This window comes from Rhea pennata, chromosome 8 (genome assembly GCF_028389875.1).
Source record: "Rhea pennata isolate bPtePen1 chromosome 8, bPtePen1.pri, whole genome shotgun sequence".
Classification (NCBI taxonomy): Eukaryota; Metazoa; Chordata; class Aves; order Rheiformes; family Rheidae; genus Rhea; species Rhea pennata.
The window spans coordinates 14,363,058-14,507,236 of record NC_084670.1 but is presented as its reverse complement, the minus strand read 5'-3'; the positions used below and the strand labels follow the sequence as shown (position 1 = coordinate 14,507,236).

General features: G+C 38.5%; 1 protein-coding gene across 2 annotated transcripts; it reads left to right on the top strand.

Annotated features, from left to right (window-relative positions):
- Positions 1–44,371: 44,371 nt before the first annotated feature.
- On the top strand, positions 44,372–123,006 carry ADGRL4 (adhesion G protein-coupled receptor L4). Of its 2 annotated transcripts, XM_062580905.1 has the most exons (16): positions 44,372–45,170; positions 46,617–46,766; positions 84,468–84,620; positions 90,730–90,885; positions 91,423–91,493; positions 93,223–93,396; positions 93,485–93,668; positions 95,909–96,025; positions 97,781–97,974; positions 99,246–99,416; positions 100,948–101,151; positions 102,579–102,799; positions 102,896–102,962; positions 117,712–117,803; positions 119,419–119,587; positions 120,135–123,006. In XM_062580905.1, exons 1-16 carry the CDS (start codon positions 45,149–45,151, stop codon positions 120,195–120,197), a joined length of 2,208 nt encoding a protein of 735 aa, XP_062436889.1. In that variant the 5' UTR covers positions 44,372–45,148; the 3' UTR covers positions 120,198–123,006. The 2 variants fall into 2 exon arrangements, with proteins under 2 accessions (XP_062436889.1, XP_062436890.1); XM_062580906.1 differs by lacking the exons at positions 44,372–45,170; positions 46,617–46,766; positions 91,423–91,493 and having other exon boundaries at positions 84,531–84,620.
- Positions 123,007–144,179: the final 21,173 nt, after the last annotated feature.

The following is a 144,179-nucleotide window of genomic DNA, read 5'->3' as shown; positions in this document are numbered from 1 at the left end:
CTCAAATAAAGAAGCTTAAAGAAGGTAATTTTTACCACTTGCTGTTTCCAGTGTGCCCTATAGCAAAGGTTCAATCATGTGTTAAGCCATCATTGTGAAAGATTCATTCTGTTTTACCTTTATAAAATATAAAAAAAATATTACTTCATCTGAACAAACTATCAAAAGGCTATATACAACTTCTTCAAACATTTGGGGTCCTCTAGGTTTTCTGATAGCAGCAGTATTGACCACTATTTTGTACAGCACCCATACAGAAAGTTTATGTAGAGATGACAATGATGTAGCCGTACTGCATAAAGTGCATGGTCTAAGATGGGGAAAAAAGGTGGGCTTTGTGCTGATTTTCCCTGTGATCCTTGCTTCAAATGAAGATGATACACGTAGGGGAGGTAAGCAACCTTTTGAATCCGTTGGAGATCCCTCCAAGGCTACTCTGCCATATCAGTGCAGTTCATGCTACACCTACCCATAGCCTTTCTTCTAGGCCCACCCTGCAATGTTTCCACTGGCTGTGGGAAAAGTGGACAGCACAGCACTATCTACATCAAAGGAGTCTCCAGCTGTCCTGTTAAAATATCTCTTCATTCTCTTGGCACTGATGGCACAGTACAAAGGGGACAGCTGGGGTCAAACTTCAATGCTGGGCTGAAGAGTATTCTCACATTAACGCACAGCTCATGCAAATACAGTAGCTTTTATCCTAGGACTTTAGATGATTTTTCAAAAACAGAGCATAACAAACTGTTTTATTTGCGGATCTTGGCTCCATCTGATGCAACTAGAAACTGCCCAAGGTCAAGTTTCCAGAGAAGGGATCTCTTATGTCTTTCCTTGCCAGGAAATCTATTTGGTCTAGCACACAATACAGTCAGTACCTCAACAACCAGTTGTTTTCTGAATACTCTAGACTAGTATAACCACTTTCCCAGCACCATTTCTCTCTTTTGATGCCTTATGTAAATGCCAGCCACCCAAATGATGAATTAGCCTTGGTGCTACTGTCGCAGTGTTTTAAAATAATAGCATGCCCAACTTTCTGCAAGCTGATTTTGTAACACATCCTATAGAAGCTGACACTTTAGGGCATCAGGTTTTAGACTCCTCAGTTATCTCTTGTTCTTGTGATAGCAAAGTTTGTGGGATTTTGACACCTTGTCTTTTAGTCTCTCTACTCTCCTCCTTTCTTGCCTATGGGAATGAAGAAAAAAATTTCCATCCTACATCTCTGTGCAGATCACAGCAGATCTCTGAGTGGCTCCTTCAGGCAAGCTGGTAAGAGCTCTCTGGCAAAGGAAAAGCAAATTAATACGGATTTTTTCTGATTTAATATTAAAAAGACAATACATCTATTCATCAGAAAAATCTGTCTTCTTCACTCAGATTTTGTGTGTATTCTCAATAAACTCACTCAGTAATCCCAAATATTATTTGAAAGTCTGTTCTCTTAGGAGATGCTATTATCTCTTTAAAAATGTTAGTATGTTTTCTTCATCTCTCATGAGTCTGAGGACCTACAACCTGAGGGTAAAGTTCATCAAGTATTAGCAAAATTTGAAGCTGCAACAAATCTCTTTTTTTCATCTAGTAAACTTCTGTGAAGTTTTCAAAAACGTACAGTAGACTTTGGGCTCCTGGTCATATAGTCATACAATCATTGAGACTGGAGACCTCTGGAGATCCTCCTGCTCAAACAGAGTCAACTAGAACCGGTTTCTCCTGACTGGACAAGGTCCTCTTTTGAATATCTCTAAGGATGGAGATGCCACAATCTCTCTGGGCAGTTCGTTCCAGTGTTCAGTTGCCCGTACCTTAAAAGGGTTTTTTCCTTATGTTTAAACAGAATTCTCTATTTCTGTTTGTGCCCGTTGCCTTTTTCCCTTCTGTTGGATACCACTGAGAAGAGTCTGGCCCTGTCTTTTTTACTCCCTCCCATCAGGTATTTATGTACATTGGCTCAGCCCTCTGTGCCCTCTCTTCTCTAGGATAAAAAATCTTAGCTTTCTCTTCTTGTATGAAAGATAGTCCAGTCTTTCTGGCCTTTTGCTGTTATTTATAAATGCTAAGGTTCTCTGTGTTAAAAAATTAGAGGCCAGGTAAGATCATGTCCCAGACAACAAGTTCATTTTTGTTTCCCTTGAGAGAAAGGGACATCCATAGAGCTTTTTAGTTTGCAGAGGACAGAATTTTTACAATAGAATGGGGAAGCTTTTCCCCCTAACAATTTCCATGTAAATGCTGTTCTCAGAAAGCTGTGACTATACGCTGTTAAGTGAATTGACCTCGCCTTCCCCAGAGTAAGGACACATAGATTAGGTAATATTTTTACCAATACCTTATTTGATTATATTTTACATGTAAGAAAGTACTTTTCCCTCCAAACAGTAAAAGAATGAAGAGCCAGATCATAAGTCAGCACGCAGGGGTAAAATATGCTTTGGCTGATGAAAGAGTTTGTTTGCAATGCTCCTATCCAAGTCATGTACTGATGGCAATAATGATCCGTCACAACACATATCTTCTGAGTAATTTCCTCTTATACTCATCCAGATGTCAAGAACCTAATACAGAAAGTGAAGGTAGGAGCAGAACAGTAGATGGCAGAATCACTTACACAACCCAGGCTTCCTGACCCTCGGTTTTCCTGCAGAACACTGTCCTCTTGTAGGCATCCCTTGAATTATTTTTTCCATAAATAATGTTAGTTAGATGCCTACTGAATACTCAATTGTGTTTTCACAGCTACTGGACTGCAGTAAAGAATATTCTTTCTCCCAGGCAAAGCTGATAAAGAATGCAAAAAGGCAGTGCATCTCAATTCTCTGTCCCTGCTGGCTTCTTGAGCATGAGCTGACACACACCACAGACTTTGAAGATACAGTGATTGAATCTGTATAGAGTAGAGGGAAAAAAATGTTGGAATTCTGTAATCTAACATTATCTTTAGCAGTGACTAATACAGGGCATTAAAATTCACCATGAGTAAGAACTCATGGTTAAATGTGTTAACGTTATTACTCTAAAATGTGTTTTACAGGATTTTGTTTGTAAATGATAGCAGAATAGTGCATAAAACAATGTCACAAGCCAATGTCAGTGTACAGTGTGAAGTATAATTGATGCACTGTGACAGAGAAGGCAAAAAGTATGCCCAAGGATAAATTTCTCGCCAAACTGACCAACAGGACAGCAAAAGCCATGGGAAAAAAATGGAAACATAGCTTACAATAGATATTTTATTTATATTCAAATATACTGTCACTTTTGTACTCATTAAGGCTAATACACACAATATTTTCAAAAACATCTGTTTCTCCCATCCTTTGGCTCAGTATTCTTCATTACTATTTTCTTACCCTCCACGCAATCAGTAATTTTAATTTCTATTATCGTGTACTCAGCTAAGAGTTTAGTTTCAGTAGATTAGATTGAATCCAGTTTGCTTTCATTGTTTTCTATTTGTTCCACTTATTGCAAATTGTGCTCTTTGGTTGTTATTATTTTCCATTAAGCTCTTTGAATTCTGTGAATCCTTTCTTGAAATACACAGCAATGCACATATTCCAGCTTAGTCTGTTTTGACCAGTTATTCTGTGCCTTTAGTTTTCACTAGAAAAACACCCCACAATCTAAATGACAATATAGTTAAATTCCTCTATTTTACTGACTAATAGGCAGTAAGTATTTTCCTTAAACATCACTCTGGGACTGGAGGGCAGTTTTCTACCTTCCTCAGGCAATCAGCGCACCACCATTTTTTTTCCTTCTCCTCTGCTACAGGCTTATATCCTAATATTGGAGACGATACCTTCTTTATTAACTTCCTCACACAAAGTTTAAGTATTCATTACCTATCTGTTGCTTACAGTGTGGCTTGAGTCCAAAGGGGTTTTTCTAGCAGGAAGACGCAGACATGGGGTTCAAACAAACCCTACTCCAAAAGGCAATAGAAGACCCTCAGAGTAATATCACCTGTGAGGTAATCGTATGGCATGCCCAGCAAACAGTGTAGAAGCAGCCATAGTTTTTCCATTTTTCCATTGGTGTGTGTATATATAAACCTTTGTGGCCATGGTCTATCTAGCTGGTCTTTATGGTCTATCATCTCCTGCTTGGTAATTGTTTCCTGAGCGCTGGGAACTGAATAGCAGCATCTGTACAGCCTCCTTCGTCTGCTTTTGAACTCCAGTGGGTCTTTACACTCCTGGTACATACTGCAAAAATCTCTGTCGCAATTAAAGGTTGATTTCCAGAGTTTGATGTCCACCCTTTTGAACTAGTGCAAGACTAGAGCCCGGGCAGTCCACCTACATCAAAAAATGTAGACAGAGCTAAGTAAGACTCTCTGCTGGTCAGGCTGTGTTCACCTGAGAGCCGGTCCTTGAAATTAGATGTTAATAGACAAATTACTCCACTAACTATTGCATTTCCCTTGCCAATCTTATGAAAGATACAAATTTGCAGCTTAGCTGACAGGGTTTTTCTTAGCATTACTGATCTGTTTCAGTCCGTTTATCACAAACCTTACGTCTACTGTTTTAAACAGAATTTAAAATACACAGGTTATTTGCTTCTAAAATGTGCTCTGCCAGCTGAATCCAGAAGGGCTCTGGTGATAAGTACTGGGTCACTGTTCATTCTTGTTTTCCAAACACTGAAACTTCCTGAGAGATACAGTGCCCATTGCCATAGCTGTTATGAATTTTAACATAATTTAATATCTGGAACAAGGAGTAAGAGACAAAGAGACGTTGTATGTGCATTTAGTCAAAAAGTCTTCAGAAATAATTGGTTAAAGTGATTAAAGTCAAAAGACTATAATAGCAATACATAGCTTTGTTTTTCTTCAGAACAAAAACAGCTTTGGCTGGGGTTGGCATAGCACACATCATCTCAGGTGGATAAATAATGAATGTCTCTATTAAAACAATATCTTCTGTGTGACAGTCAACAAAGTATGGATGGAAATTTAGTGTAGTAAAAATGGAAGAGAGCAGATTCAAGAGCAAAATGGCATTTTCATGCAGATATTGCTAATATTTTTGATCTGGGGTAATTTCAAATAACAAGTGCTAGGTGGACCACTAATGATTCAGCTCGGTTGTTTTCCTATCACATTGCAAAATGAGGTCATTGAAAGCGGAGGACAGATGAATTACAAGACATCCCTGCATATACCAGTAATCTCGATTATACTTTTGGCTCAGGGCACGTTCAGATTTCTGAATGTGCTGATCACTGAGTCCTTGAAGACAGCTTGGCTGCTCCTGAGACATGCAGAATTGTGCCTGTTGTAACCACCTGTTAATTGTTTTGAGGTACACAAATAAAAGCACTGAAATCCAGGTATAAGCTTCTTTATTTAGTTAATTTATGCACAGAACAAGTATATATAATTTTATAGCAGTCTGAGATATCTTAGCATTGTGTCGATATTCTGTAGTTAGTGGTAGGGAGCATCTTTAAAACTAGGAAAAATAGAAACTTTTTTCCTGACTATAGTATTGTGCTTGTTCAAAAATATTAGACTGTCGTTTTTTCTGATCCTAGCCTTTCTCCTTGAAGACCTGTTGTTCATGTTTTGTCTTTTTCGTCTTCTATATTTACTGGCCTAAAAGTTGTTCGTAAAACACTGATCTTTAATTGTACGATGTCTAACATCAAAATTCATAATAATTGCAACAGAGCAGTATCAGTAATCATAATACAGTAAGAACCAGCAAATTTGTGTTAATCAGATCAGGTCACTGCTATATAGCTGTAAGCAAAACTGTCTGTTAAACTCACATCACTTCTCTCAAGAGTTAAAACTTTGCTGGCAGAAGCTTACACACAACAAAATCAGATCAGTGCACGCTTGCAAAGCTTGCCATCACACTGCAGTAACGTGTGGGACCAGAGAGAAGTAGATGGGTCAGTGTTGTTTACAGGACCAGACCTAAACACTAAATTTTCAAAGTGAATCAAAACAGCTTGTGATGGGCCAATTTACAAGCATGAGTTTCTGAAAATACTTGCAATTTATGTCCCATAAACTGCGCCACTTGGCAAGAAGAGAAATAAATTAGAAAGGGCAGGAGGGAATGTTTAAGTTTCCATGTCTTTTTAAAGGGGAGGAAAGGGCAATTTAACTTTGAGAGTGCGCTAAGAGGGTTAATTCAGGAGAAGTTCTGCAATTTATTCTCGTTCTCCTTAATGTTGGACCTTAGGGCTTAATGTAATGGAATGTGATTTAGAGTTCTGAATGTGCTAATTTTGTAATTCAGGTGTCCTGTGGAGAGGCTGTGTTCGTGCCAGCTGTCTAGGGAATTAAATGCAGCTGATTTGTGTTGGGGGAAATGTGTGCTTGCTTCAGGCCAAAATTTTTGTAAAATTTAAACCAAAGTATTTTTCTCTCTCTTTAATTTAAAGGAGGGGAAACAGGTGGGCCTGAGGGGAGATGCTAAGGGCTCCCATAAACTTCTTGGTGTTCTGTATGAAAAATTCTCATATTCTTGAAATATAGCACATGACAAGAGCATAAACTTCCTGCTTCTTTTATTCATAACCCTGCCCTTCTATTTTTTTCTTTGATTTTTGTCTTGTTTGGGTGTCCTGTCTTCATCAAACCCCAATTACACTAGGATTTTGACTTTCATGTGCTTTGTAACATGAGGTGTTGTGTAGTCCTATTTCTTCAGAAGAAACCATCATGTAAGTATACATTTGATTTTTCTTCCATGAGGGAGTTCTGCAGTGGGGAAATGGCTTCCATAATATTCTTGAGTCAAGCTGAAGACTCATTATTGCTGTGAAATAGTGCGCTGAGAGTGCCTGTCTAGTTTAACTGCTGTGCTCGAGTGTTAGCTCAACAAAGAAAGCTTAGTTTGCTAGGTGAATAACGCAGTACTGAATTATTTATTTATTTCAACTTGTATCCTCAGGATATTACGAAATGTGATTCTAAGAAATAAAGGACCATGTCTTCAGCTTATGTAAATCAGAGTTGCTCCATTTGCTTCACTGGAACTGTGCTGATTTATGCTAGCTAAAGAGCTGGACTGCTGTTCCCTAGGCTATAAATGCTTGTTGCTTTACAAATGACTGTGCATCTAAATGACATTATCACACCATAACACCTGACCTGAGAGGTGAAATTGGTTACTTTTATTGAAATCAAAACAATTATATTTCTATTTTTACTGGTTTCCTTTAGCTGCCTTGGGAAGATATTTTAAGGAAGAAGGAAAGTGACGTTGTCTCCTTAAACGTTCTTGCAAGGGGACGGCCTTTTTGAGCTATAGTAGAAGCCCCTTAAATAGAAATGCTGGTGAATAGCAAATGGAAGGTACCTGATTTGTTTTTTCTCCACCTCCATCTTAATTCTCTTACCATGCTTTTATGGAGATAAGTGTGGGTAACTTATTTCAGGTCTGTTAATATTAAAAGCAAAATGCTCTGAGCACAGAAAACTGAAGCATGTTAATAGCATAGCACAAGGAATAAAAGGATTCACCCAAAGCAGTACAGGAGTGTGACAATTCAGCCATTCAGCATGTGAAACCTACGTGCGTCAGATGTGACAACTTACTACCCATAGGCTTTTGGTAGCAATATTCTGTACTTGTTGATTTGCTAGAGGGGAGATGGAGTTTGCAGGAAGCCCACAGAATGCACGGTGGGAAGCCATGGATTGATGCGTGTGTTTCAAAGTAACACTAGCATGAGCTGCTTCTGTTATACACAGAATAGTACAAGACTGTTTTATTTTGTTCCTGTTAAATGTGACTTAAATTATGTTCTTCATAAAACCATTTAGAGAAGGCCAAGATGTATGTGATGTGAGACTGTGGGTACATACTAATACTCTGCTAATATCTAACAGATAAAAGTTCATGCCTAAAAGGGCGATGCATGACACAGTGATACAAACAGCTCATTTCAGAATGGATAAAACAGAAGATGAAAGTTTCTCTTAATGGAAATCAGAATTGTTTAAAATTGTAAAATGATCACTCTTTGACTTGACCATACTTCAAAACTGAGTATGTTGACATTAAGTTTCTGCCTTTGTTTTTATTCAAAGTTCAAGAACCTCATGATAATTCACCCACTTCCTTCTCTGTCACAGATGATTGTGGAGCTCAGTATTAATTTAAAGCAATCTGAATGTAATCCTCATATTGATGCTTCCTATTTCTGTTAAATTGTCCAGTAAATAAATAAAGCTGATAGCTGGTGCAAGGCTTGCATATGGACGCTTGCACAACCTGGAGCTATACTCTTTCAGTTTTGGCTTAAAGTGTTTTAATCTAAAATTGCAAATTCAACCCAAATGTTTGGCAAACTCATTTTGCGTGTTGAGAGAAAAGGAGAATTCTAAGAAAGCTTTCACTCTGACTTTAAAATATCAATGTTTTGAAATGCAAAACAATTCTTCTCTTAACAAATTTCAAAATAAAATACTGCCATTTCAGTAGAAAAAATGCTTTCTTTACCCATAACATTTTTTTTTTAAAAATGTATAAATATAGCTTTTGGCCAATCAAATAGGAATATCTATTTTTTTTAATTGTTGATAACAAAAATCAGTTCCTTCCAAAGCTTTATTGTAAACAGAACAACATTTTCCTGTGTCTCAAGTATAATGAACACCTTTCCCTGTTTCTAAATTGTCTTTGAAACCTTTGCCTAGAAGTGAGATGACTATCAATCAACCACTAATGGATAAGAGCTTATCTATGTGATTACCAGATAATTAATCTGAATTAGCCATTAAAATAGTGGAGCTAAATCACATTAAAAACCTATTGTGGATACTTGTATTCAAAATTAAATCAGTATTAATTTGATTTGATTTCCTTCACTTCACAATATGATAACACTTTGTTATGCCACTTTCTAGTGCAATGGTATCAGACCTTTTAAATGGACATAGAAATTTGCTGCAGGAATTGGTACTGGTTATTCAATGAGCATCATTTTAGTATTTGGTTATCATTAAATTAAAGATACAGGAAAGTATTCAGGATAAGATACCTGAATCTTAATATAAAATGTGAAATTGAGGTCTTGACCATTTTGCATAAAAGTAAGTTTGTCCAGACTAAATCTCCTAACTGCTGTTGCTGTATCCAGTGGAGAATAATCTTCCTACCTGTTTACAGTGGGTTGTTTCTGAGAGAACCAGGGACAATTTTATTTCAATTTGTAATTATCCATTCTTCATCTGTTTGAATAAATGAGGTAATGTTTGTAATTCATTCTAGTGTCTTAAGAGTTTGCACTTGTAGCTGCTTTGTTCTGATTTATCTTCGTCCAAGAAGGACATGGGATGTCATGACAAAACAATCTGGTAACTGAAAAGATTGCCTGTTCCTGACATGCGAGTTCATCACAATGTAATTGTGTTAGATGCTTCACCTGCAAATCAGATCATAGACTTAATCCCAGCCTTTTTATGAGAGCTAATACATTTTGCCTTGAGTCAGAAATCTACTGTTGCTACCATTGGTTATGCCCAAAGATTATTAATATTTGGAATCAAGTTCAATTTTATTCAGTGACTGTAGCAGAGATCAACCTTGTTTGATCCCTTGCTTTTTCTTTGGGGAAATTAATTCCAAATGATACAGCTGGATTGAAGAACTGAGAATTTAAACTTATTTTCTGTTTCGAGTGAAAGAGGATGCATATTTATGACATGAATAGCGAACTCTACACCCTGGCTTCCCATATTTTTTTTTTTTTACTTGCTACCAGTAGCAAAAACTCATGCTCTCAGCGACAGCATTTCTAGACTTGTTTTAACAATGATATTCTAGAGTTAATACTACAGTCATAGGGTTTTATAAAGGAATATTCCCCTGTTTTTATATTGAATTTAATCACTTTTTTGAATCATATCACAAATGGGTGAAATAGAAGTGCACATCCTATTTTGTATTATTTCTATCTATTCTTCCTAGCTTGTTCAAAGAGAGTCCAGGCCTTTCAAGTGTAGCTCATGTTCTGTTTCTTTGTGTATATGTCAGATACTGATACTGATCTCCTTTGTAAATCTCTTCGAGAGCTACTAATGAAAAATGACAACAATGAAAGTTTGGTGGCAATATTAATATCACCTCATTTGGCCTGAAACATCAAGGTTAATTTGTTCAAAGCTTTGTACTTCCCCCATCAGAGAACTCTCTCTTCTTGTAAACTGCATCAATTTCCTCCAGCGTCACCTGATGGACTCCTTCCACTCATTGCCTTCTTCAGTCCCAGAGTACTATCACCTTAGCTTAGATGTTAGATAGAGATCTAGAGCAAAGAATGTATTTTCACGCTCCTATTTTAAGCTAACTAGCTAGAGTATTTGCTTCTCTTTTATAGCAGTTCTTTCATGCTTTCAACTCCCAGTCCCTGTCTGGCAACACTCTTACCTTTATGGAACCTGTCCTCCTGACGCAGCTTCTCGGCTGTGACCTGTACGTGGGCAGAGCGTACTGTATTATCCTGGAAATACACCTCATGATAGGGAACTTGGGAGACAACTGGCCTTGTAACAGCGGAGTGGTAACACAGTGATTGTCCCAAAGAGTGCAAGAACTCAGAAATTCCACTTCTTCTGAGGTTACATGGTCTATCTAGACAGGTATCTTCTTCCCCACAATGACTCACTTGTTCAAAATAGGGTTAGTCATAAAATTATGTAGCTAAAAGCAAAGTTCCCTAGCCTAATGGGACAGGGAGCCTTGAGCTCCTTCTGGGGCATGAGGATCATGCACAGATCCCTACCCCTATAAGGAGATTAGTGTAGCTAGTGAAGAGAAGGGGTAATTCTATAAGAAATTTCCACCACCTAGAGACAGAAAGAAGATCCACCATCCTGCTCTGTGCTAGAAGTCAGTGAAGAGACTGTGTGTTTAGCAGCTCCCTTAGCACTCTCTTTGCCTCTCCCCTAAATTCAGCTAATGTAATGTTCTGTTCTGTCCTAACATACTACAATTAGCTGGGCCAACAATCAACACAAACAATGATTTTAGGAACAAAGTTGTTACTGTTGGTTAGGATACTTTCTACCACCTTTCCTTTCTTGGCAGTATCATGGGGAGAAACGTGTGGTAATTTCAGAGACCTTTTGACACTGTGCTTCCACAAAACGTTCAGGCGTTCTGAACAGCTGACCTTTTCTCTCTGTCTTTCTCCCCTCTTTCTCTCTCTCTCTCTTCTCTCAGAGCCTATTTTGGTCAGAACTACAAAATATTTTAAAAGTGTGTAAAATATTGATAGGACATTAACATGACATGTTTCCAGCATGCCTTTTTATTACTATGCTATGTCAGCTGTGGCCATGCTCACTGTGTTATATAACTGTTCAACAGATCAGCGTTGGTGGTGGTGATGTTTGTTCAAAAAGCATTTTGGATTTCGAATAATAACTGCAATCTGCTGCAAGACAAATGTTGATAAAAAGAGGATGCCAGCAAAACAAAATGTGACAGAGCTGGAATTTCTAACAGCAAAGCTGTGCGCAGCAGTGTTATTCTCACTTTGAAATGCACTCTCCCTCAGATAGCACTGCCTTCTCGTATGTAATAGAGCATCGTGGGCCTGATCCAAAGCCTATTTAAATCAGTGGAATGATTCCCAATGACTTTAATGGGCTTTGGATTACACCTTAATTGCACTGATGTTCCCTTTACTAAAGCTCTTAGTTCTAATGAAGCTCAGCAATGCTCTGTTTGGTTTTTATGGTGGGTTCCAGGTGTTAATATTTCTCTCTGTGTGTCTCAGGGAAGCCTCAGTTATCAGGTTGGGGAGGGGGAGCCCAAATCCTTCACCAGCTGCAGTGATCTGCAGCTAGATCTCTAATGCTCAGTGCTGAGTCACAGTGAGCAAGGGGAGGATGATCATGTAAAGGCAGCTAATAAAAGGAAAAGTGCAGTGGCATTTCAAGCCTGATTTGGCAATAAATGTCTCCATGCATGAGTTGCCCACTCTAGTGAGAGAACCAAAAATATCTATGAAATAGGAAACTATGGAATATCAAATGGGACCAGAGCTCACTAGGAGAAAATGTCTTAAGAGACTCTGTGAGGGAATTTCTGTTTAGCTGTAAAAACACAAAGAAAACAACCCACAGTTTGTAGGTACATTAGGTTTATTGACATTTTCTAAAACTTCGCTTTAAAAATTATAAACAGAAGAAAACACTCAGAGTAGTTTTCTTTGAGGAAGCCTTGCAGCTGCTGGAGAAAATATCCCTTCCCCTGTACTCTATACCCTATACAGCTATAGCCATCAGTCCTTTTACTACAAGAAAAGGATGGATACAATTGTCTGTGCCTCTTCCCATGGAGGGAAGGAGGATTTCTGACAAAATACCGATATTTGCATTGCTAAATTATCATCTGATGATTTAGGATGACCAAAAAATTCTCTCTTCAGTAGTCCCTGGCTGGCTTACCTTCTTCAGTAAGATGAGATGTTCCTGTGACAGCTACTTGCTAGCTATGTATATTGACAGAAGCGGCCTATAAATTAATTAACTGCTTAAGCAAATTAAACAGATGGAAGATGAGAAATCAGCTACAAGGGGGGAGGGGAGGAATGGACAGACAGCCCCACATGTGCAGTGTTGCTGACAGCATTCCTTTCCATTCCCTAGAGTCTTCTACTTTTTAAACTGAGAGTGTAGAAGAGCCTAATTTTTGCTCATTTGATAAACAGAGTGGTCCAGGGATTCACCTAAAGTAAACTGATAGAGTCCATTGAAAGTGAATGGGCTGGACGATGGCTCTCACTACAGCTGAGTGTGACACAGACTTATTAGCTTGGTTGAACCAAAAATTACAGGAAAAAGTATGGGTTCAGGAAGACTGAAATCTGAAAAATGTTTTATTTTCCTTGAGGTAAGCAAAAAATTGCTTTTCTCTAACCCCCGGCAAAATGTTTTGCTCTCTTTCTATGTTGTTTAATCCACTTTCATATGAATCAATTTTAAATGAATAAGTCTCGAAACAAAAATTCAGAAAGATGCTTTTAGAGTATGTCAAAGTGAAAGCTTTTGGTATTTCCAAAATGGAACATTTCATTTTCAAAATATGTCAAAACAAAATGTATCATTATTTGGCTGGAACTATTTGCGTAAGTCAGCCTGAATTTGCTAATAGGTTCTCTCCTCCCTCACAGAAAGATAGGTTTTCTTAAACAAATTTATTATTCAAAACTTTTTTCAACTCTAGATTTGATTCCATGTGCGTGATTTCTGGTGTGGAAAATATTATTTTACTTATGTGGCAAAAGAAACTATTAAAAGATAGAAAGTTTGATCTGAAAATGTAAGGTGGGCTAACGAAGTGATTTGATTATCAAAATATGAGAAGAGACCATGTTACATTTGCTGCCAGACAACTTATTCTTCAATCAATTTAATTTCCATATCTCAGAACATACCCCCAAAATGTATGGTTATTCTGTACACCATTTCTTCCTTGTAGATTCCATATGATGTTAATATTTTTGTGCACAAAAGCAAAACAAAATTTCCAGAATTTGGAGAGCACTTGGAGGGGAGGGGAAGAAAAACAAAAAACAAAAAACTTTGTTAATACAAATAGCTAGAAAATTCCTGGTAGTGAAAATGTTCTATGAACATTCACATTTTCAGAAAAGCTTCATGTTGCGAAGAATAGCGGTAAAACAGGTTCAAGCAACTGAAGATCACCCCAGGAAAAGATGAATGAATCTAAAAACTGCTGATATTGCATTATTATTGCTTCTTTTACTGAAGAAAGATGCAATATTTAATGTTCAGTATTAATGTTCAGTCATGCTAGTATTTTAGGAGTTCAACTTATCTGTTTTTAGCTGTATGCAAGGGCCTGTGTTCACTACATTTGTATTAAATTGACTATGTAATAGAAACTCTTTCAGGTAACAGATTAACAGAGTTTGTTGTAAAGCAAGCAAAATGTTCATCAGTAAGTAATAGTGTATGAGTCTATGAAAGATGACATTTGCATTTTTTTTTTTTTTAATTTCTCTCTATTTTGGAAGAAACACTGACTACCTTGTATTTCATAGGGAATGTCCTATCTCCTCCTAACTGCTATTTCTTCACCTATACATAGTATGCAATAGTTGGGTAGACTGTATACACCTCAGCGAAATGTTTATCAGGTTGCAAAAGTCCCCCACACAACTCACCTTGGTCTTTTAAGTTAATATTGTTATTTTTCTACTTACATCTTCCATGCCCTTTATGGCCCTATCATTCTTCAAGTATTAAGACAAGTGTGCAGCATTTATTCATTTTAGCCATTCCTTGGGTATTTGATGCAGGATTAGAATGAAAGTGTGAGCCCTTACCTAAAGGATTCAATGCAGATGTATTGTGCAATCATCGTTGCAACCATAACAATTTTCAAATGCTTCCTTTGAAAATTTTAAGTAAAATTCTCATGGAAATATTTATTTGTGGTCCTGGATCAAATATTCACAACTTCAGTTGTCTGCAATGCTTTCTGGACGGTATCAGCTGCCTCTTCTGCAGGAGTCACTTGCCTTCCCTTCCCTTGACCTGCAGCCCTTCCTTGTTGTTTGGGCTTAGATGCTTTATAAAGTGCACCAGAGCTGACTCTTACACAGCCAGTTAGGGCTCCCAGATGGATAATTTACACGTTACTCATTTTCCTCTATGCTTGGCTTAGCAGCTTTTCTTTATGTCTTGTTATAACAGTGAAAGCTATGATGCAAAATTAAAGGCTTTATAGATTAGAGGTAATAGATATCTTGAAAGTTCTATTTGATTTTAAAAGCACAAAAATATTTAGGTTAGTTAACATTGATAATCTATATTCCTAGTAACACTGAAACAAGTAAAGGGCCCATGGTGAATCATACACTCTTAGTATGTTTTTTTTGTTTGATCTTGGTCGTAGATATATTCTTTTCTTCTGAAGACTGAGTGTAATTTATTTGTCAGGTTGAATGGTTAGAGAGAAAGTTGTTCATTGACCTGAGGAAATGTATGGTGTCTCCACGACGATGAAGAACATAAAAGAGTCTCCTTCTTGGGAAGTATTAGAGTTGATAGAGAGTGTTTGAAGGAGAATGTGTCAGAGAGACTGACAGCAACATGAACAAAAGGAGGAAGGGAAATAGAAGATGAGAGGCTGAATTTGTTCTCTTTGGGATTTCACATTTAGGAATTTTGACAAAGAAAGGGTCATTATCTGGGCAGCATAACTTCCTGAACCTAGCTTTTATCTCTCCATGTTCTTTTATGTAATTGAAAAAAATGGGTCTTTCACACAGAAGAACGCTGGATGAACTGGAGAAAAGATGATGGACACCCAGGAATACCCCTCCAGCATACAGCTTTTCAGTGGTCAGGATGTGGCAACCCTTTCTCGCACCCTGGTTTCCCTGCTCCTTGGAGGCTGTCTTTCCCCCTCTCCCTGTGATGTCATGAACTTTTTGTTGCCCTCTTTAAATGTTACTTTCAGTTTTGCTGCTTGTTACACTTCTCAAGAGCCGTGTTATGTCTTTCCACAAGCTCTCTGACACAAGTTTGTTCCTTTGCTGGTCCAGCTTTGCTTAATCAAAGGGAAATTCCACACTTAATTCATAATCCAATTGTAATACTATACATTAAACAAAATATCTGCTCTACTGTATGAAGTCTATACATAAAATATTTATTTCATCCATGGGTTTATTAGACTGTACATTGGACTAATGCAAGCTGTGAAAAGCAAGTAAATAAGCTCTGAATTTACACAATACTCTGCTGGCATTTGGCTTATTGCCCTCTCTGGCCTCTCCCTTAAACCTCCCCACCATAAACCTTAAATTTCTTAATTTAGCCCAATTCTGAACTCAGCTCCTCACCTCTTGCCTGGCCTAATCACAGTGAATCCCTTCTGTTTTTGTACAAAGGAAACTCAATTTGTATCAAACTGACAAAGCCCATTGGTTAGGGACTGTTTGCAGCTGGGAGGGATATAAGTGAAGGAGTTCTGAGCCTAGTCACAGGTCTGCAAGGAGAAGCTTCAGAGGAGGAATGAATGGACTGCATAATTGACTCAGATTTTATCCAATTTTACCATACAATTTTCTAGTCCTTATGATTTGCTGTGGGTCATTCTGTCACCTTGCTATGCGTCTTCTATAACAAAACAGTGTGTTAGCTCTTTGTAACTGTTGTGATTGCTCTATTTTTATGGATCCAAAGTAGGCAATCGTAAAAATGCATGATTGTAACAGCAAGCTTTAATACAAAAATAATAATATTATGCATGTGATGGGTTGCTCAGTTCCATACAAAAATAAAGGACTGGTGAGCCTGGAGGATGAGGAATTATCTTCATCAGAACAAGAGCCTGGATGAAGGCTCTCCTGTAAGTACAGCTCCAGTAGGTTGCCTGGCTCAGGAAAATAGTTATTTGTACTTAATTTAGAATTTTCAAAATGCTCTACATTGACAGTAAGTTACCAAGTAAATGATAAATGAAGGAAGGTAAGATATGTATATGCACATATAGGCACTTACATATTTGTAAAGTTTGCTGAGCCTGAGGACTGTAAAACCCAAGAAAGTGGAATGCAGAAGAAAAGCTGTTTCCTTTGCATCTTTCCTTTGCAAATATTTAATAATGATGTGGTAAATATTTACTAAAGAAAATAGCAAGGAAAATTGTCCTTTGAAATTTACTGTGCCAAATTTAGAGACTACTCAACCATTAAATTGTGAAACAAGGGGATTTCAGCCTTGATTTAAATGCAAATCTCAACCCAACCTTAACTTGGGAATCATTAGCAACACACCATTATAAATGAATCCATTCAGTGTATTTACAGTACTCAATTTCCTGCCATCCTTCCTCCCTGAATGTGCCATTCACCAGTCAGGAAAGATTTCTATCTGGTAAGGTGCTGTATACAGGATAGTACTGCCCAAGAAAACCAACCTTACCTTTTGTTTAGGTTTTACATGCAATTCTTTTGTTTCTTATGATAATTTTCCACTTGACTTCTGTATATGCCTGATATCATAGTTCATGTTGGCAAGTATATAGCATTTGGGTGTACTCTATAACTATAGAATTAGCAACATTTATGCAAAAAGAAATTCACTCTTTTTTGTGAAATGCAAGCTGGTTTAGCTACAACATGTATCAGTTCAGCAATGCTTGTGACAGTCAAATGCTTTCTTGTGTCTGAGGTTTTTGCTACAGATTTTTGGGGCAGTATTTCAATGGTTTGATGAATATTTATATTCAGCTTCATAGTTTTGAGAAATTTAGATGCTTTAGATTCTGCTTCAGGTAAACAAGATATATAATAATTCACTTGGCTTTCAGAATTGCACTTAAAGATCTTTTTTCTCATCTCAGCTGGTCAACAAAGTACAAGCTTTCCCGATCGCAAGTTTCCATTTATGAGATGGTCCATCACATGGTTTCTTAGGATCTTCACTGTTGCTATAGGTCAATCTAGGTGTAAAGCCATCTTGCAAGAAAGACTTTTAAAGTAGCCTTTTCAGTTTGATGCCCAATTAATTTCACAATGACAATCTAGTGGATTCCTGATACAGTTTTTAGGGGAGAGAGGAGCAGTTTCAAGGACTGCTCATATAGAAAATAAAGCAGAAATTCTTTAATATTGTGGAAGAAAGAAAAAAAAACTTGATCAGCAAGTTATGTGCTGTAGCCAGATTAGATGTACGTGAATGCCTGCAGGTCTTAAATGAAAACAGCTTTGGGGCCTAATTCTCTCACAAGGAGCTAACGAAGTATGGTACCAAAGGTGGGATGGTCTCAGGGAGGACAGGGGTAAGCCCTTTACCTCAAACCTGGTTGCCACCTGTTGATGAGCAAAGAGAGAAGCAGGCCCAGGGATGGAGGGGTCTGCAGATATTTTTGCGGAAAGCAAGGGACAAAGTTAGAATTGGTGAAGTCTCATGTCCGTTCCAGTTATGTGCGGCCAAATTTTGAATCTGGCCAGCTTAGGACAAAAGGGTGTGAGTGGTGTTTGGAGAGTCAGGAAGCCAATGTCTCCAAGGCCGCAGAAGCGCACGAGGAGGCAAAGGCTGGGCCAGCTGCCTGAGTGCAGAGTGGAAGGTTTCATCTAATGAATATTGCTGTTTTCTTAATTGATTTCCCAAGTTGTTCTGCATCCCAATTTCCTAGTACAGAAATCTCAGTTTAATTCCCGGGATTCAGGTCTTGTGAATGCAGAAATCGTTGAAAATAACAAGATGAGGTGGTTCAGTTTCCCAGGACCCTGGGTGGAGGTTTGAATCAGAGTTGAGCTTTTAGAAAGAACATTAGCAGAAGAATTTATCTTTGGTATGAAATATATACATATATATAAAACAGAGATGGAGAATGAAAAAGGTGTATCATTATTTCTATTCTTCTGCTTCCAAGAATACCTGTCAGAACAGTTAAATAGAAACTTAAGGTAAACGTTTATGTTCCTCAGACATTGCCTGCACTGGAATGTAGATATTAGCTTCTTTTATAGTGAGATTCATTATTTGAACATATTTATTCATTTTTAATCACTATGCTTCATTTTAAAATAGCTTTGTACTTTCCTTCCATGCCAACACTTTATACTTTATTTAAAAGCAAATGATAGAAGTGAATATCTGATTATGGAAACCCACTGCAAAACAGTCTGCCTACTTATTATAAAAACAAATCAAACATCCAAACATGATTTTTAATAAAAGTTTGAGATCAAAGGACAAAGTGGCTATGTTCTTTGCAAAACAGCAAAGGATCCTCTTATTTTAATGTATTTGAATAGGGCAGGTGGCACTAGCAAATTACATTACGGTCCCAAGGTAATGCAACAAGGAAAATAAGCAATAAAATACAGCTTATTTGAACTCACTGCTACAGTGAATGGTTGGTTTTATTTCAGAGTTCTATCCTTGTCACAGTACCTTCATTAAAGACAAAAATTGGTTAGCACCTGCTCACAGTTTACGACCTTTTCTTTTCAAACAGCAATCCTCTTTCTGCAATCCCAGCCTCAGCTTATGCAACAAACCCTACACAGAGCCATATCTTTGCTCTATCATATTTAAGCTATTGGATACAGTCAGCTATCTGTTTAACAAGGCTTCCTGGTGGTAATTAGGTGATATGCACTAACCAGTGCTTATTGGTTCCTGAAAAAGGCATGAATTTTGATGTGTAAAGGCCCAAACAGTTGGTAGGATTTCTAATGAGAGCATTTTGGGATCCATGTTCCCATATGGCCATAGCTATGTTTGGTGGTAATACATACCCTGCATCACCAGAATTTTAAAGAGAAACGTCTGTAATCCTTTCTAAAACTCCCCAGAGTAAGATAAATATGTATTTCCCATGTCTAAATAACCTGAGCTGTTGGTCACAACAGTGTGGAAGTATAAAGTCTGGGGAAGGGGCAGAAGTCAAGGTTGATTGTGTCTGCTAGAGATAAGCCTATTAAGGGTTAGAAATTTGGTTTGATTTGTTGTAGACAGAGTTCTGCTGGTGGAGAGAAACAAAAGACTGCTTAATTATTTCTGATTGTTGCTTGGCCTAGACCTTGAGACTCTCTATGCTTTGGATAGAGCAAATGAGTCCAAATAATTGCCATAAATTACTCTTGTTCTGGGGGAGCAAGGGAGGACTGGAAGATATGCCAGGGTTTCATGCCATTTCTATAGCTTTTAATAGAAATACTAACACATAATACTTGTATAAAATTCAACCACATATGCAAGACAAAAGTCTGCTACAAAAACACAGTGCTACAAAAATAAATAAATAAATAGAAGTGAGTAAAATTGCACCTGATAAAAATGAACTAAAGCCAAAAAAAATTTAACCTGGCCTAGAGCCAAAACATTTTCTTTCTTTGGATTTGGCTCCTAATTGAAGATGAAAATAAAACAGATGCTAGAAATGTCAATTGAACACATTTTTCAATCTGTTTTTGATCATTTCTAGCTCTTTATACATGGGCAAACTTCTGCTTTTCAAATCACTACTATTTCTTTTTTCTTTTTTTTTTTTTAAGTAAGGAATTATGTTGCTCCCATGGTGTGTGTATGGTTAATATGGTCTTGTAAGCTAGTTTTGCATGACATTTTGTAGTATGTAATAAGTTCTTCAAGAGAACATTGCAGTTACAGTTTTGTAAACATTTCTGCAGTGGCTAATGCAAATCATTTCTGTAATGCAACTCTGAACTCTTCCATACTTTAAAAGTTGTATGAAATTCTGTATGTTTCAATAGTTAGATGTTTGTGAATAGAAAGTAAGTTAGATGTTTCAAAGTTGGAGAACCCTACTTGTACTGATATCCTAGTTTTTCCTGTTTTATAACCCTCCCTCCCACCACTCCTGTTGAGGAAAATGTATTGCGGATCCAGTCCAACATGTCGTAGCTCTGGGGAAAATTGGCATAGACCCTCAAACTATTATTTGCAACTTGACTATACACAGCTGGAATAGCTATGGGTTTGTTATTTGTAAAACATCTATGAATTTCACCACAGGCCTTTCGAGCAATATTGAAGCATCTGTGAATCAAACTGTTCCCCAGCTGTTCATTCACTACCTGCAGATCCTTCTAGCATCGTGGTCCTATTAATACTGATGGTTACACTGCACTCCTGGTGAGCTCTTCCCACACTGCTCCTCTCCTACTGCAGCTACAGGCGTTAATTCCCAACAAGATGACGAGTGTTATTTCTTTCAATGAAAAGTTCTTGCCAATAGTTGGAGTTCTTCCCAATGTTTTGCTGGCACCTATCTGTGTTTAAATTTCAACCATTTTTTGTTTCTGTCTTTGTGAACCAGTCAGAAATGCTCAAGGTGATTTCCTACTTAAAAAAAGAAAAGAATATTTCCATATTTCCATTAGGAAGGAAAGAACTGATTTGGAGACTTCAGAGAATTATAATGAATACCCAACAAATATTGTTCTATAGCTTATCTTCAAAAACGTAAATCAGCTCAGAAGTCCTTAATAAGTAGCCTTATCAATAAAACCTCAGAAATTGTAATTTCTTTTTACAATGAGGATATACTTTAGGTTTTAATTAAAAGCTTTTAGTGATGGTTAAATCATTGTAATCAGTTACTTTTTTTAAGAAACACATCACATTTATAGACTAGTGAAAATTATTTGAACCTTTAGAGTTTTTTCTGTTGTTGTTGTTAGATGAGGCAGTGAAAAAGGCGATTAGAGATCCATTGCTGTCTTCAGATTTAGAGTGAATTCCTTGAATTTTCAAGTATACGTATGTAGTGTTGTTTTAAACTACAGTTCAGAGGCTTCGGAGCTTCCCAGATTTCATCTGAACGTGCCTAAGGCCAAACCTTTATTGCAGAGTGGCTATGATGACTGTATGCCCCATCCTGAGAGACATGGGGAAAGTTCTTGTTTTATTTTAGAAAGCTTAAACAAAACTGATCAGTCTGTGCTGTGCCTGAAATGTAATGGGGTCTTACTGACTTTAATGGAAGTTTTTTACTTGACCATGACAGAGTCAAAGTTTTCTTTATTCTTAAGAGATCTACAGATTTTTGTATTGGGAACTTGCACCCTATATGCTAATTCATGATTTAAACTACCTTAAACTTCTCAGGTGGCAGCAAAAGTGTAAAAGCAATTAGTGAATTGAAATAAAGTGGAATTGCTTTTTCATATTTTTTTTTAATCTTGTTTTCTATCAAGGTAATTTTCTCATGGGAACTAGTGGCATCCCTTCTTGCTATTAATCTATACACCTTTGTGGAGGAGAGCTGAAATGACATATACTTCTTTTCTGATACATCCTCAGAAGAAAGCCATCAAACAGTTGTGTGCACCCACTGACAGACATAGCTATTTGGATTACTAAGGAGAAATGAGACTAATATATGCCCAGACATCTTGTTGAGCTTTAGCTGGGTAAGATGTTTTAGCTCTGTTTCACAGAGATTTTTAATTTTGTTTTGTTTTGTTTTAACTACCACTAACTCTAGGGAATGAAAGTTCAAACAAATACTATGACAGTCATTCTAGTCTAGCAGTGAGCTTCAAGTTCCATAAAGGGAATGGTAAGAACTGATTTCATCCTTATTATTTTACTTTACTTTTACTGTAAGCTGTCTTTGGTATTAGGATACCTAGATGATCCTCTGCACTCAGACCATCTAACAATTAAGTTGATAATAAATAACAACAGGAGACCATTTGTTTTCGTTTCTTTTTTGTTCTTCAGGTTTGTGGTTCTGATGTTTCACAGCTAAAGTTGCTGACTGGTTTAGCCTAAGTTCTCTGAGGAGATTTTTCCATCACTGAATTCTCATCACTTCACTTTATTTTACTAACAATTTTTGAAGCAAAAATATTTCACAGGCATATGAAAACAGCTGGAATTCATGTGGGCTTATTTCCTCAGTAACACTTGTGCCAGACTGATATAAATGAAGATATGGTTTGAGCAAGGGGAAAAAACACAATAGTCTTGTTGTCTTTCAGTGCACTCTGAAGTATGGACTTACCAGACAAAATGGGAAAAGAATAGGTAAGCAGGTAGTAGGCACACTTTCTGCCATCACCCCGGATGTTTGTTTAGGTTTTGTACATGGCTGTCTGACATCCTGGCTCTGCTGCTGCACCCACCCACCAGCCATGGCTGGGCCAGCGCGGTCTGCTGCACCCACCCGTGCATGGCCCAAAGCCTCTTTCTGAGTTCAGCCAGAAATTATTAATAGTTAGGCTCAGCTGAGTGTCTGCAGTTTTCTTTCTCAGGACAATATTTTGCAAAAGTTCTTCATTTTTTCTCAATGAATTAAAGTAGTGAGCATTTCTGTTCACTCCATTTAGAGCCTGAAGATTAAGAGGAACATCGTACTGCAGGTATTATTAGACAAAAACAATGGATATTAAGCCATTATTTGTACATTAGCAAGTTTTCCCCAGGTAGGTTTTATCCTTTCAAGACATTTTGTTCTGTGTTGTTCTTTTTTTGTCTAATCACCTCTAAAATTATGAACACTCCAAGAATAAAACATCCTGAATAGCAAAGCAGCTTGAAAAATTCATAACTAAGAATGCAACTGGTAATGCTCATAAACAAAGTTGTTTGGAGACCCCTTTATTAATTTTTAATTTATTTTCAGTCAATTCCTTATTACTTCCAAATTCCTGTAGGGGATTCTGTTAATTAGTCATGTGTAAAATATTCATTAAAAACAGCTTCCTATTTTCTTCTTTTATTGCAAATTTACATTTCTAATCTTATAACCAAAATAAACGCCATTGGGTAGAGAGACCGCATTAATTTTGATCAACCCCTTGAAATCGAAAACCCAGACAACAAAAGATATGGTAATAAAATCATGGTTACATAGTGATACCAACTAGATAGAAACAGGTATGGGTGTTTTAATTATTCTCTAGCTGTGATATAAACAACAAAAATTTTAGATTATTTAGGAAATATTTTGGAGGGAGAAAATAAAAACCAGAAAGTCAATCTGCCACTGGCACTTCATGTGGGCATTTACCCTTCTGAAACTGATAGGTCTGCATATAGGGAAATATATTACTTTTTAAATCTGGTATAATCTGGCCCAGAATGGAGGAAAAATATTTCAAAACAAATTGCAATTTTTCTTCAATCTCACTTTTTATCTGATATTTAACTAGAGGAAATGTACTCTTATGATTTAGTTGGATGACTGGGTCTCAGAGGTCTGAAGTCAATTTTACTTCTGATATATAGTCACTTCCTGGCAACTCACTTAATCCCTCTGGACCTCAGTTCTCTCCGTGTAAACCTTAACTCATATTTCTGGCCTGGTGAATTCTTTGGACTTATATTCAGCTTTAAGTAGGCGATGAGGCCAGTGGAAATGAGTGATTATTATTAGTTGGGGAAGTTAAACGTGCACGAGGGCTTCTGGGATCTTTGGACTCTTGATTTTAAAAGGTAGGAGAAGGAAGTGTTTCTGTCTTTAAATTGTGTTGAGAAATGTGAAACATCACCCTGTTTTGGAGCTTATCAACTATCCTATAAAATACTCTGTTGTAATATGTTTATATTATATTATTCATTTTTTTAACATTATATTATAACATTTTATTATAGTTCCCTTCTATGTAGATAGGACTAAGGTAGTGTTTCTTTTTTATTCCTCAACTGCCCTGACGTTTATCAGAGTAACCATACAAAAAGTTCAGATAAACTTATGAAAATCTATAATAAAGTTCTGTGTGCAAAGCAGAAGCCAAGCCAGTAACCTGGCAAAGATCTATATAAAATGGGGGGCTATTCTTTTCTCTCAACAGGGCACATCTCCTGCTGATGTCAGGCATATGGCTAATTTGCTAAAATAAAGCCAGCTTGGTTTCTTTCTCTTCTGTTGTTGGGATGGCAGATACTCCAGAAACAAATGTTGTTATTTTTCATTTTCCTGGAGAAAATACACTAAAAAAGCAGGGAGAAATACTCTAGAAATGGTACCTACTGTCAAGCAGCAACCTCTGAGAATATAAGTCATGGCAAAAGATTAGCCAAAGCTGCAGTGTTTACCCTTTAATCTCTTTTTACATTAGATACAGAGAGGATGGTGTGGTTTTCTGCCAGGCAGAGGAGACAGGAAAAAGTAAAAACACACCTTGTTAGAGGGATGGAAATATAAAAATCTGTATATTCAAAGGAAAAATCAAAGCAACATAAGGCAACAACAAAAAGTTAGTGTTTGAGTTTCAGCAGATCTGGACTGGAACCAGAACAGCTGATTTTTGTATGTGAATGTTGAGTCTAATCAGTATAATTTTGCTACTGCCAGTGTTTGTGGTTTTGAAGGTTTGTACCCCCTGTCAAACCAATTGAGTTGTAAGATTGTAAGGAGGTTCAGAGCATTCATACAGTGATCAGTGTATGGTAAGGTGAGCCATTATCTACTGCTCCAGGAGGAAGCCACCAAAAAGCACACCAAAGTGGTGGCCAGTGAAGACGTAAGACCAACCGGCCAGAAGGCCATTCCCTGCCAGGGGAGAAGCACTTGGAAATCACAGCAGCAGTAACAACCTCAGGGTATGGCAAGAGGAAATGTTGAAGTTCTCCTCTATTCAAGCACTAAATTATTTTATTTTGTTTTATTTTTTTTTTTTTGATTTCCCAAGTGGTTATACACTTCAGTCTTATTGAAATCCCAACCTGGGCAGTGGAAAGATGACACGAGAAGGAAGAGTAGAGTTGATGGAGAGCTTGGTGTAGAGAAGGAAGGCTAAATTTCACCTAGATAAGGGAAATCTGAATTTCATACTTTCATACACTACTTTCTTTGTCATTTACAAAAAAATCCACTTGCACGTAAAATACATAGTTATTCTAAATATAACTGAGGCAATTTAAAATTGCTTTGAAGTTTTTCTGTTGATCAGGAATGTTTTTGATCCGATGCTACCGCCCTGTTTTTCAAGCAGTCTTTCACACTTCTGGAAATGATGAGAAACTACAACCACTCGTGTTTGGTAGCATTTTGTACTAAGCTTGCATAAGTAGAGATTACTGTACAATAAGCACAGACAGGAAAGAAATGTCCCTATGTATTTATTCCAAGACAAAACTGTTTTTTCAGTGGCCTTACGATGTGTATCCTTTCTGTACTTTATGCACTTCTTTTGCTCCATCACTATCTTTATAATTATTTTCTAAATAATACTTAAAAAAAATTATTTATAAATTATGACTTGCTACCCTTTCCATTTCTTGAAAAGAGCTTGTGTAAGTGCTGCCCAGTTGAGACCCGGAGTCCTCCTCAGAATCATTTAATATATGTAACATCAACTCTTAAGAAATAATTATTTATTTCTGCTTCCAACAGCAGATTTGATCAAGACCAGATTAATCACTGCTTTAAAATCATTAGAGATTAAGTTGTACAGTGTTTGCTGAGCTGAACCATGACTCAGCCTGATAACACTCTATCTGAAAACTAATCACCATCCACCAAATCATCATCATGAGCCAGCAATTCATCTCCGTTATCTCAGTGACTCTTCTGATGGCAGCTAGATCAAAACATCTTGCTGAAGTCCAGATTAATTTCACCTCATCCTTTTTTGCCCAATTTAATACATGGAAAAAGCTGATCAGTAATGTTAGCCTGAGCTCAGCAAACCCAGGCCAGCTCTGGTGAGCTGCTTTCCACTCCATCAGTTCTCATAAATTAATTCCTCTGTGATCCTTTCAAGTTCTTCACCTGGAACAAAAGCCAGGTTAAAAGTTTAACTGTCCAGGTCACTCATCCTTCCCTCTCCATTAAAACTGGAGCTCTACATTTTGTTCAACATTTAGGTACCGGAGCCCAGGCTGCAAAACCTGTCAGCTATTTCTGCTGACATGTCTGCTAGTTCCTTGGCCAGTTCCTCAGGCCCCAAGGACGCAGCCCTTCAGATCCTGCAGTCGTCTTTTGTTAACTTTTCTTAAGTATATGTTTACATTCTCTTTACTGTAGATTAGTTTTACATTTTTCATTTTTGCTGCCAGTACATCTCTGTTCCCGATTCTTTTCTTCCGAAAGGGTGAAGAAAAGTATTTATATAGGAATTTTGCCATGACCAAGTCCTTGGTGATTGTTTCTCTTTTCTATTATTCAGAGATCTTACTTTGTCTTTGTTTTTCTTTTCCATGGACATTTTTGAAAATTCTCCTCTTAATTTTCTTTACTACTGCAGCACACATGAGTTCATTATGTTTTTAAGCATCTCATTTTCTTCCCTCAGTTCTTGACTCCTAGAATGTATTTCAGGCGTATTAGGGATTTTTAATCTCTCTCTCTCCCTCTCTCTCTCTCCCCCTCCCCCCCCCCCGCCCCATCTTAAAATGCTTTATAAAAATCTGTTCTGTAGTTAATACACTTCTGTTTTTAAGGAGAAGGGTTTTAACATTTTAGTTGATTGTTTTTAATGTTTTGTGTCTTTAGACACAAAATCTGCAACATTAAAATGCTAAATAATGAAAAGTGTGTGTGACTTTACATCAGAGCAAAAATTTTAACAGTAACTTTCATAGGTCTCCAAGTAATTAAGGAAGAAACTGAAATATATTATTCCTATGGCAAACTTACAAAGTATATCTAATTTGAGGCATTTTGTATGTATTTATACAGGAACTGAGATCATTTCTGAGTAGACTTATGTTTTGATTCTTTTGCCTCATTAATCCAGTGCAAAGTTGGTGGAGATGACAGTAGGAATGGCTGCTTTCATTCTCTGATGGAGTTTTTGGTGAAGATTTTCCACTTGTAGCGTTTTCTGCCCATTTTTGATTCTTCTTACCTATTTATTTATTATTGATTTCATGCTAGAGGATAATTGTGCTAAGAATTGTATACAAACTACATGCTAATTGTTTTCAAGGATACTGTGTGTACGCTGTAGGCTATAATTGTTTTGGAAGATTGCACTGAATTAGAGAAAGTACTTAGCTTCAGAATGAGAGGATATTGTGCCCTCTAGGACTCCCAAGATGTGCATTTAGATCCTGCCTTGCTAAAGACTTCCTGCATAACCTTGGCGTGTCCCCGAATCTCTCTGTTCTTCAGGTTCCCAGCTCCCCAGCCAAAACACAAATACTTCTTATCTTTCATCTTTTCTGGTTGGGTTGTCACATGTGTCAGTTTTTCACTTGATTTTTTTTCCCAGAATGGTTGTCTTGACTTCAGTGGGATAACTTCAGTGCGTAAGAATTCTGTCAAAGGCGATTTTTTTCTAGCACTAGGGCCCATTAGCTGTCCAAGAGGTGTATATAAAGCTTTAACCAAAATAATTTTATTGCTAGATGAATTATGTTGTCTTCAACAAGACACTTAATACTTTTGGAACTGGCGTGTCATAATTACAAAACTGGAATCAAATTAGATGATGCTCTGAAAATAAAACAATCTGATAATTTTCTTATACTTTGTACCAAAGGCATAAAATTTGAACTTTTCCCCTTGTAAGCTTAATTCCCTTCGTTTAACCCATAATATCACTACCCCATTGTTGTTTTTCATCAGTGTATTTCCCTGTTATGAGAAGATATGTTATTTCTATCTGATGTGCTTAATAAACCATATTGCAAGAAAAGCTTCCCGAAAGAACCCATCTTCAGTGTTAAAGATTATTTTACCTTATTGCAAGATATACCATAATATCTGCTGTGTTTGGTACATTTGAACTGTGGAGTTGGTCAGATTACACATGGTTAATACAGCATGGGTTTTTAATGTTTCACACGTTAACTTTTAAAAATTGCCTTCGTATACCCTATTTTGACCCATATGGTACCCTCTGAGTGGCTTTGCCAGAACCTCCTGATGAAAAGATGATGTAGAAATCCTCAGGGGTGGCAACGACAACTACAGATTGAAAAAATACTGGCATTCAGCTGACCATTCTTCTTAAGCCCTGTTTTAAGCTTTTTTCTTTTTTTTTCTTTTTATGATGGCATGCACAGAATAACTGCCTAAGGGCATGCTTATTATAGACTATATTTTAAAGCTGATTAAAAATAAATTCTCCATGCCTGTCTGAAACTTATTCCACAGAGAATCTTGTTTCATATCAGACGAGTAAAAGGATCTGTTGCTTAGTTAACTAGATTCACCTTTTACCTCAGCACGCATTTAAAAACTCATATCAAATTTCCATTACACTTCATTATTATCCAGTCTTTCTGCTTTCATCAGAAAAAGCATTATAATGACTGTGACTTTGAAAAGTTTTTTAACTAATGTGTGTGTGTGTGTATGTTTATGCATTATTTTATTTATACTATATATATATATATATATGTAAATTAGACTATCAAGCCTGACAAAAAGATCTTGGTACCACAATAAACAGACTTGTCGTCGCAATTGCTCTGTAATACACAGGACTTGGCAAACTGTCAGATGGCAGAATGAAGAGGTAAATCGCAGAATCTGCAAATTCTAGCCATGCATGTGGGAATAGATTCTGGGCTTTCCAAGAACTTGTGGAGAAAATGAAACTTGGCAGGACCCATGTGGAAATTCTTTTCATCTGTTTTCATTTTACACTGTCTGTCATCTAGTTTTTGATCACTAAATGAAAAAGAAAAATGAAATTCTGCCATATGCATTCTATAAATTTCAATTTAGCTATCAGGTGTCACACCTGCCACAACTTTGCTTTTTTGCTGCATTTCAGACAACAGACATAATCGTTTGTTTGTGTTACCTATGTAGGTTTGGGAAAGTTTATTTACGGTATTATTTGCAGTAAATCTGCTAGTTTCCAACATTATATATAAACCTATCACTTGAAATATAGACAGTTATGTCAGCTTGTATAGGAAACATATTGTATAATGTTAATTAAATAGCAATATTTATACTCTCTGCTCCTCTACTGGAATGCTCTGAGCCCTGAAGTCAGTTGTTACAACATTTTGAACAAGCTCGTGCTGTACAAGTTTCGGGCACAAATTTGCCTAAACAGAGATATGCAATTTATATTTCATGTTTCCAGTTTGTCTTTCCGCTGCCAGAAGTGAGCTGCCTTAAGAAGAGGGGTGGTCAAGGAGGTTTACCACCATCTCTCAGGATTCCCCCCCAAATGTAAGTCCGCTCTAATTGCCGCAAAGGGCTCCCTTAATCGAGGTGAGAGATGCTGGCTTTGGTGGCTTTGGCTGTGAAATCGGGCTAGAAGCGGCCCCTTGTTTCCCTGTCCCCACACACCCCGTGGAGGCTTCAGGCCTTCTCAGCCCCACACAGCCCTGAGGAATGAGTATCCTAATGAGTTGCTTACCTTTTACTTCTTCTCTCAAAACTTTACAGTTTCCTCCTCTTAGAAGGAGGACTCTATGCCAGGTAAATTTATGCTGTTATTAGCCAACACCTTTAGAGGCAGCAAGGTACCACTCCACAAGCTATCAAATGTATTGATGCTGGCACTTCTATCTTAACCATTCTTTCTTGAAAAACATGAAAAATAAACTTGAAAAGCTCAGAAATAGACTCATCTCCTCTCCAAGTATCAGGAGGAAGCTAGAAGTAGGTCAAATTTTGTTGGAAAATAGTGATTTGATGACAATGAACTTTTCCTTGGTTATGTTTCAGTTTCATTGAATTGTTTGTGTCAAGAAGAGATGGATAGAAAAGAAAAACTGAAACAGAATCTCGATATTTCAGTATTTGAAATTGAAAGGGCTTTTCTACATTAAGATCTTTTTTCTTTTCCCATTTCAAGTTTTAAAATGATACATTCTGTTTTCAAGCAGTTTATGCTTTCTCATTTTGACCCAAATTTTTGGAACTGTTTCAAGCTTTTTGGAATTGCTGCAAAGCCAGAAAAGCTTCATGTGGTTAAACATAGAGTACAGATATAAGCCTATTGATTTACCTTTTTTATTTCCTCTTTTCATATTCTTTTCTTTAGAGAATAAATCTCTGAGCTATAGTGTGAGACCAGGTATGCAATACAACATGGAAGAATAATCTATTAAATATTATTCCAGTAATAAAACACAAGTCATATGGCAGCCATATTAATGGATCTACATGATACCATGTATTGTATTATATACCTGGGTTTTGTTATTTTGGATTACAGGGTCATGAAGTCTCTTTTTTTAGTTGCGCGTTCTAGTTCAGCTTTAATTTATGCCATAATTTTGTAATGACACTTCATTCCCAGATTTTATACTTGGCTTTGAGTAGTAAGGATTTTACTGGCTTTTCCATTAATTATTGTAATTTTGAAAAGTTCCAGTTCATGCTCTAATAAATATTTTGGTCCAGGATTTGAGAAAAAGATGTATATTCAGAGGAAGTAAGGAAGAGGATTCATAGGATGATCATCTGTAGAGTGACTTACTGGGATGATTTTTGAAAATAACCCAGTTGGGTTATAATGAGAAAACAGCTGTGGGGGAAGCTGTCATGTTGCATACTGATAAGTGTTCAACAGAGGAGCCAATGTTCTCTCTATGCACATACACCCATAACTCTACCCTACATATCCAAAGGTGATTACGTAATTCAGAGCATGATTCACAAACTTGTTAGCTTCCTACAGCAGAAAATTTGGAAAAATATCATTATATTAGCACTAAAACTTACTTGACAATGATGTTAAAATGACATATAGCCTAGGGTAACGATTTTTTTTCATTCTCTTTGATTTCCTCCTGTTTCATAAGCTTATGGTTTAATTGTATAATAAGTTTTATTACATTTTTTTTCATGGAATAATGTCAAACCTCTATGCTACAAGGATGCTGAGATGTTGCCAGTCCCCTCATGTTGTTCTGTACTTTTGCTACCTCTGCAGTTCAGCTGATGACTACAGTGGCAGGGCACATACCAGCTCACCTTCTGAATCAGTAACCTTTTTGTGTGCCTTTCATAGGAAATCCATTTAAGTGTAAAAATATACAGTGTATTATACCTGCATCTCTAAAGCAAGCTGAAGCACCATGTATCTATTAATAAAATTGTTCGAGAGTCAAGTATATCAGAGCATGCATCTCCTGCTTTTTTAGAAAGTGATGAATTTAATCAATTAAACTCCAGTGCTCTATTCATAGTTAAGGTTTTTTATGATACAAAGATTTGCATTCCAATTAGCACTCTAAAAGTTTTCATGTTTACCTGATCAGTAGTACTTCCCTCCTCCTCAGTTTCTCTCTTGCTCCACTGAGACTGCAACAACGTGTCAGTAAGAGCATCTCTGTTACCTTCTGATTGAACACAACTCTCTTAGGCTTCCTTTGAAATCTTGAGGGCTTGTCACTTGAGATGTTATTTTTTTTAAGCATGAACAAATCTTGTCAGCCTAAGCTGAGAAATCAGCTGTATTTTATCAGCACTTTGGGATCAAAATTCACATGCAGTATTCAGCAGTGGGTGCTGTATGTGAGCCAAAACTAGAGGTTAAGACTATTTCTGGTGGTGGAGGGGGAGGGAAGTCAGCTTCTTCCTTTAAAATACCCATTTACAGAAGAATAACTCAGACATTTCCATTTGTGTGATATATAAAGTGCCTAATATCTTGCAACACTCGCTTATTTATGTAGGCACATTACGTTGAATTAACTCTAGCATCTTTGACTTAAAGTGCCTTGAATCCACACATATTTTTTTTTAAGTGAATTAATTGGCATTTTAGGTCTTTTGTAATTAATCCTCCTTAAGACTGAGGTAATGCTGTTTTGCAGCAGGTCTGTCACTTACCCAATTACACACTGATTGCTGCTCTCCTTAGTCTTCCATCTGGACTTCTGTAGAGCTCTGGGACTCAAAAGAGCTGCATGTTCTGTCCCATCTGGAGGAGTGTCACAAATGCAAACGTCTACACGATGCCGTTGGAGTAAACAAAACTGAGATGGTAATTCCTGCTCCTACTCCCAGTGCCAAATCGAAGGCAAAATGCTCAGTGATAGTGACAGAAGATAGGACACAAGCAAGCCTCTGTCAGTGATCCCAACACCTGCCCAACTTCTTGGGAAATGGAGAGTATGTTTTCAACCAGGTCTATCAAAGCATGCATATGATATGGTGGAAAGTTCCTAACAAATTTACTAACCCAACAAGCACCTGAGAAAGCTAACAGGCTCTCAAGGTACCATAAAGGGGAGAGAAAAACAAACTATCCTTTCTGCATGTATGTTAAGGTCTAACCAGGATGAGATTTTTAACAGTGATGATTATATATTATATGACACAGCAAACAGGCAGGAACTCTTCATGCATAGTCATTCCTGAGACTATGCTGTGGAGGTTCTAAAGGCCAGGAATGGATGCTTTGTCCCTATACTGAGCTATATTTCAATACGTTAGTATGGGAGAAGCATTGGGGATTGCCTGTCATCTACTGACAGCTTCCTGGGAGGCACTAGGCCTGTTCCTCTTACTGTTCAACAAATATGTCTTTCTCTTCCCAGTGTGTCCAGTATGAAATAGTGGCAATATCACAAGTTCAAAGCTAGACTGTTAAATTTCCCTGCAACATCCTGTTCTACAGGGCAGCTTGCCCCCAAGATCTCTGCTTTGGTTTAAACAAAATCTTTTTAATCTCAGGTATGAAAAGACAAACCAAAAGGTATACATGTAGATAATAATGGGCTAATACTTGGATGAGGAACAATTCTTGACAAATTTTATTAATTTTTAAAATATACTTTGCACTGTGGCTGCAAAGTGGGATCTGTGGGTGTGGATATCATAAAGGAGAGCTTAGAGCAAAACAAAAGACTTGTTCTGGTATGCTTGTTCTAAGACAGGTTTTATCCTTAGCATTGTCCTCTAACCAGATGTTCCTTCCATCTCTGAGGTGCTCCTCTCTCTGGCAGAGCTACATCATCTAGTCCTACCTGAATTTGCCTAATGTCTGTAAAGAACATTTGACATAGCAGGGATACTCCCTACTTGTTCCTGCTGCCTTTCAATTTTTTCTTCCTTCAGCATTGTAGGCAACAAGGGTATCTATCCCACTCCTTTACTTTTGGGGGATGAGGAGGGTTTTCATGTAGTGTTCTGTCACTTCAAATGAGTGCCAAACAGCTTAGCAGGATCATTATCTTCTCCAGCCTAAAATTCTTCAATACTGCCTTTCTTTCCCAGAAAGTGCCTACCAGGCACTTGTAGCTAGCTAAGTAAAGAAGCAATGCAAAACTGCTTTTTACTTCATCCTCCAGATTTCCTTCTCCTGAAGCCATAATGCTACTCCTCCAAAGCTACAAAGCCAAATCCATCTGACTGTATGAGTGCCAATACAAGACATTATCCTGTTTGTATTAAAGACTGCTGTAAGCAAGCAGTGTGTCTTCCAGGCTGCTCTCATGGCAGTTTAGAAATGGAGCTGGCAGAACACAAATGGGTTATGGTAGAGGAATCACAGCAGTTTAATACCACAAGTCTCAGGCCTCCTGCCAGTTCTAGGAGGCAACCCATAAAGCACTGTGAGAAAAATCACAGGGCTGACAAGCAAAAGTTTGTGGTGAGTTCCTAGGCAAAATTGCCAACTATTAAGTCAAGCAAGCAGAACCTGTAAATGAAATAGTTAATAAAGGAATTTCTGTAAATCAGCATAAGGAATAGTGTGCAAGCACTTACTTCAGTTTAACATAGTCTAGTCAGTGCACTGGCTTCTTTTGCTCCTTCTAACACCACCATATAGTCAAGCCTAATATGATAATAGGATGCTAAGATAGCTTAAAGTTTAGAAGACTCTAATTCCACTGTAGCTTAAATCAGTTTCTTTTGGTCTTTTATACATTACATTGGAGAGCAAGAAATACTAAATATTTCTCATTTTATCTAGCATCTTGAGTACACACATAAAAATGTATTTTAATGAAATGTTTTAAGATCTTTTTCCCATAATATAGACCAATCTGAGAACCCTGTGAAAAGAATAAATTACAAGCATGCATAACAATCACAGATCAGGTTAAAAAATACGCAACAGTGAAGCATGAAGCACAGAGTTAAGGTGTTAGATGAGGAAGCTGTAACTCTAAAATTTGTATTATTCTAGATTTAAGGCCCACCATTATCATTATTTTTAATGTTGTTTTTATATCCTGTCAAGTAATAGTTTGTCCACATCCCAGCTTTTATCAAAGGAACTGCTTGTACAGCATTTGTGCCAGCAATGATCTGTACTATAGTAATAGTCACTTAATTAAACTATTTGGAAGTTTACTTAAGGTGACATCTAAAATTAAAATTTCAAGTACGTTATTCTACCATGTTCGCTCTTGGTATTGTTCAGTAAAATGCTGTATTCAAGGAAAGCCGTGAAATTGCAATTCAAAGACTGTGATAAGAATGGATTAGTTTTGTACCATTTTTAGCTCTCATTACAATTTTTGTTGCAGGGGTAAGGCTACAGATTTAGTATAAAGTATATCAGGCTTTAAATTCAGTGATAAGTCATTGTTAGGACAGAGAATTTTGTGATAACACAGGCAGAAGATTAATCCACTCTGATGACAGCCTTACAAGTCTATGAGGAACAGAGCACAGAGCAAGATTTATCCATCGCGTTGACAAGGACAGTAAGAGGAATGGGAAATGGAACAAAATGAGTCCATTTGCATGACAACCTAAAACTATGATCATATGGTTCCACTCAAATCCTATAGTAATGGATCATAAAGAAAAAAGCATAAACAAGGCACATCATTTAAAACTATATTGTACTCATCAACCTTTCCAGTGTCTGTTGAAAACAAAATCAGGGAAGAAAAACTAATTTCAGTCTGCTAAATTACACTCTTACAAATGCAGAGAGGATACAACAGAATTGTTCAGAGTTATTCATGTGGCTTTCATAAGTTTGAATAAATTCATCCTACTCTGTATTCACAAAGATGAGACTATCAAACTAGATCCTCAGCTTGCATAAAGTAGCATAGTTCCCTTGACTTCAGTGAGCTCAAAATCTCCTCAAAATCTCCAAGGAAACCCTCTTCTTGATAGGGAGGTTTTGAAAATACTGAAATAAAAGATAATTTGAGATACCTAGAGGAGAATTTTAAAGAACAGAGATCGACAAACAATATGAAATATAGAAAAGCAAATTTACATGTGCATTTTACTCATCCCTGCAGTTGCCTGAAACACAATGGAGCTTCTCACACACATCAATTCATGTGTCCAAATCAGGTCCATAAAGCTGTGGGCAAGCGGTTTGTGACCTGAAATCCAGCATGGAGCCAGATCAATCTGTATGTGAAAAGATTCATTATATTTCAGTTCAGATAAAAAACAAGTCCATAGCCATGCATAAGCACAACTCTCTCTAACTTTAGCTTGAGAGTTGCAGGCAGGGAATTTATTCAGTAACTGCTGTGGCCTACCTGAGTGCTCACATAAACTGGCCAATACATATTTCTTGTTGCTTTTTGAGCTTTACTGACTATTTTCCATTCTGTTTTGGTCATTATCCTAATATGTAGAACAGACGTTAAAACAATTTAGGCTAATAGCCCAAAAGGCCAAACAGTTGTGTGTGTGTGAGAGAGAGAACTTTAACACCATGTTCAGGCAGAGCTTAATATGGAGCCTAGATTTGAACTTACTGAAGGAATTGAAGACACTTCTTGTCTTAACACTTAAAAGTGTTTTTTACTTTCTTAAAAATAAGAAAGAATCATGTTAAACTGCTTACCGGTAACTCCATTCAACATATTTAGGTGTACAAAAATCAAATCTATTTAATCTATCTGTTGTAGCAATGTTTCCCATGTATTGTCTCACAGTTTTCCAATTCTCTTCTTTATTCACAGGCTTTGCTTCTCTGTATTCTATTTCTTGTTTTTCGAGATAACCTTGATCTAGGTTATGGCCCCTGTGTGATGCGTAATGTAAGTGGTAGCAGACCGGACTAGTTAATTGTTATTGTAAAATATCTCAATCTTTTCTGACCTTGATTTATGACATATCTCACGACTTTGTTTTATAGTACACAGGGTCACATTTAAACAGACACTCTGCCGAATGTAAGCAGTATAACCTCTGCTGTATGAGTAAGGGAGACTATTTACTACTTGAAATGTGTGAGATTGGCAGGCCGCTTAAAGTTTAGTTACCTACATAAGGCTTCATGTCACCGTACAGTTGCTAGGAGAGAACAGAGACCAAGTGGTTGGTCACCTTATTAAGAGGAGCTGTGAAACACTTAGTTAACCGATACCAGGTAGCATCCACACAGCCAAACATGCTAAGAGGCTGTAATCCCATATTGCAGGGGACTGAACAGAGTGACAATATAGATGGAATAGAGCCAATTTATAATCTGGTACAGTTGGAAATATAAGATTGCTCAGGAGCCATTACAGATGGCACGAAGGACTGATCAGGACTACAAGTCTTTGACTGGCATTTGGTGGAAGCTGATATACGTGGTGAATGTGACGAGTCAGAAATGCAGTTGTCTCCTTACCTAGCCTGTGTTGGATTCTCTCTGCATAAGAAAGAGAGAAGTCTTCCAAAATATACTCCTAGTTTCTGAGACTCTGTCCCTCATATAGAGATATCCCTCCCCCCTCCCTGAAATGAAGCACACAAGTTGAATTTTGTTTGGGGGTGTTTGTATATTATTTGTATATGGAGTAAAATGTGAATTTCATGCATGCATTTGAACTAGTAAATCTTTAGCTCTGAACTGTTTGCAGAAATTGAACAAGGAATAGTCATGACTGCTGTCAAAATGGAATTTGCTTTTAACTTCAAATGAATATTCATGAATAATTTCCTCTGCTATTTGCTCACCTCTCATATTTAATGATACGGGAAATGGAATGAATAACAAGGTGCTAAAATTTGCTGACAATACACAGTTATTTGAGTTAATATAAACCAAGTAGCTAAGTAAGGAATTTCAGGAGGAGCTAATAAAAACTGTGTGGCTGAATAACAAGATACCAGATGAAGTTCAACACAGACAAGTACAAGAAAATGAACATTGGAAGTAATCATTTGAACTACTTGTACATATTAATGGGGTGTGAATTAGCTGTAACCTCTCAGGAAGAGATCCTGGTTTTAGCATGGATGTACTATCCAGCAGAAGTGAGGAAGGAATAAAGGATGCAATTTACTCCTGGATGAGGCTGAGTCCAAACTGAAAAGATTACTTCAATCCTAGCATTAAGTAGGCCTAAAGTAAGAATTTTGACTTCTAGACCTCTATGCAAAGGTGTAAATGGGAGGAAAAAAATCACTAGATTTGACCAAAATAATTACTTTCTTGTCTTAAGGACTGAATTCAGTCCAATCAAGCTAAAAGGCAGCTCTGAAAGGACACAGTCAAAACAGAAAAAACCCAAAAGAAAAGGTCAGATATATGGTGTGTGTAATAAGAGGCCTCAAGAATGTAAGTTAAACACTGTTTACTTCCAGAGTCAAAGAAGCACCATGGGCATACAAGACAATAAGCAATTTGGTGATGGGTATACTGAGTTTTTTCGAGACATGCCACAATCCAGCAATTAGGATTAGAGAATAAACAAAAAGATTTAGAATGAATAACTGAGTTTAAGCTAAGATGGTGGGCTTTTCTCAAAAGCAACTAAGACAAATTATTGTAGTGGTGGTCTCTAGCAGAGGGTCAAGCCAGCGTACTACTGGCTGCAACTTTCAGCTGCTTCAGCAGGACTTGCTAGAGCTCAACTCAGTCAGTGCCTTAATGCTACTGGAAGATAACCCCATAGCATGAAAAAGCGTGGTAGAATATGGCTCTAAATCGTGTCCCAGGCAGGAACAAAGACTGAACTTCTCTGCAGCTGCTACAAACTCTGCTGAGGTAGTGGTTTCTGGAGTCAACCCACACAAAGAATGTGGTTAGACAACTGGCAGGGATGCCAATCAGACCAATAAAGCAGGAAAGCCTGAGGATCTGTTCCTCCAGTTCCTTCTGCTCTATTTGTCATTGCTGTCACTGAGTGGAGTGACTTCACTTGTGCCCTGTGCACTAGAGACAATTTTTCTCCAAACTTTACAGCTTCCCGGTGAACCATCAGGCTCCTAAAACCTGGAGTAAAGGGGATGATATCACAGAGAGTGAACATTGCAGAATAAGTGGTTTCTTGGCTGGTACATCCCAGACAATCTTCTGCAGAGGAAGGGATAATGTAAAAAGTCAATGATGATGCAGTCATTGTTTTTACTGAAGATGTTTTGTTTTGACTTGTAGCACTGTTGGCAGTTCATAGAATGAACTTTGCACTCCTAGTCCTAAATGATCATCTAATACTTTCCTCTTCTGAGTATTAGCTTTTCCCCAGCCACAATCCTTTGGCATTTTTCCTCTTGCAAGAGTTCTCAGTTTAGGAAATACACAAATTCCTGAGGAGTCACTAGGCGGAAAGAGGAAGAGATGCAGCTGGGAAGAGGTGGCTGAGGCAGTAATGGGGGCAAGGGGAAGCAAGGCAGGAAGAGGGCTCTGGTCATGGTGGGACTGTGAGAAGAGAGAAAGAGCACAAAAGCAGCAGCAAGCCTGTGGCTACCAGGAGCTGTTAACTAAGACATATGTAACTGTGAAGAGCTCTGAGGATGAAAAACAGCATCTTCTATCCCAATATTGTGAACACCTCATCCAACCAAAATCTTCTCGACCCCTGCCCAATCACATCTGTCTCGTCACACCTTCTGCTCTGTTCCCAGTGGACTTGCATCTGTGCAAAGTATAACTTACCACAGTTTGAGATTTCTAGGAGGTGTAGGACCAAATCCAGAGATGCTTCCTTAGGGTCTGTTCGTTTCTCGAAAGGCATGGAAGTTAATTCAGTAAAGACTGAAATCTATATTGTAGTTTAACTCTTTTTTGCAGCCTGTTATCTGAAGAGGAAAAAGCCAGGGCGGTGTGGAATATTGGCCTGTGTGGAATATTGGATGGGGTTGTTGTGAGGATGAAGGCTGGGATGGGTGAAAACAGTGATTGTTACTACTTCATATCTGAACTGTACGTTAGAATAACAAGAAGTGTCAGAACTATTCTGCCATGTAAGTATACCAAAGAAACAGTAATTGTGGCCTTCCTAGATCTATGCTTGATAGCTGAGTTTGGGTCTCTGTGGTTAACATATTAGCACCTCACTGTAAGAGCCCCTAACTTCTAACACTGTGGTTTAGAATGAATGTGAATTAACAGCAACTGGTATTACTGTACAATTACACTTCATTGCTGTAATTATTCATGGGGTTCACTCTATTCCTTCTGAAGAGATGTAAATATCATTAGAACTGTTCCAGTATGACCAGTCCCAGGAGATCATAAATAGATGTGGAAACGAATTACTTTATCCTTGATGACATTTGGCTGTGAGGATCTTTTTACCCAGTCTATACCTCTCCCCCTTATTAGAACAGATGCGGAAACACAGCCCAGTTTCAGGGCTGTTAATCTGGCTGTCACAAACATTATATTCTCTTTAAATGCCCTCATTTCATGACTTCACCCCCGGTAAAGCAAAGAGCAGAAAGATACTGGCTCCCTAAACTGAAATGTGCAATCTCCTTCAGATGGACATAGCCACATGGATTTAGTAGGATGTGTGCATGCATATGTTTATGTGTGTTTGTGTGCTTATTGCTTCAGGATTACCTAGAGTTTCATCGTCCCAAGAGGTATATTCAGCCCTGTATGCTCAGATGGAATATGATGTGTGCACATAAAATGATAAGGATTCGTGAGGCACACAGACAGGAAGGTGAGGTGAGGCAGTTATAAAACAGATGCTAACACTAGTTTTGTTGGAGAGTCCTCTGAGATAGGCTGCTCTATGATAGACTAGTTCGTGTTCGAAAAATGTTTTCCCTGGATTTTTTTCTTGAAAATAATTTTAACTAACTGCAGAAATACATTATTTTGATCTGACATTAAGTGCAGTTTCAATTGTATCCAGATTTTATTGACTAGAAAAAAACACATAATTGCGCTAGTGACTAAGACAAATGAAACATTTCTGAAGTAGAATAAAGACCATCTAAATTCTTGAAGTGTTAGGATTCAGTTTGGAACTGACAAATTAATTTGATATTTAAAAAAAAGTATCAAAGAAAAATCTTTATCAAATACATTTGTGCATCCTCAGTCTGTTTTACATCCCATTTTCTTTTTGGCAGAAAACTTGGCGAATCAAGTGAACAGTTACTTTTCAATAAAAGCAAAGGCTGAAAGAGGAGAGGATCGGGATCATCCCTTTATTATTAACACTAAATATTCATCAGCCCAGTTCAGCAATAGATATGTATGTGTGCTTGTGTGACATACATAAATGTTCAAGCGTGTGCACGCATGGGTGTTGGCTGGTTCTATATATGCAAGTGGATTATATTGGAGCATATTGTTTATAGCTGAGATACAGGAGCCTGATGGTGCTGAATATATGTGGAGCTGAACAGCAAGGAGGCTGGAGAACCTTATCCAGAGTTTTCGGGATCTATCAGTCTGATACACCCTCTCACAAACCGCTCCCCACATACTTCACAGTGGTTTAAGAGAGGGCTCAGTAATCTTTAACAGGTACATTTGCAAGATGCCCATCAGCTCCTGGCTCCTGAAGAGTTTCTGCTGGCGTATTTAACTTTTAATTTGAGAAATACATATCCTGATATACTGCCCTTGTTTATCCCTACTGGCTAATAGCTGTAAGTGTGATGAGACTCTTTGGTAGATACCCAGCTAGCAGTCCAGATGTGATCACATCCAAGGAATAAATCTGTCTTTATTACAGTAGATGGTACTTATATTCATTTGAAGGAAATAATGCACCTAATATTAGCTTTGTTCAGTTTTTGCTCTTTTTTTGGTGTTGTAGGCTGTTTCTGAAAACAGTTGCTCTATATTTGTCTTTTGAAAGCCACCTAAGATTGAGCTCTTAACTTCCCTCTCTCATCAGTTGTGGGAGTTATCTTAGTAGCATTGTCTGCACAATCAGCATCCCAGTTACCTTTAAAACCTTTGTGAATAAATACATTTCTTCATGATGCAAGGCTTGGAAAATATCCAATAATTTGTAAGAGCAGTCTGATATCTTCCTATCCGTTCATCAGCAAAAAACCAACTTGAGAGTTCCATAGTCAAGACATAAAATATTCTTGAGAATTCCATAGTCAAGACATAAAATATTGTGATCACAGCAATCAGTAATAAAAAAAACATGTGGTTTAAACACAAGTATGTTAACCTGTGCATTTACTCAAACTCTCCTACCTTCAGTCTTGCAAAGACGAGTAGGCCTATTTATAAAAAGAACAACACTTTTAAGCGTGGAATTTGAGCTCTGCTTCCCATGTGTAATAATGGAAGGCCATCTTTTGGAGTGTTTGCACAAGCCATTTATTTTTAATGCTTTTTTATTTCAAGGCAAACAGGGATAGATTGATTTTGCAGTACTGATACTCCATATCCTCATAGCCGTTTTATTTAGTTTAGAGATATTCTCCAGTCTTCCAGAAATATGCATGCTTGCACATGTCCCTCCTCTCAAAGACAAGCACTTATCAATACTACACTTTTATGACATTTTGATATTTTTTTCTCAGCATATTTTGAAAATTTTGACAGCGCAAATTTGAAAGTGTCTGCACTCTCATGTGTTCACCTACTCATTTCTGCTTGTGTAACTCCTTATCCCTATAGGCCAATAGATATTATCAGTAAATCCTCCTGGTCTAATCTCCAAAATGTCTCAGAAACCTTCCTTTTCCTCTTTATTCTCCCCATATAATCTTTGTCAAGTCCATCCTTCTGCACTGCCATGACTACTGCGACCTTGCTGTCTTCAGCCTCTAACTGACACTCCCATTAGCCAGTTTTTAAAGTACTCTAATGCAAAAGTAATCCACTGCTCCTAGTATTGAGATCTCATTAAGATATTCCTAAATCCCCCTTCTTCACTGTCTCCCTATTGCCTTCTAAATCTGATCTAAGCTCCTTTTATCACCTGAAGTTCCTTCTTGACCTAACCTTCCTTGTTCTGTCTTTCTTGCTCCATTCTTTCTTGTCTTTCTTCTTTATGTGCTCCCCGCTTACCCATTGCCATTCATAAGTTAAATCATTTACCAGTTAGACCTGTGCTCCTGCTTTCATGTTGTCCACTATACCTGTGAGTAGAGTAGTTCAGCAGTACCATCCCAGATGGAGAGTATCCTGGCCTATCTGGCATAGTCCCCTTGGTTGGTTTGTACCTTTGACTGCTGAAAACAGTTTATTGTGGGATAATCCAGCAAAAAGGAAGGAAGGCATTTGCCTTCTTAGAGTGAGATTTTGTTTTGGCCTGTATCATCCACGATTTTTTCTGTGTGCCTTGAATCAGAAAATGAATTAGTTTTTACTATAAATTTACTTGATTTACAATACTATGATTCAAGAAACCGCTCTCCAGCCAGCCTCTCTGAACACTGCTTGAAGAAAGCAGATGTCTAGGTGAAACTGGATGCAACCCTGTCTAACATGCTCTAGGTGACCCTGCTTGAGCAGGGAGGTTGGACTAGATGATATCCAGAGGTCCCTTCCAACCTTACTGATTCTATGATTCTATGAGATTTAGGTCGTAACTTCTTACTGTCTCCACTTGCTAAGTATTGAACCTCTCCTTGCTTGATTTCGGGGAGTAGGAGCATATAGGTCACTGAGGTATAATTTCAGCATTACAGGCTTTCCAAACCAAGCCCTTATTAATCAGCTGAAACTCAGCAGCAGGATCTCTAAGTTAGTATACACACACAATGATACAGTGCATGTCAACATGAAGGACAGGACATTCAGATCAAAGCTCCTTGGAGTTCATCTGACTTTCTGTTCCTCTGTGCCTCTGTGTGTTAGATTACAGGAAACTTAACAAAACAAACCAGCTCCAAACTTCCTCCTCTCCTCCCCTTTAAGCCCCCCCCCCTTCACAACCTCAAGCAAGGGAAAAACAGTTTTCTTACACCTGGACTCTTTGTTCATTATTCCGTGGTTCATCAAAAATTAACATCCGGTTACTGGAGCTTCCTCTCTTTTTGCCAAGGTGCTAGATAAGTACTTTGTGCCAATCAGACACCTACGTGCTATTTCTACATGCCTCACTCTCCAGTTTGAGTAGGGGTTAACACATTCAGCTCCAGCCAGTAGCCATCGCCAGGAAGCTGGAAAATTGTGATATACACATTGTTCATAACAACATAAGAAAAAATATTACCATATGCACATCCATTGATAATTTCTAAGAGCAGGATGATGTGTTCCCATCAGTTCACTAACAAAAACCCAACCTGAGAACTTTCTAGTCAGACGTATGATATTTTAATCACAGTGACATTCCATATCCTCATATCATTTCATTTAGTTTAGAGATATTCTCCAGTCTTCCAAGAATATGCATGCTTGTGCGTGTTGCTGTGCTTCCAGCTATAAAGACAGGCACACATCAATACTAGAGTTGTATAACACTTCAGTGTGTGAGTTGTCATCTCTGGCACACTGGAAAATGATGGCATGCACATCATTCATAGCAATATCAGAAATGATATTGCCATGTCCGTGGGCAGTATAACTGCATGCTGAAATCCCATTGATTGGGATGCTTTAATAAAGATACAGTTGCTCTCACGTTTAACCCAAAGGGTGTGCCAAATGCTTTGCCAAAGTGGCTGTATTGAATATGTCGTATTACATAACACCCTATTTCAGTCGCATGAATTCACAGAAACTCGGGCTCCTTCTGCTCCTGAGATTCCCAGCCATACAGTTGCCTTCCTGCCTCTCTCTGCCCTATCTGTACGTCTTTGTTTTCCTCACAAAGCTGAGTTCAGTGGATTTCCTGTACCTCCTCACAGGCTGTTACCCTTAAAGCAATATAGCTTGGCTGCGGTAAGGTTCTCTCTCAGAAACGAAGAAAGCAGTAGGAAGAACAATTGTGGTCAGCCAAGACTGTCTCTTAAAAAATGGGTCTTGGGGCTCACGTATACTGAGCTCACCAGGAAATGGTGGAAGGAAGCATGTAGCCTGTCACCGCTAAGCTCGTAAATCCTGAGCTCATTACCAATCTCTTTCACCTCTTCCTCATCCTCCCGGATTTGCTCCACTATCCCTTCGCTCCAGCCTGATCCTTTGTTCCTCCTGTGACTCACAGCTTCCCTGTCCCACTTCTCCCTCCCTCTGCAGCCAGCACTCTCTGGTCTGCTCCATGCCCCAGGCCTGCTGGCTGCCCCAGCCACCCCACGGTCCTCCTTCCTCTGAGATCTTCATCCTTCCCCCGACCCAGGCGCCCTCCCAAACAGCTCCTTTAACCTGTACTTCTCTAACCCACTCACACCTGAATCTTCTCTGATTTTACAGGACCCAGGCTCTGACTTTACAAGCCTTTACAAGACTCAGGCTATTGCTTCGCTTTTACTTTCTCATTTATTCCCTTCTCATTTATTTCCTACTCACCAGAAGAGCAGGTCTTCAGCCCTCTCTTGACTCTCCCTGTCCTGCTTGTGAGCTTCTTAGGAGTTTTTGGAAACGTGAACTAGGAAACAGGACTAGGAGCTGTGTAAGGGCAGCGGCTACACCGGACTTTGCTTTCCTCATAGGCATGTGCGCATATTTTGCACATGCTCATACATTTTAAGGCAGGGATTTTTTTCCTGTGACAAAGGGGCTCTGCACCAGGCACCGCACAGCAACAGCATCATCAATGAAACTGCTTCCATTCCTAGGTAGGTGAAATCTCCTTCCCCAGGGAGCGAGTGGCAAGTAGAAAGGGAGAGGGATCTGGCAGGATAAACTATGGGGACGAAGGTGCAGGGACCAGAGAGAAGTGAGTGCACTGGAGACGGGTAAAAAACTGCTAGGTACAAGGGACTGAAAGCTTCCCAGAGATGTGATCAATGCTGATACTGGATTTGGAAATCCCACTATTAGGGTCATCACAAAGCCAAATCCCACAAACATCAATCTTTATCTCATTGTGAGTTCTGTTCTGTAATACCAGAACCACCGTGGGTTCTTTCTCTGCTTAGGAGATTTTTCAATTTGATTTGTTATGAACGAAAGTGGCCTTAGAATCCCACAGGTTTCTGTTTTAATCTCTGAAAGATGGTCTCTACAGTCAGAAACAGAGGGAGAAGATGAAACTTGGTGAGACCTGGATTTATTTGGATTATATATAATTGTTAAAAGTTGTGTGTAATTTTTACTCTTTTGAATTTTTCATGAAATTTTTATTTGTCCGAGAAAACAATGCCTCAGTGAGATATCCTGAAGCAATGAAACCTGTAATTGTAATACTAGGCTAGCAAATATCCAAAATAATATTTGGGTTGGGAGAAGCAGAACTGCAGGGGAAGACAACATGCAAAAGCAGCTTTGTGTTCTATAACTTCCATTACGCCTTGCAATCAATTTATAAAGTACAAAGTCAGAAACTTACTTTCTCTTCTGAATTAGCTGCCTCATTTCTAACATACTATAGGTTGTGTATAATTATTCAGTGAGCTAGTATTTTTCTCAAAGGGAGAGATTACTTCTTTCTTCTTTGTACTGAAAACTATATGCATTTATACAGCTAGCACTTGGATCATTTGGGAATCGTTCAGTGGACGGAAAAAAAGAAGGCAGTACTTTCATAACATGGAAATGATATTTTAAGAGATTACTTTTAAATAATTTGAAGAAGTTTTTACATTCTAATGCTGTAAATGCTGTGCTATGTCAATCTAATCTCAGACCATGAATATGTGTTAGTGACATATGTATGGAAATGGTTATAAAAAATCAAATATCTGATCTGGGGAACCCACTTTGGTATTTGAAATATGTACACTTGATATGTGTACCCTTATTTGACATGTGTACATTTGATATGTGTAGATCCGTTTGGATTACACTCCATACATAATTCAGACTGTAAATAAATGTCTCTGCTTTATTCACTGGAAAGTACTAAAGAGCTTTGAAAGCCTTTAAAATTGTTTCCCCAGACCAATGAGTAACTTCTGCATTGTTCACCTATTTAATATTTCTCGAACACAGACACAAGTTCTTCATCTCTGATGTCTTCTCTTTCTATACACTGGGTACTATAATGATGTTTACTTGATTTCTGCCCTGTTTTCTGTGATACTTTTTGCCCAGATCTGATTTTAGATTTTCCTTTGTTTCAGTTCTTATGTCCAGTCTGCTGGACTATGGCTACACTTCTGCAAACTGCAACATGACATGCCATAAAGATGCCCGGTGTGAAGTCCAGGGTGGAACACAAGGCTGCTATTGCACCCAAGGATATACAGGAAATGGCATATCATTCTGTTACGGTAAACAGATTTTACCTATATGCATTTCTGTTATATACTTGCTTCTAAAATGTACTCAAGAGCCAGTTAGCTCAAGGATTAAACTTTCTGTATAACAACACTTTATATTTACATGCTCTCAAAGCCAAAAACTAAGGTCTTACCAACTTTTGAGCAACTCTACATCCCAGCCTCAACCTAGAATTTTAATACAGCATACCATGCAACACATCTCATTTGTGTTGGACCTTTTTTCCAGCTTCAGTTTTGCTGCTTTCCTTTTCCATGGGAGATGCTGGTGTATCTTCTCTGATTTAGCTTCAGCAATTTCTCTTGTGACTTCAGACTTTTGAAGCTAGGGGTTGGCACAGCTGCCGCTTTACCACCCTCACCTCTCATCCACATATGAGTAGCTCTAGGCAACTTTTCCCAACAGCTAGCTGTGACCAAAAAATACAGCTTTCATTCTGCTTTAGAAGATGGAGGAGGTCTGTCCTCCACAGGGAAATTCCATCATGTTCATTTTTTCAATGAAAAAATATACATTTTTTCACTACAGCTACTTAAAAGAAAAATATAGAAATCCTGTGGAGGGGTTTGACCGTGGATACTATTACCTTCCATCCTAAGAGAAGGATATTTTCCCTGCCTCCATTTTTGAGTCATCCTCCGCAATGAATAATGCTAATACTTATCTCTGCCGTTAGACATAGCTATGCCCAGCTGCAGGCAATCTGAAATTCATATGAATATTGTCAGTTTTCAGTGTCCTCAGTAGTAGTTATGAATACAAACCAGCCTTTTGGTCAGGGTTTGTGTCTTGTGCATCTTGGGAAATTAAGCAATAGCAGGTACTTCAGTTTGATATGAGCACAGCTAGGCTGTCCACATTTAGTTTGTGTTTTCATAATTTATTTGTCATGATATAGTTAGAAGTGTGTTTGTTCTGGGAAAATTTAGAATATAAAGACCTTTTCTTAGGAAAACTGCCTTCCTTTTTTATGAACTGGGAATATTTAGAGAGGTACACAGCTGTCCCAGATAATAAGCAATATAAAATTAATTTAGTTTGCAAGTGACCTGTGGAGGTCATCTGGTCCAGCTCCCCACTCAAAGCAGGTCCAATTTAGATAAGATTGCTCAGGGCCTTGTCCACCTGCGTTTTGACTGTCTTCAAGGATGACGATTACACACCTCTCCGGGCCCTCATTCCAGTGTTTGACTACCCTCATTTTGAAAACTTTTTTCTAATATCTAGTTGGAGTTTCTCTTTTTGCAGTTTGCAACTTGTGCCTCTTGTTTGCACTTTGCACTGTGCATTTCCAAGAATAGTCTGACTTCATCCTCCTTGTAATCCCCCATTAGGTAACTGTAGACAGCAGTAAGATCTCTCCTTTATTTTCTGTTCTTAATCCTGAACAAAACCAGGTCTCTCAGTCTCTTCTTGTACATGACGTGTCATATAGTCACTAAATGTATTTCTTGAATACAATAGTAATGTTGCCATAAATATAGGTTGGTCATTATTTTTCTATTGAACCAGTCAAATGAGAAGAAGAAGAAATGGCCTTCACTACACTAATATTTGCACTAATTCAATTTTATTACCATGAGTAAGCTGGTTGATTTCTAAGTTAAGTGGATGTTTGCAGAATCAAGTGTCTACACTTGTGAATAATGCAAAGAGGAAAACCATGTCAATTTTTAGTGCAACCTACAACAAGTCAAATGAACATTTAATTATATTTCATAATCATGAATCTGTTGCACATTATTTATCAGTACTTTTCTAGAAAATTATGGCTATGAATCATCAATTAAATTTACAGTGAAGATAACTGTGCTGTCTTTCACTGACCTTACTCCATGGGGATGGATTTATCTTACCCTCCATATTCTTAAAAAATTTGCTTTTTACTTTATTGTCTCCCTTATTTTCTTAGGGAATTCTACTTCCAAAATCATAACAACATTTATTGGTTATTTAAAGAAAATTTGGTGCAGTAAAATAGACATGTCAATCATTCACAAAGCCTGAGAATCAATTAATTGTTTATTAAGAATTATACCAAATGTCTGGAAACCGAATCTTTAAAAGAAAATTTCCAATGTCAGTTCTGGCAAAGCAGTTTCCAGCTCTATTTGTAATGCTTTGCACTTAAGCGGCAATGATTCGAAGCAAGCCTCAGGTCAGAACACGGACATTTTTTCTGGTGAAGTACCTCAACAACCAACAAAGTCATTTACCCTCCAGCTAAGTAGTGAAGCTTGTGTTAGAACTATGTGGCTGTTGTCCCTGAAAGAGAGCCTACATTTCTCTAGGGCAGCATGTTAGATAGTGCATTATTAATATCATGCAGGAGTTCTCTAATAGCATAAACAAGTTACCTGAATTTAAATTGGGTAGACTCTAAAAAGGATTAGAAATATTGTCTAAACCCTATCATAAGTAGTTTAAAGCTAAAAAAATGTAAAGCAAAGCTTCAGCTGCTTAATGATGTATTAGATCTTGCTGTTCTGTATGGGGAATGCAGCAGGTATATCTACTGTTCTGGAGATGGCTCCCTATTTTTCTTCACTTAGTAATCTTAGGCTTTTACAGTGATAGTCCAGTCACCTTCAAAGGAGATCGTCAATTATGTGCTAATATAGTCCTTTTGTAAATGGTACATTATGTGTGCATGTTTACCCTTTTTGTTATTTAGATAGGTTGTAAGAGTCATAATTACTGTCACTGACATTAATAATTTTGCATAGTGTAGAACTATCTTATTCTTCATTGTGCTTGACCTGATATTGAATTAAACGACAGTTAGTGTTATTTTGAGGTTTTTTTCCTAGAACAAGCAGCTCAAGTTCTTTTTTTCCAATATGATTTTCTCCATATAAAAACACTGAGCATCAAAAATTGTTAGTTTTCACTTTAGTTCTATTAAGCTTAGATAGATGGAAAATGGTCCATTTTTATTTAAAGGGACATTCTCCATTTATTTAAAAGGTTTATATTTATGTCTCTATTTTCATTTACTCGTAACACCTCTTAAATACTTGTAAAAGTTTTTTCTCTGCTAGCTCTGTCTTTTCAGTGTGATACACTTAGACATTTTCCCTTGAGTTTATTGTACTGCAAAAGGCAATAATGCCCTGTTACATTTATTTCCTAGCACCGTTATTGATGAATCATGAATCACTGATGTCAGCATACCTTAGGAATGGGGTTTGTTAGTTTTTACTTTGCTCCCTTTGCCAGCTGGCTAAGTGACTGCAGAGAGCTCAAGATTATTGGATTTGCTGTGTATAGATAAAGACATATAGATATGAATTTAATTTCCTGGTGTCAAAGTCATGGCTTTTAAAATAATTATCCACTTACAGTCTTTCCCACAAGATTTCAACCACTTTAAATTAGGTCATGTTTTGGACTTTCCAAAGGCATACTTTGGCCAGTCTAACAAAAAGCTAATCCTCTTCCTAATCTCGTTGTCTTCAGTAAGAATATGTGCAGGAATGCACATGGTCAGGGGAATAACTGACTGCAGGATCTGGCCTCTTTTATATATTAGAATTATAACTTACATAGTAATAAATTCCTTCTGTATAATATCCTCCAGAAAGCCATAAATGAGTCACCTTGTCAAGCTTTACACCTCAGAGGTACAAAATACTATCACATTCTTCTTACTTCTTGTTTTGTATTTATATTTCTTGTTCAATGTAATATAAGACGAGTGAGACTGGCCTCTGAAACTATAACTGTTTTCCTTTTAGGACTCCATTTTGGGACAGATGCATATTCTGAATGTAATGCATGAGGCTTTAGCTTCACATTATCATACACCTAATTAAAGTTGCACAGATGAAGTTCTTGGCATGAAAATAAAAATATAACCAGATAAGACTGATTTATAGACAAGTCAACTTTCTCTTATGCAAGTGTGCCATGGATTTTGTACAGATAAATAGCATATATTTGCCACCTTTGTAAATCCATTTCTTTATATAAAAAGGGTGACCTTTTGCTTCGATATACAAAATCGTTTTGCAAACTAAAAAGAACAGTCAGTCATATAAATTAGCTGTTACTCATATTCTCTGCTTTCTTTCAAAAAAAACAAAAAAAGAAAACAAAATTTCCAATCCTTTAGAGAGGATCGGGGTGGAAGTAAAGCTTCATGGAAGCCAATATTTTATTTTTAAAACAGAAAGAAAAATGGACTGGCATCACTGATGCTTTCCCAAGCAGCTCTGCTATTTCAATGCTGGCTGCTTCTTGAATGCTGACTGCCAATTTGCTGCTTTGCTGGCACACTGCAGGAAATTAAAGTAAACAGTGTGATCACACTGTTTACTTTAACTTTCTAAAATACTGCAGGAAAATGAAGCAGTGCTGTTTGTTCCAGGAGGGCAGGCAGGCAAGCAGGAAAAGTCTGAACACAATATCCCCACCCAGATATCCCTGCACAGTATTCCCCTGTAAATGTCACTTGCAAATTGTACTTCCAAAATTAATCAGTCTTACTTACAAAGTAGTTACAGCTCTTCCAGAAAGAGTGAGCAGGGACCTGGGCAATCAGGGCATCTTTTCACTGAAGCAGGGCACTGGCTTTTCCTAAAGAAGTGCAATGCAGTTGTATTTACCCTTTTCCAGAAGCAAAAAGTACATCAGTGCAAAGTGATGTTTTATATCAAAATATAGAATCCCTGTTAAATAGCAACGTAATTTATGAGAACTCACATGAATCAAACTGAAAGTCTACTGGAAATCTGAACAGAAATACTTTTGTGTTTTACTGAGAGTCCCAGTACAAACTCTCTGGTTTTTGCCAGCTCGGAAAAGGAGCTTTCCTGCAAGACACCAGCTTTTTGCTCAAAGGTGATGTTACTGTGTCCCACCATCAACTTTTCTTGCAGTCATTGAATTTGTTTTGATTCACTTGTATCCTCATTGCCATACTACAGTCCCCAGTAGTTATATTGTTTTGAGGGAGATTTTTCCTTTCAAATTAGCATGACCCTATAAAACCACTGTGTATAATCATTTCATTCTCTCAAGAAATGTCCATCAATAGCAAACAATCTAATCTAAATGCTGGTTCATCAGAGGAGAATTTCTTTTGTTACCAACAGGTATACATCCCTGGATGTCACTTCTATGTTTACCAAGTAGTCTGAAATCACTGATATGGCAGATCCAACTCACACACTTCCTAAATTAATTTCACTGATATCAGTTACCAGAGGCTATAAAAAGGCAAATTGCAGCTGCTCTAGCATGTCACAGCAGGAGGAAGATATGCCTTAGCCAAACACAAATAACTGGGCTCAGCGCAGTGGGTGACCGAATGGGTTACCGAAGTGTCTGACTTTCGGTACTCCTGAGAAGTGTAATGCGGCACCATCCTGTTTCGTGCATAACTGTGTGTTATATTTAATCAAGTCCATGCCTTCAGGGTTCCTCTTCAGTGTACAGAAAGCTTTCTCCCCTGTCACCTCTTTGTTGGTCATAATGTAGCTGAATATTTTCACCTTTTCCTGAAGTGCAGAGATTGATTGCTAGCTGTGTGATGCTACTAGTGATTTGGAAAAAAAAAAAAAAAAAAAAAAAAAAAAAAAAAAAAAAAAAAAAAACTTTGCTACCCAGTTGAGGGTATTTTGCCTGGATGGGGTATCTTGATCATATATTCAGGATTAAGCCTGAAGGCAAATTATTGAATTGAAAGACCTGGAAAAATGACCTGGTGAATTTGGTATTTTCTGTAAGTGTGGATGTGTATCCACTTCCCTGGGGAACATGTGGGTGTTAATATACGTGCTAATGTAGGAGGTTCCCAGCCATTTGGGGAGCTAAAGTTTTGGTGGCCACTTCTTTTCATGTGGAAACCTTGTGTGTGTGTGTGTGGCTTTTGCCTTTTCCATGCAAGATGTTATGCTTTTCTCTGATCTTAGGAAGAGTTTGCTGGCAGTAGAATACGTAGACTGCTGTGTACTATCCAGCTGCTGTATGGTTGCTTTCCAGTTGCAAACTACTGAGCTATGTTTATGTTCCTGAAACTTTTTATACTCTTTGGTAACAGTATTAGTCAAAACATAATTTGCAGAGTTGACTTTACTTTTTATAACTAACTAGGATTGCTTATTCTAACTAGCTACTATTGCAAGTACATTCTGATTGAAGCTTTTAAGAGTCGACCAGGAGTTTGAAAGGGGGGAGTCCCTTGCAACAGTGCCAAGTTACACATGAGAACATGAGTCAGATGGAAAGCAGCAGAGAATGCTTGAAGTAATAAAATGATCATGCTAAATAAGACACAGAGGAGGTTGTCTTACTCCAGTTGCCTTACCCTGTTTGCTCACTCATACAAAAAAATCCCTCCCAGTTTCTCACATCAGTGAGAGAGAGAAAATCTTCATAGGGCTAGCTCTCCTTCTACTGGCAGAAAACGTTGTTTGCCTAGGCCAGAGATAGAGCTCACTAGAGTCATTTGATAAGATTGACCCTGACTTCAGTGAGCCTTGGACCAAGCCCCTGATAGACTCATAACATTCACAGATCTGACGTAAAAAAAAATGCTCCATCTTCTTTTTTTCCATGTTTTTTTGTTTACATTTTCTTGAAACAGTACTTTGAGCATGACTAAAATCCATTAATGTATTTTTTAAATGGGCCAGGAAGAAGCACAACTTCCTTTCATTATATCTTTAATCATATCTAGTTTCTCTTTTGAATTAGTCCTATTTGCATCCAAAAAGAGTTTTAAAAATACATGTAGATGATGTGGTAGAAAAGAGTTAGTTGTCTTTCTCAAAAATGTACCCAAACTTTCAAGCTGATCATCTGCACATGGACAGTTTCTTATTTATTTAATTCAAAATGTGTTTTAACCCCTGCCAAATAATACTAACTTCCTTTCTGGAGAAAATACCCTTTTAATCCTGCCATATAGCCTTAAAAATCAATCAGTGCATTGCATGTTTAGAGGATACGGGAAAATCATTTAAGAAGCTTTAAACTAATTACCTCAGAGTCTGCTTACTTTGTGTCTACCAAAGAGATGACTCACCTCCTGTATCTCTAGCATCTAATGTGGTCCCCAAAGGTCCAACAGTAACAATAGATTCTTCTCACTTGCTACTCTGAAATAAAGTGATGGAAACTATCTCCAGAACATTCACACATGAATATTAAATGTGTGCAAATGTATACACAAGGATCTATGTATATGTAGGTATGTGAATAAAAAGCAACCTTTTCCATGAAAAATTGTAAAGTACTCTCAAAATTGTCATTGTTTTACTTACTCTGTGGTTGTATAATTGAAGAAACTTGCTTTAGTTCAGGGAAGGCTGAGTGTTTTTGGAAAGAAATAGCTTGCCTAAATGCCACTTCCTGGAGATGTCTGTGTCTAGGTCTGCACATCGTGGAGTGCCCATGGCTGTCAGATTCTGCAGCTGCCTTTGGGGCTATGAAGCTAGTGTTACCCTCATAACAAAGAAAGCATCATAAAGAATGACACACATGAGAGAGGGTGATGTCATTTCTGTGCAGCTACAGTGATTTCCATATAATATACCAGTCTGCAGTACTCATTTTACTTTTGTCTCTATTCAATAGCTCATAATAGTTTAATAGTAGAAGAGTGTTTTCTTTAGGAATTTTTTTTCTCCTCCACCATAAACTGTCCAGGAGTGCTGAAGTTGTCTGTAACCTCATTTGAAATGTATAATTTATCTAGGATGATATGCTGGTGCACAGGTTTTCTGTGTATGACTGTGAAAAATTGCCGATTGAGCTGTTCGAAGACAGAATATCAACCCCTGTTCAACCTGTCTGTATAAAAGAGTTTAAGAAGGTAATTGACACTTTGGGCCTCTATTTGCCATAGAAAGAGATAATGACATTCTCCAAGAAGACTGGAATGTAACCAAACATTGTGCTCTAAATATAGAGCACAAAGCCAGGGGATGCTTGTGAAAATGCTGTTGGGCTGCAGAGGAGGGGGCTGGAGGACTGCAGTTTTGCAGTGTATATTTTTTAGGTACACAGATTTAATTTAGAGATTATGGTTTGAAAACGAAATTTACAGTATGTGTGGTTTTGGCTGATAAGAAATTGATTTTGCGACCTCGGTACACACTAATTGAAATATCTGGCACTGTGTTTTGCTGAGGTTAAAGGAAGCCATATATGCCTGGAACCGTATTATTCTTTCACCTTGAACCGTGCGGTTAATCACAACCATAATCGCTGGCAGGAAGGAAGCTGCTGTTTAGCCGAGGTACAAGGAAGCTGAATAATCTCTGCTCATTGTCTAATGGGTAGGTGGTTGTGTGATTACTTAGGGCTAAGTTTAAGAGATTCACGGTAACTCCAAAATGGAGGCGTCGGGTTGAGCCAGCACTCGGTGACCGCCGAGGGCCAGACCCTCGCGTGCGGCAGGGCCGAGCGCCGAGCGGGCGGGGAGCTCTGCGCCGGCAGGTGGGCGCGAGGCCTCTCCTCCGATGTGACGGCCCTGGGCGCGTGACCGCGCGTCCGGGCTGCGACGGCCCCGTCCTGCGCCCTCTGCTAGCCCGCCGGAGGGTGGCCCGGGGCAAGGCGCCTCCGGTCGTGCTGGGGCAGCGGCCGGCAGGAGAAAGCAGCACGGGGACTCCTCTGTCCTTGGACTGTTATTCCTGGGCACCAGCCCACCTTAAAGGCCACGTGTAGTGCTTAAAGACGGCAGCTGTGCCCCAAAGGATTCCTCTGGTGGGTTTTTGATTTAATATGTCTATATTACTTAACTGAGTTTCCGTCTTAGCTTAGATTTGTACAACTGTGACAGTTGAAACTTGTCTATAAACCAATGTGGCAGGGAGTCCTATTATTTTGCTTATTGCTTAATGTTACGCATTTGTTCGGTTGGCATAGGATCGTGTTTTTCGAAAAGGAAAATGAAAGCTCCTGAAAAGCCTTGACAATAAATGGTTATTTGTTCAAAACCAGCCAAGTCCAATCTTTGTTTATGTTAGCAGGCTTCATGTAATGCTGTTGCAATAAAGAAAAATGGCTCTTCAGGATATGCATTGGCTTTTATGTTTATTTGTAATGAAAGCTATACGCATAGGTGGCAATCTACATAAGTTACACTGAGGGAGAACATAAGAATAGGCGGTAACTTGCATGTTTATGTATTTGATATTTATTTGTTGCAAAGTGTGTGGATCTCAGTTTTAAAGAATGTGAAATTAGGCTGAGGTATTGCAGTCTTCATTCGCAGAAAGTCACTGGAGGAAGACCAAGAGAAAGGATGAATTCAGGAGGCCAAAGAAGAGCTAAAAACCACAGGTTCACTCCTGCCCCACTCCATTGCCCTATCTCCTCTTACATGATTCCAGGTTAGGTGAGGGTCCAGGCCCCCTAACATAATCGTGCTTTCTGGGCATCCCCCAAGCTCTAACGCTTCCCCAGGTGCAGGGCAGCGCAGCCCTGGGTTGCGGCTTGCAGCCGGCATGTTGCTGAGGCTGGGAATGAGTGCCGCAGCGATCTGTGCATCGCATAAAACTCATCAGCACAGACCTCTTTAAAATGGAAGGCACTAAACAAACACCAGAGGAAATCTTCAATACAATTCATCTATCATGTACGTTGGCATGAACTAAGAGAAAAACTCAGTTAAGCTCTATGGGCCTAAATAGCTACTCAAGGTATCTATTTTAAGCGTCTGGAACCTTGCATTAGTTCTCTGTGGTAAGGGGAAGGGAGTAGGTGGAAAGTCAGATTACAGTGCAGGCTTTTCCTTACTTTTTATCTTGAATAAATCATTTTGCTGAGTTGCATTGATCTGGAGGAAGCTCTAGCTTTTCAAATGAGCGCATAAGAAGTTTAGAAAGGAGATCAATGGAAGCTGGAGCTATTCAGGCCCTTTGCACCTATCCAACACATTACATTATTTAGATCTCTAATGGAGCATGCAGCAATTCATAAATATGACCCACTGTGCAATACAAAAATGTCAATTTTTTCTGTCCCATTGTGTAAGGGATACCTGGTGCATACAGAAAGAATTTCATCTCCTTAACAACCACGGAGAAAATAGGAAAGGCAGATATCCTTCAAGTGTATATTGACTTGAAAGTGGAGTTGTGGAGAAGTTTCTAAAACTTAACACAGCTTTTCATCTGAGCTAATCAAAATAGAAATGACGCTGTATAACATTTGTAAATGATGTAGAGCTGTGATTTGATTGCTTTTTTAGGGGTTGTCATGCAAATTGTGGTACAGTGATTCCACAAAACTTTCATCTTACGCAGCTCCATGATTAAAATCTAGGAAGTTCTTACTAAAGTTGCCTCAAGAAAATGAGGTCTCTTTCTAAGCATGTGTCACACAGTATCATTGCTCTGTCATGAAAAGCTAGGTATTCAGGCCTAGATGTGTCAGGATACAATGGCAGGCTAGATAAATGTTGAGTTCAGTTTGTATCATTTTGCAAACAGGGTCTGAGGCTTAGCCAGATGTCAAAGGAGAGTCTGAGATAATATTTACACAGCTGTGGGCTGCAAGGAAAGGAATTCTTAACTGAACTTTTTGTATATCCTCTTAAATAAATAGGTAATATGCTAATATCACCAAATGCTTCTTGTGGACAGGAAGGATGTGCTAAAAGGCCTATGGGCTGTATTCTGTAGTCTCAGAGAAAGTTATTGCAGCTTTTATGAGCTGTAAACTACTCTAATTTTTGCTCAAGATTTGGCCTTAGCCTGATCAACATTTGGAAAATGGTAACCTGACGATGGCTCCTTACCCCCAAGGAATGCCATACAGAGAGCAGCATTCGATTTTAAGCTTAATATTCCAACTAGTAACAGCTCTATGCTGCAGTATGGGCACCTGGTTTTGAGTGCTGCAGGAGAAATCAAAGTTCAGGGCTACTGCTTCTTTCAGTTTCAATGTGGAAAAAATAGACCCTTTTGATATACCTGGCTGCCTCCGTTTTCCTCATAGTCAACAATGGTAAGAGCACTGATAGGCATGATAATATATTACTGCCAAGCTTCCTGCAGAAGGGGTAATGCTGATGACTTTCCTTCCACAGGGAGATGACTTGCAGCTGACTTTTGCAAGCCCTCCACAGCAGCTGTAGGACACATAGCTGCTGTTGGGGATGGGTTTTCCAAAGAAGTATTGGTGGAGCACTTTGAACTATCTGGCTCTATCCTAGGTGCCTAAAGGAGGGCTGAGTTGTTTTAAAAGAATAATCCCAGTTGTGGGTGCTGAGCTATTGAAAATCTGTCCCTGAAGTGCCTTTTTTTGTTGTTGTTCTGTCATCTGTTGGCAGTTTTGGCTTTTGATTGATTTATTTCTTTTACTGCAAAGACCCTTTAATCAGGGAGGAGAACTGAGTGAATGAGTTTGAGCTGCTGGTGGTATCAGCTCCTTGCTGTTGGAGATTCAGTAATTAAATAAGTAGATAATATCCTCCTTATTGAGGAGATTTAGAAAATCATAAGGACTTTGCATTATTATAGTGTTTAACATCGGCAAATGGAGGGAAAAAACATAATGGCAATTTTCATTATCTGCAATGCATGTGGAGGGCTCTTTTTTTTCCTTTGAACAACTGAGCACTAAATAATTCCTAAATCCCTCCTTGTTACTTATATTTTCTTTTTGGTGGTTAAAAACCCCATAAAGCAGAAACTGAAGACTTGCTATTAAAATACTTGCTGACAGCTCCATTCAAAACACCATTTCAAATAGTGCTATCACATCATGATTCATTTGCTATTCTGATATAGCAGCTTTAACAAGAAGTACCTTCCTTCTTGGTTAGGACCCATATCTTTTCATTGGAAAATTCTTTCTTTAGACACTTTATTGAATCTCTGCTGCAAACATGTCTTTCTCCATGTTGCACTGTTTTTGTTACAGAACTCATGTAAACCAGAAAAAGCATGATAACTGGCTCCTTGGTAAAAATGAGAGATGTTCACAGTACAAGGACTCACAGTTCTTCTGTCCTGGCTGTGAGCTGGACCATAGGGATGCAAATGCCCTGGGCAGCTAACATGGCAGGGCAGAGTTTCTGGCTCGGTGTAGTGGCCCCATGTCCCTCTGTAACTAGCAAGTGCCTCCCACCAGTGTCCATCACAGAGGGAGCATACAGCCCCAGGGCACCCCGCAGGCACCTCTGTGCTTCCATTCCCCCAGGACCTGACCCTCGGCTGCTGTAAAGTAGCCTGGCTCCACTGATTGCTGCAGAGCTAGGCAGTGCCCACTAGCTGAAGGCCAAGCCCAGAAACATCATGGGGATTAAGTGGTCCCTGGTGCAGCAGGGTGAATTTCACTCTCTGAGCATTAAGTTGAAATTATTTACAGTCACTTTAACAGGACAACAGCTGCTCTTTACCTAGTGATGAGCCAACAGCTCTGAAAGAATTTGGATCTGAATTGCAGATGGATGGTGTTTGGATTTCAATTTGATTCAAGCAGTTGGACTGCGCAATTCTGTACTGTAAGCTCTCAAAGTCAGAGCTTGAAAGAAAAATCATTAATTTAGAAGTTGATACTCTGAAAGACTTTTATGAAACGATATATTTTCATAGCAGACACAGATCAATTTAAAAGTAGTAATCAAGGGCCATGTGCTACGTGTTCACGGATTGAAAATGTAGACAATCCAGCCAGAGCCAGACACTTAACATTATAGGCATTCAAACTAGCACTGAGGATATTGCTTCTATGGAAAACAGTATAGTATAGAATTAAGGTATTGTGAGTCTGTCAGATAATCACAATTCTGTGCAGATTTAAAGATGCTGCCAGCTCACTGTAAGAAACCAACTCAACACAACTTTTCCTGGCAAATATAGTTTTAACTTCTGAACAAAAAATTGATGGAAGGAAAAGTTTCAAAAGCAAAAATATAGTTCAGTTGAACTCATTGAATAACTTTTTATCATCATTGATAGGCTTTTTCTGAAGTCAAATTAGCAATACTAGTTCTCATCAAATGTGAATCAGGCCCAGGGATTTTACTCTCACCAGCCTTAAAAATTGACGAGATGCAGTACTCTCTTGCAAAATAACACACCCAAACAGTAGTGTTTTATCTCATGCAAATGATAACTTTGTATAAAGCCAAAATTTATATTGGCTACTGATGCTATTAAACATCTCCTGGAAATTTTTAACTTTGCTCCTTTAGTAGTCTCTGAGGAAATATTTGTATGAAACAATAATGGCCATTGGCAGTGATGGATATTTCAAAAGACTGAATCATTCAGTCTCTTATAACAAGCATTGATGGACTGTGCCCTGTACCTTCCTAAGGGCCTGAAGTCAAATCCTCAAGCATTCAAGAGTTGTACTTGTAGCCGGACTCATTTTTTCACTCTTTTGCCAAAGTTATCCTGTGTCATAACTTGGGGCAACCTAAAGGCACCTCCGTGTGAATTATTTACACTCTCTCAGGTTACTGTTTCTCTGGTTTTCCATATCAGTCTTTACCAACCAGGAAGGAAAGCAGAAAATAATGAAGTCTTTAATGGGTGGCTTTATTTTAACTGATGTGATATGGTTGTCTATGGGTGTGATGTTGAAGAGTGTTCTCCCTCAGTCCCTTTGTCCCTTTTCAACTCGTATGTGTTCCATCATACTTCAAAAAAATTTAGGCAGGTTTCCAAAGTTAAAGGTTTGCTGTAAATCATCTGATTGAAGAAGTTACATTGTAAACTCACATATACTGAAGAGTCCACCTGGAAGGGCAGTTTCCAATGGCCCCAGCACTAAGAAAATGTGACCTTGAACTTGCAATTCCAGGTTCACCAAAGTCAAGCAAACTCAAGATGCAAAAGTGTAGGAAGTCAGGTCTCAGCAGTTTCAGGTCTGTGGAATTCTCTGCTTGGCTGCAACTATTGAGAAGTATTTTTTTATGAAAGATGTTCCTAATAGTTTCATTTGACTTCATTTTAGGTGATACAGTGAGCATGGTAGCTATCTTAAGAGGCAGAATTATATTTTCACTGAAAAGTCTGGTTAGATCTACAGTCTATTTAGATTTCCCTGCTCTCTGACTATAAAGTAGTAGAGAGAGACTCCTATACTTCCTCTTGATAAATATATATAAATACATAGACCATATTCTCTACCTTTAAAAGAAATTGAAACTATCAACATTCCTTACATTTATATCACAGATCCAAAAAACTTCATAAAATGTAGATCGATATGCAATTCATCATACAAATGAGTTCCATAAATGGATAATAAAGAAATAAAATTTTGCTGTAGTTAAGCACCCAGCACAAAGCCTCACTAAAATAGATTAGGACAATGAAATACTTTCACCATTTTTTTCCATGGCTTACAGAGCACAGTGCTTGAAAATTTCTTCTTTTTTGATTTTGTAGCACAGGCTTTATTTAGGGAGCTAGAGTTAGCGAATAGCTAGAGACTTTATTTTTGTTTTAATGCCTCTAAGCAAATTCAGTTCCTGGGGTTGAGTTACTTTTAGACACTGAAATTCGTGAAAGAGCTTATTATCTGTGTATCTGTTTTTACTACATTTTTTGTCTTCATGTTAATACTGTACATAAAACAAGGTATACAAAGCAAATGGCAAGATTCTTACCACTGATTTCTCCTCAGAAAGGTGACATAATATAGTGATGTGAAGACACATGATTTCTGTTACACTGCTGTGTGCTGTTTTATAGCATATGACTAGAGAAAATTAGAAAGTTCCAAACATAGAACTCTTCGAAACTAGAAAATAAAACTGAAGCCTTTTCTGGTATCCTGTTTGGAAGGTATTACAATTACATATGTCCTAGCTATTTTTATTGTTACTTTGCTACCCCAACTTCTAATAGACAAAATCGAAAGGGCTTTTGGCTGGTCTGCCAGTGGGCTGCCCTAACTATCCATCGAGACGTAAAACGCTTCCTCACATATTCGTATAGGTAAATCTGGTCACTGACTCTTCCCAGTCCCATCCTCTCTGCTTTCCTTCTACATAATATCTCTGTCCCAAATGGTGTTAACAACAGCTAGTAATTTAGTATCATCCATGAATTTAATTCACAGGCTGTTCATCTCTTTTTCCAGAGCATTAATAAATACGTAAAATAAAACTGGGCTTAACACCAGTTCCTGTGGCAACCCAACTGGGTACCTCTTCACCGCTCAGCACCGTGCTGTTTGTCATGACTCATTATCTTTGTTTATGTTCCTTCAGCCAGTTTTCAATCCACATGACAGCACTCCTATCCAAGACATTATAGATTATTTTTCTAATAAGATTTTGTGAGCCGCTGTATCAAATGCTATACTAAAGCTCAGCTATATTGCAGCCACTCTGTTTCTTACATCCACTAACCCAGAAACTATTGAAGAAGCAATTACATTTGTCTGGCATGATCTGTTCTTTGAAAATACAAACTATTTATTGGTCATGGTTCCCCTGTTGTTCTAGATGAATTTTACACTTATAATACTTATTCCATTATTTTAGAGAAGATTGATAACAGTCGTACCAGGAGATAACTGCAGGTTCACTCTCCCTCTCTTTACCCTTTTCTTTGAAGACTTCCAGCAATTGCTAAGGTTCACGCCTGGGGTTTTGAAGTAAGAGGGACAATATATCCAAATTGCGTACTCTTCAGCAAGGGGGAATAACACATAAAGAGTTCTGAGAGAGCATGTGAGAGGGATGGGACTAATATTAATCCAGGCAGCAAAGTCAGTGGGGAGGGATAGAAAGGGAAGGCTATTACAGAGGGAGGAGGATTGTTATGATGATCTAAGATGCTGAACATGAGAAGAAAGGAACAGGGCAAGTCAAAGATAGTCTCAAGATCAGGAGTTCAGATGACAGGTAGAATCCTGGAGCTGTCAGGTATAGGGGAGGATCCGTAATTTGTCATTCATTCAGTGATTTCTTTGTTGGTTGCTGTTCACAACAGCAGTCGTGTGTTGCCTTTTTCCTCATAATTCTTGTGCTACTGCTTGCTTTAGGACATGTCACTTGGGGCTTTTGAAAACAATTTTAAAAAATCCAGTTTCTTCTTATGGATTCAGATGTAGGCTTTTTTCCTTTCTTCATGCACTGTGCATTTTGTATCTCCAGTTCATCTTGTCTTATGCCATCTGGGGCCTGTGGAACATTGGGGAAAGGAGTTTTTGCTCTTGCAGTGCTGTGTTTGGAACCTGTCCTCTACACAAAACTGAACTTGCACTGGCTTTACCAGCAGCTGTTCTTGCCTGAGAACTGCAGGATCACACCGAGGATCAAATCCTCTTTGTGGAGGGATTACATTTCCTGCCAAATGTGTGACATGGTTCAGTTTCAAGTACATACAGAACAAATCTGTGACAAGACAGGCGTTTAACAGTGGCTTACTGTCCAGAACTGTCTTGGGAGACAGCTCTCAGCATCTGATCTAGCAAGGTCTTCCGGTCACAGTCTGCATGGCCCTTATGGATCCAACCCCATAAAATAATTTGTAGAGATGATGTCTAATGAAACTTTAGTACATATTTATATATACTGTCATGGTGTGGGTTAGTAGTGAGTAGCCATTTCTAAAGAAACTAGTTTTCCTTTCTGCCAGGTCTTGTCACTGCTCTCCATATCTTCACTGTCTTCTTTGTATCTCCTACCCACACTTCTTAATGGTCTTCAGAAGATATTCATCAAAGAGATGACAAGTTTCATTTTTGTAAATCCAAAAGGATTTCCTTGTGAAAACAATAGTGCTGAAAATATGTGACGGCAAACTTGTAAGGAATGTGTGGATGCTTTGTACGTACTACAAAAACCTCAGTCCAGCTCCTGGAAGAAAACAACACAAATGGACTAGGGAGATTCCTGTTCCTTGCAGAGCATACAGCACACAGCATGCTTCCTGTGCTGAAGACGGGCCAAGAGGCAGACGCTGTCACTTCCACCCTGGAAACTGGCTGCAAGTGCAATTAATGTCCTGCTCGGACTAGACACTTAGGAAACTGTAGGCAATAAGCTAACACTGAGATCTTTCCATGTGCCATTAAAAAAAAAACTCAGACAAACAAACAAAAAACCTTCATGACAGCAAGTTTTAAACCATATATGACAGCCTTAAAGGTTGTGCCCCACATTCCTTCTCTGGGATTAAAGAATGTTTAAAGCTGACCAGGTTGGTGTATATGAGCATGATTATATAATCTCAGGATCCAGCCGATACTTCAAGATTTCACAGATTGGAATAATGCTCTCATGAATAAATAATGCAGGATAAAATCTTGTTTATGATTTCTTTTCTCAGCAGATTGGCTATGTACATCTTGTAACATAGGTTGGCTCTGTGGAATATCAAGCACTGCAGGAGACCTGTTGGAAAATAAATTACATTATCCAGCCAAAGCAATATCAGAAATGTCCCAGACTCTACATTATCTTAATGTTGATTTAAAGTCATATATTCATATTACCTTTGTATGTCTAGTAAAGCAATGTAATGGAGCCTTTCTTTTGCCAAAGCTGTATTATCCCATTTCTCTGAGTTAGGTAAACTGTAATGTGTCTGCTTTACAGATGGGTAAACTTAGCATAAGGAGAGAGAAGCCATTGTTTTTAGTCAAGAATGTCTAAATGTAAGCACTTTCATTTATATTGACCATCCAAAGTGGCAGTGGCTCTGAAAATGAGTCTTTTCCCATTTATTTCTATGACAAATGCTTTTATTTTAAACAATTCTTGGATAAAGTACATTAGCCATCCCTAGGGCAGGAACCTGAAATCAAGACTCCCACGTGAAGATGCTGCCTGCCTGGCTAGAGAGACGTGCTTATGGGCTCAGGGCAATTGAATTGCTTTTTCCAAGCGGAGGAGGGATGAGGGATGGGATGTGTTTCTGCTCTTGGACTGCCTGTCGTTGGGTGAGGGGGTGCTTTGCAGGACATGGGGAGAGCACGTTCATTTCTAACTGCCTTGAAACTCTCTCATGCCAGAACACTGCTTGCAAAGAGGATGTGGCCATTACTTCTTTCTCTTCCTGCTTTTCTTCTTTCTGTGTTTGAATTACAGTGGCCGTGGTTGTGATAAGTGCCAAGCAGGTTCCCGCGGGTGTGTGTTAGGCACATTATGTCCAAAGCATCCCGTCCCTCTGGGAAATAGCCAAATTTAGGCATCACTAAGAAATATGGACTGAGCTTCTTATCACTGGCAGAACTGAGGCTTTCCTGAGCATATCAAGGAGCAAAGCACAGGCGTTTGTCAGAGTTCCACTTTTGGTGCCAAAATCCTTTTCTGAAGCTGGGACTAAGAAAGTGGCCACAGAGCAAGGAATTAAATGAGTGCCCGAGTCACTTAGCCTGTTCTTTCCAGCCTGCAATTCGATAAATGTTGGATAAATTATAGCACAGTATAAATTACAGGTATGTAAACTGCAATCTGTAATATGGAATATTGGGCCTGCCTGGGGTTTTTACCTGGATATTATGGTATAGCCAACATACTGTTTCCATCAGTTTAATTACATTTATAGAGCAGGTGGTTGTTGCAGTTAAATGCCACTATCGTTTTTCTTTTCGTGTGTGATTGGCTGTGATGACAGTTGTGTTGTTTCATTTTGAGTATTTAAGGCCATTAGGAAACAGTTTCAGGCAATCATTTAGTACAGATATTTTCAGAGAGGCCTAAAGTGCATAGGGAGGCACCCCCTTTTACAGTGCATATTTCTAAATAAATATAGAACATGTTCTGTGCTAATCTGTGGAAAATCTATGGACAAGATCACCAGCTGTGATAAACTGCTAAGCTTAATTTAGTTAAATGTAGTTATGCCCTTATATTCCAGATAGGGATCAAGCCCAGCATCTTGCAATTGCAAAGATTTCAAAGATGCAGAAGATTTCTAAGATCATTGTAATATATATTTTGCATTTCAAAGATAAAATACAGAAACCAATATGTCATCAAACCATTTAATTTTCTTCCAAGTTTGAGAGTAAATTGACAAGAGATCAGCAATTGGCAGGAGAACAAATGAAACATATTGAAAGAGCCAATTTGCCAGTATCGAGGGAGGCAGATGTGTCAGTTTTACATCTGCTGAAGCAAAGTCCTTGTTGCTGGTTTCCCCCTCCTCCTTTTAAAACATATTTCATTACCTAAAGGTTTAACTATTAGATAATTGAATAATCCTTTATAAATGACCAAGAAGCATTCTGTTCGTTGAAGAGCCCCTTTCATCACCGTGCTGTGATTCTGGCAATTGCAGTTCATTTGTGAAAGTTTCTGATTTTTCCCAGAACTCTTCGCAGCTGACACACACCAGATTTCAATTGCAGTTGAATAGTTTCCTGGGCCCCAGTACTCCATATGCCAATTTGCTATCTCTTTCTTGAACCAGCTATTAAAAGGGAAGGGAGAGGATAGAGGAGTGTGATTTCTGCTAACAGCCTGCTTTGGATGTCAGGCAGTCATCATGGCAATGAACAGCAGAAGGTGGGGGGAAAACCACTGCAGAGGAGGATGAGTGCTTCCATGTTTTTAAACAAAGCTATCAAGGTAAGAACTGTACATAGCTACTTTATTTGTGAGACAGATAAGCAGATAGGACCTAAGGCTGTCAATAGGCATTAGTCAGAACTGAGAGTCAGAAGTGTAGCAGCAGCTGTTGTTTGAAGGAACACATACAAATAATAAAGTTAGTAGCTCTCTGCCCTTGACTCTCTGGTTACTGTTTGCCAGTCTCTAGTCTCTTTCTTGCTAATTTATAATGTGTCAAAGCCTTGTGAGGAGAACTTAAAAAATGCATTAACAAAGTGAGGTGGCAAAATTACATAATTCTTTTCTTTTATACAACTTTCAGAAGGTCTGTTGGTGTAGTCATGTGATTTCAGGCATTAAAGCTTTAAGAAAAAAAATCAAATATTGCAAAATCACTTCACATACTGAAGGCATTTCTAAAGCACTGAGCCCTGTAACCTTGAGGTGCCCATGGTTAAAAATAAGCAATTCCACTTAAAATAGGTAGACTAGCACATTCTTTGCCACCAGCACTACCACAGTTTTTATCTTGAATTCTATGGTAGAGAGTCTTGCCCTTACCCCTCTCTTCCTCCAACCTTTTTGGGAAATGTTCCAGTGAAGGGTCCCCTCTGGTCTTCCAGGCCATCTCCAGTGCCAGGCAGTGGGATCAGTGGCTCAGGCCTTAGAAACAAGCCACTAGAGTATGTGTAACTCCTCCTGAACCTCAAGAGGATGTTCAATTTTAAACTTCCTGAATCCATGCCATAGCTCCTCTTTTAGCTCTGTCTTTTACCAGGACACAAGGTAGTTTTCTAAGGTTCACAACTTATCCTTGTGCCATCCTTCTCTCAACAAAAAAACACTTTGGAGAGCAGTCCTTGAAAGGAGGTTTCAAACTGTTCCATTTATTAGGATTCACTGGCTCACTGTGACACTTAGAGGACCCAAATAAGATCAATGTGCCAAACTGCTATATACGTGCATGTGACCTTAGGACTTGGGGTTTGTTTGTTTAAATCAAAATGGACAAGGCAGAAGGGAGGCTTTTATAGATGGGAACTGAAACAAAGGTAGGTTAAATGATTCCCTAGAACTCCCTTGACAGCCTGCAGCAAAATCAGTAAGTGCACATAAGGCTCGCGGCTCTTGCAAGATTGCCTCAGCAAGGGTGCTGCCCGGCTACCAGCTGGGGAGGTGCTGCACTGGTTGTGGTGGAGCACAGATGGAGGCCAAAAACCAGGAATGGAGACTGCTATGTAAAGGAAGGAGCAGGCTCTGCCTGGAGAAGTGCAGTATGGAGCTGGAAAAGTGGGGGGACTAGCCACCTCTTGTGTTGGGGGAATTAGCAGTGGAGGGGGCTTGTTACAGCAGGAGCACTGATTCAGTATCAATCTAACAGCCTGTTGGCTTTCCAAAGGTGTATCGTATGTGTAGCATTACGGGGGTCAGCAACCAGAAGCCTGTATTTGCTTGCACAGTTTGTATTTGCCTCTTTCACCTCTTGTTATCAGGAGCAGCCTCTTTCCACTAGCCACCAAGGCAGAAATTTCCCACTGGGCTAGTGATCTCTAGTTGTTCCCATTATCATACCAGCGTTTTCTATCATCAGAGATCAGTGCAATAGTGCTGCTAAGATAAGATGTGGATATACTTGTTATGCAGTCTATTGGAGAGTCCGTTGCCCTTCCCCATACCTAGTATAGACAGAAAGAGTTTAGTAGCAGCTGACAACTGTTGAACTGTGTCTACAGCACTTCATATAGCTATTGCCCAAGTGACAGTATGGTCAGATAAGCCCAGTGTCGACAGGCAAACTTACCCACCTTCAGAGTTTGGTTAACAGACTTTCTGTTCTAGAATTCAAGAAAAGTCCACCCTGTCAGGAAGGATTTAAATAGAAAATTAAATGGATTTGTATATTGCTCTGCATGGCAGTTTTTTGTTAGCCTTTGAGATCTGCCTGATCAAAACAAGCGTGTGGAAGTAAGATATTCCTGAGTGCTGTAATAGTTGTAGTTATTGTGGAGAAGCCTTAAACATATAGTTACCCAAAGTTTTATTTTAATGTACTAAATATTTCATGGCTCTAATAATACTATATGTGGAGGCAGGAGAACAGGGATGGTTGAAATCATTTTCGGGTGGCTTCTCAGTTTGCTTTCCATTCAGAGGAAACTTGCTTTCTGGTGATCTTTTTCCTCTGGGAAACAAATGTAGAAAAGAAAGATGACTCTGCAGTTATGTCTTGACTAGAAATAACCACAGCAGAAGCTGTTTTTTGGTTTTTGTTTTTTTCCCCCCTCCCCCCCCGCCATCTTCTGATAAAGTACAATTAGTACACTGCTTGCTTCGTGTTGTGAGATGTTTGTAGACAGTGTTATTGTTAAGGAACATAAGCTGCCACTGCAGCCATTCTTTAAATATGCAGCTGGAACAGACAGCTCCACTATAATGACAGAAAACATCAAAGCAAGAAAACACACTGTTTTATCTGATGAGGGTAACAATATCTCAGCTAATAAAATGGCTGTCATCACTGCCCATTGTGTAGATAGGGCATCCAGATGTCCTCAGCCTTCTTTTGTTGGCACGCCAAGCCACAGCTATCCTACGACAGAGCCCTTCTGGGCTGTGATTGACGAAACACCCATTCTTGGGAGGGGGAAGAAAGCACTTAAGCAAGGGAATTTCATTGGATTTCATAGACACTGCTCACACAATGGTCAGTAAAAACATTAAGTAGAACTAGAAAACATTGCCTTATTTAATCTGCCTGGGATGTCCTTGCCACATTCACTTATTTGCATTGTTTGTTGGATATAAACAACTCTAACTGAAGTTCTTGTATTGACCTCTTCTGGCATCTAGATCAAAGTACTCTCTGCAATAAAAATAAGACTATCAATACTTCAGTGGCTTGTTAGAGTATGATATGTTTAAATACAAAATAACACAATGCTGCAGCTTTTGGCTAAAACAGGCACCAAATGAAGTTCTGGAGAAACTCATTGCTCCACAAGAAAGCCATCGTTATCTCACCATTTGGCTTAAAAGATGACCTACTTTCAACAATTTTTCATTTTTCTTTCCTGGGACTAACAGGGTGGTTCTCTTGCTTGCCTTTAGCAGATGTAATGTAAATGTCACCAGTCAGGAGGAAAGGGACACTAAGACAGTTTCTTCAAATTCCTGGATGGATTTGAGTACTGGGAAAGCCTTCCTTTGAACCATGGTCAGCCCCTTGAAGATATATCAACCTTTCAAAAGCATGAGGTTGCCCTTTTCATAATGCTGTGTGCTGCTGTCCCATCCCCAATGTGCCTTTCCCCTGGCTCCAGCTGTGCCCTATCCAAGATCTTTCAGTAGGAGGAGATCCTGGTTATTGACTTTACAATGCTTGATTTGGAGACAAGGCAGCTGGAGTAAGAATTTAAGTTCTAAACCAGTGTTTTGATATATCACAGCTTGGCTGTTTGAAAATAAGAGTTCTTCGAAGGCTATTTTTCTCTGTGCGTAGTATGTATTCACATTTGGAATATAAACCTTTCCCGCTTTAAAAAGTTGTCTTGTTTTCAATAATGATAATTATAATAAGAAGATCACAACAAATCTGAGTGAAGAAAATCTTTTCCATCAAACTATTCTGGAATCTACAGACTGATATGGGACTTTCAGAGCAAAACTAAGGATATCCTATAGAACTGCCTGTGCTAGTACATCTAGAGACAGGAGAGGAGGACAAAAGGCAATGACTTTTTTTTAATGAACAAAACATTTGATATGTGATGTAATAGCTTCCCTCAATTAAAAATAAGTCTTTACTATTGCTTTTGCTAAACCAATTTCTTCTATAACAAATAGAAGCTTGCAGTACTTTTCCACATACCCATGAAAATTGGGCTCTTTATTGGATATTGAACATCCTGTAGAAATCTACCCAGTGCTTCTGGAAGTTCAGTCAATTTGATAGTCAAGACACTTTTCAAAGTGCTTGAACTTAGATGTAGGCACTTTGAGATCATTTATTTTAATAACTAAAATGAAGCTATATTTTTGAGGGTGATGGAGGGAGTTTTAGCATTGCCAAAGGAGAACTTTTGCAGTTGAGTGTGGACCTGACCTGTAATTTGGAATAATCATAGTGAGGCTTTCTGTGCCACCTCACTTCCTGATAGGTCCCGAGTGTGTCAGTCTGCAGCAATCTGCTATGCTTTATGCTGCTTTATGCAGTGCCTTGTGGCAGTCCTCCTTTTCTGTGGCTTCTGTCATCTTTGCATGTGAATTACACCCCTTGCTTCAGCTAGGGGCAGCAGGTTTTTCTGGTTTGTAACTGGGACTCTGTTTCTTAATGTCTTCTGAGATGACCTGGTGCAATGCTAGACAAGGCAGGGCAAGCAGCAGGAAGCTGTTTGGCTACGTAGTGCGGTGCTACGACCAAACTAATCACTGCTGTGCCTAAGTAGCTAATTAACCTGGCTAGTGGAGAGAACTAAGGCAGTGTTACTGCTTCCTATACAACCTGCCTCTGAGTTCTGTAGAGACCTGTCTCCAGTTGCCAAAGGATATACAGCTTTTATATAGTTTATCTACACCCTCCCACCTGGACTATTGAGTCCAAGCCATAAATGCATGTAACAACACTTTATGTGGCAGGTTGTGCTATGGATAAACTTAACTGTTTTCAGTTCTGACTTATAGCGAATAATGCTTAAACCTGGCATAAGTATTACATCTGTTCAAGCAGTAGATTGCTTTTATTGTCAGGAAAAATATGAGATGCTTCCATTTTAAAAAGAGTGTTTCTTATCTTTGAGCTAAGAAAGTCCTTAGCCCCTGTATCTCAGAGTAAACATCCTCTTTTTTTTTTTTTTTTTTTTTTTTTTTTTTTTTTTTTTTAAGGCTTATGCAGAAAACATTGATCATGAACAGGATACTTGTAACTAGTGGGCAATAACTATGAAAAAGCAGAGCTGTTGGTGTAGGCAGCAAGGAAGAGTCACTTTAGCATGAAGTGAGTCATCCTCGCGTTTAGAATTTGCTAAGGACCTGAGTGGGTTCACTCATTTTGTCGCTTGGGACTAAAGCTTTCTGGATTGTGTGCACTAAGAAAAGTCCAAAAAGAGCTAACAAGGCCATTTGGTATGAAGAGAATACAGGCTCATTGCTTCGAAGCTGTACAGAGAAGGATGAAATCTTTTTTTCTTTTTTTTCTTTTTCTTCTTTTTTTTTTTTTTTTAATAGCAGTCTGGTTTTGGAAGAGGTTGTGCCAGAGAGGAGGAATGCTGTATAATTTTCAAATAAACAAATTCCACTAAGATAGAGTTTGGCTATTACACAGGAAAAATGACTGCAAGTAGCCCTAAATCTGCAGTTTAACAGTGCCAAGCAGTACTGTAGACCTGGCTCTCCTGACTTCTGTAACTTATTTCATTCGCATCGATGTATTTAGCTGTAATTCACATCAGAAGATGAGAAACAGAAGTTACCTGTTTTCATAGTGACCTTTGTTATCAGAAATATACTGCTGGGGTCAGTCTCTAAGAATACGACTGTCAGTAACAGTTAAGGTATTTTCATCATGTAGTTAACTACTTGCAGCATTGACAGTAGCTGGAAATACTTAGAGTGGTTATTGTCGTAGAAGTCATTAGTGTAGCTGAAGTAATGCTGGCATGTTTTCCCTTTGGATAGAATTCCTCAGTCTAATTGTCTCTCCCTTGCCTGTCCATATTTAATATTTTCAGGTTTGGAGACTGGACACTTTCCAGTAACTAATGGCTTTTCTCAGTTATAGACTGAAATGATTTCCTTTTGTGAATTAGTCCATTATCCAGTAGTGAAACTATTGAATTCCAGAGCATTTAAATGGGATAACTTACAAACAGAGATAATATTAAAAAGCAGTTTGTCACCAGGTCATGTAAAAACCATGTGAGACAGTGTAGAAGATATGTAGTTCCTGTGTAATTTGATCACAAGTAATCTGAGAAAGAGAATGAAATAGGCATTGAAAACTTAAAATATGGATGTCATTCTCTGTTGGAGTTTTTTCTTTTAATGAGCTAACCTTGATATTAACCTAGACAGAGCAGTGTAGGTTCATGCATCTCACAGACTAGTATTAGGTCACCTCATCTAACCTCCTGAGTAGTACTGGCAATCAAATTTAATCAAGCTACTCTTGTCCTTAGCAGTATAACTTGGATTTTACAAAAGTACATCATGAACTCAGTGTCTCTGATGCACAGAGTAGACTCCTTCAAGTACTTTCTCCACTCTGAGTATAATTAGTCTGTGGTTTCAGAAATCAGGAGAAACTTCATTTCCATTGTGGAACAGTATTCATTGTAGTTTCTCCTGGAAGCCACTGTTTTATGGCTTTCCATATTTGAGCAATTACTACTTTAAAGGAATTTTACCACATCTTTTTTTGTTCTTTTTTTAATTCAAAATGGAACATAACACAGAAAAGCTAAAAGCAAGAGATGTTTTAAATATTGCTTCAGATATGTAACAGTAAATTATTTTTGAAAACACAATTTATTGAAGGTAACATACAATGACACCTCTACTTCTTGGAGTACCATCTGTTTTTAAGCAGCAAATGCAAAAACATATATAGCGAGTTCTACTTAAACACTGAGCACAGTTGTCCTCACTACATAAGGGTTTTTTTCGTGCACAAATAGAGGGTTCCTACCAAAGCTCTTAAATCATTTTATATAAACGATTTGGCAAGATATTTTTGGTGGAGTTCAGTTTTTCTTTTCCTTTCCAGAACACAGCTAAAGTGGTAAATGTAAACTGATTGTTTTCCATCTTCTCAAGGCCAGGAAGGTAGTCATCTTACATGAGAGCTAGGAGCTCATGTTCCTTCTGACTTCCAGCTTTATATTTCACCTGCCATTGATGAGACATTAAGACACCAGCAAGCAATGAAGACCTCTGAGTGATGTACCCTGTCTAACTGGCTGTAGGGAACATCCATTAAGGAATTGTTGGGCATTAGGCATGGACAGAGTGATCCTGATATGTTTATAAAGCTGTTTTAGGTGCACTTAACACTGGATGCAGTTCAAATGGATCCCAAGATCTTGTGCATAATAGTGTATAAGTTCTTTGCAGCTAGTGGTGAACTGTTTCCTCTGAAGGGATAGGTTTAAAGTTTCTGCTAAAATATGCAAAAGAAGGTTTGGATTTAGCCTAATACTAGAATATGCCCTACCAAGATTATTTATCATGGCTTAACTTGAAATGAGTTCAACACTCATTTCTGAAAATTTCATGTGTAGGAAATAACAAGAACTGGGTACATCAGGAGCTGAACACCAATTTTGAGTCTGACTTTCCTAAATACTCCCATAGCAGTAGCCAGTCTTCAATAGTATAGATGAGGATATGTGTATATAGAAAGCATAGCGTTTATGTAAATTGAAGGAAGGGTTAAATAATATAATTTTATAATGCTGCATAGAATCAGCACTATAGTAAATGGAAAATGAGACAGGAAGTCTGTAAGAAATTACAATGGAGAAGTTGTCTGGTTATAGTTTTAAAAAAGAGAAAATCCTGTTCTAGTGTTGAAGTGGTATTTTTATTTGGACTGCATATTCAGTTCAGCAGGGGGCATTGCTTTCCACCAGCAAATCCTTCTCGGTAGTGGACTGCTGTGCTGCTCACTTTCCTTTCAGCAAAAGTGTTCTTTGGTTGTGGATACGTTGTTTTACTTCTAACTGAAAAGATGAATTTTAGTGAAAACAAGTGAGTTGGCAGCAAAAATTAAAATTGAGTTGAGAATAACTTACTTTGTAACAGGGAAGTTCTAAAACCCTTCCACTGGTAGCACTGAGGAAAACATTGATACCTGTACACTGGCACTTCAAATCCAGCATATTCCAATTTAGCTGCACTTCACCTTAAGTCAGTGTTTTCAGTGGAGGCAAACCAAGAAACTGGTGTCTCAATTGCATTTTGTCAAACCTTCAAGTAGTAAGTTTGACACAGGGTGCTTGCTACAATGTTGACATTCAGTCTTGGAAACCAGATCTGTCTGGGGTGAGGAACGGAGGAGCAATGTGTTTTTTTCATTCTTTCCTTGCGTTCTTTGCAAGATTTCTCTCCATGAGTCTGTAAAAGCAAAAGTTCATGGCAGCCACTCTTCTGACATTGGTGAGTTTGAGGTCAGGCCCCATTAAAGAAATAGACTTTTCAAACATGTAAGCAAAATACTCATATTTGTTACTCTGCTGCCTCAGAAGTCAATGCAGAAGCAACCCTGCTATTTCAGAGCCTTCCACAAGGAGTGACAGGGCAGGTCAACTGAGGAAAAACTTTCTTCAAACGTAGGTAGAGATGAACCTGAATTTCCCCTCTAGTTGAAACACCTGTCTCCCAACTCAAGGGAAGAATTTAGCATTTGGATCTCAATTTCTGGCTCCCACCTCGATAATATGAACCACTCCAAACAAAATGGCAGTCAGTGCTTCCAGCCAACTCCAATTAAAAGTACATCTAAGTATACACCTTGCTTTATGTATCTGAACAGTTCCTGTAGAAATGCTTACAAAGCTCCATATACATTCTCGTTCATGTTCATCACCATACAGTCTGCAGAGTGAACTCGCATGCCTCCCAGTGTAGCTGGTATTAAATACTTGAAACTGTCTTCTGTGCTCCAGTGAAGAGCTCCTGTAGCAGATCCATGAAAATCCTCCACAGGCACTTTAGTGCTTCCAATCTCAGCTCCCCTGGTGCAGCCAAAATACTGTTTCTGTTGCCGTGTGGCATTTAAGAAGACTTCAGAAGCATTCCAGGATTTAGTCCTCTATGAATAAAAGATAAGTTCATATCCCAACATAGAACGGTTATTCCTGATCAAAGCCTTTACTACATGTTTGTAGTGTGTTAGATAAAGCTCATTAGATAATGCTTAACATTCCTCTGCCTCATGCAAGCTGGGTTGTGTCTCACCCTCTTTTTCACATCTTGCTTACCCGTACCATAATGGCACCACAACAGTTTGCATATGTAAGCCATAATGTGGTGATGTGTTTCCTGGCTGTGTTGTTCACAGTCTGAATAAATATCTTCCTCTTGTTTTGAAATCTGGGAGAGTGTTGCCTGGCTTTCTTTTTTTTTTTTTTTTTTTTTTTTTCCCTCTTTAATCAAACTGTTTGCTAAGCTGTTTTCCCTCACTCTTATCTCTTGCTTGAGACCAAAGTGTTTAGATCTGAGTGGTGACGTCTCTTCTTCACATCCTGTCAGATGTGAACCTTCGGTTATTTAAGTTCGTTGTATGGCTAACCGGAAGCTGCATGTGACTTGAACTGTAAATGAGATTATTGTTTTATCCCCTTCTATTCAGTGTTGGTAGTTCTGTTTTTCAGAGAATATATCTGGTCATTATTGCTTGTATCCAAAGTCAGGCTGAGCACTCAAGCAGTTCACCCCAACCTGGATTTTTCCATTTTAGCTGTGACTCCTCACTGTCTCTGACAATTACAGTCCTTCCTTAGTGTTGCACTCTAACAACTCATCAAGCCAGGTGCTCAGCTGGTATGAATTGATGTCCAATTCCTGGGGGGAAGTCAGGAAGGGAAGCCTAGCATGCTCCAGGTGCAAGGAGGTCACGATCTGCTTCCCTTAAGAGTGAGTGGCAGCTCCTGGTCCCTCGTGCCCAGCTCTGAGGTTCTGGGTTCTGCTCTTCACCCACCACTTGACAGGTGTCATGAGACCCAGCTTATCCAGGTCAATAGGGGATGTCTGGTCAGCTCCAACTCCTCCCCTGTGATAGGAGGAGTAAACCTTCATAAATTTCCCCTCATGTTCCAGCCAAGGAAGGAGTGTTACCCAGACAACAAATAATTAATTTTGGGTTTGTACACCCAGCTGAAGCTCCCTACAAAATTACAGCAAGACAGCTTCAGTGGAGATATCCCCCTGGTGCACTGAGCCCTCCCCTCAGGAGGAGGGTGGGAGTGTGTTGCTGCTGTCCTCACATTGCACATAGTTTCCTGGCCCCTACAAAAAGAGGGGAGCCAGTGCTGGGGAAAAGGTAGGACAGGGCCTCTCAGCAGCTATTCTCCTTTCCCTCTATTTTCCCTAATCAGCACTTTTTCCTTGCTCGCAAGTTCCTGTGGTTGCTGGGGTAGGTGAGTTCTTTGTTTCTGGGCAAGGACTAGTGTTTTTAAAGATCCTTTTATTCTTATTCTATTCCTCACATATGACTGGTCACAAATTATAGATTTTCTCTCTGATACTATATAAGCATTGAAAAGGCAGCTTGTTCAGTGTGGCTAAACAAATGACAATCTCCTCACTGGTGCTTACCCAGTAGTAAATGTTTGTCATGTTTAATTTATAATGTCTGAAAATTCTAGGAAGAGTTGAAGGAAGCAGTTTGGATAATATATCAATCTCTTCAAACCTTGTCCTGTTTCTCAATAAACTCAGCCTGTGCATTTGGATGTATAGGAACATCTCTCCTTTTTATGGACTGTTCTGCCCTCTTCCTCAAACTGGGTCTATAGGAATTTTTGTGTGTGTGCGAGACCCTTTAGCTCAAGCAGACATGTAAGAACTGCTGTTCTCCAACCATCTCTACCTATACACATAGCCTGTGAAGAATGTGAGATAAAATACTTTTTTGCTTATCCAAGGACTTTTAGGGGTCCAGCTAGGCTGCAGACCCCTCAAGTTCAAACCAGTTAAATGCTTCTGGCAAGTTGTAAAAATATCCAGAGAGATGTTGCAAAGGGCTCTTACAAAGCAATAGAGAGTTATGAAAATCTAGCAGCACAGAGCCTTCAGTGGCAAGATTTCTTATGCAGCAACTGAATGATCCCCTGCCCTGCGTAGGACAAAGATGAATCGGGCCCATTATAAAAGCAATTCATATTTAAATGTGATTTCCAGCCCAGTTCTGCAATCTCAAGTGGTTTGTCTAAGCATCTGCTCTTTCATGCTGATTTAGACCAAACTTGAATGCTGAATCTTTGGAGAATCATAAACAAATTGTATTAAATTACCATTAAAGGAAACAAATCGCAAGGAAAGGCAAAGTTGTTAATGGTATTGCTGTTCTTAACTCAGGCTGTTATGGCTGTAGAGTCACAGTCCTGCAGCACAGAAGTAATGTATGTAAGATCGCCCACTGTTCTGAGACCTCCAGACAAGCTAAGCACAGCAGGGTGAGCAGCACTGGAATTTGTTTTACAGGAAGCCTTTCATTTCCTTGCTTTTGAGGGGTTAAGTGAGGCACTTCAAGCACGGTTCCCTCATGGGGGTTACACTAGGGAAGGGTAGTTTTAGTTTCCCCCAGGGGCTCCATAGCAGCTTTGGCAGCCGAGGCTGCTGTCGAAAGAGAACAGCCGGATGCAATGAATCAGTGTATTCCCCAGCCGCTCTGGCTGCGTTTCCTTCCTACCCAGTGCTGTCCACTTCTCAGACTACTGGGACTGATGCTGGTCCCCAGCCTTGTGCTGCCACTGCCATTCTTGATGGACAGGTGTGCCCCAGAGGCCTCCAGCTTTGGTTTCAAAAGGCCCAGATCAGGGCAAAATTAATTGTTGCTATTTTAATTGCTGCCTTTTATGTCATCTGGGGAATAAACTGAAGTTGCAAATGTATTCTAATATACAGTAATGGCCTCTGTATGAGTTGTTTATTATAGTCCTTAGCACGGAGTATGCATTAAGCTTAAAAAAATCACTGCTCTGCTTGTTCAGGTGTGGCTTTGAGAGAACTCAGCCTGTCAAACTTGAGCTCTGCTTAGGTGTCCTTAATTCATTAAAATGTTTCTCCAAAATGTGTGGTGTCAAAAGAGTTCACCTGTAACAGGCAGATTTCTGCTTCCCTAGGAAACCTGGCTTTCTGGCCAGCCTGGCCTGGGTATCCAGGTCAGAACCCTGTCCACAAAGCATCTATAGATCATCTCATGTTGGGAACCAGGAGTATAGCCCCTATCAGAGAGGCAGGAGAATGAAAATCCTGAGCGGTCTCTCTGTAGCTAAGGCCCTAGTCTTGGGAGATGTAGGTCTAACTGGAAGATCTTGATCCAAGACTTAAAGGAATTCCAGCTTCTCTTCAGAGCAGCCTGGTGCCCAGATGTCCCATGCTGAGCCTCCAGGCCATGTGGCTCCAGGGCAAACTTTCCAGGTGGCATGCTCCTCAGTGGCCATGTCCTGCACCTGTGGGTTATTCCACTGTGTGAGTTGCCTCCAACTGGCTGTATCCAATGACCAAACTCCAGGTCCAGCATTGCTAGTTTTTATCTCAGGTCACCTTTTCACTTAGTAAAGATCTTCGCTTCTACAAAAATGTTATTCAGTGAGGACTGAAAACACCCAGATTACTCTGTTTAATTTATGTGATTGCAATCTATCTTATTAGAGATGAAGGAAGAAGTTGTTTACTTCAGAATTTATAAGAAGAAAAAAATAGCACTTCTGTGTGACTGAATTAATGACAGGTTTTACCCCCCAACTAAGTCTTCATATTTCATGTCCTCATATCATGCTGGAGTCTAGCGTAGTGATGTGCTCAGTGCAATGGAAATCCTTCAAGGTAGTTTGGCTAACTCCATTGCCATAAAAGGTTTCCCTCATTTAAAACATGAAAACAGTATTACAAAATAAACCCTACAACTAAAATTGACAATTCAAAGAGTTCTGTCATGCTTCTGTCATACTAATAATGAATGAAGTCATCTTGTATCTGTAGGTATCCCAGAGTTTTTCCTATCAGAGATCATAATTTTAATATCCACCTAATATTACAAGAGTATATGACAAGGTAAAAGTTGCATTTTTTGAAAGCATACAGAATATGGTGGAAGAAACTTGGTCTGTACATTTTTTTTCCTCTAAAATCTTAGATTCTTCTATTTTCCAATAACATCATGGTCCTAAAATCCATGAATTATTCTTTTGAGCTATAACTTGCATTTCATATATGACTTAAAATTTTCTTTTAAAAAGAATGTTATCTATGGAAAAAATTTCTATCAATGCAAAATGAAATCAATACGGATTTTGTTTAACAGTGAACAGTGTTACCTGATGTGAAAGTGTTTATACAAACTCTGGACCCAATTCATGGTCCTCTGTGGTTGGGGAAAACTACATTAATATTTGAACTTCTGAGTCAGGTTGCTCAATTCTAACCCAAAATTCAGTTTCCAGATGAACACATGCAGTTTTAACACAGAAACACCATCCTGTCAATTCAAAAAGCAGTCTGAAAAGTTGTGCATCAGCCCTTCAGATGCTTTTGTTTTAGAATGTCCTTATACAGTTTCTCAAAACTACCAGAGAAATGGTTACGTGCAACTAATAACTGATTTTGTTTAACTGTAAATGCATTTATGCACAGCAAAATACCTAGTAGTTGCATTTTCAAGGTGAGGATGGAGAATCAGTTTTAATTCATACCTGTATCAAGTAAACATACTAACCATATTCACATCCGCCTGCATACATATCCCTATATCCACCCTTCTTCAGGCTGTTTATTTCCTATGACATTATTCATGAGTTTCCTCCCATTGTGATTTTTTTAATGACAAGATTTTTGAGAGCAAACCAGATATGATGGCTAAATTGCTATTTAAGAAGAAAGGAGTTTTTAAGACAAATCAGCTATTCAGCAGATCTATAGCAAATAAATGTGATTGGCCAAATGACAAGGTTTATTATGGCTAAATGGTAATACTGCAATCGTGTTTGTAAAAGTATCTGAATTTTCATCAGTAACTGAAAATAATCTTTAAAAGAGTGTACATTCCTGAAATACTGCCTGCAGTGTTCAATGGGTATCTCTGCCAGCAGTGAATGCACATACCATAATTATATTGGGTAGCAACAAAGCAGGTAGATTATATACTTGCTATGATTTAAACTATCCTTTGATAGTTAGGAAATTTTGTATCAAATATTTTTCCAATCTTTAAATCTTGCTTTTTTTTTTCCTTGCTCCCCTTAAACCACATAGCTAACAATACTATAAATTATGTGAAAAGTTGGAAAATATTTTTATACTCCTGGGCTTCACATTGAATTTTTCTTCACATAGCAGTTCAGTGTGGTGACTATGTAAAGAACTTAAAGATACTTTTGTTGTCATTTTTGACCTTGTAAAATATTTTTACAAGTGAAGCTAGGTAGTTTAAGTGCATCTAGTCAAAGTGTATATAGAACATCATCATGAGCCATCATGAGCATCACCCTGGGCCTCTGATCCAGTAAGGTATAACCCAGCATGGTCTTCTCAGGATTATATTAAATCATGGGAACAATGAAATGAAAGTTCTGTATGAATTTAACTCTAAGATATACATTCTTGCTATATAAGCTACTAATTTTATTTTTAAATGTTCTCATGGTTTTTCAAATTATTATACTATGCATCCTTGCAAATACAGTTGGTGTCTAGGAATTTTACACCATAGTAAAGATGTGCTGGGTTTAGTTTTGTGTTCTAAGCACCATATTATCAGTTTTGTGAAATGGGATACAATTTCTGCCATTTTTGAATGTGATGTAATTTTCACTTACTCTATACATTTCTGTATTTATTTATTTAAAAGGGGTGGTTTTTATTACATTTGTCTAGATCTTCAGCCTGGAGAAGAGAAGACTGAGGGGGGATCTTGTCTATAAGTACCCAAAGGGAGGGTATCAAGGAGATGAGGCTAAACTCCTTTCAGTTGTCCCATGTGACAGGACAAGAGATAACAGGCACAAACTGAACCACAGGAAGTTCCACCTGAATATGAGGAAGAACTTTCTTCCTGGGAGTGACAGCACTGGAACAGGTTGCCCAGAAAGGTTGTGGAGTCTCCTTCTCCGGAGATATTCAAGGCCTGCATGGATGCAACATGCTCTAGGTGACCCTGCTTGAGCAGGGGGGTTGGACTAGATGATCTCCCAAGGTCCCTTCCAACCTTACTGAATCTATGATATCGTAAATGGGACAGTTTGAACTTATCTTCTGCTTCTAGCACCATGCCTAATTGTTGCTATTGTACAATGAACATATTAACTATAAAATAGAGAAAAAGCCCTTAGCATGATAAGAAACAGTGATCTGTAGTTATTAATGAGAGCACTGCAGAATGAACCATCATGTTTCTCTGTTAAAAATGCTAATCCTGCCCGAGTCTTTGGTTTCAAGCCAGTGAAGCAGTTAAGCATGTGCTTAACTCTTACCATATGCAGATTCATCCCTGTGTTTTATCTGGTGCACATGCATAACTGCTATTCTTGCTTCTAGCCCGCTACTTCCAGCTCTATTACTTAGATTTAAAAAACAATTTACAAAAGTCCCCAAGCCACTGCTTGGTGGAACAGACTAAGCAAATATTCTATTACTTGTTATGTATAGGCTACTCTTGAACAAAATCCAGCAAGAAAGTCCCTGTAGTGTCTGGTGCATGCAATCTCAAATTCCTTGTTGATTTAGCCCATCAGGCTAGGTGACAAAAAAGCTAGTTTTGTAGGCTAGTTATAAAAGATTTGTTTCCCTTCAGAAAAGGAAAGGGAGTCAGGACACTTTCCTAAAGGTTCTCAGAGTAGACAAGCCTTTTAGTATGATATAGTCACTGTTAAAAACTTTACAGACACTATAAATGTGTGTAACACCAACAGTAACCTAGTAAAGTTAATTAGGCAAAACTAAAGATTTTATTAATGACCATCTCATGAGTCATTTTAATGCTGCTGAATGCTCTTTGGGTCACCTGAGGATGGTAATAGTTCTGAGTTTTGAGGACCGTGATACTTATACTTGAGCTCCTAGAAAAAACAAACAAGATTTTGGTTTTCTATTTGCATAAGCCTGTAGCTTTTATCTCCTCAGCTGTTATTGTCCCTACATTGAAGGGCTGCAGTGTCATTCCATTTCTGTTCTTTCATGACTTCAATCCCATGTGCTTTCCAAAGTCTATGCATATTGTTTTCTAGGAACTACAATACAATTTATCAAGACCAAGTTTACTTAGCAGCTAGCACAGGATAGTCTACTCTTATTTCCTGTTGAAATGCCAGGGTCCTAGAGCAAATTGGGATTGCAGTGCAGTCAAACAAAAAAAATGACATTTAGTCAAGTGGAACTCACTGCAAGGATCTGCAAAGTGTTCTGGGCCTCGTCCCTAGACTGCCACCTGCCAGACAGGAATGGTTATTTTCCTGGGCTTAGCTTAGATTCCCACTACTTTCCCCTGTCCCTATCCATGATTTCACTGAAGCTAATCTGGGTTTGCCTTGGCATTCTCCAAGTAAGATCCAAATCATATACCTTCTCCACTGTTTTTTCATGAATACCAAAGCTGCAAAATAAATATTGTTGGCATGTGTTGGCAAAGTGCTTTCATACTTGGATTCTTCATTAAATTACATACAACTTTAGTTATGAGTGTAATCCATTTGATACTGCTGACCCAAATTCCCCTGAGGAATGTTGCAATTCAGAATTGATATTTGCATCTGAGTCAACTCAGTAACATGTAAAATCACATCAAAGGTATAATCTGAAAAACACACTGTGTCAGAGTTATTCTGGGGGTTGAGACTACTGCAGAAATGTATTTCTGCTGCACTTTACAGCTCTTGGTATCTTATTTTTACCACTTTCTTAACTTACATGACATTGTGGTTATCTGTATCATGTCTCTGCAAACACCTTATGAGAACACTGGCCATCAGGAAGCAGAAGCACCTTTCTGAAACTCATCCACTCTTCTGAAATCATATTTCTCTTTCCTATCATGCTTCTTAATCATTCATCTTTTGCAATAAATTGTTGTATCTCTCCCTGTTAGAATTCTTTCCTTTCATTTATCATGTCCTGACTACCTTCTGCTTGAGAACAAGAATAAAATCCCAGCAGATTTCAGGAAGACTTTAATTCTCTTCCCTTCTCAGAATAAAGAAAACAAAGACCTCTGCTCAGAGAGTGTCTTTTTGTTTGGGAGGGTTTTGTTAGCTGATATGCTTGCTTTGGAGTGTGTGGGTTTTTTTGGGGGGGGGGGCTTGGGGGGTTTTTTTTGGGGGGGGGGTTTTGTGGTGTGGGTGTGGGGTGGGGTGTGGGTGTGTTTTTTTGTGTGTGCGCTTTGGCAACAGATGGGCTATTGGAAAGATGGAAGTACTGGTGTTGTGAATGTTAGTCTAATAAGTAGAGTTTCTGGATAAGGCAGCTTTTGAATTTTTTTTCTCAAGTCTAGTCATTATTTAATAGACTGCAGGGATCTTGGGATATTCTAGACAGAAAACAGTTTTATTGGCTCTGCAGAAGATTGGCTGAACAGTATAATGCATGAGTTTATGATTTCATTTAACCTTTGATCAAACTACCCAGATCCTCACTCTCCCATTAAGAGCAGATGCAGAGGCCATACAGAGAGGAAATAATCTTAAAACTGCTGCATACGTAACTCCTTTTTTCTTGTGTCATTGGAGACATAGGATTATCCCTGTGAAAGAGTTTGTAGATACAAAATTAATGACTTACGTAGCAATCTGTGAGAGGTAAAGATCAAGCCATGAATCTTGTTCATCTGTTTGTTGTCATTAGTTATCCCAAAGATCTTAAGAATAAAGGATGTAAGGAAAACAACAATGTCCTACTGTCTGAAATGAATCTTCTAATACAAACTTTCTAACAGTCTGTTTTCTAAGAATGCTTAGAAATACCACAGAAGATCTTCAAGAACAGGCCAGATAATATAGCTAAACTGACAGATAAATTTGATCCTGCTTTGGTGTTGGGAAATGAAATGGGTGACTTCTTGATGTCCCTTTTGGCCCTATTTTCTATAATCCTGAATTCCGAGACGTGTTTTCAGGGCTATTCTCTATCTGTAGATTTGTGAAGACCCTGTAGGATTACCTTTTTGGTAGTCCAAAAAAATTACCAAATTCAAGCATGAGAAAACATATACATGACTTGATCCATTCTTCCAAATGAATACCACATTAAGACATGCATTTCAGTATCCTGTCACTTTTCTTCTGGTTTGACTCATGCAGAATGAGGGCAGAGGAGTGTTGCTGAACACCTGATTGTTTCCTTGTCAATGGGAAGTGTGTGTAGGCAAATACTAATAGTGCTGGCTCAGCATTCTGAACTTACAGAAATAAAAAATAAATACTCAAGGCCAAATGAAGCTTTTGCATTTTTTTTTCCTTCAACTGGTAAATGCAAAATTATTTCTCCATAACTTATGTCTTGACAGATGATAATGAATGTGAAAATGCTACTCAGCCTTGTGGAGAGAATGCCAATTGCACAAACACTGTGGGAAGTTATTTCTGCATGTGTGCGCCTGGTTTCAAATCCAGCAATGGTCAACAAAGTTTTGTACCTAATGATGGAACCTCCTGTGTGGGTAAGTTATTAATGTCTGTCAGCTAGTTCTAAATTGTCACTCTTCATTTTGCTTCTATTAATTATAGCAATCTAGCAAGCTACCTTCAGATTTGTGAAGTTTGGAGTCTGGATATGGAATTCCTGTAATTCAGACTGTTACAGATTTAATATTCCAGTTCAGGCCTACATTTCTCACTCAAAACACTGTAACTGCCACTGACTTCAATAACACTTATCTTCATGCCATGTGTAATAGTATTAATCCACACGTCACAAATTTGGACAATGTAGAGTTAAGTTAAAACAGTAACACTCAATCCACTTATGCCACTGTTTCCCTGAATGAGGAGCAAGGTGGTCATATTCTAAAAACAGAGGAATGACAAAGTGCATTCATGTGGTTCTGGACCAGGAAAATTTACATATTTGACTTACTATGCTTCAAATATCTTTTGATTGGAGGCTTTGATTTGGATTTTTTTGGTAATTCTTTAAGTCTGATCAAAAGCAATGAGCAAGATCAGCAGTTATCCTACCTTCTGTGCCATCCATCAGGTTCTGTTTCCATGGCAGTTGGATGGATCATGTTCAAGATAACAGGGGAGGAAAAGTTCTTGGGAAAATATGATTTCTGAACAACTATGCAAGCCTTCAGGATTTCCTTTGAATGGAAGAACTGTAACTATTTTACTTTTCTCTCAAACACCTGAATCTTCTCTGTATGTTGTGGTAGTCCTCAGGGAATGGGAAAATGAGAAAAATCTATTGCCCTTTACACCTCTGTGCTGACTGTGTCTCATTCTAGGTATGTTTCCTGGGAGCTTGTGAGTGCTGACAACTTCTCTTCTTACTGCTCTTAATATCAGCAGAATGGCTGCATATTAAGCCAGAAAGTGATCTAATCAACACTTCTTGCCCTTTATTCACATCCATCTAAAAGAGCTCTGCTTTACCCAGGCACTATGAATCGTTCTTAAATTAGCTGGGATTGAGACTGTTAGCACACTGAGCACTGAGCTGTAAATATTCTCATGGTTCTTATCCAAGTGTGTTTTTTTTTTTTTTTTCCTGATTTTTGTCTTCAAAGTTATTTCTCTGATTGTTCCTTGAGTCGCTTTAGCTTCTAACCATTAGCTTTCTAATTTCTTATATTTTCCTCTTTACTCTATTGGACAGACTTATTCATTTTTATTTTTCGTGTCTCTCTCTTTTTCTTTCTCTCTTTTATTTATTTATTTTTTTTTTTTGCAAGTCTATATGGGAGACCTTGAGAGGTTCCAAAACTCACACTGAAATAGAAATAAAAAAATTACCTGTGGGCACCTCTTCTCATTAAACATGGGTTTACATGTTCTCATTTCATTAAACCTCTTCTCATTAAACATTACTTTACCAAGCAGTAAATCCAAAAGACAACCTTTTGATCCACAATTAATTTTCCACTTTATCTGCCAGATACACTGAGTACAAAGTATTATATTCTGGTTATCTGCTGCTACAGGTAGATGATATGATTTATACCAAAGTATCTGCCAGCAGTATATTCAGGTTGTGCTATACCCAGCTGAAGCAAACATCAAAGTTGCCATGATAATCATAGTGGAAGGTGCCCTGTACAAATTACATGACAGAGCTATGAAGCATCCATCTCGCACAAGTTTATATGTCCTAATTTTTTCCCTAATTCTACATTATCTTAAGTTTTCTTTGAGGTGTGTGTGTGTGTATATAATGTCAGTAAATATATATAACTTGTGTGTACGTATACATATAGTCAGTAAATGTAGAAAAATACAATGGTAGAAATGTGGAGAGTGCCATTATGCAACCTATTCATTTATAGACAAATGCCATCAAACCTATGTGGACTTGCAAGTGTTGGTGTATCATTGTGTGTGTGAGTCCATTGCAAACTCTGTGTGTATATATTTGTATATTTCTCTCCTTTTTGGATATTATATTAATCTTCCAAAAACAAAGTGAGTTATACTCACTTTGATATATCCAGAGTAACCCTGGATCCCGATACAACTTGAGGTATTAGCTCTAGGAAATGTCAGTTTTCCTTTACTCCAGCCAGCATGTTAACTCTTGAGTTTGAGGGTCAGCATTATTTCATTGTATTTTCACATGGAATAGGGGAAGAGATTGCAATGAAATATACAGAGAGGTAGAGCAAGAGAGTAGAAGAGGAGAGAGCAGAAAGAGAGAGAAAGGAAATGGAGAAGAAAAGAGAAATGCAGAGGTATGACATCCATGCCATTCTGCCCTTTCCAGAAAGAAGCTATTAGTGGTTTTCAGTTTTTTCTCAGCTGCTTCTGAGAATACTGGGAAGATGTCTCTTCTCCATCCTGTCCTTTTCTGTAATGGGAGAGTGTGGTAGTGAATGAGATACAATGTTATGCCACACTGCTAAATTTTTTACCTGTGCCATTCTTGGGCTTTTTCATTTCTACTTTGTATGCTGCTGCCTTCCACAGTATGGAGACACTGGGAGGCAACATCTAATCCTTTGCCATTAGACTTTCCAATCACTCACAAGCTACTAATAAGCAGACAGTATAATGTAGCTATCAGCTGTCTTGACTGACTGGTGAAGAATCAAAGCGATGTAGGTAAAATCCAGTAATTGGCAAGACTGAACATAATAACTGTTCTTAGTACCTGTATATTAATTGGAATTTCCTTGCCTGCTGCAGTAAATGAGGAATGACAAAGCACAAAAATAAAATAAAAGGTTATAAACCTATTTTCACACTAGCCTAAGTGGCATCAGTGATGCTGTTTTCTGATCAGCGCTATTATAAAAGCTTTAAAGTCCAACTCCAGGATTTGTTTTGAATATTTTACTAAGAGGCTGGTTTCTGGCAGAGCTGTGGCAAATGCTCTTCTGTTTAAAAAGCTGCTATCTGTCAACCTTTGCTCACGAGTCTTCTCTGTAAAGACAGCTCATGTAAGCTTTGGCAGCCCAGTCCTGCTCCCCCCCATAGATGAAGGTGGATGGTTTAAGATACCAGCCCCAAAGTTCCAGTCAAATTGGGTTGCTGAAAGCACTGACAGGCTGTTGTTCATGTGTGGTCCAACAATTGCGTAATCATTTAAAAAGGAATAACTGAAAAACGAAAAGAAACAAAAAACTACAGCTATTGCACAAATTTCAAAGCAGGAACTTAAAAGGAGCATTCTTGTTGACTGTCCTTGAAAGTCTCATTGATTTAAAAGGAGTATGAAGCTGATTAGTACCTCGCAAGATCAGGCATGTTGCTTCTTAATTTTGTCATCCAGGAGATTTTTTTTCTGTAGGAAACAGTAAGTTAGATAGGCATGATACGGACTTATTTCATATGGACAACTGCCGAAAGTCTATTTGCATATACTCAATAGAGTGCCTCTATTAAATAGCCATCCTATTGCCAGAGATGTGACTTGATGCTTCAGTTTCTGCTGTTGTTTTGGATAATCCTACTTCTCATTAAAATCTACATTAATATGTGACATAATTACAAAAAAGAAGGGTAATTTGTGTAAATGCCCAATAACGACAAACAAATGATTTATCAAACTAGGTTCATGAAAAGCAAATGATCATAATAATCATAATTTTGAAATACTTGCAACAGTAAATGACATGACAACCTGATGCTTAGCAATGATAATCTGGAATATATTCAAATATATATTTATAAATCATTTTAAGTTTTAGTAAAGCTTGCTGTCATTTATTGGTGGTTTAGTTCTGTACTACATACAGAATATCTTGTTAAGATGTATACGTCCTCAGTGTAGCTGACAAAGAAATCACTGGCATAAGGCTGATGTGTGTTCTTGCTATGCAAACTGGTATTGTCATGTTTTTCACCCTTTGCACTTCAATTCAATCAGAGCTTGACTGTGTTACATTGAGTTATACAACAGGGCACTGAGAGGCACCTACTTGTTTCAAAAAGAGCTTTACAGTTTACTGGTTTGAGAGGTTATTTAAATGCCAAGAGGTTATTTAAATGCCAAGAGTAGGAACTTTGGCCTTATGTCTTTAAATGACGGCATTTAATTATGAATTAACATTCATAATGTAATAGTGTAGCACTGTATCTTTTTTTTTCCCCCTCTTTTTCGCCACTTTTGCCAGATTCATTGATGTATAATACAGTTAACACCATAACTATGACATGACTATGACTGTTGAGGTCACAGAAACTATACAAATATGGATAATGCAAATCTCAGTTCATTGAAGAAGCAAAACTACAGTTCTGGGTGTTAAATAGGGAATCAAACTACCATTTTATTGCAGATGAAAATCATTTAACCATATGAAGAGCAGAGATGGCAGTGTTTAGAGTGGCAAGTGGGATGGAGACCTACCTCCCCTCCTTGCCCTCACTGTGCCAGCATCTGAACTGCTTTTCAACTGGAGCTTCTGAACCACCCATTTAAAATGCAGCTTCTCAGGTGTAAATGGAAGCCACTGCTCAGTGAGGCAAAGAGGAATGTAAAAGATAGGGGTGAAACTTCAGCCATCTCTTTAACCCCTACGAAGGCCTCTAGCATTACAAACAGAAGAAAGGAAGCTGGAGAATGAAGTATAGAACACCAAAAAAGTGTATGGATGCAGAAGTTGTTGGGATGTACCATTAAAAGTTTAAATTCTGTTTACAGTTGCCCCAATTAAAAGAAAGAAGAAAAAAGAAAAAGAAAGCTTTAATTTGATTATGTAAGGAGGTTGTCTTGCCATTAATAAAGAATATTCTACTTAATTTATCAAAATGCTGTGAAAAAGGTGGAGGGACCCTCAGGCCTCCTTCAGACATCTTTCTATATTCCCTAGATATATCCACAGACATGCAGTATATATTTTTATTCCTCTGTGCTTTTCCACATTTCTCATACATTATTGCTTATTTTTTTGTCTTATCCCATACCCAAAACCACCAACAATCTTGTGTCAAAATAAGGGTACAAAAATGATTCTGTATGCTAAAGGTGCATTTCCAACCCCCTATATCTATTTTTTTAGTTTTGTTCTTAAATCCCTTCTGGCTGCACAAAGCCCTCCTGTCAATTCAGCTCGCTATTCGCCTCCAATAATCAGTGCATTAGGCCTGCTTTTGCCCCGTTTCTCTCTCAAATTAATTGTCATCCCACTTCATCCTGTTCCTTTAAAGCTACTCATATTTCATTTCTTCATTCTTCAGTTCTTTTTTTCAGATATACCTATCCCAAACCTGTTCACTTTTTTTTGACTCCTTTCCAGCACAGCATTTCACAGCCCATTACTCTGTTCTTCAGAGTTCTTTGGTATTTTTCCCAGTTTACTTTCTCCAGTGAATCTATTGAGTTATTTGATCTCTATCTTCAGCCAAACAAATTATGCAAACTATTCCCCACTCCAGCCAAGGAGTTAGTGCCCTACCCCCCTAAACTGATCAATTCATGAATTCCTTTATTGGAATTCATCATTTTTACGTGTAGACTGTGTCCCACCCAGTTACTGAACCTATCTACCTAACAGCAAATTATTTAGAAGGACAAAAGCTATTTTAGGGAAATGTAATTTAACTGTGGATTAAAAAAAAAAAAAAAAAAAAAAAAAAAAAAAAAAAAAAAAAAAAAAGACTTGCCAAGTACTTTAAAGGGCATAGAGCTTAAATCTTAGATTAACCAGATGGGTAGAATGATCTTTTGAAGCATCTTTTTAAGGCTGTGACTTAAAAGAAAAGGCTGCAGTTTTCTTTCTCTTTTCTAACTGAATAGTAAGGCTGAGAAAATCTATTTAGTCTAATCTCTAGAAAATGGATTTCAGATGATTTGCATCATGCCGAGTATTTTGTTATGACAAAATTAATATTTAAACTCATGCTTTTAAAACATGAACAATGCAATATTATATAGTAATAAAAGTGATGGTATAAAAATATTATCAATTATGATTTATCCTGTTAATTCCTACGTAACATAATTGGCAGATGTTTTGCCATTAAGTTTGCCTTTCTAGTTTTTGCCTTTTTTTCTTCCATGAAATTTTATTGTGAAATTGCTTGCAGTGTGCAGGGCTATTATCAACAAAGCAGCAAGGTGTTAGTCTGTAAATACTTAATAAAAAAATCAATTTCTTACGATATTTGCAGATGTAGATGAGTGCAGCAAGGAAGGAACTGTTGCCTGTGGAGATCATGCAAAATGTGAAAATGTGGATGGAGGGTATAACTGCGCCTGTAAGGAAGGTTATCAACCATCCTCAGGAAAATTGCAGTTTAAGCCAAATGATGGCACTTCCTGCCAAGGTACATGATATTATAAAGGTTTATGTGTTATTATAGAGCTACATCTTCTGAGAAACCCACCAGTGTCTCTTTATCTTCAGTTAGATTAATCAGCAAGACATGAAAAGAGGCAAGGCAGTCACAGCTACGTTTCCTCAGAATAGAATGTTTTTATAAATGTATCTTTGCTAAACAGTGTGATGAAATCCATTCTGAAAAATGGATACCTCCTCATAGCTGTTCAGATGCATGTGCCACTCTGTAAAGTCAAACCTTCTCTTAACTACCCTGGTAGAAGTCCCAAGAAAAGGGGTCAAACTCTACCAAAGACATAATAAAAATATTCTAGTCCAGTTCAGTGGTGTTTCAGTATTGTACAAACAGTGTCTGTGCTCAAGATAAGGTCTTTGTAGTTGAAGTTTGAGATTGGAGTGCTGCATTTTATGCGCATAAATTCAGAATGCTGGTGGTTTGGGGGATTAGTTAAAGAAGGGCTTTTAATATGAGCATATATTGACTATTGAATTAAAATAATCATTTTCTTTTTAATTTCTACAGAAAATCCAAAGGCCAAGTGTGAGTTATACAAAGACTGTATAACTGAACATATTAATAGAACATTAGCTGGAGTAAGTGGCATTGGTTTATAGATTAATTTGCAAATCCTTTAATTGTTTCTGTTTGAAACTGTTATTTCAATTATAATAGTTCTTAAGGAGCTTTTAACAAATGCTTCAAGCATACAATTGAACTTAAGAATGTTTACAGAAGTCTTTTTAATAATTCCAAATTATGTGAAATCGGTTATGTGTTCAAATCACGGTAATAACTTGCTGGGAATGTGTGTGTTGTATTTCTAGCGAAGTAAGTCACGATGCTTGAAAAATTCAGAAGTGTGGTAATCACTCAACAGTTTCTGTAATTTCTGAAGTTATACATTGCTGCATTTACTGATGTGCAATTACTTGCTTGTTCAGAGTGAAAGCCAGAAAAAAGTAATGTAAACAAGTGACAAATAGAAAGTGGAACAATAGTATCTTGGGATAGCAGTATATTTAAATCCTCAAAGAACAGTATATAAAGTGGCACATACTTACAGACCCAAAGACTCAGGATTGAAGATTTTTTTCACTAGAAGCACAGATTTCCTGAAGAAAATTAAATGAATTCACTATTCATTAGTCCACAACTATAGTGATGTCTAATTTAGAAGGATAGATGAAACATACACATGAATAAATTAAACCGATTGTGTATTTTTGCATTTTGTATTAAGCAGCTTGCCTTAATTACCAGATTCAGAAAGATTTTAATTTAAATGCTTTTGTCTACCTAGTGCAAGATATAGATTTTATTAACATGCTTTCTATATTAAGGTATAATATAATGCATTATATTAACTTTCTTACTGTGTTTGTATACAAAGATGTGGTGAATACCACAACAGGTTTTTTTTTAACTATATTGTTGAACTAAAATCAAAGTAAAAAATCCAAATATCTCAATTTTATATAAATAATGGTGTGTCAGACTTTAGCCCATTTATTAGCCTGGGTTGTAGTTCTATTCAGATATAATCGTAGAGGAAGCAAAACCTACAATAGCTGTTCAGCAGCAGTGACCACATATCTTACCAAATCAACTGCTCATTTTTTTGGGATGGATAAAATCTCATTAGAGTTCAGCATTATGGAGTATGAATTCTTACCTAATTCAGCCATGACATTGAAACCTGCAATCTAGGCCAAACAGTTCATCTACATCTTACTTTCTCTAGCCTATTACTAATTACTTTAAGCTAATTACTTTATGTAAGTAAATTTTGTAGTTCATAAACTTTAAGCAGTAAGGGTGAAGCATAGAGTAGGGTTGCACTAATCTACATGTTTTATAAACTGCATTTGCCAAAAAATCCAAACAAAATAAATAAATGCTGCCCCTCTTCAACTCCCACCACTTCAACCAAAATTTAACAGAAGAGAGTCGATTGAATTGCTGTATTATTGATATTTAATTATTTTTGCAAAATACGTGGCAGAACATTTACTAGTACACTCTACAGCATTATGATAAATAAAATTGAGCTTTAGAAGTTAAAAAAAAAATAGGAAAAAAAGGTCGTGCTATCATTTATTTTTTTACCATAGTTCACTAGTCTTATCAGTCATGTCTTCTTTTTGAGTAACTCCATTACTTTACATGTAGATCTGTTCAGTCAAATAGTGCCTCTTTTTATGCATAAGCATCTCAAAAGATAGTATGTTACTGGTAATTCACAGAAATCATTCATTTGCATTGGGTTTCCTCTTCCACTTACAGAAATTATTTGTGGCTTTACTTACAATTTGTATTTTTCAGATTAGTCATTTAAAAACACCTCTGGAGATGCTGCAAGAAATTAATAAGAATACTTTAGGACCACTTTTACCTGTAGATGTGATTTCATATGTAGAAGCATTATCTTATTCTTCACTGAATACCATGCATTACTCAGTTCCTGACAATGAAGCACTTCGTAATACAACTATTAATGTGAGTGGATCAAGCCTTAAAATTAGTTTTTTCTTCTTTTACAAGTAAGGTATGATTCTAATGCTTAAAAATATTCTTTTATTTACAGGTTTTGGTTAACACTGTGAACAATTTTTTACAAAAAGACAAAATTACAGTCTGGGAAGCTCTTCCTATAGATAACCAAAGAATGAGTCTGACTAAACTGATGCATACTGCAGAACAAGCAACACTTCTCATGTCACAGAACATCAAAAAGACAACACAGCTAGATGCTAATGCAAGTGACATAGGTAAGATAAAGAAAATTAATCTAAGGAATACTTCAGATGTGAATTACACTGAAGAGTTTTTCAGCACAATTATAATGATTAGAAGTGGTGTTATATAAAACACATAGGTGTTAATTTGTATGAGTTTCATAACTAACACCTGACGCTCAGTGTAGGTATCATAGTTGTCAAAAATTGAACATTTGAGCCTCAAGAAAATGAATGGGAGGCTGTGGGAAGTTGCGCTTTCAGATTCTCTTTCAATCTCTCACAGCCACACTGTCATAGTGAATCCTCTTATGCATATAATACTCAGGATATTTTTATGCATATAAAAACAGCAACAGAATGAAAATCAGATTTGTGCTATAAACCTTTTTTGTTTTTGTTTTGTTTTGGGTTTTTTTGGTCCAGTGAAAGCATTGCAAATTAACTCAGAATAAGACTGAACTTTGTGAGTCTGATCTTGTGAGGCCTTATTTTCAGAGAAGTTTCTGGTTTTCAGAGAGCTTTCAGAGGAGGAAAATTGGGTAGTCTCCACTGCACCATTTGGCTTCCTACCATCTCCCTGCATACTGGTGTCTTCACACCAATTCCTACCAGTTTTCCTATGACAGAAACAGGTTTACTTTTCCTTCAATGGATGCAGTGTAGGACTAGTAGTAATCATTTTTGAAAATCCTACTCTAACAAAGCATTGCTGATTCCTTTGGCAATTGCCACTCATTCAGTTTTGTTCTTCCAAATGTACCCAAACTCTATCTGACCTGATTTCTTTTTTACACTCAGTCTATTCCTTCACTAGCTCTGCTAGTCCTGTCAATTTGCTATTTTATAAGACCAGCTGATGAGAAAAGTTCCTCCTTTGGTCCTGAGGAAGATCAAGTGATCTGTTCCTTCCTCAACTTTCTGAAATTAAATTAGCAAAACTGATGGAAAAATAGGGATTTGTTCTATATCAGAAACTCCGCAGAAGCAGATTTATTTTAGTTCAGAGTACTTCTGGTTTTGCAGCAGATCCAGCATGGTGGGAGGAACTCATTGAAAAGCCCCTCTTCTTCCCCGCTCGTCTCTGAAGACAGTGACAGTTTTGGACATGAAGCTGAGGCCTTAAAGTTGAAGAAGAAAGAGAAGTGTCTAGTGCTGTCCTCAGTGATAGCAGACACACCAGTCTGTGTATCTGTTTTTGTTCCATAATTTGCAAAATTTGAAAACTTGAGCTTCTAAGAGCTCTGCTCCAGACTGCTGGCCCCAAGCACTTTTTTTTCACTTTTTATTTTTCCCCCCCTATTATTGCTCAGCATTAATATATTCTCCACAGGGTAAATGTGTGTCCCACATCTATTTTGCCACAAGACCTATGGAATTACCTCTCTCTCTCTCCCTCTCTCCCTCTCTCTCCTCTCTCACTGCTTTTTATGGTGCAAGTTCTCAAATTATGAGCTTTTCAAAACTCCGGCTTCAAGAACTATTTCTTATGTCCTGACAAACGTTTTCTGACAGCTGGTCTACTGAATAGCTCATATTATTTTTGTGTGCTGTGCTATAAGCAATGCAGATGGTTTAGCTTAGTGATGCTCCTCCATCAGTCAAGTTTTAGATTTGTTTGTTACTGTTTTGTTTTGTTTTTAAAAAAAGGCCTGATTGACTTTTTTTGTTCCCACCATGGTGATTGAAACTCAGCACTATAATGAACCAAGTAAAGAGTTCAATGTCCTCTAATGTATTTTTTGTCCTGAGGGGTGATGCTTGCTTGTTTGCTTTTTGACAACACACATCATTATTTCATGGTGCAATGTGCATTTGGTAGCTTGGATAGATAACTATAAAATATACACTTTTCAAAAATTGGCTTTTATCAAATGCTACTATGCAGTAGAGAATTTTATCCTTTGCTTTTTATAATTGTGATTTGTGGTCTCTTTCAGAAATGCATTTTTAATAAAGCAATAGCTCTTCCCAAAGTAACCTACATTTTTCTTTCCAGTGCCTAATTTAATGCAAGGTAAATAAAAGACTATATTTTTCATGGAAAGAGTAAAAAGTATGAGAGCAAAATGTATGCATGAAAATAACAAAATCTAGAGGTTTAAGCAAGCATGCTATATTAATAGCATTTTTCTTGAAATATTTGGCATAATGATATATTCTTAAAATTTACAGTAATTATGCAATCCAATAGCACATTTATTAACCCAACTGTAAATTATGTTAGATTGTAATGGAGCTGTGATTTGTACAGTATTTTTCTTCTTTTGCAGCACTCAAGATTTTTGCTTTTGATTCACACCACATGAAACACATTCACCCTCATGTATACACAGGAGGAGATTATATAAAGATCTCTCCAAAAAAGAAAGAGGAATCTCATCCTAATGGTAAGAAAAAATGATTAGAGTGTAAGGGGGGTTAACAAACACCTTGGATAGACCTGTGCTAGATCTGTACCCACTAGTAAAAATAAAATGTGCGGTTTGCAGTCTGAGCAAGCTGCAGTTCTGCTACCTACAGAGGAGTCAAGGCATTTTTACCACCCTTTCACCTACCCCTTTATTGGCTCAGCACTAATATTGCTGTTCTTATTTCCAGTGGTGCAATGAGCCAGAGGTTCGGTATTTCAGTGCCTCTAATTTTACCCATTTTTACCTGAATACAGCCCTTTTTTAATCTGTGTTGAACAATCTGCCATAAAGGTATTAATATAGCAAAGACTGCATCTGCAAACCTAAACTGTCCCACAAAAAATATCAACTCTGTTCCAGATAGGTTTATATTTGGTAGCTCTACTACATTAAGTTATTAAAATCCAGAGATAAGCCAGGTATAATAGAACATCTAGGCTGACCACAAGGCCCACAGAAATGAACAGAGGTATAAAAGAATAAGCTCCCTGTTACCCATCACGTGTGTCTCCTACAAACCAAAACCATCAGAACTATAGATACGTCTTAGGTCGTACTAGGTGTCTGTTGGACCAGTCACCCACTGCAGCTATGGGGAATGTGCTGCCTAGTGCCCTCTGGGACGAGGGAACAACAGGGTGACGCTGGTGTCGGTAGAGAGAGGACAAATATCTTCAATGTGAAATCTCATACAGGCCTGAGCTACCTTCGACTGCCAACCACGTGTTGTCTCCCAGTATAATTTCTTGTTTTCTGAGATGGGAAGTGCCCAAGTGAAAACACTGGGAGGCATCATGCTCTTATCTAAATTACTTTTATCCAGTTTAAATACCGGATACTGGCACCAAAGGCTTTATCCTTTTCTCAGCCGTAGATCTTCTGTGTGACTCCAGAGCAGCCCATTCATCTCTCTGTGTCACTCTGCGCCTTCAAAAATTGGTGCATCTTCTCTGTTTAGAAAGCAGGTCATTAAGGCAAGAACATATATTCTTCAGTACCCAAAACAGTACCAAAAACAACAGAGCCCAGATCTTGACTTGGACCTCAGAGCATTACCAAAATGGCCAAAAGCTGTCATCATTCCTTCGCTGAAAGAAAAAATCTGGTTGAAAAAACAGCTCCAGAATTAACCAACCTAATTTTGAAAACAGAAAATATTTTCTTAAATCTTAACCATTCAGCTAATTGACAGTTAATCCAATGCCTATCAATTAACCTTAAGCCTTTACCGGGAAAAAAAGCACTAAATTTTTTCAAATCATGGCTACATCCTAAACTACTATTGCTTTCTTTTTCCTTATATGTATTCCAGTCTGGTTCCAGTGTAATGGAGCTCAAGGCAAGCCATGTACTTTAGAGAGGCCAAGTATTTACCTCAGGTCTTAGCCATTTTAGTTTACGAGACCTGACACCACATGTGCAGCCAACTGCAGTACAGCAGCAAGCATATATTGCTCTAGAAAAAATATATATGCATATATCTAATTAGAATTTCCAGTGTGAACACACATTTTTAATTCTAAGGGCAGTTACATTGTTTTAAATAAAGCTATATTTCATTGTCTGTAAAACATTTTTATAAGTATTTCACAAAGATTCCATCTGTTTTGCATATTTTATGCAATAGCAGTAACAATGTCTAATTGTTTATTGTTTCCTTAATGTCTTCAATTTTGTTCTTCTATAAAAAAAAAACCACAAACTACTAAACATGGTCTGTTTGATTGATAGGCACCGTTGCAGTTGTCTTTCTGCGATATAGCAACATTGGTTCTTTGCTTTCATCGCCTAAAAACCGCTCCTCGAAAGATAGTTCAGAACAGAGACAGACAGTAAGCTCATCAGTTATAGCTGTTGCAATTAGCTCAAATCCACCTACACTCTATGAGCTTGAGAAAATAACATTTACCTTAAAGTATACCAAGGTAAGGTGGTTTTTTTTTTATTATTATTATCAACTTCAAATAAAAGGAAAACAGTAGCGATTCACTTGATGTAATGTAACCATACCTGCAGGGTATGATATGTTGAGACATAATTCCATTGTGTGCTGATACGAGTTTAATCTAATTAGAGAAAAAAATGACAATCTCAAACGTGGCACCATACATGTAATATACTAAATACGATGCTACTGGACTAAAGGAAGGGCAGCAATTACATCTTTGCTGGGTTGCTGTATGAACAAAATGTTACTTGAATCAGAGACTATTACAGTATCCTGACTATTCTGTATTTAGGTGGGTTTTCAAATACTTTATCAGATGGCTAAAACTACATACCTAAAAGGATGAAGAAACGTTTCAAGTTACGCACTGTCTGCAGCAAAGAAGTAATAGCAGGACCTACAGTATAACAACTTTGTTATTCTGAAACTTGTACACATTACTTTAAAACTGAGAGTTTTGCTTCCAGTGTACAATACAGATTTTCCTGGCTTCACTTGCATGTGAAGAATCATGTTACCTGGCACAAAGATCTGATCTGAAACATCAACAAAGTGATTCTGTATAAGGAGGTGGGCAGTGGGACATTGGGGAACGTGTTAACCTTGGTTATCTAGCTTTTAAATTTGCCACATCTTGTAATACTGGAGATAGAGATCACCTTTATCTATATACGCATATATTTGTACAAAACCTAATACAGCAGGGACCTGATCTCTGACTAATGTTTGTAAACACTGTCAGTAATAAATAATATTAGAGGTCTTATCCATTATGCTCATTGCACCTGATATACCAGGTGTGATATGACCCTGACTTTCTCCCAGATTACTTCATAAAATGCACAGGGTAAGTCTTAATTTTTGAATCATTCAGTTGGAAGAGACTATCAGCAGAGTAGGCAATGTGGCTGTAACCTTGAGGTTCAGTCCATTTTTTAGCAGGTGCATGGGCATATATAACAATGTTTTCAGTAGCTAAAAAATTCCAACTTTTGTGAGTGCCAAAAGGGTTCAGTAATCCGATTAGCCTGCATGTTTGGTTGGATGTTAGCTGTGTGAATAAAGTTTTCCATCCTGAGCCATGTTTTAATTGCCTGGAATAGGCCTTGCAGAATGTGTTTTTTGTTTCCCAGCCTTCCAATGGAAACATACAATTTTTAATGAATTGTTCTGGCTAGTGTAAGAAAGTCTCTAGATGGGAAATATCCTGCCTTTTGCCATCAGTAAAACATCTTGTTTCTGTTCCAGACTGCAGATAAAGATATTAAATGTGCATTTTGGAACTACTCAGCAGACACAATGAATGGCAACTGGGCTACAGAAGGCTGTGAGCTGACACATTCCAACACCACTCACATCTCATGCAAATGCAATCATCTGACTCATTTTGCTGTTTTGATGTCCTCAGGTGGCTCTGTTGTAAGTGCTATTTTAATTTAGTGTTTTACTTGATACTTTCTTCCATCTTCATTGTTTTTTATTTCAGCGCAACTGATATACTTTTCCCTCTTTAGGTTGTGTCTTTTTTTCGTGTTCGGCAAACACACAATTTATTGTGCACAGGGCAAACAAAATTCCTCCCATATGTGTTTGAATTTCCTTATGTCCTTTACTGCAGTATTACAGGGCAGTGATGCAGCAAAGGATCTGGTTCCAAATACACAGTCTGCTGTGCTTATTTTTGGTGCATTGCTTTTAATTTTAAATTCTACCATGGGATTTAATTGGCATTCATTGGTGGTCAGCAACCATATGGCCCAGAATTTCTCTCTCAGAAAGCTTTATCACCCATTTGTCTTACCTTGGCATCTAAAAACCCCCTTAAATCCTCTCCTGAGAGTTTGCACTAGCAATGTTAGAAAAGCATAGAGCAACAGTAAGCAGGATGGAGTTTATGACCATTAAAGCATGGACCCTCATGACCATCACAGAATCATGAAAATAACCACTTAGTTTGTGTCTTTCCTATAGTAAGAGGCCCCGTAGATTTCCAGGATCTATGTGGGGACCTGCAGGAGCTGGGATCTTGCCTCAGGAGGCAGCTATTTAAGGTATCGGAATTGACAGCAAGCCAAATATTAGCACGAATGCACCGTATTGAGACAGTTCTCCCACACTGTGAATTTCATGCTGACAGAGGCTGTTTCCTGGTTGCTAAATAGCATCCTAAATCTTCGTTTCAAATTTAAGAGTTTTGTAGGTATTTATGTAGTTATCTTAAAAAGGGAGGAGGGGGGCAAGATAATATCTGGTCCCTTATTTAGAAAATATATGTAGATACATTTTAGGGTCATCTGAATCCTGCCGTTATGCTGGTGCGTAGTCACGTATTTCAGAGATTCTTTTTGAGAATAACAAGTAGCAAATGTAGCCTGTGTTCCTACACAGAAAATATGCACACTCAATCATTAAAAACAGACTGTGTTTTCTGGAGGATGTTCGTGTTATATATCTGGAACTAGCTTTTGTTTGATGGGATTGGTATTTCAGTGTCTTGTTGTGATCATGTTGCAAATTTGGTAAGACGGTTATTCAGTTTAGTTTATCTAAGTCAGCGCTGTGATATGTCCTCTTTTATTAGAAAATGTTCATGTCAGATGAATATATGTCCTAATGCCACTGTATTTGTCATTCACTAAAATGATCTGATTTTTAAAATCATATTAGGAGATACTAATGTTAATATAAAGTTTTGCTAAGAAATAACACATCACAAAATTCAGGAGCAGTAATGTATACAGCTCATTCCTAATTTCCCCTAGAATTATATCTGCTTCACAAAAAACAATACTTCTTAGATTATCCAAAGTGTACATTTGCACTGAAACTCTACAAACAGGTTTGATTAATATATTATACAAAAAAAGAAATAACTGTATTATAAAATGAAGTCTTTCTTGAGAAGGTACAGAGCTATTCTTTTAAATATTATATTATAATTTTCCCCCAGGGTGTTACGAATTATAATATTCTTACAAGAATCACTCAGCTAGGAATAATTATTTCATTGATTTGCCTCTCCATGTGCATTTTTACATTCTGGTTCTTCAGTGAAATTCAAAGCACTAGAACGACAATTCACAAAAACCTCTGCTGCAGCCTTTTCCTGGCAGAACTTATTTTTCTGGTTGGAATTAATATGAACAATAATAAGGTGGGTAATTTTTACTTGTTGCATCTTGATTTGTGTTGTAAAGTAAATAGTGTAAGATACTCTATTCCATCTGTCTGTAATATTTCTTAGTGTCAGCATGAGTATTTTAGTGACACTGACTTCCTAGTCTAGTAATGAGAAACATAAAATGGACATGTGACAGTATTTAAAAACACGGACCATCTTCTTAACTCATCTAAATTGACGCTCTTCCATTGATTTCCCTTGAGCTTTGTCACTTTAAGACTGTTGTCTCAGTGTGTGTGACACTTTCACTTTTCGTATTTGTATGCTACAGAAAGCAATGTTGATGGCTCAGTGGATAATGATTTTCTTAAAAATCAGACATTAGCCTGTTGGCTGGAAGACTTTTCAGTTTTAAATCTAAGGTCTTGATCTCTTCCTGTCACTTTTTATACAAGTAGGACTGTTGATTTTCTCATCTCAGGAATATTATAGTCCACCAAGGTACATTCTGCCTAATTAAAATGTTTCAGGTAAACATGGCATTCTTCACATTTTGCCCTAAATTACTAGTTAACATTCCTGTGTACTTTGCCTAACATGGCTAAATCTAAGAAGGGGCTGAAGTAATCATAGAATGGTAAGGTTGGAAGGGACCTCTGGAGATCATCTAGTCCAACCTTCAGCATAGCCCGTACAGGGATTGAACCCACGACCTTGGCATTAGCAGCACCATGCTCTAACCAACTGAGCTAAACCTGCAATCTCTTTATACCTCTAAATGTTCTGAGAAAACTTCATTAATCACTGTTTATGAAAAACCTACGCCTTCTGTGGTGAAACATAATATAGAAATGTGAAATATTTAATATTATGTTTCAGATTAGTTTTAGGAAATTAAATTATGCATGGATTATCCAGAAGATACTATAAATGGCTGAATAGGATTTTAAATTACTTGAAAAAATATAAGCTGCAATCCCCGAGACAGCACTCCAGTATTGATTAATTGAGGAATATAATTTTATAAATATTTTGTAGTAAGAAAGTTCTTTTAGAAATGATTGCTTGCTCTGTCATTTTGTGTTATGAAAATCATAAAAATACACTCTAAGTCAGCAAAGCCTATAGACTACTCAGCTGTAACTATAGGGTCAACATTTATTGATCCTTACAACGGACATAATGTCCATTTATTTATGCAGCTTATCTTGGAAGGCATACACCAACATGTGTCCTAATTTTAAAAGTTGAATGTAGTCTGCTCATTTTACCAGTTGCTACAGAAAACATTAATGAACAAGGATGCCTGTATGTATAGACCAAATTCTTACCAACCAGGCTTATGTCTGGGCTGTTGGACCACCACTGTATCATCACTAGATTGCGCTGCATATCCTGTAATATTAATAGAGGCATATTAATAAAATTATGACTCTTGCTTTTTCTGATTGACTTTCTAGCTCTTCTGTTCAATCACTGCTGGGTTACTCCATTATTTCCTTCTAGCTGCTTTTGCATGGATGTGCATTGAAGGCATTCACCTCTACCTTATAGTCGTGGGTGTCATCTACAACAAAGGATTTTTACACAAGAATTTCTATGTCTTTGGCTACGTCAGTCCAGCTGTGGTAGTTGGAATCTCTGCCGCCCTAGGATACAAGTATTACGGCACTACAGAAGTGTAAGTTGCTGGTTTTGTGTCCAAAGCACATATAAAGATGCAATAGTCACAGCAGTCCGGTGTATTTCAAGACATTTTGTGCTGTTTACTTTTCAGATGTTGGCTCAGCACAAAGAATAACTTTATATGGAGTTTTATAGGACCAGCATGTCTAATAATTCTTGTAAGTATAATTTTCCTTTTTTATTGTAGTACATAAAACCAATAATAAAAGGTGTTTAATAATCACCCACCCATTGCCAGCATAGCTGTGAACGCTAATTATAGGGCAGAATTGGCTAATTTAGACCCTTTTATAGTGTCTCTAAATTATTTATATGCTGTACATCTAAATACTTCACCAGCCTGAAAAATGAACGTTTGACAAAAAAACTCTATGTCACATCAGAGCTTTTTTTCTTCCTTGCTTTCCTTTAACCCCATGGTTTGAGAAATTTTGTGAAGCATTTTTAGCTTTTAAGAAGTAGCATCTTCGTATGTCATTGGCATCTCAGCATGGCTCAGCAGGCGGTGTACAGAGATGCAATCCCAGCAGACAGATAATCTGTTTTTTTCAAATGTTGTGTGACTTAATCTCTTATCAGTGATCGGTCATCTTTGTAAGATTAGACTGTCATCTTTATAGTTTTATCATTCGTGTGTACCCTGTCATCATCAAAGCTATTTTAAACTAAATTGCGACGTCAGAGAAAAGAACCCGCTATTTCACACGGGCAGACAAGTCAAGTATTGATAGCCCTATTTTAGCTTGACGAGGGCCTTTTTAATTCTTATTGGAAGTGGTTTCAAACCTGAAAATTTGGCAGGTATTATATGTTCCTTTCTGAATCAAGACATTTTTGGTGCCTCAAGAGCATTTCTAAGTGCTGTAAAGTTTAACAAACCATTCCAACTGTAATGGGCGTTATTCTGTATGACTAGCTTGACAGTGATCTGGCAATAGCTGGAGCTAACAGGAGAAGAAGATACAATGGTGAGGCCTCGTGACATCTCTGGTCAAGTCAGTTAAAATCCTTTGTTGCTGTCTTAGCTATTTGGTGATAAATGTGAGGATTTCTAACAGGAAAAAGTGGCAGTGCCTAATGCAGGAAAGGTGACAACAAAACAGTTTTATTTGAGTGGATTAGCCATTTCAAAGTTGAATGGAGTATCAGGTATAATTTTGTTACAGTTCTACCCCAAATTTCTACTGTAGATTGGGAACAGGCTGGGAGCAGACTGCCTAGCGCCACCACAGCATGAAGCCTCCCTACGTCAGCTCAGCTGACCTTGAGCAAGGCAAGCCACTGCCACCTCCACAGCTCTCTGGTGAGCAGTCCTAGGGTCAGATGGTCTTTTCAGCTGACAGGCTACTGCAGTGACAGTAAATAATGGGGAAAGACTGTTTTTTACTGGAAAATTCTTAGACTTCCTGGGTTTATGTTGCAGATTTCCTTTCCTCTTTGTGCCTTATCTTTCTTCCATGAAAGCTGGGATTTCAGGTGAAATGCATCACTGCACTGTTAGTATAGGAAAGCTCTGTTATCAAAATATACAAAATGGCCATAATTTATCGGTAACCATGTTCTCAGGTCCAGCTGAATTGTGCTTGATGCAGGATCTCAGGCAGACAGTACAAAGGCAGAGCAGGTCTGCACTGGCTTTGATATAGGTCTAGTTGACCGCAGAGGCACATCCTACAGGCTGTGAGGCCCGTAGCTGTTCTTTGAGCACTCCACATCTTGCAATCTCCTAAAATTAAAAGTAGAGGTGATAGAAGTTCATACAGGCCCAGTGCAGCAATGAATTCCTCCTACAGAAAAGAGTAACAGCCAGCAAGTTCCTTCTACATTCCAGCTCCTTTGCTACACAGTGTGGCTGAAGCTGGACAGGAAATAGTCCTGCAGTAGTTTTACTGTATTTACTTTTATTATGAAAGTAATTTGTGATAATTCATTTTCAGAATATTCTTATGCATTGATCATTGTCTCCTCATGATTGTACGCGCAGGCACTACTACACACAGGAGGAAATGCACTCTGCCTTCAGTGAGCTGGTTAGGCTGCCGCGAGATTTTCTGGGAGTGCAGATTGTTTGGCTGATGGGCTGATAGCAAACTGAAGCATGAAACGCAGTAGGAAGTTTTCAAAGCAGGGAGCTAGTTAATTTGCTCATACCTATACAGATTATTCTCCAAGGAAAATATGGCAAATCTTATGAAAATAGGTACTGACCTTAGAAGATGAAGTTGGTGCTAAATGTCTGCTCTCTAGAAGGCATGCTGGAGGCATTAATTCTATTTCCATTGTCCAGCCTGCCTATTTAGTACATTAGATGAGCAATATATAACAAAGTTTAATCTTTGTCCAAAGCAGTGCCAATCAGGAAGACTTTTTAATTACAGAAATCTATCTCTTTCCAAGATTCCTACCCTACACATAGCTAACTGAAGCAAAAAATTGTCCTAATTAGGCACTCTGGAAAGAAAATGTTATTTTTGTTCTGAGATAACTAGATAATTGAGCACTGTAACCCTTATATACTAAACCACAAATCCTGGCAGCTTCAAGCTTGCCTTTAATCCTGAGCTTCATGTATGAATAGCATTGAGCTTGCAGGTTTTCCAAGATAGCCTGGAGAGTTTGGATATCAAATCTCTGGAGAGCAGCTCACCAGAAATCTGATTCTTGCCCCAAAACATTAAATTCACTGTCAGTACAAAAGCCCGTGTGCCCAAATGGTACTTCCAGTTTCCGTGAATGGGGCCCTGGGAGACTTATGGTTTGGATTATATCATAATATGCCTTTGAGACAATATGTAAAGATTAAGAACAGAACAGGTTCTGTACCAGTGGATTCTCTGCTTCTAGGCACATTGTTTCAAACACATCCTTGGGCTTTAAATCTGCAATAATAATAGTGAAGCATAAGGAGCTCAAGCGTTTATCAGGAGTACAAACTATGTTCTCTGATTGCCTAAGGAGTACCACTACTTCTGAAAGTGTTTGCTTATTAATATTAAGGTTCTATTAGAATTCTTCAGAGTAAAGCAGTGGCCTTATTGATCCCATCTAAAAAATATTATTATTATTAGATTGGTGACTGTACATGAAAAGAAGTAGGTCAGAAGCTCTTTAGATTGAGTTAGTGAAGAAAAGGCATTTTAAACCTTTGTAAAGCAAGCTGTAAGCTGAAGATAATTTCCATAACTTATTTCCTCCTCCTGATACTTGTAATCTTTAGAACCACAACCATTTTAGCTAAAACTGTGCAGTAGATTAGATCAAAGCATACAAGTATGCAGAAATTATTTATAACAAGTGTTTAAACTTTTTATTAGAAAAGTGAGTTTAGCACCAGGTTTAAGGGACAAACATTCACACATACCACAACCCATGCCTGACTGAGGCAAGTACAAATATAAGCTCCGGAGATAAAAAGTATGAAAATGAAAAAAAATCCCTAGAACATTTTCTTTTGTTTTGTAATACACTCTTACAATAATAATCTCTCTGTAATAGCAAGTGTGTAGAATGGAAATAAGCATTTGTGTGCAGGCTTGCGGTTTTGATGAGTGTATAATGTTAGCCAAGCAGCCACTCCTCCTTTCTGCCAGGCCCCCGCACCTCTGACATGGCAGGCAGCTCCATGTGCAGAGGGCACAGACCTGTGTCAGGGCTTTATTCTGCACTGCTGAAGTTAATGGGAACTTTGTCTTTTGACTTTGCTGAACACAGGATAAGTCCCTTTTCTCTCACCTGTGGTGGACAACACCTGCAGGACACGTAGTACTTGCCCAACTGGCTGTAAAACTATTAACACTATCCTTACCCAAAGCCTATAAGCCAGTGAAAGGAAATTTCAGAAGAGGATCACTGCTGCTCCAAGTGCAGCTATATAGAATCCTTTAATACATCTCTCTCCCAGGACCTTCACTTATTAAGTCTGTTTAGTTGAACTTTGTGGAGTAAGCTCAATGGGGACCAGAATAACATGATTTGCGCCTTTACAGTATTGATAGATACTTGCCTGTTCTACCTTCTGTCGCTGCCTCTCTGAAATTGGTATCCCCTCTGTGAGGAACCAGGCCTTGGACGTGTGACGCGTTGCAATGTTAACAAGTGCAAATTGTTGTTTAACCATGTAAATCTACCAGTACCATTTATTGAGACCACCTCCGTAATAATAAAATACAGACTTGCTCTTTGACACTGGAACATTTCCAAAATTGCACGCCCTCCAAATAATCCTGTCTGTGCCTTTTATCCAAACATCCTGGTGCTGTACAGTGCGGAGATTGCTACTGCATGCTCTTCCTTGTTTCACTCCTCTAATATGTGTTTCCAGGGACCTTGAAGGAGTCTGGCTTGGATTCAGGCTCCAGTTTCTTGAAACAATTGGTAATTGTTGGTAATTGTAGTGTTTGCAACTACAAAAATGGCTTATAAATGGACCCTGCAATTTGCAGAGCATTCTTGTAAACCTGACTTGGAACATACAGGCCAAGAATAGTTCTTGGGAGAGGTGTCCTTAGAAAAGCCAGGTTCTTTTTGTTAAGTATTCCTGTATGGGAATGTAATGAATAATCAACTGTAAAGCAAAAATATTCTAAGAATTGCAGTGACTGATTAACCATACTGTTTTGAACTTCCCATGTATAAATGAATGGATGAATGAATAATATATACAGATTGCAGTTGCACAATACAAAAGAAGTGACATATGAGTGATGAAAGCAGGCTAACAGTAGAGTAATGCTTTTCATTAAGGAACTGCCTGCATATTCATTAGAGCTAGCCGAATACTTAAAAAATATATTCATCAGATAATTTATTTGATGAATTTTACCATTATTTGTCAAATAATTTATTCAACAAAAAAAGGTAAAATTAATGGAATAGTTCATTCGTCAAATCTTATTAGACAGCTCTAAGACTTACTCAGTTCTGTACATTTAGACTGATTCAGGATTAGTAATACTGTTGCAATCAATGTGGAAAAATTTCCAGGCAAATCCATTACTCTGCTGTTTTCTCATATGCTCAAGAATTTCATGTACTTAATACTGTAATCTAGGCCATTCAGACCGAACATCTTTCTTGTAAAAAAAAATAAATAAAAAATAAATAAAAAGTAAATATTCAAAGATTTTAAGCAAAAGTTTTACACTTTCCCAGACTTCAATACTGAGCATGATCTAACAGTCTATTGCTCCCATTTAAAGAAAAAAGAAAGAGCCCTTCTGGAGTCAGTCACACCACATTGCTGTAATCAGGTACACTCTCTCTGAAGGCTCATTCACATCTTTATGGCTGTTCTTTGATATAGAAGTTCATGTTCATTACTCTTGCTTTCTAAGGAGCCCCCTGAAAAAGTCCATTGACCTCCAGGCTCTGTCATAATGAACTTTGCCACCATCTCATACTTTTTACTTAATCTTTAGTCTTTGGAAAGTTCTTTTTTTTCCCCTATAGGTTACTTGGGGTAAATATCTAGTTACGTTTCTTAGATAGATGTGCAAAGTACACTCTGGACTGTTTAGAGTATGTTTTTCAGAAAATAAGCTGGTTTAACCATTTTTTACATCTACTCTTGTTCCTCAGTCTGCCTTTCTAATGGAAATAAATTTCCTGCAGGCACAGCAACAGCTTTATTTTTCTTTATAAAAGAATAATAGTCCCCTTCTCATTAGCCCCTCTGTGACTTCAGTTAAAGGTGTCTCCATTGCATTGCTTTTGCCGATGTGGATAAGGTGGAAATAATTAATTTCACAGTGGCAGTTAACATTATAACATTGGTTGAAACAGATTAGTTCAAACTACAATGTTGTTAGGCAACCAACACTACCTGCTGTGCTAAACAATCACCGAGTCTGAAAGTGTTAGCCCCATTTTGTGGACAAAAATCAGCTTTAATCTCCAAGTCAGAGCTTCCATACTGCCGTATCAATGGATGCAGTTTCTCAGCAAGACCAGGAGTTTTATGTGAAAGCAAGGTTTTTTCTTGTTTCCCTCTGCTCTTGAAAACTGTCATTAATGCCTCTGTTCCAAAGTCCCTGGAAGTATTGGGAAAAAGAGGTCATTAGTATAGGAACAAATAGGAACAATGTAAGGCCAAAAATCCTTGGGGGATTTTCCTGATAAAGGTAAAAAACATTAGCTTAACTAGTAGCATTACAGGAAAAAAACATGTAAAAAGGTCTCCTTGCCCCTTCTATGCCACCGTTCCGTCAGATTCACTGAAAGGACCTTAGACTTCAACACTCAAATGTCCTCCATCGTCAAGGGTGAAACAAGCAGAAAGAGATAGTGAGGCACGCAGGTGCAAACTGCCCGTGCAGATTTCCTGAGACGTCCCACAGCTCAGATCAGGTCAATGTCCCAGTCATCCTTCTTTTTCTAATGAGATAAACTGTGCCCACTATTTTAGTGGATCCATGTGTGTTCAGCCTCTGGCTTTTTTTCAGGAAAGCCATAACTATCTGAATGAGTCATCTTCTTTGTTTTTATTGCTTAGTATGCTCTTGGTTATTTGTTATATTGCCTACTATGAACACTCTCACTATAAACACTTACATTTACTCTAAATTGTTCACTGGAAGGAATGCATAAATTTGCTTTACACAGTTAACATAGAGTGATGATGAGTGATGAATGTATATTCTCTCTCAAATACGCATTTTCTTCCACTATTTTACTGCTCCTTTGATTCATCTCTTACAGGCATTTAGGGAAGTAAGTTCATATTTGCTGTAGTGATTGCATGTGAGTATTCTCTTTGGAAATCTCCCTTGGTTGTTTAATAGCTTTTTGTGGCCTTCAGAGCATGATCAGAAGCCACACTGTGATTTTTGTGACTACATTCACAGCAGAATCATGCATACTTCTAAAAAGCGAAGGGCCAAATGCTTAGACATATTATCTGCAGATTTGGTGACCTGTGGAGGGCATGGACAGCTTTCTGCCATCTATTCATCTCCTCCAGACTGGCAAATACAGCCTGTTGTCAGACCCAGCATCTCAGTCGTACTGTTGGTGCTCCCTCCCTCCTGTTAGCTTGTCAGAGAATACTCACTGAAGCTTGCTGCCCTAGAAGATAATACGCAACTATTTTATTCCTCTTTACCAGGTAAAGATAACTTGCAAAGAAACTTTAGGAGAGACCTAGCATGTAGAGACCTAGTGTGCACCTGGAAGTGGTGCATCACACAGCCTGATTGCTGTCACTACCATCTCCCAAGGAAATATACCTTCTCAAAAGCTTCTTAGAAAAGCAGAAGAGTATATCCAGTAATTAATGATACTGGGATCAAGAAAGACCCAGATCAGACCACTGCATCCAGCTGGGCTAAAGTTTATGGCCAGAATCACATACAACCCTATTGACTCACCCCTCCTGCCCCTGGCTGCAGAACTGAGATTAAGTAAAGATATTTAGGTCAGTCTGTGTTTAGCTTTGCAAAATACAGTGAGAAACAGGATTGAATCCAGAATGACTGAGAAGCTTTTTGCTCTGATGAAAAATATAGAAACCCCATTTATTTATTTATTTATTTATAGCTTCCTGTAAATGTTCTAAAATATAAAGAAAACTGCTTAGTTATTAAATTGAGTCTAAATCTATAGCTTGAGGTATTTAAAAGAACAACTTTGAAATATTCATGCCTTCATGTATAAAGAACAACTCTATGTGAAAAAATATGTATTTTCTGAGACAGGGTCTGAAATAAACTCATTTAGCTATGTTTTCACTTTTAAATCAGTGAAATTATTAAAATCATAGAATCATAAAAAGCTAATCCTGTATTATTGAAAATATTTCCCCAGAAACAGCCTAAAGGGTTTTTTTTTCATGTTTTTTTTCACATTTTCCACTCCTAGATAAGACTGCTGTTGTATACCTAAGCATTCGAGAAGGTATATTCACTGGGGACATGATAATGAGATAAATCAGTCAGGAGACAAACCCAGACTGTTTGACTGCCAGCTTGTGTCCAATTTCATGCAATTAATATGGCATATATTTTCATTTGGAAGCTTAAACTGTTGCATTGTTAATGGCTTAACTCTGTTCTCCCCTGACGGAAATAACGATGACCCACTGGATGTTGTCACTTTACCCTGCCATAAGCCAGCCCGACAGAAAGACGGAAAGCTATTGCTCTCTGTGGCAGAATTCAGACCATCACAAGCTCATTAATTCAAACACTCATAATGAGGGTCATTGTAAAGACTGATACTGATACAGTTGCTCTGAACTTCAGACATTTTTTGAAAGAGCCAAATTCAATATGATATATGTAAAAAATTCAAGTATGTGCCTAAGAGAGCAGCAGGAGAAATTTTCTCATTCTTTTTTTGTGAGATCTGACATCAGCATATAGATGGTTTCATCAATTATTGAGACAGAGACCAAGAAAGGAAAAGAGAATGATTTGGGGGCTTCATTTTTGAAGTTTGAATGTAAAGTGCTCAGACTGAATCAGAACTAGTATGTCTGAATCTTTAGAATTAGCTGCTGCTTTCTCATACTCGCTCTCCTTTGTGACACTAGAGAGCCTTAAAAGGCTCGTGCTTAAAGTGTTTTAATAACTTTTGAAAACCTAGAATGTATCTTTTACACAAGAATATTATATCTGAAATTACAAATTCCTTTTTCATTCTATAAATACATGTGTACTTGAAATAGCCTCAAAAACTTCAGTCTCATATTCAACAATTATTTCACAATTTATAAAGGAATTGTGTTTCGATAGTCTGGCCTGAGAAGCTCGGGGTGTGGGAGATCCAGATCTCCCTGCTCCAGTGAATATTTAATTATTTATACAGAATGAAACAGATCCAGCAGGGCTGCTGGAGTGATAGCAGTGAATAGCTGGTACAGGGGCTGCAGAAACTAAGGGCCATATCCTAGCCTGAATATTAAGTACAACAGAGAAGCGTGCCCATGCCTGCAACATCCCAGTGGGATTTTCACTGTTCAGAAGTGAGTGTCCTTTCTGGCTTTAACCAGAAAAAGCTGTCCTGGTCAGCAAACATTTCCCAATGAAAGTATAAGCTGAAACAGTGAGCATTCAGTTTTGATGTACTGATTATTTTTCAACAAAAAATGTTTAGACAAAATTTTCTTGAGCATCTCTTGTCCTTATCTGTTTCATTTTACAAAATGTCGAGGTGCTAACTGAACTAACATCATGAAAAATGGATCATACCCCTCTATTCATTCAACTGCTTTTGTCTTGCTTAAAAAAAAAGAAAAAAAGAAAAAAAAAGAACAGGAGGAGGAAAGAAAGGTTTCTCAGTTGCAAAATTTGATTCTCAGTTGCAAAATTTGACAGCTGTCAGCTACCTTGATGGAGCAAATTGATGGTATATCATTTCACTGAGTATCTTACAGTTTAATTGTAATTAATTATGAAAGAAACAACTCTTCAACATGAGTGCAAATATTTTTATTTGCAGGTAGATATTTTGCATGCCTTATAAAATTTTGTGTATTTCATACCATTCAGTGCTCAACTGAAAATAACTGTCATTCTGTACCTACACAGAAAATGTTTCATGCAGCGTGAAGCACTCATACTTACTTGAGGATAGAACATTAAGTCTACCAGTATGTAAAATACGTACATTTTAACAGTGGAATTAAGGACCTATTTAAAATTTAGCAGTTGCTAAGCAATGTGCTATTAGCAGAACTCCAACAGCTTGAAACATTTAGTATTTTAGGACCTACGTGCTCATTTTTATGTTATTACTTAGTTTGCAAAATACAGCTAGTGATCAACAAGGAAGTTTGTAATTTGTTTAGACAAATGGTGAGACTGGTTTTCAGTGCTTCTTAGCAAAAAGGACCTAGGAAATATTGTTATGGGTTGGTATGTATACAGTTCTATTATTTCCTTCTACAAACCGTGAATGAATGAAATTCTACTGATTGTCCCAGAACTGATAGGAATAGAAAAGCCAAAATAGCAGTATCTTTGCTCTACGCATGCTTCTGGTTGGAGAGTTTCCCTCCATTAGGGGAGCCCACACTGGCAGCAGTGCTCTGCTCGGCAGCCTTGGGAGAATCCAGAGGGAGGGAGGGAGGCCTCAGAGTCCAGGTTCACAGGGCAGTCTTCCTAGCTCTGGGCAGAGATATGTTACCACTACACACAGGTTTTCCCATGCTGCCCTAAAATACATGTGTGCTGGACTGAACAGAGCTGCCAGTGCTAATTCCTTTGGCATAACCTCGTTACTGTTGACAAGCTGATTAGGTAAGCACTGGGAAATTTCTGTGAATTTGCAACCACTTTTTCTCTCTTATGGGCAAGAGGAAATTGTCCAGGCCAAAGCTGTCCAGCTTGTGGCTGTGGGCCAGATCTGATCCTAGGACTTGTACCCTTCCTGGCAACTTTGTGCCACCAAGACCATATTCATGAACACAGGAACTGTACCATGGAGATCTCTGAAGTACAACCTTAGGAAAACTTGACTATCCTCCTCTGCCATGGCATACATCCATGATACGTGTTTAGCAAATGCTAGTTTGGAGAATAAAACCCATGACAGTGTCCGTTCTTGCCTCTGAATCTCTGGAGACTGCTACTTTGTATGAGTATGCCAGTGGCTTAGTGGGGCCAGAAGTTACTACAATGTCCAAAATGTTCCTGGTCCTTCATACAAATGATCTCCCAAAGAGAGGTGTGCTGAACATCTACCGTCGTCCCCTTAAAGTCAGTCAGGGATGTACAGCAAAACCTGTCTCATCAGGATTTGTGGTTTGCTGGAGGTTGTTCTGGGTTATACAGAAACATAAATGTAGCCACCTATATGTACCAAATCTTGATTTCATGGAATCCTAATAATTACACTTATTTAATGTCTATTTTACTTAATACTTTTACTTTCCAAACATTTTCTCATAAATATACTAAAACATTGCTAGAATTTAGGAAACTAAAAATATTTTTACAAATATCTTTAAGGAGAAATGATTCCCTGAAGATACTATGAACAGAGGCTGTTCCTATATCAGCCGTTGTCTTTGATTAACCACTTAAAAGAAAGGAATAGAGTAATTATTAAAATTAGTTCTGTAGTGCACCTGAGCACTTTGAGTGAAACCTGACTCCCACTGAAATCTCGAGGGGGTGGAGGCTGCTCAGCACCTCGCAGAATGGGCTTGAAATGAGAAAGTCGGATGTTTCCTTAGTGAAATAATAACAAATGAGTTTACTGTTTATCTAGTAGCATTTGAGGTTGTTTGTTTAAAAAAAAAGAAAAAAAAAAAAAAGAAAAGGAGGGTTCAGTTCTGGGCTTGGAATCAATGCCATTCCCCTTTAGCCTATTAGACTTCTAGAGAACCGCCTCTCAGGACGTGCAGCAGTTTCTCTAACTACTCACCCATGTAATAACCCTCAAAACAAAGTCTCAAGACCTTATCATGTCATGCTGTAACATCATTATTCACTTGATAAAACTGTGCCTGTTCCACAACATCTCCTGCTTTGGGTTTGCCCCAAGCTGCAGAGTGGCTCTGCTCATTATACAGGTAACTTCTCCCCAAAGCTGGCGTGTGGCAGCCGTAGTCCCCAGACTGGCTCCTCGCAGGCTCGTGGAAAGCCTGCCCTAAACTTTGTTTCACAGTTGCCTGCACATGTTGCTCCGTTCCAGGTTGCTCCCTCTCTGGAGACAGCTTACCTTATGTTTGTCTTTTCGCTCTCATTCACCTTGCTTGTCACCTTAAGGCAGGCTTAATTATAATGTCATCAAAGGTTTATTCAACAAGATCTTAAGATTGTGCTTTAATTACAAAAACAAAAGTTTACAACCGAACTAAGTATAAAACACAGCTTTTGGCTTTAGGTTGCAACTGGAGCCTTTTTAGATGTTTTGGTATCTCTCATCCAGAATTCCTATTGTATGTTCCAGCTGGAAGATTTGAGATCCAGGATTCCTGGTGGCCGTATTTCTGATGATTTCTATAACCTACTATCTACCTACCTATATTCATCTGAAGCTCAGTTTTGGATACAAATGCAAATGCCTTAAGTGGTGATAAATGGGGCCAGGCATTTTGGGTGCTTTAACCTCCCCTGCTATCCGTTTAAACGATGTGTATGGCTCTTTGCTGGCATTGGTAAAGGGCCGTTTCCCCTTCGCACCTGCTCAGTCCAGCTGTCCAATGTGAACTTTTTACCTTACGCTCCCCAGACCTAGTTGGGGCTATTAGTTCACTCGTACTAGAGAACATGGAGGAACATGTTCTTCACAGGATGTTAAGCCCAGGATACCTGTTAGGTTACCAGCTTTCTCCAAAGACCACACCTCACAGATCATCAACAACAACTAGTCTTTTTGCCTGGATTTGCCCATGTGTTCATGTTATTGTCTTCCCTTAAGTTTTGCTGGGTTTTCAGTGTCATAAGACAGTCATAAGTGTTCTGTTGTTTCCTATTTGAAGTCCTCCAAAACACAAAATTTGAAGGTTCTAGCTTAGGCTGAAAAGAAAAAAATAGTGTAAATTGCCTAAAAGCTACTGTTTTGAGACACTGAACACTTTATAAAGGCACTCTATGCACTTTGCTATAGATATATTTTATTAATGCCATGCTTCAAAATGGGGCAAAAACCTACTTAAGACTTTAATAAATCTTGGAAATGACTGGGTATTTCAGAAGTTAAGCTCCCCTTCATTACCCTGTAGCACTACCTCCTGTGCGGCTACCTGAGACATATTGTACAATAATTGTGTTCTGACAGCCGACACCGAGAAGCCAACGTTAACCTCTCCCGTTCCCTCGATACATACAGATTATTCCCATTAGAGTGAATTGATGAATGAAAAGATCATCGTTAATGGGTATTACTTTAATGCAGAGGGCCAAAACCTATTATCCTGTACAACTGTGCAAATAGTATTTGGGCAATGAAGTCCCACTGGAAGGGAGCGAAATGGAGACCTCTACCCCAAGGCCCCAGATGTGGCCGCTGCTGGTGGTCCCTTTTGGCCTGTCCCATCCCGGTTCAATGAGCCCTCACCGCTTCTGCAGCTACCGTCTGGACGTACGGTAACGGATGGTGTTTGGCCCCAGAGCTTTACACAGAGCCCATTAAGGGCAACAGAAAAGCGGTCGCTGACACTAATGACGGAAGGTGGGCCACAGGGTTTGGGCTGCGATCTTGCTGACAATTTCTAAAGCAGGAACGGTATGTATTCTGCATACTCATGATACTTTGATCACGTTTCAGCCTACCTTTTGCAGATTATTTTAATAAGTACATGAGGTGGGTTATGCAGATTACAGTGTATGCGCTGAGTTATTTGATATATTATTCACCAACAAACATAAGATAAAAAGTAAGTCTGCATATAATTACCTACAACTGCTGACTGACTTATAATTAACTTTGAAAAATTGCTGGTTTAGGAGATATTATAGATTACAATTTTAAATATAAAGAGCTTCAGAATAGCTCTCACGATCAGTGCAAGTACAAGGTATTCAGTGAAGGATTAATTCCCTAAACTACTAATCAGCTCTATCTCCTGCTTTATCAAATTGTAAATACATTATGCTGTATTAAAGTATAAGCATGCAGCTAATTAAAGCAGAGCTTGCATTTAATATCAGATACTCCACTCCAAACTTAACAAAAATGTTCTAAGGACATACATAACAAATGTTAACAAATTAAAGTGATTTTTTAAGTGATGCTATACTTCTGTAGCAGGCTTTTGTTTTCATTTTGGAAGGGTGTTTTTTGTTTTTTTTTTTTTTTTTTTTTTTTGTTGTTGTTGGTGGTGGTTTTTTTTAAGAAAAAGGAGGAGGGAGGAAAACCCCACAGTCTTTCTGGAGAAACAAGTTAGGGAAGCCAGTAATTCTATCAGTCTACAGCTGTAAGCCCACAGGAACCAAGCAAGGAATTACAACCAAAGATCTACAAATAGAACATGGAAGACATCCAACTTGAATTTGGTTCATTTGTTAACATTTTTAATAAATAGATGCTGATGTTAGATGCTGCAAACCAAAATAAGAAATTTTTTAAAGGCAGAAAGCAACCTCATCCTTATTGTGTAAGGAAAGCAGTAGAAATTTAAATGAAAGATCAGTGAAGCTTGTCCAAGCAAACAGAGGTTCAGAACCATGACTGAGCATCATTTGCAAAACTGCTTCCTTGTTTTTTTCTGTTTCAAACTCAAATGTAGTGGAGCCACTATAAGGTAGGTTAAAAAAAAAAAAAAGAAAAAAAAGAAACTAAATTATTCACCAATGGAACAAACATAAAATGTAAGCGAGAATACCCAGCAAAGAACCTTTCAACCAAAGTTTTTTTTTTAATTTTCTTTATTTCTTTGTGTAAACCTCAAAGTTTTTTGTACCACTTGAAAGTTCTCACACCCAAAAGACACCAGAGCATACAATGTTATTAATGTTATTCAGCAACAAAAGACACACATTTTGTCAAGATCTACATGATACAGTATAATAGAAAATCCATGGGGGAAGGGCTTTTTTGGTTTTCTCCTTTTCTCTTCTCTTTGCTCTCTCCTCTTCACTCTTTTCTTTGCTCTTTTCTTTCCTTTTTTTCCTTTTCTCTTTCTTTTCTTAAACATCTCTACTTGGAGAAAAAAATCTCAGCAGGAAATAGAAGAGATTTACCAATAAAATCAATAAACATTTGCAGACTGTTGGTAGTGATACTGTTGAGATAAGGTAGAGTTACAGCCCTGTTTGATCAATGTTTATGACAGGACTCATATTTTTTTAATAGAAGTGGATCAGAAAGGTTTTTTTTTCCCCTCCTGGCATTGGATTCTCTAGGTTTCATATACACAGAAACCTTATCTGACTTGTTCCATTTAAATGTGTATCAGTTATTGAAATTCAAAAGCACCCTGGTTTGAACTAAAAAAGAATATCCTTTCTTCATTCCCCTCAGGTTAATTTGCTGGCTTTTGGAGTGATTATTTATAAAGTATTTCGACACACTGCAATGTTAAAGCCAGAAGTTAGCTGTTATGAAAATATAAGGTAAGTTTGCCATTCAGTACAAATTCTCTTCTTCCATAAGTTTAAATGGAGCCAGAGGTGAAAGTGATTATTCAAAAATAACATTTTTCCCCTTCTGGGAGATTTATAGAAAAGGAAAGATTTTTCTGTTATCCCAGCCTTCATATTAATTTGGGGCTAGATTTTGTAGTGTTTATTCCCACTGAACAATACCTTATGCAGCAGCAGTGGGGTTGTGTGGAAGGTGTGCAAAGCACACAGACAGTGAGTGGCCCCTTGTCCACAAGAGGATAAAGACTCATGAGAAGGTTGGAGAATTAATTTTCCTTTCTATTAAAGTACTTTCTGTAGCCTCTATGCAAGCCAAAACAGGTTTCAAAACCTATGCCTGAACTGGGACCACAATATTTGTTGTGACCGTATAGTCACAATAAACTGTGTAATAATACACTGATAACAAAATCAAGGTGAGTTCTTAGCGATTCATGTTATTTGTTAAAACACTACATTAGGACCTTGTGCCTCTGAAGCATTTTGGGGAGGGGGAAGGGGTCTCTCCAAGATTTTTACTTTGCATGCTGCTATGATTTTTCCATCAACTCACTCTCTTTAAAACTGATTTATAGGGACCTTGAAAACCGTTTGTGCAGGAAAAGCTGAAGTGTACTACAGGGAACATTGAAAACAACTTACTGTTTGTGTTGCTTAGGAACACTCCTGCAGTTTCAATGCATTGCACTAGATTTATAGTTAGGATTTAGCAATTGTTTGATTGATTACTTTCTCTTATTCCTCACCCTTTGTAGCTTCATGTGGTGAGTTGGCTTTAATGAAGTTGAAAATTATTCATTTTCAGAGGAACAGTGCTAAAAATGTCTCCTGCTCAAAAGAAGTCCTGCACTGACTGGGCTAAGAATGAATAAGAAAGTAATCAGTGGTTTCATTTCCAAGACAACATGCTGTAATTTGCTCAAGTCTGTGAGCACAGCTCTACAGCATGTTAGGAAAAAAATCATAGAAAATCAGTTCATATAATTTTAAAGCATCAATATCCTGACCTAGGAAATATTTGAGAATATTTGTGTTTTTAAAACAAAAATATATATATATTTTTAGAGACAGAACAAATGAAAGAAACAAAGTCTAGTTTTACAGTTGGCACCATCTTCTGCAGTGAACCTGAGAGGCAGCCTGGGAACCCTTTGATGTCATGCACATGTACTGACCTAAGAGCATACTGTACATTTTTCTGGGTTATTTTTTGAGGAGGAGAAGGGGGAGGAGAAGTGGGGGGAATACTTCATAACAGACATATGTTTTTCCTTGGGGAATTACACTAACAGTAGATTTAAATCAAATCATATGGTGCTGCAGTACACCGGAGAAAACATATCTGAAGATTAAAGAACCCAGTGTTTTAAGGTCCTTCAGTTTTACTCCTGTGCTGTTCTGCAGTGATTATATGAGCTTACACATGCTACAGTGTTACAGCACACCCTAAAGCACAGGCCATGCACTTGCACTTCTAAGGCCTCTGCAGCTGAAAAAACTTGCCTGTGCAGCACTCATTCAAGCCAGTTAAGGACAGAAAACAGCATGTCCTGCAAGTTGTTTGCAATGTTTGCCTCCTGTCTAGGTCCTGTGCTCGAGGTGCTCTTGCTCTCCTGTTCCTCCTTGGGGCTACCTGGATCTTCGGGGTCCTCCATGTTGTCCAGGGATCAGTGGTTACTGCGTATCTTTTTACAATCTTCAATGCATTTCAAGGGATGTTCATCTTCATATTTCTTTGTGTGTTGTCTAGAAAGGTAAGGGTCCCATTCCTGAGAGAAACAGTTTAGGCAGATGGTCACACGTAATTACATAAGCAGGTGCCCAGTCCTGGGGTCTGAGATGGGAGGCTTATGGCCCAAATATTTTATCAGAGCAAGTGTAGAAATCTCTGTGCCACTGACGGAGGATGAGGAGGGAACAGAGGAAATTTTACTATTGATTTCAGCAGAGACAGAATTTCTGCCTGGATTCTTACTGTCTAAGATATTTTCTCCAGGTTTTAAAGACAATATAAGAAACAGTAAATAATGTTTTTTTTAAAAAATGTAAAACTGATTATAGTGTCATTACCTTGATGAAATAACACAATGGGTGTAATAAAACTTAATTCCAGTCTTTGCAGTTAGAGGCAGGATTCACACTCTCCTGAGACAATATATTCTGCATTATCCAGTCTTAAAGTCAAAAGCATTCCTACCTTAAAAAAAAAAAAAGTAGATGGAGCAGAAGAAAATGAATTAAAACATATACAGACCTATTAATAGATCTATTTCATGTTTGAATTCAATATTTTTATTTCAGATTCAAGAAGAGTATTATAGGTTGTTCAAAAATGTTCCTTGCTGTTTCGGCTGCTTAAGATAAATGGAAGTAAAACCTGTGCAAGCATCTCAGTGGAAGAAGGGAGCAACCTACATGATGTTGTTATGGTAATTACAGAAAAATATGGCACTGTGAAAGTATGAAATGACCCAGTGAGCAGGCATATCTCTTAACTGAATAACTGACTCGTTTTGTACATACATGTGCATTCATGCAGAGCATTTATATTACGCTATATACAAACAGTATACAAAACAAACTGGATTATTGGAAAACAAATACTAATGCTCACCAGAGAAAGGAGTAAATTTCTAAAAGAGTACAAGATTTTTCATGACTTACGGTTTTTTTTCTAGCATTAGAAATATCTGCAGTCCTGGAAAGAGAGATATGAGAATTCAACTGGCACAGCAGATTTTATAAATTGTTTTGCTAGTGGAAACATGCCCACTGTCTTTTTGTAGTAATAAGCTTCTTACATTAAGTTGTATAAGGCCATCTGCAGGGAATGGGTTCCATTAAAGAGTCAATAGATAAAGATCTGCTTCATCCCAGACTTCTGAAAACATTTCTTTTAATTTAAAGTAGATTAAAAAAGGAATTTGTTTAATATTATTCTCTTATCACTCTGAAATATGTATTTGTATATTAATCAATCCTTTATTTTTGTAACTTTTAAGGAACTGTTTAGGTTAAAGAACTGATGTCAGGTTTGATACAAGAATGGTGGGACAGCCATTTTGTAGCTGAAAGATTATTTTGTGAATACTTTGAAAAAAGATCTGGTTCTTATTTTATTTAATTGCCAAACAGACTGAGATCTGCTCTACTGGCACTATGATTTTGGAGGCTGTGGGAAGGAAATGCTTTCACAAGTTTCTCACATGACAGAGATATTTAGAATACAGACCTTTTAGGATCAAATTAAAGCAAAGCAGTAGATATCACCTATGTAGAAGAATAGTAATGTAAAATCAAGGTCACATTCCTCCATTCCATGTAAAATTTTAATTACAACAGTTTTCTCCATTCATAGCATCTTTGAGTCAAGCAGTTGTCTTCCTCCCAGGTTCCTGAGTTTGAACACTTACCCTGTGTTTAACCTTAGGAGCATATGTAGATCTACTGAAATCAAAGGGACTATTTGGGGTGCAAGTTCTGCAGGCTTAGAGCATAAACATATTGCATCAGCAGTTACAACTTTGACATCTTACTCACTTTTAAAGTAGGCTATAATTTCATCCTTTTAGCACCTAGTTTGTGTGAAGTGCTGAGCAATCCACAATCCATGTTGCCTTCTCAAGAAGTGTCTAGGATCTCAGATGAAGTCCAGTATTTTTACCAGTGAGACACTGTAAATATGTAGTTGTTAATAAATCCCACTGATGTTTTGCCTGTTGAAATGAAGTACTCTGAATTTTATTTATATTAAAGGAAACCTTTTTTTTTTTTTTTTTTTTTTTTTTTTTGTAATGGCCAAATTTATTTTATCTTTTTTCCATATACACAAGGCTTTTGTAGTATGTAGTACGGTGACATGCTTCATTAAGTATATTCCATGTGTCTGTCAAATTTCAGAAACCACAAGTGGATTTTTTTTTCTTTTTTTTCTTTTTTTTTGAAAGAAATCATTGCTGTTGGTCCTCTGAATGTAAAATATGTGAATAAACTGAAATGCTTAGGTTTCACATTTCAACATGTTTCCCTTCATTTAAATAAATACAGTGGTAAATGTTCCTACGGTTATATATTATGTGCCATGAATTATTTGCTCTATTTTCTTTGGGAAGATGCAGATACATATTGCTTAAAAGAGTATTTTTAGAAGGATATCATCTTTAATCTCCTGCAGAAACCTAACCTATAGTAAGGTTGTCTGGACAAAGAAGTATCTCTAGTAACTGTTTAATGACTTCAGCATGTTCAGTGAGATTGAAAAAGTTCCTTGGAAAGAGAATATATCATAAAGTGTTTAAGTTACAATAGCCTTTTAATGAAAGAACTCATTTTATACAAAAACTGTACTCTACTTGCTGGGTCAGATTTTCATTGAAACTTTGTTTTCTGTACATGCAAAGATAAGCATTCACCTTTTAATACAGCACATAAGGAGCAGAAAAATTTTGTTTAGATTCATGGACTTAGAGCTTGAAGGATATTGTAATTGTCTTCTGTATGCATGCAGAAATACTGAAGAGAAGTAAGAGAGTTTATTTGTCACAACCCTTAATAACACAAGCCTGAATCCACTAGAAAAAAAGAGAATGAGAGACAATGTACAGAAATTGAAAAACCAGCGGTCCAGCGGGATACTTTTTCAATTTAAAGATGGTCAAGGATTGGAAACAGTTGCCCAGAGAGGCTGTGCAGTTCCAGTTTTGGAAGGTTTTAAGGTCCAACTAGATGAAGCTCTGAGCAACCTGGTCTCATAGCTTTGAGCAGGAAGGTGCTGTGAGCTCCCTTACAGCCTGAATTATTCTATGATTCTGTGACTCTACGAAATATCAAATTGGAAAAATAGCAGTTGGGCATTAGTTATTATTTTGCTAAAGAAATTTGTACTCAAGTGCCGTGCATGAGCTGAACAAACTGTTTTTCCAGAAAGAAATCTGTGACCTATTTGTCAGATCATCTGGTAGCTAGTTGACTGATACGGAAAAAAAATTTTTTGCTCCGCATCTTTTCAGATTACATGCTTTTGAGAGGTATATGTCATCTCCAGGTGGGGCCAGGAGGAGAAAAATAATCAGTGATTGACAAGACAGATAAAAATAAAATGTTCAGATTTCACTGTGAAAGCAAGTGCTTGCTGAAGAGAGAAATTGTTTCCATTAAACCAATCAAAGAGAAATTTGTGTTCAGTGTTGCATTTCAAGGTGTGCTTCGGAACATAATAAATAAGGTCTGGTTTATTCAGAAATAATTATTTCCTCAAAGTGCATTTCAAAGAAGCTGCAACTTTTAGGAGTTAATTATCATCACAGTCATCAAAGATCTCGGAGTTTCAGTCTGCCAGAGTTGTGCTGCTGCATGGATCCTCTGTAGCCTTTACTTACTGGGTTGAGACACGTAGGCATTGCCACTACCATAAATACTGTTCAAATTCATTTCAGGCTTTTTTTTCCACTATCCAGTTGTCTTATAAAACATTGTAGTAAATCCATTTCTTCTTCCAGTTAAACATGCTTGGTAGTTACAGGCTTTAGCATGTACAGTAGTAACTGTAGAGTCAGTTGTTTGTTCTGGATGCAACTGTTACTTACTTGGGCAAAGTTGTTGTATTTGCAGACTCTCTGCTAGGCCTTCCTATACCCTAGTTCCAGTTGATCACATTCTGTGTACACACACACGCACACAGACAATTCTGTATCCAAGAACTGTACTCTATGGGCACTTAGCTCTACCCATTGTCAGTGGCTCTTCTCATACTGGCAAGCATCTGTAGTGAAATTTGCTGTCTACATAGTAAATTAAATAGAGGATTGAGAGACTTCCTAATTAGCCAACACCGCTCTTCAGCCTCAAAATGGGGTAACCAAGTCACAGTCCTTTCCCTCAGAACATGCTGGTGCCCAGAAACCAGGAATTTGCAAACTTACGCATCTTTCTGACCAGCCATAAAAAGGTATGTCGCATATGGTGACATTAGGCAAAATGCCCAAATATTTGTAATGTTGACTTTGCCAGCTGCTACACTTCCACAATCACTTTGCTCACCAATAGTACTATAGTACTATTTTTTACAACTTTACCATGATAGTCCTTGAAGTCCAATTCCAAATCACACTCTTGCCAAATGCCAGCCATATAAAATTCTAAGTTCCTTCTTTGAAATCTTTATAGATGAAATAAAAAGGCCAAAACTTAATCTGTGAAGAATTGGTCCCAGCCAGCTTCCTGCCCCAGCCTGTTTTACTGTTTTCCCTCTGTTCTCCTACATTCAGGACACATAGTGCTGTAAGACTATAGAAGTGAAGATGACACCTCACCAAAGTCATTCTCCAAAGATATTTTTATATAAAATTAAGCCTTTCGGGTAGATGCAGACTTGAAAACAGCTGGTCATCAATGCACTGATACTCTATTTAACAACAACCAAAACACTGAGTGCAAATGTGCGAAAGGATTTTCACAAGTTGCCTGGCTTCCTGCCAACTCAGCTTCCTTGGGATGTTGTGGGCAGCCCGTCCATATAGACCGCAGCGGAGTGAAGGACCATACTGCTTTTTTCAGACTCTGTATCTCCTTGACAACCCTCCCGAACAAACTGAACCAAGAACCAAGAGTCCTTTCAATATCCAGACTTTGCCAAGAGTTGGATATCCTGCCACATGTTGCTGGAGGTCCTAGGACTGCTGCTTCAAAATAAGCTGAAAGATGTGACTTGTTGAACGCATCGCAATTCTGTCAATTTTATGGTTACACAGCAAAATTGACAGCAGCAATTTTACTGGGCAAAAAGAACAGACAGTACAAAAAAAGTAACAAACAGTAACAGTAAAACTACTAAGCAGAGAACAAACTATCTTTTTCCTGCAATCTGGAAACAAAAACAAGCCAAAAACAGAGAAATGATCACAAAATATAAATATCATTTCTAGCTATTTCTATTTATGATAATAAAGCCTTATTTTGGGGGAGGAGGCCTGAATTTTACACCTTCACAACACAGGGCTGCATTTTTCCCAGAATTCCTCTTCCAGAGCTATTCCTTTAAATATGGCAGAAGCTGTGCTGCTACAGAAGTTGTTTTACAGCTTTCTGTTTTTTCTCATCTTTCTGGTAAGTACTCAAATTTTATTGCATTTATTCTTTAAGATTCCTAAGGAAATAGCAATTTTAATCAAGTTTCATAACATAAGGGAGTTCTTCTGTTTTCTGAAGAATTGCTAAATATTCTAATTAAAACTAGCTCTAAGACTAGCCATCAGTCTTTACTGCAGTACCTCCCTCCAAAGTAATTCTTTGTATTTATAACTATTTATTATAAATGCTGCAGTCAGCTCTGAATTCATATAAAGCTAACATCATTTAAATTAATTTTGTAAGACTTTTGTGAGACACTATTGAATAATTTAGTCAAATACAAGTTCAGTATAGTCTGACAAGTTCTTCTTTACAAGTTTGAAATCTCATGGAAAAGTTAGGGTCTTTTGTTGATGATTTGGGTTGTTTTGCTCTTATTTCTGTTCTAAGAGGCAATCTAGCTTATTTTATAAAATGTTGTGGGAATTACTTTGTCTGTAATAGGCATAAAAATTATATTTCTTAATTTGGGTAGGGATGGTTTTTTCCCATGTTTGGCTGACCATTATGGGGACTAATATATTGAGTTAAAGGTAGTAATCTTCAAAATCCCATTCCTCTCTCTCTTTAAATGTTTCTACACTAGCCAGACTTCTGGTATCACCTTGGCTTCTGTTGGTTTTCAGAAATAATTGTTGATGATACAGTAAATTTGCTTTCTATCCCTTGTGTTTAAGTCCCAGTCTTACAAACACTCATGCATTTGCTCAGTTTTATGCACGAATAAATCTATTGGTGTTAATGAGACTGCTCATGTGCATAAAGTTAAGCATATGTGCAAGTGTTGCATGATCAGGGTCTTAGTATGCCAATTTGCAGTAATAATACATTTGCATAAACTTATGATTCCAAGCACTGGCTTCCCTGCTCATTATCAATACTGGAATTTTTTTAGTTGTTTTTATTTCACCCATGTTATGAACCCCCTTTTAGAAAGCTGAAATCAGAGTTGGCTATCTTACCAGCTGTGAGCCAGTGCTGATTTCATCCCTGTCTTTCTTGATGTACACATTTCCCCTGCCCTGCCCCAACATGCTTATAAATGCCCACCTTAACCACATTAGTAATGACTCATTTCTTAGTGATGAAAGATCAGGCCACACTTCTTTAGCTGAAAATACATTCCATGCTGGAGTACAGGAGAGCTGAAGAAACAGCATGTGCAAGCATGGGGCTAGGACTCATCAAACTCCTGTGTAAATTCATGGCTTCTGCCATCAAGGGGTTAGGCTCTAAATGAAATTAGTAGCAGCTGTAACACATGTAGTATATGTGCCAATTAAGGTAGAGACTGCTTTTTCACATCTCTTTAGCTGGTGGGTTGCATGGAAGCAGTGAAAAGCAAAGCATAATGTCATTGCAATTACAGTGCATTGTCAGTGAGTGACAACCCTCCTTCTTATGCTCACTTCTTTCTTTGCTTTGTTGTAATCAGCACTTAATGCCCATAACATAACTTGTATGAACTTCAGGATCTGACTCACAAGCAGGGATGTATGCAGCCCACCCTGCACAGATGGGATAGAGGCAAGCATCCGTGATGATACAGGTGCATGCCCTCCTTTGGCAGGCACTAATGGGGGCACGTATCTATACACCCTTCCCTTCTCTGCCTTGTATCTGGGTGCCACAACATACATGCAGTTGCTCTTCAGCCTAATCATGCAGCTAGGGGGACTGGCATGCAACATTTGACCTCTAGGTGAGGATATTATCTCAATGCTGCAACCAGGAGGCAGAAAGGGAGATAACTGGGATACAAGGGCAAAAACAGTGGTGCTGGCAAGTAATGAAACAAAAGCACAAACATCTGCTCATTCCAATATGTGAAGTTCTCATAGAGAAGGAAAAAATAAACAAATTTGGGGACACAGGAGAGCTGTCATAGAGAACCACTTCTCTATCTGAATAACTGAACTTGACAAAAGAAAAGAGGAGTAATGAGTGTGAGGAGGCGTTTAAAGGGGAAAAAAAACCAAACACTTATGGATTATTGGGAAGATGACAGAGCATCAAATGGTAGCAGTTTGCAAGGATGTCTCCCCTGAAGCTAAACAAAATTGAAAAGGCATCAACTGAATCTTAAAGCAACTCTCAATGATATCCTGTATGTTACCTTTTTAATGAATGATTTGTATGCAACACTTCTAGGCTGCAAATATTACAGGCTAGTGAATCAGACAGCATAATTCTGCAGAAACAGCAGGAAAAATTTGTAATAACAGAGGAAGGGGGACAGGTCCTGTGGTTCTGCTCAGCTTCCATGAAACCATGTAAGCCTATGAGACTTGCTTATACGGTCATGTGGTTTGAATGATCTTGTTTGGTTTTTATCTTTTAAAACCATTGCTTTTTCAAAAAGAAATTGTGTGCATGAAATACTTACGCCTTAAGCCACAAAAGAATAGCTTCCTTCTGGGTCTGACAACCTTAGGGTTCATCCATCTCAGATATACTGTTTTCTGCACTTTTTGTGTGTCTGCAGTGAAAAGGTTGAACAGAAATATACTCTGTACTTATACATGGCATACAAAAGCAACATAAACCCTTTTTTGTTGTTTTAAAGTAAGCTGCTCTTTCAAGCAGTCAATGTTTATCTGAACTACCTAAGTGACCACAGAGTTAGATTCTCCATGTACCATCTATTTCAAGCCCTTTCAGAAATGACTGTTGCATGGCTGGTTTAAAACTCCTCCCTCATAACAAAATTTCAAGCAATACTGAAGGAGGATGTTACGTGCAGCAGTTGTACAGTGTCTCTTCCACACACAACAGCTCCTGGGAAAGGGCTTTGCGTAACAACAATGAAGCAATGGCATCTTCTCCAGGTCTTGTATAGTGCTAACACAACCCGACCCCCGAGGCTTTACCCATCAGGTTGGCAAATGATGGTTGCCAAAGCAAACATCCCCTCCCAGGGAGCAGTCACGATTTGCATCTCCCCTTTCTATAGCAGGAAGACTAAATGGGAGCTTACAAAAAAAGCTTTCTGACAGTGGTTTGCAAACGCACCATATGGAGGTTATGAAAACTTTTGGTTTACATTCGCAACAAAAGCAACTTTGGGTGCTTGATGAAGTTTACTGAAATAACAAAGTTGACACCAATCTAGAGTTAGAGTATGGGTCCAGCTGTACCGGGAAAGGGACACCTCCTGTGGCAGGAGGCACACACTGTGTCGCCAGTGATGGTATAGAGTGTGCAAGGTTCAGCCTGCTTGTTACCACTATGCCCATCACTGTGAGCAGTAAAACTGTGACAATTTGTGGGCAGCATTGTTAGAATAACCACAAAAAGCAAAGCAAGAGGCTCTAAGAGAAGACTGCACAGGGAGCTGGAAATAAAGTGGAGGGAGGATAAGGAAAACGATGATGTTGGTAATAAAGTCTCTTGTTCAGCGTTACAGGAAAGCATGTTTTCTGTGATCTGTACCACTGATGCGTTTAAGAGTTCTTCTGCGGGTTCCTGCGATTTCACAATGCTTTATTTTAGCGGACCTAAATTCCAAATTATAACTACCACATCTGTCACTAATGAGGGCAGCAAAACTTTAGAGATTTCTGAAAGCCATCTGGAGCCACAGAGGGAAGAATCTCTGGAGGCCAGCCCAGGAGGGAGGTATTAACCCTCTTCATGCTGATGGAAAAGCAGCAATGCCAGTTCTCATTATTATAAATGAGACTCTATATATCTCAAAGTCTTACAGCAACTATTTTCAGTGTAGCACACTTTCCTTACCAGTCTAGGGCCTTTGAAAGTGTAGTCATAAGGGGAGTGTGCGAAGATGCCTCGCTGTTTCTTTGTCCAGGTCCAGAGCAAATAGACTATGATAAGTGCAAGCTTGTGATGAGTGGGAATGGCAGCAGTGTGGCCTGTGTGTCCTGCCTCTTGAAAAGCAGGAACTCCTATTTCTTAAACAGCTCTATTCCCCCTAAAAGGGGCTGCTTCTGGAGACTCCATCTGTTCTAGCTTGCGTGCCTTGACTTGGCTCTTGCAAACTATATTCTTGTGACAGACAAGCCTGCTCCTCTGTCACTTATTTGTCTAAATGGGTTCAAAAGTTCTCAGCTTCCTGACAACTTTTTTCCCCCCTTTTGTTTTATACCAATCAGTTAATTTGCTAACATCACCCTCCATATCTTCTGATCTTAGGCAAGCTGGCTGGGTTTACTGGTATCTTTATCACCATATTTCAGCCAGCAGTGAGGAATGCAGGTCAAAAGGGAAATGAGGAGGGACGGCTCTTTTGAAATGGGAAGGAACAAGGTCAGGGCAGTGGGGCAGACAGGGAGAGGGTGGAAGTGCAGAGAAGGGATGTACTTTAAAAACAAACTCATGCTGCACTAATCCAACTGCTATTCAGCTTTATCCCACTTTGCTTATATATTACTGGAAATCTCCTTTTATCTTTCTTTGCCTCTTTTCTGTTTCTTATTCTGTGTGTTAACATCTTCAGGACATAACCCTATTATTCTTATATGTTTTATAAAGTGTTCTGTACATTTCACATGACTTTCTTTTATTAACTTCTGATCAAGAAGTCTGTTTCAAATGGAAACATTAGAACTGCTTGAAAATGGGAACATTTTTCACAAAAGGTGATGGTTGTTTTGAGACTCCTTTATTTTTCAGTTAGAATTTCTATTCTATCCAACTACAGAGCTTTTTTTTTTTTAAAAAAAAAAAAAAAAAAAAAAAAAGCTCTCTTCCAGTAGACTTAACAGTTACTTCAGATTTACAGCAGTGTGAATGAAATCAGAACGCAACTTTTGTCTTCTTTACAAAAGGGACAGGGGGTTAGAAGAAAAAAGACTCACTCAACAGATTTATTAGAATAAAATGATGCTATTTTTCAGCTCTGGTAGCTCTGTGCTAGTTTTTGTCAGTGGAGTGATCAGAGACACCCATGTTTTCTCACTACGATATGCATGTCCTAAGTGAACAGGACAGTCCTTCTTTATCTTTTGTAAAGTTCTTCCAGATCATGGTTGAGCAAAAAGACATGACACGGAGGAAGCTTGCCTTACCTCTGCTGGCTTTAGATCAGCTGATAATGAGAAATACACTTCCCCCCCTAAACACACACACATCTAGCACTAAAGTCAGTTGGAAGAAAGGGGCTCTCTTCCCCCCCCCCCCCCCCCCCCCTCTTTTTTGGTGTGTGTGTGGCAAAGCAAACAAAAGTTTAAAGCAAACTCTTTTAAATAACTTTTTTCCTGGCAGATCTTCCCTTTTGCTGGCTGAAGGGCACTTTAACTCATGCAATAAAAGGGGAAAGATCTGCTGCTAGAGACTGTTTACTTTAAACTTCTATTTGCTTTGCCTCCACTCTAGGTAAGAATGTAATATTTCTATGAAGGTCTTTTTTTCTTTTCTTTTTCTTTTCCTCTCCTTTGACTGACCCGAGCACTGGTAAAAGCACCCGATCAACAAACAGGAAACCAAAGGACTTTCAATCCCTATAGGACAGAGATAGGATGAACTATTGCACTGCAAGCTTCTGTTAACTGATCCTCTTTGGGAGTGAATGGCTGTTGCCTGATAATAACCCACGTACTTAGGAGACTGGTCAAATTGGCACTGAAATCAGTGGTCTGACATTCAAGTCATTAACCCACTTCAGACACTAATTTTAAATAGGGAATATAAATGCCAAACTATAGGTTTAACTAATTGGTTGTCGTTCTTGGAGACACTGGAATTAAGCAACTGCTGCTTTAAAGAGCTGCGTTTTAGATCGTTTTTCCAAACCACTACAACCACACTAACCAACCAGACACACTGTTCTGGAGGCTGGTCTTAGCATGGTGGTGGAAGTAGCTGAGAGATGAGAGTCTTGCAGTTTTTTTTTTTTTTTTTTTTTTTTTTTTTTAAGACAGTGGCATCTGGTTAAAATGCCTTGCCACTTAGCAAGAGCTGCTGATCAATTATTTGTACACAGCTCATCCTAAAGCACTCAAACAGAGGTTTTCAATACAGAGTTTCCTTTGTCACCTGTTGTGTGCATCTGGGTGATTTTCTCCCCTGCTTCCCCTTGCTAAAGGAGATTGAAGATGAGAAGTTGTGAAAGGGCCATTTGGATAAAAGACTGTGCAGAATTATGTTTTTCCGGGTGGTGCATTTTCTGACATATTGTCCTGTTTTTCCCATATATAAGAATGAGGTGGAAAAAGGAGACACACTGAGATAGATCTGCCCTATCGGAGCAGGGGTGGTTGCCAGGAAGCTGCAGGTAGCTACAGTAATATGTCTGGATCAAGCATTTCTAAAAGCTTGGAACCTGTATCCAGTTTTTCAGTACCAGAGCAAAGGTGATCTCTTTTCATTCACAGCCAACAGCAACAGGGACACTGACTCACGTGCGTACAAATGCTTAGCAGCTGAGAGCAGTGAGTCTAGGTTGGGTGTGCTCTGCATCCTGTAAGGACTTAGATCTGCATCTCTTACTTCAGGAGTGTTCACTGGTCAATTAGCTAGGACTCAGAGTAGGGCATGTTCTCCTAACAAATCTCTGCTACCAAAAATGTAAATTCAAGGGTCTATAAAGGGCATGAGTCTCCCACTTTGGAAGCACCTAGAGCCAGGAGGTGGAAGCCTGTATACTGATAACTCCTTCCAAGACTCTTGTTTTTCATTTTTCTTTATCCAATTGCTAGGGATGAGTAGGAAATGAGGAGGAAAGAGAAACAGAAATAGTCCTACGACTAGAGACCAGAATTCAGGATTCTTCACTCCCAGTATGCCAGCAACTCAGCTATAGCACCAGATTAAACAAACAGTTCCAGTTTTCTCTTTTGCACAGACATGGTAAGGGAAAGGGACTGCCTGCTGCTGAGTGGTTTGTATAGTTGCAGGATAGGCAAATGATGTGGTGCTCAACCTGTTTGGCTTGAAGAAAGGGTTGAAGGGGGTCTTTCATGTGCTGAGTTAGTCTTCACCACTAGATTATAAAAAGAACAAGCAACCGCTCTGTCTTCATGTCTTTCCTTTTTAGCTATTTTAGAAGAGCAAAGTTGACACAACTTTTTGAGGCGTTCTGTTCTGGTGGCTGTAGGTGTTCACAGGACTCCCCCTTTGAACAATGCCCTGAGGAGACCTCAGTTCAGATACTCCATCACCCTAAATCCCGTCAGGATCCCCATGTAACAGCTTAGCTTTACATAGATGAACAAATATTGCTGGAAGGACCTGCAGAAACTAACATCTGGCAGGGAGGTATTTAGGGTTGCTACAGAGATGCTGAGAGTAGATTTGGGGGATCATGATTTTGGTGGCCTACAATTTAAAGTGCTGTTTGAGGTGCCTCAGGCACCTAAGTATTGATCCAGACAGTGTTAGATTTACTTTGGCAAGGTGAGCTTCATTCCCAGGTTGTTCAGGAACACAGACCCTCAGAGCCAGAAGGGATTAAAAACTTCATCTCCTATGTAACCAGAAACTAAGAACCTTATCCAAAAATGTCTGCCCTAAGCTCATAACTTGTGATGATATACAGGAAGTCTCTTGGAATTCCAGGATCTCAATAACTCTTGCCCATTCAGCCCTTTTCCCTTTCTTGAGTCTGCCACAGTTCTTGAATAAAAAGTTCCTGAAAATATGTATGTAAATGCAGGGCATTTTACAACATGCTTGCTAGGCAGCCAAATGAGTTAGGCCTTTGAGGAGGCAGGAATAGGTTAGGATTATAATTCATTGTAATATCAGGGTGAGCTACAATTTCAAAGGCACAAGTCCTCCATTTTGTAGCCAATAAAATTTAAAGGGACAAAAACTCAGTTTACCTTGTAATCAATAAAATGTACAATTTTTTTATCTTATTAGAAGAGGTGGTCAGTTGCAGTCAACCATTGTCAACAGCTTATTTGATCTACCAGTGAAACAAATCATTGCAAAGAACACAGTGATGCTGCTGTGGCTTTGGCAGTATTTTTAATGAAGCCTAAAAGTACTTTTATTCTATTGTGAGATTCAAAAGAGATTCAAAATTTGTTGGAGTCACACCCTAGCTCAAAGTAGGAGATTGGCATTTAAAATTAACTGCTTTATTCTGAATGATCCCTTAATCTGCTGAAGTAATTTGGAACCATGCAACTTGCTGCCTCTGAGTGGTATGTAAATCCAGGCCAATGTTGCATGCAAAGGGTCTGTATCTGCCTATCCTTGGGACTGTACAGGATTAAAGAGTCCCCACAGCTGCTCTCTAGTAAGCTAATCAAAGGAGCCAGGGAGCTGAGATGAAAGAAAAAGGAAGAAGAAAATGTGACAACGTGGGATGGTGTGAGGGGCTGTTTTGTGGGTGCTCCTGCTGTGACTGTAGCTGGACCTCATGGGAAGTGTCCCTCTCCATCACAATGGCATGTGGAGCCAGTTGCTTCCAACCAGTACTCTTATGTTTTCATGACATTGTGCCGAACAGTGAGGACAGTCGGTCAAGGTGGCATAGGCCAGGCTGGGGCTACAGAAGTGTCTTATTAGGGCCCATTTCCCTGGTTGGGTGCTGCTGGCTGCACCTGAGGCTTGTGGCATGGTTTCACTCTCCTCTCAACCCTGGGAAAAAACTTCCTGACCAGAGAGGAAGAATACCCTGGGATTAAATCTGATCCAAAACTCTACACTAAAGCTCCTTTGAAAGGCACCCTCCCAACCCAAAGGTGATGTTAATGGAAGGCATACCCTTAGGTAAAATAAACTACGAAGTAGACTAGTAAGTCAAGGAGAACGGCCCTGCAGCTCTGCCTCCACCTCAATCTTTGTCTTAGGCATTTATCTTAAAAGAGAAAAGAGAGGAAAAATAGAGAGCGAGAGGAAAAGAAAAATATCTTATCCCTCTGGAAGAACACAGGGAAATGGGGACCAACAGTGCTCCCCATGCATGTTTGTGGGGCCCCCCTGGCAGAGGGGTCCCCTGGCACCGCTGCTGCCTGCCAAACCCGCCTCAACTGCAGCTGCTGAGGGGCTGCTGGTGTCTCTGCTGCCTTCAGAGCTGCTCCAGAGGCTGGATGAGGCCCAGAATCGTCAACAATTTGAGTAGCCTCTTGCTGTCCTGCTGTGAACTGATTATCACATCTAACAAAATAATTTGCTGGAACAAGTAACACTTCAGGCGCTGTTGTTTCAGGTGAAACTTAAGTCCTAGTATGTATAAATTTATAGTAACAGCCGCAGCATTGTAAGTTTCCCCAACAGCCAGACTTAATTCAAACGCATATTTCAGACCCTTACGGGGACGCTCTCATCTCTGTACTCTGGGACCTGGGGATTTACACACATAACTTCCATTAACACTAACAGGAGTTAGCGTATTGCTCATGTATAGCCCCCCCTCCCCTGCCTTGCTGCAGGGAGAGCCACCCTGAGGGCGGCCAACGCGTTTCGAGCTGCGTTTCCAGGAGGGCTGCCCGCGGGAGGGGCGGGGGGTGCGCGGACGGACGGACACACGGGGCGGGGGCGGCGAACTCTCTAGAACAACCGGCGCGGCCGGCAACGCGCGCGGCCGGCGCGTGCCCCGCCCCTAACGGCCGCCGTGGGCGGCGCCTGGGCGGGAGCGGCAGCGCCGCGGTGCCCGGCTGCCACCTGCCGGGCGGCGCCCGCAAGGGAGCGTTCACCGCGGTGTCTGGAAAGTGGGGGTGAGGTACCGGAGGGTAGTCAGCAGAAAGAGGGAGAGAAACCGAGACCAGACTTCATTCTTGTTTCCTTCCTTCTGCACTGCTGGAAAGCTGTGAGGCACTTCACAAGCAGGATTTCACCTGGGGTTTGAAGGAGCTGCCCAATGAAGGCCTAGCTGACACTAGAAGCTCCTCTGTGGAAGTGTACTCATCACACCCTCTTGTGTGTTCAGGGGTTTGCTTGTTTTCGCCTGCTTGTCTAAAAAGATCACTTGCATAAAATGCATTTGCAGTATTACTGTTGGGGGGCAAGGGAGAGTGCCGTAAATACTGTACCATACTGTAGTATGCATGACCCAAACCTACACACTGTGCCCAGCTCCTTTGCAGTGCGTGTGATGTTGACCCCAGTGAAAGTAATCGGCTGATACTTTTATATAATGTGAAAGATAAGTCAGGTTACCTGGAGGTTGACAGAACCAAGGTATTTTGGGGGCTGGTGGTTTTGATGCTGATAGCTTCCACAATGCTCAGTGCTGCTGCTATTTGGGGTACATCACTGGCAGACCCCCCAGGGCTGTTAGGGCCAAGGTAGGATGCCCCCCCAGGCTTGTGCAGTGTGGAAGAACCAAAGGCAAAGACTTTTGACACTGCTCCAGACCTCCACATCCTGTGTCTGAAGGTGAGATAACTCCTGTACTTCTCAGGTAACTGAGCTAGCGTTGGCCACAATTGTTCCAAAAACTCACAACTGTGGTTCTGACATTCATATGCATTACTAATAAGAGTTTGCCATGATGCTGTATATAAGAAGAAGGACTCAAGCTTATCTATTAATAGAATATGTGGTGCCCAAATCACTTTTTTGGGAGGGAGGATGGAAATTGTTTTAGCCTAAACTGAACTGCAAAGCTACAATCACTTTGTTGTGGTTTCAAATCCTTTGGTGGAATTACCTTCAAAGAATTACCAGCCGTTCCGTAGAAGTGGTTTGTCTCAGCATGTGCTAACACACCAGAGGTGCATAGCTTCCTCATATATTGAGCTTCACTGCTTTGTGCAAGCTAAAAATTTGGCCTTCAGTGTATTTCTGTATCTGCGAACAGAAAATCTTTGTTAATAAATCTCTTGTATGTGCTGTGAAATGCTGGAGGATCTCCCAGCTCATTGTAATTATGTGTATTTAGATCAGAGAGGTGATGGCTTATACTTGGAGGCTCTGCAGGGAGTGTTGCATGTTATGCTAGCGACATAGCTTTGGCTGCAGGCCCTGATCCAAAGCCAGTTGCAATCAAATAGTCAAAGGGCATGTCTACACAGCATAAAGAAAGTGTAATTGTAGCTTGTCCTGGAATTACCTTGTTAGTTTAATCTGGCTAGTATGAGAAACAGCAACAAAAGCAAATGCATAGTCACTAGCTACCAACATACGACATCCTTGAACATGGGTCAGCACACTTGTGTGGCATTGTTGTTCTTGCTTGCATGCATAAGGCAGTGTGAGCCCACTCCTCTGTGCTGCAGGCACCTCTTCCTGCTGTGGGATTAGCAGAGTGGCTTCAGTCCATTGACTGCACTCAGTCAGGGGGGCACTGCAGAAAAAATAGACCTCGTCCACGTCACATCTGTAAGAGGTGGTGGCCAGCACCAGGCCGTCAGGCTGCTCGGATGCTGTCCTTCTTCCGAGCTTCCCAGGTCAGAGGGACTGCAGGATCCCTGGCCATTACCCAATGCCAGGGCTCTGATACGAGGACCCAGCTCGCGTTGCCTTCCCTCATGAGCCGCCTGAAGTGCCAGAACAAATTTCGTGACTGACCTTTGTCCTCTGATTGGCAGTTGCCCTGAAACTTGGCAACTGCTGGAAACAAAGGACCAAAGGATAGTGCCAGCTTTCATTAGAGGGAGGGAAGTCTAATCTTCATAGTCTGCAGAGGGGAAAAAGCTTGAAAACATTAAGTGTCCAGAAGAGGCTTACAAAGCACAAGGTACTTAAGAATAATCAAATTCATAAATTACATAGGTATATACACTTTTGTATAAATTAGTGTGTACATGTACATTTAGATGTGTATATACACATGTATAAATTAATATGATTATGCATATATACACACATATAAAAACACATGTGTATATATGTAATGTGTTTATATGTATATATAAACATTTTTGTGGTATTTACATGATTTCTAAGCTAATCTCCATGTGGGTAGGGCTCTGGATCATTCTTTCAAAGCATGGACCTTTGGGTTTTCCTTCAGGAGCATCAATGCTCTCCCTGCAGCAGTGAGAAGTAAAAGATAGAAATTAGTGAATATGACTTTTCCCTTTTCAGCATCCAAACTGCAGCAGTCTTTAGTCTGAGTTACAGTCTCTTCCTTTATAATTTTTAAGGAAGTTACTGTTCAGAGTGTACTATATTGTGTTTTTTTTATAATGAGATTTTTTTTTTTTTTACAGCATTATGTTGAAGCAAAGGAATCCCATACTTCTGCCTTTAAAAAGAAAAAAACCCACCACATACAGAAAGATAATATATTTCTGGAACACTTGCCTTAGAAATCAAGCAGTTATGCTCTAACAAAGTCACTGATTATTTTAGCTCAGTATCTGTGAATGTTGTTGGGTCACCCTGAAATTTAAAGAGAAAAAAAAATAAGAAAAGAAAGGGGAAAGAAGCTTTACATTGCTGACCTTTCTTGAAGGCAGACTTCTAGTAGATCACTTTGACCTGTCTCCTGTCTACCTGTCAAAATGATTATTTGCTCGCTCTCAGTGCCTGGAACAATTGCAGGGTAAGGGTTTATTTACTCTTTTGCCTCATATTGAAATCATTTACTTTTATAATTGTGGGAAGCTGGAAAGGAGAATAAGGGAAGAAGATAGTAGCAAAAATAAGAGAATTAGAGAGAAGATGAAGGATTTTAAAACAGAGCCTCAACCCATTTTAATGCCTGAGAACACATAACAGTCTCCTATTGAACACTCAAGCATATCGCATAACTTCTGTAGCTGGAAATTAAATTACTGTTTTAATCAAATGCCTGTTTCTCACTAAAACAGTAAAAAACATGAGCAGAAAGAAATAAGTGCCCTTTACCCACACTTTTTTTATCAGAATAAAAAATTGGAAAAGAAAGTTAATGTTAGATATTCCTGATGCAACATATATGTCAGTCTAGTGAAATCCTAATACCTCATTTAAAATGCTCTGATCTCCAATCTCAGTCCATTGCAAACCAAATCATGAATACTCTGCCTGGTATTTGAAAAGGCTAGGAGCTCTTTTGCAAAATCTCCTTTCCAACTCCCAGAGATTTTTTTTCCCCAACAGCACTGTTTTTTCTTATGAGAATGTTTTTTCTCTTGTTGCATTGTTTTAGCAGAACAATGTTTTAAGAACAATAACATAATGTTTCAGAATAATAGTAGTACTGCCTCACGTAAGCAGTACTATTATTATTCATCTAGCCACGTATCCTGTCTGTGAGACTAACTAAAAGAGGATACCAGGAACGAGCTTAAGAAAATAAAAAGCATAAGTGATGTTTTGTCAGTGCCACCACCAGTAGCACTGGGTCTTTTTTTGAGCCACTTATGGTAACAGGTATTGTATTTAACAATCTTAATGGATATTTTTTCAGAAACTTCCCAATTGCTTTTTGAATTTATGTAAAATTTCAATAGCCACAACATCTTGTGACAAGGAATCCCAGACCTTAATGACATATTTAGCACAGAGGTATCTTTTGTTTTGAAACTGCTACCTGCACTTTCTTTTGATTTCCCCCCCCCTTAGTTTTCTTATTACATGACACAATGAACAATTGTTTCATTTTTCTGTCTAATCTTTTCATAATTAAAGGGTAATCAGATTGGCTTATGGTTTTTCTGTTTATAAATTAGTATTTTATGCAGATAACTTTTTTTCATGAGTTCCTATGCAAATTTAGGTACCACTAGGATATACACTTACTTGAATATATGTATAATTCTTGAATATATATAATTCTTTAATCAGAACTACATGTTCAGTAAGTGTCCAGCGTCAAAGAGTACGTACTAAGTTATGCCAAATGAATCTTTCAAGATTTTTTTTTCTAAGAGTGCCTTTTTATTATTATTTTATTTTCTCTCTAGGAATATTCAGGAAGAGTAGTGATTTTGCAGTTCACACAAATGCAATGCTGATTGTTAGTAGTCCCCTCCTTTTAGCCACTAGCATGTTCCAGTTGCTGGTCAGGCTCTTCAAAATGAATCAGGAAAAGCTGCGCAAATATTTAATTTACTTCATTCACAGAGCAGGTACATAAGAAGACTAAAATTCTGTGCCCTTACTGATCGGGTTTTAGTGAAATCAGAGTAAAAATTAATGTACCAAATGATTTTCAGACAACCACTACCACGGAACATTTCACTGATGGATGTCACGAAACAGGAGGTCACACCACAGTGCTCACACTGAATTGTGCTGTTGAGCGACTTCATGTTAATTTGTATGCAGCAATGACATCGAAGCATGGGTCTCCCTCTGGAGGGAATCGTCAATCCTGGAAACATTTATGACACTGCGGACTAGTCTGGGGAAGTTTACCTTGCCCTTGTCCGTGTAAAATATTTTGTCAATCAAGGTTATGTGGTCAGTGTTTTCCTGGGGCCTCAGCACCAGCAGTTCACAGAGCAAAGAGGTGCAGGGACATCAGAGAGAGTCTTTATAGTGCATATTATGGAATATTTTTCAGAAAAGCCTCTGAACCAGGGCTTGGGATTTCTGAACCTTGTTCTAGGGATTGCTTTGGACAGATGAGAAACTTTTAGCCTTTCAACATCTTTCCCACTGCTTAAAAACAGGGTGCAGATCTTTTCTGTCTGTTGTGTGGAGTCAGCCTGTCTATTGAATGCTGTCCAGCACACATGGGGCCCTGATCTCAGGTCAGATCTGTAGACTTTATTTTACAAATTGTTAACTAATGAGCACATCGTCAAAATCTTCTTTAATGTTTGTCAGACTAAATGGAATGGGAGTAGCTGAGGAGACCTGAGTTAATGTCTCTGCTGCAGCTTTGGTAGAGGTGGGATTTGAGCCTAGATTTTCCGCATCTTGAATGCAGAATGAATGGTGAATGGCACGATCATAACTTTTCCTTTTTTTTTTTTTTTTTTTTTTGGGGGGGGGGGGGGGGAGGAGTGGTGCTGCTTATATCCCTGTGGCTCCAGCATCTTGTTTTTACTTTCTTCTTTTATTGTGTCCAGTTCTGGACTCCCGAGTACAAAAAACACATGGAAGTACTGGAGAGAGTCCAGTATAGGGCTACAAAGAATGATTAGGGGACTGGAGCATCTCTCTTATGAGGAAAGACTGCAAGAGCTGGGACTGTTTAGCCTGGAGAAGAGAAAACAGAGAGGATTTCATCAATGTATACAAATATCTTAAGGGAGGTTGTCAAGGGGATGGAGTCAGACTCCTTTCAGTGGTGCCCAGTGACAGGACAAGAGGCAATGGGCACAAGATGAAACACAGGAAGTTCCACTTGAATATAAGGAAAAACCTCTTTACTGTGAGGGTGACAGAGCACTGGAACAAGTTGCTCAGAGAGGTTGTGGAGTCTTCTTCTCTGGAGGTATTCAAATTCTGCCTGGATGCAATCCTGTGCAATGTGCTCTAGGGGACCATGCTTGAGCAGAGGAGTTGGGCTAGATGATCTCCAGAGATCTCTTCCAACTTCAACCATTCTGTGATTTTATTTTATTTTTATTATTTGTCTCTTGAAATGTTATTTCAATTGTGGATAATTCTGGAGGGAAAAAAAAGATTCAGGTGGACATCAAATTACTTGGAGATTTTTAAGAAGTGGTTATGATGAATCAAAAAACAGTTATTTCCACAGATCTTTTCTTATCTCTTTATTTGAATATGTCTATCATCCTTTCTCAGTCACTTGAATTCTATTTTCTTCATACCCCCTCCTCATCTCTTAAGATCATTTGTAAGAAGAGTCATCTCAGGTTTTATATTATTCAGGTGTACTTCTTGTCCTACAATCTGCAAATAAAGAAATCTCTCATATATCTCCTGTATCCCAAGAAGATCAAGTGCTTCAGAACTGAAACCATAACAGCTTCTCTTAAATATAGCTTCATTAACAAGAGTGAACTACTTATTTGCTTCTTCATTCATTGTTTCTCTGAGAAAACAAAGCAGCGCTTTGTTGAGTTTTATTAGGTTTTGATCATCAAAAAATGTTATTTCTAATGAAAACATTAAGAATCTTTTGATAAATTGGGGCTTTTTTGAAAAAAAAATGTGCAGAGCAATGTAATCGGGCATACTAAGTGCCACCATGAAACTGAGTGTGAAGGAATTGTCTGATGAAAAGAACTAGCAACGTGTATCAGGAAATCCAGGAACCTGAAAAATCTTAAGTAGGCAATGTGTATCTATGTGTGTCTTTTTCCTTCTTTTTAAGACATGCACTAAAACATAGCAGTGTTAAATCAGTATGGATCTGGTGTAAACAAGCTGAAATTCAGCCCCACATTTTAGAAGCAACCTCTTGTGCAGTGATGCTGATAATGATGTGTTGAGTAAATAAATGTGCTCAGGCAACCAAAAAGTCAAAGAGACTCTTGAGCAGCACCTGCTCTTGTACAGCCTAGGGTGTGCTGCCCAAGATCATTCCCATTCAGAAGTATATTAGAGCATGGGTATGATGTAGAGGATACAGCAACAACACATTTTCTTCAAATTTTCCTTCTATTTCAGAGTGAGGTCTGTATGCAGACAAGCTCTTGGTCACAGGGGTTTTGAAGTCAGTCTGGAGAGAAACCACAATGAGAAAAGCAGGTGCCTGAGAGGACCCTGTGCCACCCTCCACACGAAGTGCACAAGCATGTTGACTTGAGCATTCTAAGCCAAAGAAAAAAAAAGGGGGGGGGGGGAAGGTGACGGAGGTAAACGTGTGAGTGTAAGTGGCTTTCAGAAAAGAAGGCAACAGCAATGAGGAGATGGACATGCTAGAAATGAGTTTTATCAGTCATTCAAAGCCAGCTATTTCCACAAACACTTCAATTAGTTTGCCTCCACAACAGCTCCGATTTCACAAGTTACTGCTAAGACCAGAATCACAGCTTCCATTTCCTATGCACAAGTTTTGTAGGCATGTAGCTATGCTCAGTTTGGGCATTTGGGTGTTTGCCAGCCCGGTATCACGTGTTTATTTCTCGTTTGGGAATAGAAGCACAGGCTTTGCTCATGGAAAGAAGTGGAATGAACTCATTTGCATGTGCAGTCTTAACGTATTTTTAAAGTCCTGCTGGCCCCTGCCTTTCTCAGTTCAGTTTTACAGTTTGGTTGGAGGGTTTGGGGGGTTTTTTTTGTTGTTGTTTTGGGGTTTTTTTTGGGGGGGGTGGTGATGTTTCTTAACAAGTAGTCTAAAATGTCGCATTACTGAGATCTCTTTCATCTCACTGAATCTTTCTTAGTTAAACTGAACTTGCCCATCATTTAACAATGGCAGGGACAGCTGAAAGGAAAGGTGTAGGAGGATTATTGACCATTGACATTTGGTTGTGAACCTCAGAGTAAATATCTATGTTCTTTGTTTGTTCTTGTAATGTAGCTTTCCAGTCATGTAAAGTACAGGATGCTGGGAAACTTTGTAACAGTTAATTCATTTTTGTGCGGGTCCCAACTGCCGGAAGTCAAGAGAGCAAACAAGAATATAGTGTAAGCCACAGTTCACATGTCTGCGCTACAGACCACGAAGACAGTTGATTGATGCAGTGTGAGTTTACCCTCCAGGACACAGATGAGGTTATTGGTGGGACAAGGAACTGAAGATTGTGTTGCAGCTATTGGCTTCATTCATGAATTGTTAATGTAGAAGAATAAAAGAATTCACTCAAGGCAATCAATTCCCCTTTAAAAATACAACAATTCACCCCAAAAGAGTGAAAGAAAGCTTAAGTGATAAATTGCAGGAATATTGCTTTCACATTTGACACCCATTAGCCCTGCTTTATATTAGGAAAATAGTATTATTAAGAAAAGCAGTGCTTTACAACTATTAGCTTATGAAAAGATTCAGCTACTACATAAAGATAACTGTTATTAAATAGGAACATTTTGCAAAGCCTTTAAAGGATAAGAAGGAAGAAAAATTGTCTTTAGTGGTATAGGTCTCTTCTACATGTTTTCACAAAAAAGCATGCCTCACATCTTTAAGACAGAGTAGAGCTATTTCAGATGAGAGGCACTTAATGGGAAGTTGGATTCCCTTAGCAATAAATGCCTCTGCCTGAATAAAGTTGAGACAGTTGTTGTTGTCCACAAAAATCACAGGAGCATAGTAATTACTGTGTTGAATGTCCATAGTGAAATGGTAGCACCTATTGTCCTTCTGCAGAAGGAATTAAGGAACAGAAATAGGGTGGTCAGTTTTGAGTTCTCCAAGGTTAAGGGCCAAGCTGAACATTGCCTCCTTTATTCTTGCCTGTCTTTTTAGGCATAATCTGAAACTATCTTCTCTAGTAACCTTCATCTCCAAGTCCCTTTCCAGGGCAGAGCACAAACACTCGCTTGATTTTATAATACACTATCTTTTATAAGCTGTTGAACAAAAAAAAAAATATGATGCAGTTTCAAAACACCTCCCAAACCTTCCCCCTAATGTCCAGAAACTGCTGTCGTTTCTGTCTCTATGTCTAACCAGAGGCAGATAAAAACAAATTCTCACTACACTTTATCCATCTGTCACATGTCTTTCCACCACATCGCACCCCAAATCTCCCTTAAAAAGGGGAGAGTACAAGGCTGACAGTGGGGGCAGTTCATTCTTTAACCTATGCCCTCTCCCTTCAGCACAGTGAATGAAAAGCATTTACATTTACTGAAACCATTAGCCAATATTCCATGTGTCAGCTTACATCCCAAAGCAGAGCAGTATTGTGGACATAGGGATCTGTGAAAGATTTTTCAATGGAGTGCTGACTAGAAGAAAGGGTGCTCTGGTTCTTGTTACTGTCTTGTTAATGTGTAGACAAGGGAATGCCTTTCACCCTGCTGCTCAGATGATCTCTGCTGCCTGTGATTCACATGAGGCTTTGTCTCTTTCTCTATTTTGCTAGCACTTCATCTTCTATTTCACTAGCACTGATTCAAGCATCGCTAACACAAAGCTCTTCCCTTGCCCCAACAGTGCCTTCAGGAGCAACTACTGCTCACCTGTAGCCCACTAGAATATCCTGACCAGCTTGTTTTGTTCCATCAGTTCTTCCTCCGATTTACTTTCCCTTCCCTTTCTGGTTCATTTTCTTATTTACCAACCTCGTTTGCCTTTAACAAGTAAGTATTACCTGCCCCAACGTCATGAGTAAGCCAAGTGCAGAAGAAAATCTGTGAAATTCCGGCAACCAGGGGTGTAGGGAAGAGACAGAAATATTTGGTTTTGTTTATTTGTGTTTCTAACATAGGGATACCTCCATCTCTTAGTGAAGAGAGAGATTCCTTTGAGATAGATGCAGAGTCTTCACTTAGTGAGAGGTTTTCCCTGTCTTAAAACTTTATAGTCCTATACTATCCACGTTCTATATTAAGAGCAATTTGTCCAGGAGC

Coding starts and splice junctions, on each gene's coding strand:
- ADGRL4 (XM_062580905.1), top strand. CDS start 45,149: ATGAAACTGCTTCCATTCCTAG. Junction 91,494..93,222: donor TTAATAGAACATTAGCTGGA/GTAAGTGGCATT, acceptor TGTATTTTTCAG/ATTAGTCATTTAAAAACACC. Junction 93,397..93,484: donor TTCGTAATACAACTATTAAT/GTGAGTGGATCA, acceptor TTTTATTTACAG/GTTTTGGTTAACACTGTGAA.